Source organism: Loxodonta africana, chromosome 2 (assembly GCF_030014295.1).
Source record: "Loxodonta africana isolate mLoxAfr1 chromosome 2, mLoxAfr1.hap2, whole genome shotgun sequence".
NCBI lineage: Eukaryota > Metazoa > Chordata > Mammalia > Proboscidea > Elephantidae > Loxodonta > Loxodonta africana.
In genome coordinates this window covers 24195097-24339275 of record NC_087343.1, presented here as the reverse complement: position 1 = coordinate 24339275, position 144179 = coordinate 24195097, and positions in this window count along the sequence as shown.

Sequence of the window (144179 nt, the reverse complement as noted above, 5' to 3'; positions counted from 1 at the left end):
TTAAACAAAAAAAGTGAGAAGATTAAATGTGTTCTTTGGAAATATCGTCTTGGGTACAGCACACAGAATGAATGGTGTGAGACAAGACTGCATGAAATATGAAGTGTGTAGTGTAATGGGCTGTGAAGAGTAATTCAGAAGACAGGTAAGGTTATTTTAATATGTATTAGGACTAAGGTGCACTTGACTCAAGCCATGATGTTTTCCATCACCTCGTATGCATGTGAAAGCTGGACAGTGAATAAGGAAGACTGAAGAGGAATTGACGCCTTTGAATTGTGGTGTTGTGGGAGAGTATTGCATATACCACAGACTGCCAGGAGAATGAATGAATTTGTCTTGGAAGAGATGCTCCTTAGAAGCAAGGATAGTGAAACTTTATATCACATACTTTGGACATGTTATCAGGGGGATTAGTCCCCAGAGAAGGACATCATGCTTGGTAAAATATAGGGTCAGCAAAAAAGAGGAGGACCCTCAATGAGACAGATTGACACCATGGATGCATAAATGGTCTCAAGTATAACAATGATTATGAAGATAGCGCAGGACCGGGCTGTTTCGTTCTGTTGTAGATAGGGTTGCTATGAGTCTGAACTGACACCTGGCAACAAGTGATAGATATGTAGATATAGATACACATAGACAGAATCCCTGGTGGTGCAGTGGTTAAGAGCTCGGCTGCTAACCAAAAATTTGGCAGTTCAAATCCAACAGCTGCTTCTTGGAAACCCCATGGGGCAGTTCTTCTCCGTCCTATAGGGTCGCTGTGCGTCGAAATAGTCAACAGCAATGAGTTTGGTTATGTGTGTGTGTATATATATATATTCTCTCTTATAAAGAAAAGTTAACCCTAAAATGTTAGATGAACTCAAAATTTTAAAAGGACACACCTATATATTCAAATTTATGAAATACTTTATTTCTTGTCTTATTTCAATGTGCAACTTTACAAATTTCACCATGGACTTTTACCATAGAGCAGGTTGTGGATCTACATCTATATTTGGGAATTGTTATAAGTATTTTATACAAATTGTTTCTTCTTCCCGAATGTTTTTCTCTTCTCGAATTACTATCCCTCTCACATACGGTCTGAAATGCCTTTCCTATCCATTTGTTCATCAGTTCTCAGGTGGGATTTCATTTATTTTCTGAAGTTTTTCCTATGTCTACAGTGCTGAATGCTTTCTAACTCTATAAGATCTTGGGCACCTAATTCTATATCACTGTGGATCCAGTAATTGTTTTATATTGTCCACTTGTCTTTTTTCCATACTGCACCTAAGTTTCTCAAGATGAGGACATCAGCATTCATCACTATTAACCACCATTGCTACCAGACCCAGGTAAAATGAAGTCATAAATAAAGATGGAAAGATTAATAACTACTTCACTATTTAAGTTAGTAATGTGAAGATTATGAGTAGTTATGTAGAACACTGAGTCCTTGAACCCACTTCTTGTTTCTCTAGTCATGAACAGAGATAATCCCTTCTTTGATTCTAACCTCAATGGCAACAATAACTGGTTTACTTTCACTGACCAAAAACCAAACCAAACGTGTTGTCATCGAGTCAATTCTGACTCATAGAGAACCTAAAGGACAGAGTAGAGCTGCCCCATAGAGTTTCCAAGGAGCACCTGGTGAATTTGAACTTCCAACCTGTAGCTTTTAACCACTACACCACCAGGGTTTCACTGACAGAGAACTTGATTCTGTGCCTTATAAAAAAAAATATATATATAGTATATATTTTTTGTATTTGTATCTACAACGTATTCTGTCTAGAATATAATTCCACCCCATACAGAAATTTTATTCCTTAAAGAGTACCCTTGAATCTATAAGTATGCAAACACACACAGGTAAACTTAAATATCAGTTTTGCAATCGAGAAGCATGTTGTTGTTATTAGGTGCCCTTGGATCAATTTCAACTCATAGTGAACTGCCCCATAGGGTTTTCTAGGCTGTAACCTTTATGGAAACAAGTCCCAAGGTCTTTCTCCCTCAGAGCTGCTGGGTGGGCTTGAATGGTCAGCTTTTTCAGTTAGCAACTGTAAATTTAACCATTGTTCCACCAGGGCATATGTTCAGGGTATAAAATTCCTGTGGAAAGGAAAGTGATGATTACATAAATGTTGATCCTATTATATGCCCAGTAAAATTCTGTCTTTAAAAGAGGTTATTAATATTTACTAAGAAATGAATATATTTTCAAAAATATTTTAAGTTGACTAGTATCAGAAATAATAAATAGTATAATACTATAGATAAATATAATGCAGTATAATAAAATACTACTCAATCTGTATGCTGAGCAAATAATCCAAGAAGCTAGACTATATGAAGAACAGGGCATCAGGACTGGAGGAAGACTTATTAACAATGTGTGTTATGCAGATGACACAACCTTGCTTGCTGAAAGTGAAAAGGACTTGAAGCACTTACTAATGAAGATCAAAGACCACAGCCTTCAGTATGGATTATACCTCAACATAAAGAAAACAAAAATCCTCACAACTGGACCAATAAGCATCATCATGACAAACAGAGGAATGATCGATGTTTCAAGGATTTCGTTTTACTTAGATCCATAGTCAATGCCCATGGGAGTAGCAGTGAGGAAATCAAACAATGTATTGCATTGGGCAAATCTGCTGCAAAAGACCTTTTTCAACTGTTAAAAAGCAAAGATGTCACTTTGAGAACAAAGGTGCACCTGACCCAAGCCATGGTATTTTCAATCACGTCATGTGCACACGAAAGCTGGACAACGAGTAAGGATAGCCAAAGAAGAATTGATGGCTTTGAATTATGGTAGTGATGTAGAATAATGAATGTACCATAGACTGCCAGAAGAACAAACACCTGTCTTGGCATAAGTATAGCCAGAATGCTCCTCGGAAGCATGGATGGTGAGACTTCGTCTCACGCACTTTGGACATGTTATCAGGAGTGACCAGTCCCCCAAGAAGCACATCATGCTTGGTGAAGTAGATGGTCAGCAAAAAGGAGAAAGACCCTCAATGAGATGGATTGTCACAGTGGCTGCAACAATGAACTCAAGCATAACAATGATTGTGAGGATGGTGCAGGATCAGGCAGTGTTTCGTTCTGTTGTACATAGGGTCACTATGAGTTGAAATGTACTGAACAGCACCCAACGACAATAATACCAACATAGGTCATTAGTTTGTGACCTAATTAAAAAATAGCCCAATAAAATGTTTATTCTTTTGTCCTTGAGCCTTAATGCATGCATTAAATTGGCATTATCTATTTTATTGGTAAATAACCTATAAATACATTTTACAATTTCAGTTTATTCAAGCATACATGATCTTATTGTCTACATTAAAATTTCATTTTTCTTCTTATTTTGAATTTTAGATCTATTAAAACAGAAAATAAACAAACCCAGGGAGTATTAAACTTACTTTAGATTCCAGGGAAAAAAAAAATGCTTGCTAACAGAATAAATACAAAGTCACACACCGATATTTTACTGAATCCTCCTCAGTCTTCCTACTGATCTAAGACTAACTTTAGGAAACCTTTACTGTTGAACATACTCACTGGTAGCAGGCACCATTATGTTATCCCGGTGGTCTATCATTTTCAGGTTCCTTATGCTGGCCAAGTGGGTATTCTACTTACAGGAGAAGGGGGAGTTTGAAATAAATATATTGTTTCCTCAGTATGATTGCTTAAAAGGCCAATGACAAATCTCTATCTTGTTTACTATAATACCATATTTTTTTTAACTCACAGTTTTTTTCATACATGAATTCTAGCTTTTTTATTCTACCCACATGCAATCTTTCTCAACTGCACAGTGTGCTTGTGAATGTTTCTCCAATTTGTAAGTGTCTATTTGAATTATCTTCTTTCTGTTTGTAATACATTTGGCTACAATCAAATCTGGCAGGACAAAGAGGGAAATAGATTCAACAATAAAACTAATCGCCCATATACTGAGAAGTCTTGCACTTGGTTGAACCTGATTGTGGAGAATGAAGTATCAATGGATATATGTTGAAAACTTTTCAAGAACTCAATTCATAAACACTTGTAAGAAAAAAATACCATGTTCTGTTTTACTAGACTATTTTTTAAAGAGTAAAATAAAAATACCGTATTCCAAGAATAGTGCCTTCAGAAATGCCTTGATATAGTCAGATGTTATCGTCTATTTTTTTCTCCCGTTTTATTTGTTCAACCACAACTCAGTACGATCATGGGAAATCTTTAAAACATGAAGGTAAATTTGCCTACATACAGGAGTTGAATTCAGTTGTTATTTTTTTTTCCAGGTGATAAGTAATAAATTGAACCAAGAAGGGTAGGAATGTCAAAGGAATCAGAGGGTAAGGACTGTGGAAGACATTTAATACTCCTCTGCACTGGAGTTCAATTTTGAGAAGCTTTGTATATATGTAGTAGTGACCAAGAGAGACTCATTCTAAGTAAGAACTATGGTGAGGGTATAATATGAATCTGACGTTTCTAGGCAAATTTATATGACTTTCATCGTATTGGAAACCAATGTAAAATCTTTCTGCTGTGACATGTTTGAGAGAGTTTCAACACCATAGGCATGGAAGATTTTAGATTTGTGGCTTTAAATGCTTGATTTGAGAGAAGGAGTAGCAAAGTAAGATAAAATACTGGAGGAAGTATATGAAAACAATTTATGGTCTAGCATGGAAATTGTTTTCATAGACATAAATATTACCACATAACTGATAAAAAAAAAAAAAAACTGACACTGAATTGGGAAAATGCTAGGTTGTAATCATGAAAAAAAATGGAAAAATACAATTTTCAATGTCTAAACATAAGAATGAAGATTGTTAATAAGTCAGTTAATATTTTATCTGCTACTCTATTGTAATAACTATTAAAAGCAATCTAAATTGGTTTTGAGGTATTCTCAAGAAGTCATTGATTTAAAACAAGGTATATAGATTGTTATTTTCATAATAACTTGTGCTACATTTGTTTACAATTATTTAAAATTATTTAAAGGGGTCAGACTATTTACTAAAACAAATAAAAAAGATTTTGACAGTAAACATTGATTGTTGTGCATGATAGAGTCCTTGAAAAGGAAAATAATGATTAAATTCTATTTGACAAATTAACTTTTTACCACTAAAAGAGTCAATGTCATAAATATGATATTGGAACCATGAAATATGTTATAAATAGAGCAAAGAGTGTAGACTTTTGGTGGTAGGTATCCAGACATACTACAAAGTTATACTATTAAAATATAGTACTGACATAAGCGTGTACAATTAAACCAATTGAAGAACTCTGAACCACAACCATATGCATATAGAATCGCGATATACTTGGGTGGCATCAAAAATCAGTGAAGAAAAGGACTAATTACTTGGTAGAATGTATGAGGACAATTGTCCTATGTATGGATAATAATGCAGTTGAACCTTTATGCTATACCATATACAGGATTGAAATCTAAATGGATTAAAGATTTGTACGGAAAGGCAAAGCTATAACACCAATGAAAATCCTCACCACTAGACCATTATGTGGATCCCTTATAACCACACCCATCCAAATTTTTCCTATCATTTTCTCATCAATAATTATATGATGATGACAATTGATGTTTATTTACTACTTACCACTTACCTAGAATGTATTAAATTCTTAAGAATGACCAGTTTGGTAGATAATATGAGAAAACTGGGCATAGATTTTAAATAACTAGGTCAGGGATACAAGACTAATAAATGCCAGAACTCAGATTTGAAACAGAGATACTGACTCTGCACTTTATCACTCCATACAATAGCCTGTCACGTGGCACGTAGTGCATAGTATAACAAAGCCCTGCTGATTTATTTTTTAATGTCACCTTTGCATAAAAGATATAGTCTTAAGTACTTATTTCTTCTTAAGTCTCATTCCAAGGAGAACATCCTTAAGTTTATTGGTTCATTTATGGTGTCTTATTTAGAGTGGCAAATTTATCTCATCAACCAACAGTATGAGTCAAATAATTTTTAATGTCAAGTCTTACCATACAAATGTGGTGATCATTGATCAATTCACTCAAACATACTTTAAATATTCAAATCTAAGTATATTCAGAATTTCTATTATTCTCCACTTATAAAGCTGTTTTATCATACTAATATAATCTAATATATATAATGTATAGAAGAGAGGACTAAGTGCATTTATTCAGGACTCAAAGAGGTGTGTGATACTCCAAAATCTGAGAAAAACAGAAAGTGGTAGTTCACTCGAGTAAATCACCATTCAAGTTTCTAAGCTTTTACAATTTAAATTTTCTCCTATTACCATTCCAGTAATTTCCAAAGAATGTGAATCTATATTTCATACACTGCATGGTACCCTGGTATTCTCAAACCTTGTCTAAAAGTCGGGTCTGTAACTGCGTGACATGCACTCTTTCCTAAAACACTCTTGAGGGAAAAATCCTATGCACTAAAGAAGCAAAATGTGGAAAAGGTATGTAATACCTTCATGTTTGTCCTGATTAATTGAAGAAATCCCTACCCATGAGAACCATATTAATGTTATTTATTTTGCTTGACTGCTATAAGTTGCCCAGAGCTAATATCAATCAAGCATTTGTGTTGATATGTGTCCTTATTTGCTTGATCCTAATTTTATTTTGGAATATTATTCTATTTTGTTGTCTCAATTATTTTAAAAGTAACATTTGGGGCATTTTTGAGTAAGTTGTCTCAGTTTCATTATGCAAAAGGCAAGAGCTATAAATAAATTCATTTATAGACTGGCATTTCTCTTAATATTTTCTGTCTTTTATCTCATCCTTTAACCTATCTTATCAGCAGTCCTTCAAAAAATTTAATGATACAATTTAATACCTCACATATGTAGTGTGAAAACTAATCCCCCCAAGTCTGAAACATAGAAGTGTTTCTAGGTGGGCTGATACATATTTAGAGGAAAAATAAAAGCTTTTTTTGTCACACATGAAATCCAAGGCTCTAAGTAATTTCATTAGTTTCTTTGACAGTACTGTTGAACTCTTCAGTGTTGTATTTATAAATTTTCTCACTTTGTGCTGCCCTTAAGTAGGCTTTCACTCCTGATTCTGAACTTATTTCAAGAGATGATATTTAACCCAATAAAAGGATTATAGTGTTTCAAGTACCAAATAACACACAGCCACACTCCAAATGGCCGTGATTTGGAATAAGAACAGGAGAATGGAGCTAGCTCTATCCCCACTGATGTCTTTGCTGACTCAGAAGCTTTCAGAAGGAACCTTAGATGGGTAATATACTTGGACAGTCAGAGGCCATTTGAAAAGAGCTTCAATTGTTTTCAGTGGCATGTATTTCGCCAGTGTCATCTGTCCTGATATTGAGGTTATCCTCAGACCAAATGTAGCTCCAGTTTGCTGCATATTTTAATAATTCCATTTCTGCTAGAAACAACTCTGCCCCTTATTGGTATTCTGAAATGTTCATAGTAAACAGCTGATGCTGTGCCACATAAAGGTATAGTACCAGTATGCCAGGTCAATGCAACAACACCCATTTCAAGGTTTTTTTTTTTTTTTTTCCTCTTTTTTATACTCACTCAAATAATGTATATCTTTTTACAGTGTATTACTGTATTATGTCAAATATCTCCAAAGTGTTGGGGTAATACATTTTATAGATATAGATGATATAGATATATAGATATAGATAGCCCGGTGCTATATGTATATTCAACGATAATTAGCTGTTGTTATCGTTATCATCATCAATATTATAATTATCTTATTTATTCATATTTAGTTTGTATTGATCTCTGCAGTTTCAAAAAGCTACTTAGCATGCATAAGCCTCAGTTTCCTCATTATTAAAGTGAAACAGTTTAACTAGTTATTTTTTATGTCTGTCACCCCATGGTAATATGAAAATCCACATTATTTAAGAAAAGCTATGGTATTACCCGTATTTTTAATCTATTAGGTGGATGGGCATATGAGAGGGGCTATCAGTGCTTTAAGAGCTTTGTCTTCTAGAATGTATACATGTTTGACCTATTGCACCTCCTGTTTTCCTTAACTAACAAATAGTAATTGCAAACAGACTCATCAAATTGCAGGTAGTACTAAATGACAAGAGATACTCAGCCTTACAGGACAGGGAAAATGAAGAATAATCTTGATAAACATGAATTATGCTTACGTGTCAACACAAACATGACATTGCTTATAAGAACTTGGTAATACATACATGTTCCCATTGAGTGTTAAAAGGAGACCACCATTTACCAGAGATTAAATATTCCATGACAGAGGCAATAATCAATTTCCTATAGTATGCAATTTAAAAATAACAAATTTGTAATGTTTGGTTTTCCTTCAAATCCACCAAGAAGCTGAAAAGCTGATTTGTGATTCATTTATATTCAGTAAACAAAATGAAAATTTCCTTCTCTCACTGCTCCTGTCTTCAAAGAACAGAAGAATGTGGTAGAGATTAATGGTCATGATTAACTCCCTACAGGTTGTGGTTTCATGCCCCAGTGATTATCCTGTCATTATTCTGCATGAGACACCATGCGAACCACATGCTTTCAGCCTCAAAGACAGACAAGACCGAAAGGTCAAACTACTTAGTAGTTTGATGCTCCTTCATTCTGGCATGCGTGCTCATAGGAAAAACCACTGCGATTACATAATTAAAGTATTAACATGGATAGGTCAGATTACACAGTAGAATCTATCATGAAGAATACTAGACTGAAGTCAAGAGATGAAAACTTCATTTCATTTGAGAGTTGAATATATCCACCTGATGAATACATTAGACAACTAGCTTTGACTAATTTACTTAGTAGCTTTGAAATCAGTACTCATGCCCTGCCCACACCCTACACCCCGCCAAAATAAAATCTCCTGTCAGATCGTTCTGCTTTGTGATTTGTGGATTTTAACTTCCTGTCTGTTTCATACACACACACTTATTTTTTTCTATATTTTAGGAGAATAGGACATTCTACTTAGCCTGTCAATACGACTTTCTATCCCTCTCTTCCTAGAGTCAAATAAAAAAAAATGATTCATTAAGTTTATAGATCAAAAGATAAAATGTATTTTCTATTATAAAACAGTATGTGCCTCAAATTAAGGTTCCTAAAATAGAATGAGAAGAACAATTTTTATGGTATGTTAGGAAATAACTCTAAATTTAAAGTTAGTCTATTCCTAAACTTTTCTGAATTTCCAAATGAATTTTTACTAAATATTCCTCCATGGTATGTGGGGCATGGTGGAAGTCAGGGAATATCACAGCTTTCAATTGCTGTAGCCAAATGTATTCAGATTTTGATGGCACTGAGAAAGATTACACACATATTTCACAAAGGTAGAAACAATGAAAAATATTTTTTCACATGTTTTAATTCTTAAAGAAATTATATTTTCTCTGAACATTTCTCCACACAGTTACCTGAGTATTTGACATTGCCTTAATTTTGCTTATTGGCCTTGGTGCCAATTTAATTCCAGCTGTTCATCGTTTCAATTGTGCAATATTTTAGTTTTCGTACCTCAGAGCCATGTTTTGCACTCTAACAGTTTGACCTCCCAAGTTGCATCACTAAGCCTTCTGTTTCTCTCTTTTCCCCTTTCAGTGCCTTAAAAAAAAATTAGAGAAACATATTTTGTCATATATTTTTAAATGTGTCAATGTACTAGTGACTCAGTATGACATAGTTCCATTACATGTGTAAAATTTAAGAAATAAATTGATTTCAGTGCCTTCCACAGTGCCTTATTCATCTAGTGCTGCTGTAACAGAAATACCACACATGGATGGGTTTAACAAAGTGAAATTTATTCTTTCACAGTCTAGTAGGCTAGAAGTCCAAATTCAGGGCATCAGCTTCAGGGGAAGGCTTTCTCTCTCTGTCGGCTCTGGAGGAAGGTCCTTGTTGTCAATCTTCCTTGGTTAAAGAGCTTCTCAGCACAAGGACCCTGGGTCCAAAGGGCATGCTATTCCCTGGCTCTTGTCTCTTGGTGGTATGAGGTCTCCATGTCTCTGCTTGCTTCTTTCTTTTATATCTCAAAAAAGATTGGCTTAATTATAGATTAATCTTGTAGACTGAGTTTACTGCTGCTAATCCCATCTCATCAACATTGTAGAGCTAGGATTTACAACACATAGGGAAATCACATCAGAGGACAAAATGCTGGACAATCATACAATACTAGGAATCATGACCTAGTCAAGTTGACAGGTATTCTGGGGGGGGGACACAATTCAATCTGTGACACATGGTGAAAAAAAATCAGGTTTCAGAGAGATACTAACATTGTGGTAAGAATTAAGAATTTAGTTTTAAAAATTTAACACTTTTCTAAAATGATGGTTATATTGTAATCATAAACATTTCATTGCAAATAAATATCAATAAATTATTAGAAACGTAAGTAATGTATTATTTCATTCATTATTTCTAAATGTCCTACTAATCAAGAGAAACAGCAGCTGAGACCCAAAGATTATTCATATGATGCATATGAATCAGTATCTCTCTTCATAATGGAGAAGTAGAGCTCAGAGAATGGTGAAAAGTCAAACTGGAGTTCACTAAGAGGTCTGAATATTTAGAGATTTGACAGTAAAATTCCCAAGCAATTTAAAACATCACTGGATTGTAATCATAACCTAAAAGATCATTCCATAAAAAGGGCTTGGTAAATTCAAATTGGACCTAAAATAAATGGTTAGAACATAGTTTCAATCTGGGGACTACGAACTGTGTTTCAGGTTTTATTCTCACCCCTTACTCCTTGCCTCATTAATGGTAGTGTTATTTGATTGTAAGTTGTTCTGCTATCACTCTATTGGTTGTTCTGCAAAGAAAACAAAAATGGATATAAACCCTCTCCTCACTTACCAACATAGGTATGTTCCAAAGACTAGGTCATTACGTGAAATCAGTTTTATGTGAAAATGGAGGATGACCACATCAGATTACAAAATGGAGAATGACTACATCATTAAGTAACTGTCAAATTGCATCATTACATAACTGCCAAATTACATCACTACCTGACTGCCAAACCACTGAGAGTCATGAGCCAGCCAAGTTGGCACATAATCTTAACCATCAAAGCCAGTGTTACTCTCACCTCACATCTTGGTGTTCATTACTGTATGTTGATAATGCACAAAATAATTGGGTAGTAGATTTTTTACTATTGTCATAAATGCAAAATGTCAGATGCAGGATAGTCTATAAGTGAGGAGAAGGTGTATTATATAGAAAAAAATAATAAAACATTCCTATTTTTTTATCTCAGAAATGGAACCCTTACAGGAAATCTGTGGAACTTATATAACAAATAGAATGCAAACATTGATTGTACAATGGAGAATTTTTCAGCTGTTCACATTTGCTACAAGAGCTTGATGCCATATTTACTTGTGGATATTATGATAAAAAAATTGTTCTATATTTACTGGTATTGTCCAGTACAAGTCATCATATATGCACACACACCCATGCACATAAAAATAGCCCCACACGTATACATATGTTCATTTTACCCAAAGAATTTGTTACCCGACATAGGTCCTTCTCAGTGCAGCTTTTTGTCAGTAAAGACACACTGAGGTGAGGAGGGAGGAAGAGCATTTGTTGGAAGAACAGGGAGGTGTATACCTCAAATCAAGCTCCCTGAACAAAGAGAGGCAGAACCTTTTATACCACCTCTCTTGAGGAAGTATGTACAAACATTATGATTTACATAGGTTATCATGGCATGCAGGTACAGTAAGAAAAATTGCATTTTTTTTCTTTGGCATGTAGGCTAGTAAACTAGGCTTGACTGGCTTGAGCCACATGCAGCAGCGTGAGGACAATGGACAAGATGGACAGGTCTGAGCAGCTCCCAGCTGAGCCACAGCCAGCACTATCATTTCAGATTTTGCTTGATAATGGACAGGGGGAGCAGATATTGCTTAATAATGGCAGAGCAGCTTCTGACTGCCTTGACTATCATACACAAACAATTCAGGAAAAAAAATATATATATATATAGCTAAAAAATAATTTACAAGGTTGGTATACCTGTGAGGTTAGATATGTTAAAGAAAACATTAATAACTGATGGCAGATCAGGATGCCTCTTGTGAAATGCTAGTTGAATTAAAACGAGTTCCCTTTAGTATTTTCTTGATTCTTGTCTGAACGTCTGTCTGATGGAGAGAGATATAAATGTGATTTGGGTAGGTAAATGGTTTAGATTTATTCTATTTTTATTTCCCCTTTCTTCTCTGACCAACAATCAGAGAATGGGTAAATCTCATTTAATTTCTTCCCATCTCTCCTGATCAAATAATTTCTTTTGTAAAGATCAGCACAAAGCTGGTTCCTATAAGATGAGATTAGAGATGCCCCAAATGTCCAACTTTTTCAAGCTGCTGCTTCTATCATTTCTAACATCAACTACTCCCTCTCCCCTCAGCACTCTCCCTCTTGACTTTGGGTTCCCTAATTTGCTGAGGTGTCTCACAGAACTCATGAACCATATCAAGGAAATAGCTCACGCAGTTGTGGAGGCTGGCAAATCTCAAGTTCATGGGTAAGGCGTAGACTTCTCCCTGATCCTCAGTCTCTGCTCAAAGGCACTCAGCTTTCTTGCTCCGTGGGCTAGGAAGCCCACTGCACTATCTCCTGTGTGTCTCTCCTTCTGGTCTCTCCTGCCAGTCTCTTCTTCCTTGATGGTGGAAGTCTCTTCTCTGTGATGGAATTGGCTCTTTTAAGGCAAAACTAACTGATCCCCTTGGTGGGCCACAATTATTTCCAAAGCTCAGCCCAATCATTTTGGTGGAAATTACAAGACCATGGCGATAAAGACAATACTAAGTAATTCATCACACCACATCTCTCAATAGAAGTATTTCCCAAAAAAGTTTTAATTTATTTGCAATTTAGAAGCTGGTAATACCTCTGGTGACTACATACATGGTGAGATTGTGGCTGGGTCTGTGGGAAGTTGGAATAAAAATGCGATGTGAGTGGTAGTGTGCAAAGGTGAACAATATAATACATGTAAACTAGTGAGTGAGTTGTGAGCTAAATGACCACAGGAAATAGTGTAGCACAAATTCACCTAGGCATTCTGATGTAATGTATAACAGATGATGAGACGGAAAATGAAACTTTATATTATCTCTCTTCAGATAATTTGCAGCTATAAGACGTAATATGTGTGTGAAGAAATTATACATTTGTGGGATAATTTCTTCCTACAAATGAGCAGCACTGTTTACTATAAGGTTACGTGAGAGACAGAGAAGTCCATAAGATGGCTAAAGACTGGTGGAGAGTCAATTCGGAGAGGCCAGTGGCAAGGCAGAGAAGAAGAAAGAGGGCAGCAAGCTCACCCTCCCACAGAGAGCATAAAATTCCACATTGGAGAGGAAATCAGACCCCTCCAATTGAATGGAGGTTAATTCCAGATTGAGACCAATTCAGACCACCCTCTTGGAGCCCTGGTGGCACAATGATTAAAGCATTTGGCTTCTAACCAAAAGATTGGTGGTTTGAATCTCCCAGCTGTTCAGTGGGAGGAAGATGTAGCAGTCTGCTTCCATAAAAATTTACAGCCTTGGAAACCCGATGGAGCAGTTCTACTCTTTCCTATAAGGTTGCTATGAGTCAGAATCAACACGATAGCAGTGGGTTTTTTATTTTTTGGTTTAGAACACCCAGGATCTACAGACATTAAAAAAGATAGCTTTCCCATTTCCATGTGCATGCTTAAACCCTTCTACAACCCCTGTTGCTGTTAGGTGCCATCTAGTTGGTTCCCACTCATAACTACCCTATGTACAACAGAAAGAAATACTACTTGGTCCTGTACCATCCTCACAATCGTTGTTATGCTTGATGCCATGTTGCATCCACTGTGTCATTCCATCTCCTCGAGGATCTTCCTCTTTTTCACTGACCCTCTACTTTACCAAGCCAAATTTCCCTTTCCAGGGACTAGTCCATCCTGATAACATGTCCAAAGTATGTGAGATAAAGTCTCACATCCTTGCTTCTAAGGAGAATTCCAAGTACAGAGTTCTGACTGTACTTCTTCCAGGACAGATTTGTTCATTCTTTTGGCAGTCCATGGTATTGGCCAACACCATAATTCAAAAGCATCAATTCATCTTCTGTCTTCCTTATTCATTACCCAGCTTTCACATGCATATGAGGCAATTGAAAACACCATGGCTTGGGTCAGGTGCACATTAGTTGTTAAAGTGACATCTTTGCTTTTTAACACTTTAAAGAGGTCTTTTGCAGCAGATTTGCTCAATACAATGTGTCCTTTGATTTCTTGATGGCTGCTTCCTTGGGCCTTGATTGTGGATCCAAGTAAAATAAAATCCTTGACAACTTCAATCTTCATTTATCATGATGTTGCTTATTGGTCCAGTTGTGAGTTTTTTTTTTTTTTTAATGTGTAATCTAAACTGAAGGCTGTGGTCTTAGATCTTTATCAGTAAGCGCTTCAAGTCTTCTTCACTTTCAGCAAAGTTGTATCATCTGCATAACACAGGTTGTTAATGAGTCTTCTTCCAATCCTGATGCCCATTCTTCTTCATATAGCCCAGCTTCTCAGATTATTTACTCATCATACAGATTGGGTAAGTACGATGAAATGATACAACCCTGACACACACCTTTCCTGGCTTTAAACTACACAGTATCTCCTTGTTCTGTTCAAATAACTGCCTCTTGATCTAAGTACAGGTTCCTCATGAGTGCAATTAAGTGTACTGGAATTTCCATTCTTTGTAATGTTGTCTTAATTTGTTGTGATTCACGTAATCAACTCCCTTTGCATAGTCAATAAAAGACAGGTAAACATCTTTCTGGAATTCTCTGCTTTCAGCCAGGGTCCATCTGACATTAGCAATAATATCCCTTGTTCCATGACCTCTTCTGAATCTGGATTGAATTTCTGACAATTTCCTGCCCATGTACTGCTTCAACCACTCTTGAATGATCTTCAGTAAGATTTTACTTGCGTGTGATATTAATGATGTTGTTTGATAATTTCTGCATTAGGTTGAATCACCTTCCTCTGGAATGGGTACAAATATAGATCTCTTTCAGTCGGTTGCCCAGGTAGCTGTCTTCCAAATTTCTTGGCATAGACGAGTGAGCACTTCCAGCACTTCATCCATTTGTTGAAACTTCTCAATCGGTGTTCTGTCAATTCCTGGAATCTTGTGTTCCACCAATGCCTTCAGTGCAGCTTGGACGTCTTCCTTCAGTACCAGCACTCGTTAATCATATGCTACCTCCTGATATGGTTGAACCTTGACCAATTCTTTTTGATACAATGACTCTATGTATTCCTTCCATCTTCATTTGATGCTTCCTGGATTGTTTAATATTTTCCCCATAGAATCCTTCACTATTGCAACTTGAGGCTTGAATGTTTTTTTCCATTTTTTCAGCTTAAGAAATGCTGAGTGTGTTCTTCCCTTTTTGTTTTCTAACTCCAGGACTTTGCACATGTCATTATGATACTTTGTTTTTTAGATCTGCCCTTTGAAATCTTCTGTTCAGCTCTTTTACTCCTTCATTTCTTATGTTTGCTTTAGCTTTTTGACATTCAAGAACAACTTTCAGAGTTTCTTCTGACATCCAATTTGGTCTTTTCTTTCTTTCTTTCCTGTCTGTTAAATGACCTCTTGCTTTCTTCATGTATGACGTCCTTGATGGCATTCCACAACTTGCCTGGTCTTTGGTCATTAGCATTAAATATGTCAAGCCTGTTCTTGAGATGATCTCTAAATTCAGTTGGGATATACTGAAAATCATACTTTGGCTTTCGTGGACTTGTTCCAATTTTCAACTTCAACTTGAACTTGCATGTGGACAATTGATCGTCTGTTCTGCAGTTGGCCACTGGCCTTCCTCTGACAGATGATACTGAGCTTTTCCATTGTCTCTTTCCACAGATGTAGTTGGTTTAATTCCTGTGTATTCCATGTGGCAAGGTCCAGATATATAGTTGCTGGTTATATTACTTAAGAAAGGTAATTCACAATGAAGAAGTTGTTGGTTTTAAAAAATTCTATCATGTGATCTCTGGCATCATTTCTATTACCAAATCTGTATTTTCCAACTACCAAAATCACTTTGATTCCAACTTTCACGTTCCAAAGACTAGTAATTATCGATGCATCTTTATTTCATGTTTGATTAATTTCAGACTGCAGAAGTTTTGAAAAATCTTCAATTTTTCCATCTTTGGCCTCAGTGTTGGTGTATGAATTTGAATAATATTTGCATTAACTGGTTTTCCTTGTAGGCATATGGATATTATCTTATCACTGATATCATTGTACTTCAGAATAGATCTCAAAATATTCTTTTTGTCAACGAACGTGACATCATTCATCTTCAATTTGCCATTCCTGGCACAGTAGACCATATGATTGTCTGATTCAAAATGGCCATTTCCAGTCCATTTGATCTCACTAATGCCTAGGACATCAATGTTTATGCATTCCATTTCATTTTATCCACTCTCAATTGTTCTAGATTCATACTTTGTACATTTCCCATTCCAATTATTAGTGGATGTTTGCAGCTGTTTCTTCTCATTTTGAGTCATGCTACTTCAGCAAGTGGAGGTCGCGAAAGCTGGACTGAATCACATCATTCAGGTTGACTCCGCTTTGAGAAGGCAGCTCTTCCCCAGCTGAATTTTGCGTGCCTTCCAACCTGAGAGGCTTATCTTCTGGCACTATATCTGGCAATGTTCTGTTGCCATTCATAAGTTTTTCACTGGCCAACTTTTTCAGAAGTAGACTTCCAGGTTGTTCTTCCTAATCTGTTTTAGTCTGGACCCTCAGCTGAAACCTGTCCACCAAGGGATTTGTTGGCATTTGAAGTACCGTTGGCAAAGTTTTCATTATCACAGCAACACACAAGGCACCACATTATGACAAAATGACAGACACGTGGTGGTCTACAACCTCAAGGATAAAAAATGCCAGGTTCTTCTGAAGCAAAATGAAGCTAGTGAGACTACAGACTTCCTCTTGAGTCTCCCAAATTGTTCAATTATGACAATTCTTGCCATTCCTCTATCACCAATTCTTTTGCATCGTCAAGTTCCTCTAAGTTGAAAGCCTTCAGTGAAACACGTAACATACTACGGTAACTTGAAGTGTCATAGGCTAAATTACCTCTATCAAACTCTCCCGTTAACTCCCATTATAACCGTTTTCTATCACAGGATTTTCAAAATGTGCCTGCTCATAAGAAGTTGTTCTTGGACATCGCTCAGGCCTACTCAATGAGAAGCAATAAGAAAGTTTATACTTGCCAAAATGCTTCTCTTACTGTATTCTTTTAGTTGTTATCTTGTTGATATTTACTATATTTTGAGCTCCTTGGGGAATAGCAAGGGTATTCATTAAATATTAAATAAGTATGTAGATTGAATTCTACAGCAACAATGAGATATGAAGAAGAGCAGAGAGGTAGTGGCGTGAGCTCCTTCTGAGAATGGTTTGACTAAAAACAATTTTATTTATTTATTCTTAAGTGACAATAAAGAAGAGCATAGCATTTTGCCAAATATTTTAATTTACAAAAAAAGACAATTTAACCTCTATTTTGTATTGTTAATTTGATTTATTTGCCCTCCCCCCACTGAATGCAAAACTTAAGTTAGTAATTTTGTATCTAAGAATAATATAGCATTGTAAAAAACTACTTAGACTTATTATGTCTTTAATGAAAGGGAAATAAAGTATTTATAATGAACAATGCACATAACCCTGGTGACGCAGTGGTTAAGTGCTATGGCTGCTAATCAAAAGGCTGGTAGTTCAAATCCATGAAGTGCTCCTTGCTCTATGCAGCAGTTCTACTCTGTCCAATAGGGTCACTATGCCTTGGAATCGACTCTACGGCAATGTTTTTTTTTTTGGTTTATGCGCATTCAAGAATGGCCGTAAATTATTTGACTAGACACATAGGAGAAAACAAATCTACCTAGCTTTTATTTTCCCTGTCCTAAATCAATTGATTCTTAAACAAAGCCACACAATATTTGAACTGTACATAAGATATATAAATACGGAAGTTTTTAGATATTAATATTAATTTCTTTGGCTAGTTTTTGAACCAAGTTACTTTTGGCTCATGCAGTGGTTATCAAAACTAGGAATATATTAGAGTCATGCAGGGCATTTTCCTTACTCATTTACTTTGTTTATGTTGATTCAAGAAGCCATAACACAAAACAAGGTGAAATCTCTATTTACTCAAGAAAAAAACAAGATTTTTATGTCAACTTTTGCTATGGTAAGAGGATAATAAATGAAGTATCCCAGTAAAAGGAATGTCCTTAATTCATTAATATTTTGCAAATACAAATAATGCTGATAATGCGTTGGATTTTGTAACCCAGAATAAAAAGCAATACATTTATTTCAACTTTGTTTCAAGAAAGTACAGTTTTTGTCCCCTCTGCTTACTTGATATACAAACCTAAGTTCAGCAGATTTCATACTACGCGTTTATTAAATACGATTAAGGCTCAGTCTAAATTCTTCAAGTGAGTCAAAATACAGTTTTTTTTTTTTTTTTTTTTCCCATATCTTCTGTTTCCACTTGGAACACGGCATGGTTTTCAAATACAGAAGGAGACATCCCTCCTTCTGGGGAGTTTCAAGTTTCCAATGCAAAATTTGTTTATGAACTATTTAAAACATTATAAAGCTGTGCAATACTGTACACAGTAATGAAAAATAAATTGAATATTAAGAAATGAAATAATTTATTCTCTAAATGAAGGACTGTTGTAAAAAATGGGTGCTTCTAGGCTGAACTGAAGTCCCCTCAGCCTCTGCTTAAACATTGTAGATCCCTAGAAAGTTGGCTTCTGATGCTGTGGTTAACTTGACAGTGCTCCTTACAGAGACATCTCATTTGTTTTAGGGTTAGAAAATATTCCACCTAGAATTTTGGCTGCTTCTGACTTTCTTCCCAGAATAAAGGATATCCCTGTGAAGTTAAACTTCAGAGCAAAAACCCAGAGCCTCTCAGGCAGACTCTCCTCCATCCTTAGTGTTGCTGCTCCTTAGGTTGTTGCCTTCAAATTCCCAAAAGAAAATGAGTTTGGGAGCTACTGTCAATATGCACATTACCTTCAAACATCCAGGTAACATGGTCTCCATCTCCTTAGGCAAGAGCCTTGAGAGGGAAATAGACACTCAGTCTAACCACCTGCAGCTCTGTTGACACAAGTGGTTAAGAGCTTGGTTGCTAACCAGAAGGTCAACAGTTCGAATCCACCAGTGACTCCTTGGAAACCCTATGGGGCAGTTCTACTCTGTCCTATAGGGTAGCTATGAATCGTAATCAACTCGACAGCAATAGGAATCTAACTGTTTGCTGCTTCTCTTTTTCTTCTGTCTCCTCCCCATCATTCCTGGGGCCTGCAATATATCCTCCTTCTGATTTGGAACCACAGGTCTGCTTGACCTAAGAAAGGATTATATACTTCATATTGCAGAAATATATGGGTTGAGGCCTTCAGGCATGAGCGATGATAGCTAAAGGTATGATGTGGAACCTGCAAATCCTTTCTCTCCCAACAATGCCTGTTTCTCATGCTGTCAAGTCCTATTTTTCAGATAAAAGCTGAGTTTTATCAGCTTTCTCACTCTTGGCCATTCTTCTCTAAGACTCCAAACTCACCGTTGATCCCCAGCCATCAAAAGTAAATAAGAAAGACAGTGATATACTTGGGAGAAATGAGGAGAAATGCAAGCTAATTAAAAAAAAAAATAGCATCTTTACCAATATAAATGAATATGCAAAGTAAAATCTGACCAAAATATGTAGTGTCCAAAAATACAACTGTGTAAAATGTTAGGTAATGGCATAGATTAGTGAAAACTGTATTTTTTCAGGTCAATCTAACCATTCACAACAAGCACAGAATCAAGTAGGAGAAAAATAATATTGTGTTCAGTTGATCCTACGCTGATCTAAATAAGTTTCGAATAACCACCAAGCAGTTCCTTCTTCCCCATACTATGATGAGAACTTTGGCTTGTCTTCGCTTGAAAAATGGTGTTAAACAGAGATTGTAGATTAAACAGCACACATACATACATACACACACACAGAGCACATGTTAACCCATTGCTGTTGACTCATTTCCGACTCATAACGACTCTACGGGACAGAGTAGAACTGCCCCATTGTGTTTCCAAGGAGTGGCTGGTGGATTCGAACTACCGAATATGGATATTTAGTTTATATTTAAAAATGGTTCTTTTTTTTTTTTAATTTAAAATTAGTTTTGAAATTTCCAGGATTACAAATGAATTTTCTACTTTTCATTTACAAAAACCATTGCTGCATGTACTTACTAGTGCAGGTGTTCAATTTATGGACATCAATTTATTTTTGAAGTTTTAATGCTCTCAGAAATAATCTAAAATTCATGTAATGTGGAGAGAGAAAAATGCAGGGAAAGATAGTAAAAAGAGAATGGCTTAAGATTTTAAGATTTAGGCAGTTCTGACTAAAGTCTGGGCTTTGTAACTCAGTAATGATCTGTTTGCATGAGGTATTCCCAATTTGAGTCTTTTATCCAATCTCTTCACCTGTTTAATGGCCATGTTTGTATTTACTAAGCAGGACTGTGTTATGATTAACTGTAATGTATGTAAGTCCCCTAGAATACTGTCCCCATCAGGACAGGCATTTAACACATGGTAGCACATACTGCTGTTATTGAAGCTGTTCTCTGCTCTCAAAACAGACACAAAAAGTGGCCTGACAAAGGTCAAAGACAGAGTGCATTCAAGCAGCTAGCTATGAAAATGGCTTTGCATCGTTACTTAAAACACAATTTTTTTAACATAGGAGAAAATATAGTCTTTATTTGAGAAATGCACTTTTCAATTTGAAAAAATATAGACAACCTGCTCTGTAATAAAGATAGACCAATTAATCAACATTTCAAAGTGCAATATAACAGATGCCAACCGACCCCAAATTCTCTCCAAGCCCACCACCCTCTATCTCCCTGTGTTATACAACTCATTTCTTAATCTCTCTCCCAATTATAGTAGCCATTTTTTGGGAGAAAATACCTTTTTGAAATGTTATTTGTTTTACATATTTTATACAATTTTATATCTTTCTTTTAACTTGAAAACCAGGTTAGTGAAATGGCACATTTTTATCTGTTTTAAAAGATATACATATTTATATTTCAGTTTTCCAGTGACCCTGAATAATAAAAAAGAAATAAAAGAGCATCTTCCACATTACCTATATTCCTTGCATGAACTGAATCCACAGTGATCCAAGAGAATATTCATCTTCCAATACTTATATTTATCTTAAAAATTAGAGAAATGGATACTTCATGTGTCTAGATTAACCACACAAGTGTCCTCCTTGCTTCTCTGTTTCCTGTGGTGACATCTTCTGAACGGCACTCTAGACAGTTGATGGAGACACCTCTCATTTATTTCCCTTCGACATATTGGGGAATAGCAGGGATTACATACTTAGATATCTTCTGTTACGTGGATTTATGGTGCTTTTCTCTAGATTTATTTATTTAGCAAAGATAAACCTTACAAAACTGATACCAGCTAAAAAGATTCTTGCAAAGAAATTTCAAAATAAGGATATAATAAATCAGAGTAAAAAAATAAAAAAGAAAATTATCTTTCCATGACAAGCTTTTTATCAGACTCATTATCTTTTCAGAAATCTGACAAGAATTAATGTATATAAATATTTGTAATTTTAAATAATGATTTGTATTGATTATCATTGACAATTAACTTTGATCCTGTATGTAAGGTCTTGAGATATTAGTGATAGCAGTACACATGCATTATGGATACAGTAGCTGTGAGGAAATTGGAGATAACTGTGGAAGGAAATGTGCTTTCAGTGTTTAGAGACCTCTAGTCTCCATGATTCCCAGATCAACTGCTAAAACAACCACTGAGTTTAAAAGAAAAATGTAAGTTTACAAAGTACATTTATTAATACATTCAGTAAAAATAATTACTTTTCAGCGTGTGAATATGTCCCTGAATCTGAGAACACTGATTTTTCTTTCTAACATATTTATTTTCTAGAGAACTAAATTTGGAATGAGGCGTATCTGTTTCTTAACCAAGATTTTTTTTTCTTCAATGAAATACGAAAGAACCAATTTTGAAAGCTATCAAATACTGTAATGAAAAATGCCTCAGTGAGGTTAAATAGAATGTCCTATAGAAACCGTTGATAACATTGGTTACAATCAAATTTTCTCAAATTTATTGGATAGATAAGAAAAGGTAATTTCATATAGAGGGAATACAGTTATAATTTACAAAACTTCAACACAAAAATGGTGGATTTTTGAAAAGAACTAAATACGTTTATCTCAACACAGCCTGCCCATACACAGTTTTACTTCTCTGTCTCTTTTCCTTCTTCCTTCCCTCCCTTCCGCCCACTCTTTCACACACTTGAACACACTTTTATTTTCAAACTAATGAGTATTCAGTACTTAAGAGTTATGACCCTTATCTGTGTTTCCCTTACAATTTCTATGGTATGAGAAAAACACATAAACATATATAAACAAACGTCCCAGTTTAAATGATATTGAATGTAGAACGGCGGTTCCATTTATCATATAATAATTATGATCTAAAGGAACAAACATGGATTCGGCTAAACTCAAATTTGCAGAGGGTCAGCACACAGCCTGTTACCAAAGGGAAAGAAATGCCTTAGAAGTTGCTTATTTCTGAGCCAGCATTCTTCACAGACTTACAGACTGATTAAAATGTCAACTCAGCTGATGGTAAAGAATAAGAAAACATTTGCAAAAGGAACGCATGGGCAAATTTGCTTTTAGCAAACATTTTTCTAACATTAGTAGAAATTAAAGTTTTCTCTAACATACCACTAGGAAAGTGATTGAAATGAGATTGCAAAGAGTGACTTATCTTGTACAAAGATGCATTACATTAAGTAACTGCAGAGAAACGAATAGCAGATATTAAAAGGAGAAATTTTTGAAATTTGCTCTGTTAAATTCTTACGTTTTGTAGTTTCACAGCTAGCATGAAAACAAGGCAAATTGCTACTTCAAAGAGGGTAGAATGAAAGAACTTTGATTCTTTGGTTGCATATTAATCACTATTGAGTTAGAAGTCATACTCAACAGAATTATTGATATGGCTGTTGAGTGATTTGATTTTTATTCCTCAACAGGCTTTATAGAAGAGTTACAAGTGTGTGCACATAAATTAGAAATAAGGTTCTTTTAAATTAGGAATTGTGTCTGTAATGAAAAACACCTCATGAAACGTTGTAGGCTACCCCGAGAACATCTGTTCAGAGAGACTTTTTTTTTTTAAGTTAATTTATTGGTCCTGAAAGGTTTTAGAAATGGAGAATAAGGTGCTCTCTTGCCTCCAGGGAAGGATATAACATTTTCAATTCATCTTATACTGCATCCCATTAATATTACTCCACTTTCAAATGAAAAGAGACTCCATCTGGTTCCCTTTGGATAATCCATATATTATCCTCACTACCATAAATATATAAGTGCATTGTTGCTTCAGAAATATATTCAGGAACAGTGAGCTATAATTAAATATAATACCTATAAACCATAGTTTAACCAGCCATTCAAATTCATGCTTATCATTTAAATCATTTCAAACATATATTTATTGAGTACCTCTGATAGTAATTGCTGTGCAGACTAAAGAAGAGGATAAAACTTGACTGTTGATGACAAATGCCTTATATCTTACTTATTCATTGGAGTCAACCACTTTGAAAGTAATTGTTTATTCAAAAAATCTCCCCAGGTTTTATTTATTAGTTTCATTTTGCAAAAATTTAATTTTATTTAAAATGAAGTGTGTCTCTATGTATCTGTAACTTACACTAAATCTTGGTCTTATCCCCATTCGCCCGTTAAAGAACCTTGCTCCAGAAATCCTTCTCTGTCTCCTGCATCAGTTTTTACTGTATCACCATCCAAATAAACTATTAATTCCACTATCTTAAAGAAACCTTCTCTTGAACCCATTTCTTCTTTTAACTACTGCCTCATTTCTCTGCTCACTTCTAAAAGTTCTCAAGTTTTTTTTTTTATTCTATTTATTAGCTCATACTTCTTTGTCCCTCTTTGAACTCATCAATATAAAGCCACTTCTTCACAAAAATACTCCAATCAATAATGATGTTGTTTTGCTAAATCCAGTGGCTGATATGCACAGCCCTAATCTTATTTGATTTATCAGCAAGGGATGATCAATATTCCTCAGTAATTGTTTCTCCTTCAAACACTATTTACCACTACCTTCTAAAAAAAAAAAAAAATGAAACCAAACTCATTGCTGTTGTTGATTCCAACTCATAGCAACCCTATGGGACAGAATAGAACTACCATATAGGGTTTCCAAGGAGCGGTTGGTGGATTTGAACAGCTGAACCTTATCTGCTGCACCACCAGGGCTCCTATGCCTTCTAAAAAAAAATTTCTTTCTCTTTTTTTTTTTTCCTTCCTCACTGACTACTCCTTTTCATGATGACTTTGCTTCATCTTTCTAAACTTATTATTCCTAATCAAGGTATAAAATATTTCGTTCATGCCTAGAAGTTCCTTTGCAGTAAAATGCCATGACCCACCTGAGTCTAGCCTCAGACAACACAGGTCTTTTTCCCAGCTTTGAGCGCTTGAGCCTCACACAGTTCAGTTCTTTGTTTTCTGATCTTCCTTCCTTTTCTAGGGCCTCTGCTTGCCAGTAAGGCTTTATTTTCACTAATTAGAAATCTGATTTCCAAGTGGACAAAGCCCAATATCAGGATACACAGCTTAGTGAGAGAAATTGGGCTGGGTTTTAGCCTCTACTTACCTTTTTTTTTTTTTTTTTTACCTTTTAGCAGAAACCCTGGTGGCATAGTGGTTAAGTGCTATGGCTGCTAAGCAAAAGGTCAGCAGTTCGAATCTGCCACCTGCTCCTTGGAAACTCTACGGGGCAGTTCTACTCTGTCCTATAGGGTCACTGTGAGTTAGAATTGACTCAACAGCAATGTGTTTGGTTTGGCTTGGGTTTGCCTTTTAGCTGACTGCTTTTATGCAGTTGCAGCTTATAAATATATGAGCTCTCAGTGTTTCTCCTAGTTCTTTTAGGTAATTTGTTGAACCTCCTCCAGAAACCTACTTTAGTCATTTCCCAGAAGGATTGTTTCAAAGCTTTCTCCACTGTATCCTCTGCCTTGTTGTCTTTAGATAAAGTTCATTATCATATTTATCATTGAAATCCAAATGTACCATAGTTGTTTTTTAAGCCAATACTTGAATGAATATGCATTTACTGAGCAGGCTCATCTAAGCTTTTTAAAAAGTTGTCCATAAGAAGCAAGCATTTATATGAATTCCTGCCAGCTGATTATTCCTTTACCTTCTTCATTAATCAGCCCACGAGTACTAATTCATTGAAGAAATATTGGCCCTGACTTCATCTCTGTCATCCTTGATAGCCCTGGGTATTCTTTGGACATTAACTCAAGTTTAGATAAGAAGTAAATAGTGAGTCAGTTGGGTGTTCCTGCTAATAAACCTTGAGTTCTACCAGTGGTTTATTCATAATTTCCAGGTTGAATGTCACATACATATTCATCTAAATCATCTACCTTCTTGTCCATCTATTGAACAATGAAAATATTTATCCTTGGAGTAGTTCTAAAAAGGATGATGTGATATAGAGAAAGTACATATTTATTCTTAGATATTCTCTACTTGCCAGATAAGCTGTTTACTGCAAAACTACATCTAACAAGATTTGGGATGGCCTGAGAAGGACGTTCTAACTATGCTGAAATATTTGGAGAAAGGCTTTTATGATAAACCTTCTATTGATCACAGTGTTCTATTTTCTTTTTTTCTCTGCAAAGTTTATATGACTTTCTAGATAACCCAAACCAAACCCTTTACCATCGAGTCAATCCCAACTGGTAACGACTCTATGGACAGAGTAGAACTGCCCCATAGATTTTCCGAGGAGCACCTGGTGGACTCGAACTGCTGACCTTTTGGTTAGCAGCCATAGCACTTAATGGCTATGTCACCAGGGTTTCCTTCTAAGTAACAGCACACCATTATTTCTTGTTTAACTTCAAGATATAAATCAGTCTCTTGTGTGCTTCCTTGAAATAATAAGGCATGTACATATGTGCAAAAAGATGCATTTTTTAAAGAAATTTCAACCTACTGATGGACTGCTTTTTCAGGAAAGGGTTAACTTGAGTGGTTTAAATCCTTCATAACTAGGTACAAGTGCTATTATGTTACCCTAATAATTAAATCTTTAAAAGGTTTTAGATATTGTTGTTAGGTGCCATTGAGTCGGTTCCTACTCGTAGTGACCCTATGTAAAACAGAATGAAACACGGCTCGGTCTTGTGCCATCCTCACAATCGTTGTTATGCTTAAGCTCATTGGTGTAACCACTGTGTCAATCCATCTCATTGAGGATCTTCCTCTTTTTTATGACCCTCTACTTTATACCTTATCAAGCACCATGTCCCTCTCCAGGGACTGATCTCCCTGACAACATGTCCAAAATATGTGAGATATAGTCTCACCATCCTTGCTTCTGAGGAACATTCTGGCTATATTTCTTCATGTGTGTGTATATATATATATGTGCACACACACTATATATACACAATATATATTATGTATATTCCTATTTTTTTTATATATATAGGAACAAAACCCTGGTGGTGTAGTGGTTAAGTGCTACGGCTGCTAACCAAAGTTTGGGCAGTTCAAATCTGCCAGGGGCTCCTTGGAAACTCCATGGGGCAGTTCTACTCTGTCCTATAGGGTTGCTATGCGGTGGAATCAACTGGGCGGCACTGGGTTTTGGTTTTTATATATAAGAATATGCATATATATTACTCATAATTTTTAGAATTTCTTAATACTAGATTATAGAAATAGATGATTATTTACTTGTGTAAAGATAAAACTTATCTATTTATATCTATCTGTGCAGTGCCATGATTTTTAATTAATATGGCTGGTAATATAAATAAATGTGATGTTTACGTTTTCAATACCACAATTGCTTACATTTAAGAATTTTGCATTTTTTAAAGCTGGAGAATAGTTTTGAAATAATTTTTAATTTTATATTCAGAAGATAAACCAATATTTGGAAAGCAGCTCAAGATCACTTAGCTAGTTATTGGCAGAGTTTATATTTTACTTCTCTCTACAATATCAAATTCACATCTGAAAGTGACTAAAATTACTTAAAGGCTTTAGCATATTTATGCCCTTACACAAAACACAAAGCTGAATTTTTCCTCCAGGGCCAATAATATTTAATGACATTAAATGTATGCCATAACATAACCAGTTTTTAAAACAAACAGAAAAATAATAAAAATTAAAAATAAATTATTTCTGAGCCAAATTATAACTGCCTAGCTATCAAACATTACTCATTTGTAGTGACAGCATTAGTAATTTAAATTACACATGATTAAAATCCAAAATGATAATTTGGGTTTGTATTTAGTCATGTGGATGCCATTAGGATCACGTGTCAAAATTGTATCTTTTGAGTTTACCCAAACCAGTGTACACATCAGTGGGGTCTCTCATTCCATTGCAGTTGTTGCTGTAGTCAGTTTTTCTAACTGTGCTAAAATATTTGCCTAATGATGCTTTACATCCATTCACTACATGACTTCTGAAGGAGTAGCACACGTTCAGAACAGATCTAAGCCTTGCAGTTCCTTTGACAAGGAATCACAAGTTTGCTCTCTAGACCAGATGCAGGCCATTATGTTTTTCCTAGGTGCTCAAGATAAATTAGAGGGGAGATGAGTTTCCCAATTCCCCAGGCAACTCTAGCCTAATCACTCCTATAATTACTGTGATAGGCCAGGGATATTTGGCATAACAAAGAGATTGTTTTTTTCTTTGAAGCTTAACATTTGTTAGACTAATGTGCAAGGGAAAAAGCTGAGTAATTAGACAATCATTTGTACATGAGCATCAAAAAAAACAATCTCAGTTCTCCTAAAAGTCACATCGGAAGCTATTTAATGGGTGTTACTATGATTTATAAGATTCCTAAGTAGTTTAATAGGAAGGGTAATATGTCAACTGTTTAAAAAAAAAAAAAAGAAAAAACTAGGTATTTAAATGTGCTTCTCCAGAAAATAACATCAGCAATTTAATTCTTTAAGTGTAGCACTATAGAGATTCATATTTAGAAGACATTTCCCAATCTTTGGCATTCAAATACGTTTCTTTTCCACATAACAGAAAGTCCCAGTGATTATTTTCAAAAAATTCTTCTAAATATATGCTGTGGCACATAGGTATATAGCTTGTATAAGTCTAGGAAATGTAAAGTACACACAGACACACACATCCATATCTATATCACATTTACTGTATTCATCTGTCACCTATCTGTCTGTCTATCTATCTATCTGCCTATCATCCATCTGTCTATATCTAGAAACTGTGACAATTAAAAATTCTACATATCCTCACAGGAGTCATATAACTAAAATAATCCACAGTATTGTTTTTCTTTTTGATGAACATGAGTGGATCTAGGCATGTTGAAATACTATTGGTATGATTGAAACTTACATACTTTGGAAAGACAATTTATCGATATATAGCAAATTTAAATACTTCATCTCAGTTGCATCAATCCAATTTCCATACATTTATTGATTTGTTATAAGAATAAGATACTATTGATTTATTAATTTAACAAATTGAGTTTGCATTTTTTGACTATTACCTACCTAGATGCCCACCAAAAAAAGAAAAACTTGTTGATCAGAATTCTTTTGTCAAAGAGATAATGGCACCATACACTATTGTAACCACTATTGTGGTTGCACCCAGTATTGTGAGCTACCTATTTAAACTGTTTCTGGATAATTTCTTTTCTGAATTTTTACTTCTTGTTTCTGTGGGTAGGTGTTAACGATCAGATGGTTCTTCAGGTTGAACAGTGTGGGATCAGAGATAAGAATAGGGAAATTAAATTGTTGGAGCCTTCAGCTTCAATTGAAGTTTCCTGTTCAATAGTTTGTTATTACTAGAATACTATTATTTATTTCTGTAGCAGACATAATCCCAATGTAGATGCAGCTTTACACATTTTAAAAAATTGTGGTTGCTCCCGCCCCTTCCCACAGCAAAATATTGACATTTGTTGCCTAAAATGTGTGGATACAGTTAAAAGGAGGTTAAAATTTGCACACTATAATTTTGAACTTCTGAGTAGAAGAAAAGGAGAGGAGAATAAGATAGAACCCTGATTTAGACGGAGGATTCGCACAAGGGATGCTTAAAATGGAAGAGACTGATTTGCCAGTTTCGAATTGCCAAATATCCCTTCACATTGTGCAGAAAAATGGAAGAGACTGGGGCCAAGTTATTTTAAGTTATGGAGAAGTAAAGAAAATTGCAATACTATAGTCTTAAGAATTTTTTTTTGTTGTTTATTTGTCTTTTCTCTGTAACATTACATTTTTGCCCTAATAAATGAATAATTTATTTTATAAGGATCCCCACAAAGCTGGTTCCTATGAAGCAAATGTTAAAGATGTCCCAAGTGTCTAACTTTTCCAAGCCGCTGTACCACTCCATCATCTCCAACATTAACTACTCCTTTGCCTCACTACTCTCCTTCCTGTCTTTCTGTTCCCTAATTTCTTGCACTGTCGCACAGAAATCACAGACCCTATAAACGAAATGGCTCACAAGATTTTAGAGGCTGGCAAGTCCCAAATTTGTGGGTCAGGCATAGATTTCTCCCCGGCCCTTACTCTCTGCCCAAAGGTACTTAGCTTTCTCAATCCATGGGCTGGGAAGCCCACTGCACCATCTCTTGCCAGTATCTCCTTTTTTGGTGGTGGTGTGCTCTTCTCTTTGCTCTGGTGGAATTGGCTCTCTTTTTAGGCAAAATTGGCCACTCCCTTTGGTAGACCCTATCACACAATTAACTGGGTAAGTGTTACAAGACCATGGCTATAAAGGCCACACACAAAACGTAATTAATCCAATATGCCTAGTTTCACATTTCCTAATATTTTTCATTTTTCTACATTCAAGAGTCAGAGGAGATCTTGTAATGCACCATCCCTCCATATGTCTGTTCCTGCATTTCTGAAGGTTCCTTGGTCAAACTCAGGGCTGTAAATAATTAAAACAGCATGCCATCATGATTTCTCCTCTGTTCTTTGTATATGGTTTGAAGTTATGAACATTTCCTTTTTTTTAAATTTAAGATTGATGATTTTCCTTTGTATTTTTCAATGTTCTTGTAGTTTTTCAGATAATTTTGAGGAAAAAAGAGTCGGGAAATACATTTACTTTGCCACCTTGAAGCTAAACTCTTGCAAAACACTATAAGTCCCTTCATGACTTCTCTATCTCACTTCCTATAGCTTTTTAAATTTCTTTTATTTTAATTTTATTAGACTTTGCATATCCTCTGTGGTCATTGTTGCTTTTGCGGCCGCTGCTACCGTTGCTTTCTCATTTTCTGCCTTCGTCACCTTCCTTCTTACTTCTAGTGTCTGTTTAGTTTGTACTATTTTGAAATTGTGTACTATGATTTTTTTTTTTCATTATATTTTCTATTTTGTTCTCTTCATGTTGGGAACTATTTAGAATTATGTATTTCTCCTTGAAGAAACTAATAAGATTAGTTTTCAGGTGGTTGCAATATGAAAGACAATATATAAACAGGCAATGCCATACCCTGTATGGCAACAGAACCATGACCCATAACCTCTTCAGAAAACAGCCCTGGAAGCCAAACCACACCCTTCAGCATCTGGCCAGGAAAGCCAAGCCACAAACTCTTCAACAGATGGCTGAAACATGTCAGAACTTGGCCAGTGACAGTTTTCATGTTTCTTTCACAGCTTCTACCTCATAACCAAACAGACAAAGCCAATATGCTTTCCAAACCATTAGGCAACCTCCAGCTGCTCCATGCCAACAGCTTCATTCAGAGTATACCTACAACCTTCCTTTTTTTCATTATAAACTTTCAAACTTTCCTTCCTGCCTTTGAGTCTCTGCCCAAGGCAAGTGATGGTGGCTTACATCCTTCCTATAGCAAAAAGAAATAACTTCTATTTGTTTTCTATGGGGTGGTATGCATTTATTTCCCCAAATAGAAAATAGAATTAAAAAAAAAAAAGCCACATATTTCATATGTTTTCTTAAAAATGAAGAAGTTCCAGATGTATACAATATAAAGTCCTGTTTTTAACCTTGTACTGTTTACTATGTCTTTTAAATTTCTTTAACCAAGTGCTGGCTTATATTTTTAGGGACTATCATAAAAAAAAATGGTATCATAATATAATTTTCTTCTGAAGATTTGAGCTTCTTAATAAATAAATCATGCTTAGCAGTTTTCAGTCCTAGGACTCATCAGACCATGTATAAGCTATCAAAATATTGCTACAAAAAAGTTGATAATATTACTAAAAAAAATGAGGTGTGGAGATATTTAATGCATTTTAATATACTAACATCCTCATATATTCTAATATTATTAATAAGCATTTTTTAAATAATTTTTATTATGCTTTAAGTGAAAGTTTACAAATCAAGTCAGTCTCTCACACAACAACTTATATACACCTTACTACATATTCCCAATTACTCTGCCCACAATGAGGCAGCCCGGTCCCTTCTTCTAGTCTCTCTTTTCATGACCATTTTACCAGCTTCTAACCCTCTCTGGTGTCATAGTGGTTAAGTGCTATGGCTGCTAACCAAGAGATAGGAAGTTCGAATCCAGCAGGTGCTCCTTGGAAACCCTGTGGTGCAGTTCTACTCTGTCCTATAGGGTCGCTATGAGTCAGAATCGACTCGATGGCAGTGGGTTTGGTTTTTGGTTTAACCCCATTTATCCTGCAATCTTTCCTCCAGGCGGGAGATGCCAAAACAGTCTCAAGTGTCCACCTGATGCAAGTAGCTCACTCTTCGTCAGCATTCCTCTCCAACCCATTGTCCACTCCAATCCATGTCTGATGAGTTGGGTTCAGGAATGGTTCCTGTCCTGGGCCAACAGAAGGTTTGGGGACCGTGACCGCTGGAGTCCTTCTAGTCTCAGTCAGACCATTGAGTCTGGTCTTTTTATGAGAATTTGGGGTCTACATCCCGCTGCTCTCCTGCTCCCTCAGGGGTTCTCTATTGTGTTCCCTGTCAGGGCAGTCATCGGTTGTGGCCAGGCACCATCTAGTTATCTGGTCTCAGGATGACATAGTCTCTGGTTCATGTAGCCCTTTCTATCTCTTGCACTCTTTATTACCTTGTGTCCTTGGTGTTCTTCATTCTCCTTTGATCCAGGTGGGTTGAGACCAATTGATGCATCTTAGATGGCTGCTTGGTAGCGTTTAAGACCCCAGACGCCACTCTTCAAAGTAGGACGCAGGATGTTTTCTTAATAGATTTTATTATGCCAATTGACCTAGATGCCCCTGAAACCATGGTTCCCAAACCACTGTCCCTTCTTTGCTGGCCTTCGAAGTATTCACTTTATTTAGGAAACTTCTTTGCTTTCGGTTTAGTCCAGTTGTACTGACCTCCCCTGTATTGAGTTTTGTCCTTCCTTTCACCTAAAGTAGTTCTTATCTACTATCTAATTAGTAAATGTCCCTCTCCCACCTTCCCTTCATCCCCCCTCTCGTAACCACAAAAGAATGTGTTCTTTTTAGTTTAAACTATTTCTCAAGATCTTATAATAGTGGTCTTATACAATATTTGTCCTTTTGCAACTGACTAATTTCACTCAGCATAATGCCTTCCAGGTTCCTGCACGTTATGAAATGTTTCACAGATTCCTCACTGTTCTTTATCGATGTGTAGTATTCCATTGTGTGAATATACCACAATTTATTTAACCATTCATCCGTTGATGGACACCTTGGTTGCTTCCAGCTTTTGGCTATTGTAAACAGAGCTGCAATAAACATGGGTGTGCATATATCTGTTCGTGTGAAGGCTCTTATTTCTCTAGGGTATATTCCGAGGAGTGGGATTTCTGGGTTGCATGGTAGTTCTATTTCTAACTTTTTAAGAAAACGCCAGATAGATTTCCAAAGTTGTTGTACCATTTGACATTCCCACCAGCAATGTATAAGAGCTCCAATCTCTCCGCAGCCTCTCCAACATTTATTCTTTTGTGTTTTTTGGATTAATGCCAGCCTTGTTGGAGTGAGATGGAATCTCATCGTAGATTTAATTTGCATTTCTCTAATGGCTAATGATCGAGAGTATTTTCTCCAGGTTCCTCCATGTTATGAAAAGTTTCACAGATTCGTCACTGTTCCTTATTGATGTGTAGTATTCCATTGTGTGAATATACCACAATTTATTCAGCCATTCATCCCTTGAGGGTCACCTTGGTTGCTTCCATATTTTTGCTCTTGTAAACAGTGCTGCAGTAAACATGGGGGAGCAAATATTCTGAGGAATGGGATTGCTGGGTCATACAGTAGTTGTATTTCTAGCTTTTTAAGGAAGCGCCAAATCTATTTCCAAAGTGGTTCTACCATTTTACATTCCTACCAGCAGTGTATAAGTGTTCCAATCTCTCCAGAGCCTCTCCAACATTTATTATTTTGTGTTTTTCGGATTAATGCCAGCCTTGCTGGAGTGAGATGGGATCTCATTGTAGTTTTGATTTGCATTTCTCTAATGGGTAATGATTGAGAGTATTTCCTCATGTATCTGTTAGCTGCCTGAATGTCTTCTTTAGTGAAGTGCCTGTTCATATCCTTTGGCCATTTTTTAATTTGGTTGTCTTTTTGTGGTTGAGTTTTAGCAGAATCATATAGATTTTAGAGATCAGGTGCTAGTCAGAGATATCCTAGCTGAAAAATTTTTCCCAGTCTGTAGGTGGTCTTTTTACTCTTTTGGTGAACTCTTTAGATGAGCATAGGTGTTTGATTTTTAGGAGCTCCCAGTTACCTGGTTTCTCTTTAGCATTTTTAGTAATGTTTTTTATTCTGTTTATGCCTGTGTTAGGGCCCCTAATGTTGTCCCTATTTTTTCTTCCATGATCTTTATCATTTTAGACTTTAGGTTTAGGTTTTTGATCCATTCGCAGTTAGTTTTTGTGCACGGTGTGAGGTTGAGTCCTGTTTCATGTTTTTTGCAGATGGATATCCAGTTATGCCAGCACCACTTGTTAAAAAGACTATTTTTTCCCCAATTAACTGACACTGGGCCTTTGTCAAATATCAGCTGCTCATATGTGGGTGGATTTACATCTGAGTTCTCAATTCTGTTCCATTGGTCTATGTGTCTGTTGTTGTACCGGTACCAGGCTGTTTTGACTACTGTGGCTGTATAATATGTTCTAAAATCAGGTAGAGTGAGGCCTCCCACTTTGTTCTTCTTTTTCAGTAATGCTTTACTTATCCGGGGCTTCTTTCCCTTCCATACGAAGTTGGTGATTTGTTTCTCCATCACATTAAAAAATGTTGTTGGAATTTGGATTGGAACTGCATTGTATGTATAGATGGCTTTTGGTAGAATAGACATTTTTACCATGTTAAGTTTCCCTGTCCAAGAGCAAGGTATGTTTTTCCATTTATGTAGGTCCCTTTTGGTTTCTTGCAGTAGTACCTTGTAGTTTTCTTTGTATAGGTCTTTACATCTTTGGTAAGATTTATTCCTAAGTATTTTAACTTTTGGGGGGCTACTGTGAATGGTATTGATTTGGTTATTTCCTCTTCGATGTTCTTTTTGTTGAGGTAGAGGAATCCGACTGATTTTTGTAAGTTTATCTTGTAACCTGATACTCTGGTGAACTCTTCTATTAGTTTCAGTAGTTTTGTTGAGGATTCCTTAGGGTTTTCTGTGTATAAGATCATGTCATCTGCAAATAGAGACAATTTTACTACTTCATTGCCAATCCGGATGCCCTTTATTTCTTTGTCTAGCCTAACTGCTCTGGCTAGGACCTCTAGCACAATGTTGAATACGAGCGGTGATAAATGGCATCCCTGTCTGGTTCCCGTTCTCAAGGGAAATGCTTTCAGGCTCTCTCCATTTAGGATGATGTGGGCTGTTGGCTTTGTATAAATGCCCTTTATTACGCTGACAAATTTTTCTTCTATTCCTATTTTGCTAAGAGTTTTTATCATGAATGGGTGTTGGACTTTGTCAAATGCCTTTTCTGCATGAATTGTTAAGATCATATGGTTTTTGTCTTTTATTTATATGGTGGATTACATTAATTGTTTTTGTAATATTGAACCATCCTTGCATACCTGGTATAAATCCCACTTGGTCATGGCGGATTATTTTTTTGATATGTTGTTGAATTCTATCGGCTAGAATTTTGTTGAGGATTTTTACATGTTCATGAGGGATATAAGTCTGTAATATTCTTTTTTGTGTTGTCTTTAGCTGTTTTGTTATCAGGGATATGCTGGCTTCATAGAATAAGTTAGGGAGTAGTCCATCCTTTTCTATACCTTGAAATAACTTTAGTAGTAGTGGTGGTAACTCTTCTCTGAAAGTTTGGTAGAACTCTGCAGTTAAACCGTCAGGGCCAGGGCTTTTTTTTTTTTTGTTGGGAGTTTTTTGATTACCTTTTCAATCTCTCTTTTTTTTTAATGGGTCTATTTAGTTGTTCTACTTCTGTTTGTGTTAGTTTAGGTAGGTAGCGTATTTCTAGGAATTCATCCATTTCTTCTGGGTTTTCAAATTTGTTAGAGTACAATTGTTCGTAATAATCTGATATGATTCTTTTAACTTCAGTTGAATCTGTTGTAATATCACCCATCTCATTTTTTATTTGAGTTGCTTGTTTCCTTTCCTGTATTTCTTTAGTCAGTCTGGCCAGTGGTTTATCAATTTTGTTAATTTTTTCAAAGAACCAGCTTTTGGTTTTGTTAATTCTTTCAATTTTTTTTTCTGTTCTTTAATTCATTTAATTTCTATTATTTGTTTTCTTCTGGTGCCTGATGGATTCTTTTGTTGCTCGCTTTCTATTTGTTCAACTTGTGGTGACAGTTGTATGATTTTGCCTCTTTCTTCTTTATGTATGTGCGTATTTATCCATAGAAATTGAGTTCTGAGCACTGCTTTTGCTGTGTCTCACGGGTTTTGATAGAAAGTGTTTTCAGTCTAGTGGCATTCTATGAATTTCTTTATTCCCTCCTTAATGTCTTCTATAACCCAGTGTTTTTGGGGCAGGATATTGTTCAGTTTCCAAGTATTTGATTTCATTTCCCTGGTTTTCTGTGATTGATTTCTACTTTTATGGCCTTATGGTCTGAGAAGATGCTTTGTGATATTTGAATGTTTTGGATTCTGCAAAGGTTTATTTTATAACCTAATATGTGATCTATTCTAGAGAATGTTCCATGTGCACTAGAAAAAAAAGTATACTTTGCAGCTGTTGGGTGGAATGTTCTATATAAGTCTATGAGGTCAAGTGGGTTGATTGTAACAATTCCATCTTCTGTGTCTCTATTGAGCTTCTTACTGGATGCCCTATCCTTCACCAAAAGTGGTGTGTTGAAGTCTCCTACTATAATTGTAGAGCTGTCTATCTTACTTTTCAATTCTGTTAAAGTTTGTTTTGTGTGTCTTGCAGCCCTGTCGTTGGGTGCATAAATATTTAATATGGTTATATCTTCTGGTGAATTGTCCCTATAATCATTATGTAGTGTCTTTATCCTTTGTGGTTGATTTAACTTTCAAGTCTGTTTTGTCAGAAATTAATATTGCCACTCCTGCTGTTTTTTGATTGTTGTTTGCTTGATATATTTTTTCCATCCTTTGAGTTTTAGTTTATTTGTGTCTCTAAGTCTAAGGTGTGTCTCTTGCAGAGCATATAGACAGATTGTGTTTTTTTTTTATCCAGTCTGAGACTCTCTGTCTCTTTATTGGTGCATTTAGTCCATTTGCATTCAGTGTAATTATAGATAAGTATGAGTTTAGTGCTGTCATTTTGATGTCTTTTTTTGTGTTGTTGAGAATTTAATTTTTCCACTTACTTTTTTGTGCTGAGAAGCTTTTCTTTGTAAATTATGTGTTCCTCATATTCATAGTAGTTGAATTTAATTTTGCTGAGTTGTTACGTTTTTCTTGTTTTTTATTTTGAAGTATGGAATTGTTAGACCTCTTTGTGGTTACCTTAATATTTACCCCTATTTTTCTAAGTAAGAACCTAACTTGTATCGCCCTATATCGCCTTGGTTTCCTCTACATATGGAAGATCTTTGCCTCCTGTAATTAGTCCTTCTTTTTTGATTATTGTAATCTTTTACATAATGATATCAGTGATTCCTTGTTTTGAGCATTTTTTTAAATTAATCTTATTTTATTTTTGTGATTTCCCTATCTGAGTTGATATCAGGATGTTCTGTTCTGTGACCTTGTGTTGTGTTGGTATCTGATATTATTGATTTTTTCACCAAAGAATTTCCTTTAGTAATTCTTTTAGTTTTGCTTTGTTTTTGCAAATTCTCTATGCTTGTGTTTATCTGTAAATGTCTTTATTTCACCTTCATATTTGAGAGAAAGTTTTGCTGGATATATGATTCTTGGCTGGCAGTTTTTCTCCTTCGTTGGGATATGTGTCATCCCATTGCCTTCTTGCTTGCGTGGTTTCTGCCAAGTAGTCTGAACTTATTCTTATTGATTCTCCTTTGTACGTGAGTTTTTGTTTATCCCTGGCTGCTTTTAAAATTATCTCTTTATCTTTGATTTTGGCAAGTTTTATAATAATATGTCTTGGTGATTTTTCTTTTGGGACCTAACTTGTGTGGAGTTCGATGTGCATCTTGGATAGATATCCTTTCGTCTTTCATGATGCCAGGGAAGTTTTCTGCCAACAGATCTTCAACTATTCTCTCTGTATTTTCTGTTGTCTCTCTCTGTTCTGGAACTCCAATTACATGCAAGTTATTCTTCTTGATAGAGTCCCACATGATTCTTAGGGTTTCTTCATTTTTTTAAATTCTGTTATCTGATTTTTCTTCAACTATATATATATATATTTTTTATATTGGTGTCAAATGCCTTATCCTCCATCTCCCCCACTCTGCATTCCAATTCCTCAACTGTGCTCCTCTGACTTCCCATTGAGTTGTCTAATTCTGTAATTTTATTGTTGATCTTTTGGATTTCTGAATACTGTCTCTCTATGGATTCTTGCAGCTTATTAAATTTTTCACTATGTTTTTGAATAATCTTTTTGATTTCTTCAACTGCTTTATCAGTGTGTTCCTTGGCTTATTCTGTAGAGTGTTTTATTTCATTTCTGACATCATCCCTGATGTCTTGAAGCATTCTGTGTATTATGTTTTATATTCTGCATCTGGCAATTCCAGGGATGTGTCTTTATCTGGGAAAGATTTTGATTATTTGATTTAGGGGTTTGTGGAAGCAATCATGGTCTGCTTCTTTATGTGATTTGATATCGACTGCTGTCTCCGAGCCACCTATAAGATATTGCGATGATTTTTTTTATATTTGCTCACTGAATCTTATCTTCTTGTTTTGTTTTGTTTTAATGCACCCAGATGGGCTACTAGATTTTGCTATCTTGATTGTTGTAGCCTTTGAATCACTTGTGTCCTGTTACCAGCTGGGTTGAGCCGTTACCAGATATATGAGCCTATGAGTCCATTCACTATTCTTGAATAGAACCAGCTTAGGTGTCCTGATAGCGGGTCACCTAGTGTGTGGTGTAGGCTGTCACCTATTACCTTAGAGGAGTAGTGGTGATGGTTGTATGCAGTAGATTCTAGTAGCAGTAGGGGCTCACACTCTGAGGAGGGCAGGATGCTGACAGCCTTTCCCCACATGCCAGTGAGGTACTAGTATCTCTATTCTCTAGAACACTCTGGTGGGTGGGCTCTGCAGCTGTACCTTAGGCACCCTTTGCTTGTACCTCTAAAGATTGGTAGGCGCCACTATCCTCAGACCCCTTTAGCAGATGGCTAGGTGGTGTAGGTGGGGCTTCAGCCCTCAGTTCCCAGCTGTGGATCAGCGAGGGCTCTGTTTAATAGGTAGAGAGGTATCAGACCTCCAAAACTTGCCTTTCCACTGCTCAGCTAAAACAATTACAGTTAGATCTCTATCAGAATTTCCTTTGCATTGTAATAGCCACCCGGTTTCCTGTAGGGATGAAAGCCAAAGACTGTGGATCTCTTATGCTTGGCTGGAGCTGGTTCTGTATTATTATTCCAGTTTAGTGATGTCAGGGAAGGATTCCCCCCTCCCCGCCACCCGGATTGTTAATTGCTGCTTCTCTCAGGCCAGGAGAATGGGTTAGGGAAAAAAAAAAAAAAAAAAACCCTGCAGAGCACTTCACTCTCTGGTCCAGGCAATTCCAATGTTAATGAAGCCAGCTGAGGCAGGGAGGGTAGGGATCAGATAGATAGGAGAGAGTATTAGCACTGGCAAGATTGACAAATTTACTTATCTTGTTTGGTGAGGACTGTTTTATCTGAGATTCCAGAGGGGCATGTAGCCTGTGTGCGCTGGCTGGGTCAAGATTGACCCCAAGGGTTAGGGCTGCTTGCTGTGCTTACACCATCTCAGGAAGCCGTGATCAGCTCCTCCACGCTTAGTCCAAAGCCCAGTGCCAGGTCTTCTGGCTTGGACGCTGCACTCCAGGCTCCAAAACCAGTCACTTCTTCCCCGTGGTTTCTCGTTCTCCTGTCAGCTGTGTTGGTGTGCAGCCTGCATGCCCTGGCTGGGTCCCCGCTGAGGTTACTTCAGGGGGTTAGTGCTGCGTCCCCTGTTTGCCCCATCTCAGTAAGCCACGACCAGCCCCACCACTCTGGCTGTAGGAAACTGTGAGGGCTCAAGGCTGTGGCGCGGCATGCTGGCTCTGGAAGCGGTCCCTGCTTCAGTGCACGGCTTTTTGCTCTGCTGTCACTCAGGCCAACTCCTTAGTTCTGTGTTTGATGGTCAGGGTTTGTAGATTGTCATGTATATAATCGATTCACTTGTTTTTTCGAGTCTTTGTTGCAAGAGGGATCAGCGGAAGCGTCTGCCAAGTCAGCCATCTTGGTCTTACCCCTCTAATAAGCATTTTTTATTTGTATAAGAACACCTACTTAAAATATGTTACTGAAATACAGATTATTTCTTTCTCTGATTATTCTATTTATTTATTTACACAGAACTTTGCCAAGAACAACCCTGCCTGTCTAATCAAAAGACAAAGCTACTTCCAAATAAATGTAAAAATGTAACTATACTAGTGATATTTCATATGTATAATATATGAGATGCCATAAGTGGGAAATATTTTCTCATGTACATGCTTTTTTTGTATACTTTATAACCTTGTCACATTTTTCTCTGTAAGAGATAAAATAAATGTAAAACACATTCACTGTAAAAAATTTTAAATTTCAAAAACACTAAAAACACTGTACTTTTTTATGTCAAACTTGTTTGTTTTTAGTCAAATGGTCAGGGTGACATTGAAAAATGAAGCATCCTATAATCAAATAATCACTTGTAATGAGTGGGCTTTGAAAATGTACACTACTGTGTAATTGTATATTAACCCAAAATCAAACCTATTGCTATCAAGTTGATTCCGATCCATAATGATTCTATAGGACAGGTTAGAACTACCTCATAGGGTTTCCAAAACTGTGTAAATCTTTACAGAATCAGACTGCCACATATTTCTCCTGTAGAAACAGCTGGTGAGTTTGAAAGCACTGACCTTTCAATTAATAGCTGAGTGCTTTAACCACTATATCACCAAGACTCCTTATAATGTTCATTACTATATCTTATTAAAGTTTCATTTGAGTAAAAATTAAAATTACTATTTATTATGACTGATACGACTGTATCCCACAAAGGATTTGTATCATGACCCTCAGAACATACAATATCTGTTGCCATCCAGTAGATCCCAACTCATAATGACCCTATAGGAAAGAGTAAAACTGCCCGTAGGGTTTCCAAGGTGTGGCTGGTGGAACCTTTTTGGATAGTAGCTGAGCTCTTAACCACTGTGCCATCAGGTCTCCAAGGACACACAAATTATTTATTTATCAAAATATTAGGTAAACCTACTCATATTTTTCTGTCTAGCAGAGAGAAATCAAATATGATGGTAAAATGAAGAGAAGACATGCGTATTGCAAAAAACAAAATTATTATTGTTGTTAGGTACCCTCCAGTTGGTTGCAACTCACAGAGACCCTATGTACAGCAGAATGAAACACTGCCCCATCTTGCGCCTTCCTCACAACTGTTGTTATGCTTGAGCCCACTGTCACAGCCACTGTTCCAATCCATCTTGTTGAGGGTCTTCCTCTTTTTCTCTGATACTCTATCAAGCATGATGCCCTTCTCCAGGGACTGACCCTCCTGATAACATGTCCAAAATAAGTGAGATAGCCTTGCCATCCTTTCTAACGAGCATTCTGGTCTTACTTCTAAGACAGATATATACGTTCTTTTGGCACTCCATGGTATATTCAATATTCTTCACCAACACCACAATTCAAAGGCATCAGTTCTTCTTGGGTCTTCCTTATTCGTTGTCCAGCTTTCACGTGTAAAAAAAATTTTTTTTTTTTTTAAGGTAGTTGAAAATGCCACAGCTTGGGTCAGGAGCACCTCAGTCTTCAAGGTGACATCTTTGCTTTTTAAGACTTCAAAGAAGCCTTTTGCAACAGATTTGCCCAATTCAATGCACCTTTTGATTTCTTGACTACTGTTTGCGTGGGTTTTGACTGTGGATCAAAGTAAAATGAAATCCTTGACAACTTCAAACTTTTCTCCATTTATAGTGATTTGCTTATTGGTCCAGTTGTGAGGATTTTTGTTTCCTTTATGTTGGGATGTAATTCATACTGAAGGCTGTGTTTTTTGATCTTCATCAGTAAGGTCTTCAAGTCCTCTTCACTTTCAGTGAACAAGGTTGTATCATGTGCATAATGCAGGTTGTTAATGAGTCTTCCTCCAATCCTGATACCCCATTATTCTTAATATAATCCAGCTTCTTGGATTATTTCCTTAGCATATAGATTAAATAAGTATGGTGAAAGGATATAACCATGACACATACCTTTCCTGACTTTAAACCACACAATAACCCCTTGTTCTGTTCGAACAACTACCTCTTGATAAATGTACAGGTTCCTCATAAGTGCAGTTAAGTGTTCTGGAATTCCCATTCCTCACAATGTTATCTATAATTCTGATCCATACAGTCCAGTGCCTTAGGAGAATCAGTAAAGCTCAGGTAAACATCTTTCTGCTATTCTCTGCTTTCAGCCAGGATCCATCTGACATCATCAATGCTATCCCACATTCTATGTCTTCTTCTGAACTCAACAATACTTAAAATAGAAAGAACACGGAGGTTGGTTAATATTACAACAACTGGGGTCCAGTAGTTTAGGAAAGACCCACATTTAATTGTTACAGAGAACAGTGCCCTTGTCTGAAATTTTTTCAATGTAAATTTAAGAATTGCCACACTTATTGTGCCATTACATCAGTTTCCTGATTTTCTTGCAGAAATATTAATTGGCAGCTCAATAATTTGATATATGAAGAATGGTGAGAATTTTAGGGAATATTCATTTTACTCAAATGTTTTCAAACTAGCAATAAAACATAGACTGAACTTAAGAATTATGTTGTTTTTGTTCAGTGCCATCAAGTTGGTTCTGACTCATAGTGACCCTATGTACAACAGAATGAAACACTGCCTAGTCCTACACCATCCTCAAAAGTGTAGCTATGCTTGAGTGCATTGTTGCAGCCACTTTGTCAATCCATATTGTTGACAGTCTTCCACTTTTTCGCTGACCCTCTACTTTTCCAAGCATGATGTGCTTCTCTGGGGACTGATCCCTCCTGACAACTTGTCCAAAGTATGTGAGACATAGTCTTGCCATCCTTGTTTCCAAGGAATATTCTGGTTGTACTTCCTCCAAAACAGATTTGTTTGTTCTTTTGGCAGTATGTGGCATATTCAGTAATCTTCACCAACACGATTCAAAGGTGTCAGTTCTTCTTCAGTCTTCTTTTTTCATTGTTCAGCCTTTGCATGCATATAAGGTGACTGAAAACACCATGGCTTGGGTCAGGTGCACCTTAGTCCTCAGGGTGACATGTTTTCTTTTTAACACTTTAAAGAGATCTCTTGCAGCCAATTTGCCCAATGCAATACATCTTTTGATTTCTTGGCTGCTGCTTCCATGGGTGCTGATTGTAGATCCAAGTAAAATTAAATCTTTGACAACCTCGAACTTTTCTCTATTTATCATGAAGTTGCAAGTATATACATATACTTGTATGGAAGAAGTGGTTATGTTGGAGTTCTAGTCTCCAAAACTAAGTCTGAATTCTCCCCTCAAGAGGTAACTGTGATGGTTAATGTTATGGTCAACTTGTCTAGGCTTTTATTCTCAGTGCTTTGGCAGACACTGTGTAATCATCTCCCATTTTGTTATCTGCTGTGAGCAGCCAATCAGTTGGAAGAGGAGTTTCTTTGGGATTTTGGCCTGCATCCATATATAAATGGACATCTGGCAATGCTGTCTCTCTCGACCGTGTGTCTGGCCTCAGGTTCTTATGACCTAAAGCAGCAGAGGCCTCCAAACTGTTGTCTTTCCTACAGGTTTTGGGTTAGTCAGCCCCTGTGACCTCGTGAGCCAGCAGAGGTTGTCAGTCTATTGTCTGACCCACAGATTTGGAACTTGTCAGACCCTGCAATTGTGTGAGCCATTTCCTCACAATTGCATGAGACATTTTCTTGAACTAAATTGCTCTTTATATATGTATATGTTTCACTGGTTTTGCTCCTCTAGAGAACTCCAACTAGACAATAATATTTAGATATAAATGTATCAAACACAGTTTGTCACTAATTAATATATGAAAATTAAAAGCTATGTTCTTTATAGTTACTACTTAATATTTTCTAAGAGAAGGCATGTTTGAAGGCAGCATCTTGTTTCCCTAAGGTCTTATGTTGAAATAAATGTGGCTTTTTATTTAGAAATTAAAAACAGCTAATTTTATTATTTCCCCTTAATTATTTTAGTCTGTTAATAAACAAATCATATGTATGTATGTGTATTGTTTTAGCTATATAGCGCTGCTATAACAGAAATACCACAAGTGGATGGGTTTAACAAAGAAAAATTTATTTCTTCACTGTAAAGTAGGCTAAAAGTCCAAGTTCAGGGTGTCAGCTCCAGGGGAAGGGTTTCTCTCTCTGTTGGCCTTCTCATCAGTCTTCCCCCAGACTAGGAGCTTCTGCATGCAGGGACCCCAGGTTCAAAGGACAAGCTATGCTCTGGGCACTGCTTTCTTGGTGGTATGAGATCCCTCTCTCTCTCTCTGCTCCCTTCTTTCTTTTATATCTCAAGAGATTGCCTGAAGACACAATCCAAACTCACTAACACAACTTTCTCCCATCCTCCCCCATTAATGTCATAAAGGAGGACTTAAAACATATAGGAAAATCACACAATGGCAGGAATCATGGCCCGGCCAAATTGATACACACATTTTTCGGGGGGACATAATTCAATCCATAATGTGTGTATTTGTATATATATACATATATATACACACACACACACAGAGTTGCATATACGTACATACACAGAGACACACGCTTATATGTATGCAGTCATAATGTTTGGGTATAATATACTGTGTACCAAAACAACAAGAACCTTATATAAGTTATAAATCCAGCTTGAGCATTGTTTGTCGTGAGTAGACTTGGGAAGAAATAGTTTCTAACAAATTTGAAAATCATCAAAAAATCTACCTTGTAATATTTTTGATAGCGTCTTTTTCTATAAATTTTGAAAGCTCCCATTATGAAGTGAGACTCAAGAGATGTGAATTTCTAGCACGTCACACCACACTGAACACAGTGAAACAGTGGCTCACCTTGTCAGAAGAAATGTCTTAAAAGAATATGTAAAATGCTCCAAGTGCTCCTTCTTGAACTAAAGCATTTTAACATGCATAGGCTTAAATGTAATAATATCTACTAAAGAATGCAAAAGTATAAGTCATATACAGATATTTCAAGAAAAAAAAATATTTTCCATGACTATCACGCATTTAGAAGACCATTAATACATTTTGTTGCTTTAGGATATGTCTTTCAAAATTACACTAACACATTGGAGCATGAAAAGGATAAAAATACCCCTTTTCTCTGAACAAAATATATGACATTTTCAGAAGTGCAAGGTATAAAGAAAGAAATGGCATCCGTGAAAATGACAGGACGGGCAGCCAGTAAGACTGTGATGGATATGCCATAGCTACAGGCCACTCCAAATTCCCTGAATAGCTTGAATAGACCACAACAAGTCTAATGTGCAGGTTTGATGTTGGATGTTGAATTGAGGTTGAGGGAATCTATGAAACTTTAACATGTTTTGTTTATCTTTATAGTATTAAAATCCGGAATATTGTCATGGAAATGTGATTCGAAATGCTGTGTAATATTTAATAAAATACTACACATATGGCTTCACAATTTGTAATTTCATGTTTGTAATTACTTAATACAAAATTGAGATGCTTGGATATTGTAAGGTGGTCAAATTATTCTTGTATGATTTTGTTAGGATATAGTAGCACCACATATGAAGTAAAATAAGCTTTTTTGATACACAGTGGCTGTAGAGTGGTATTAGGATATTGTAAACTTCCAAATGTTGAAAAATAGTATTGTAGTTAGTTGTACACACACACTCACAATACATACATATTTAGTTTCCAAAAACAGTTGTCTTTTCATGCTATAAAAAGATGTTATCAATTTAGTTCTATAACTCCAGTATTTTTCATGACAAAAAATAAATCCTGAAACCTCTTCACGTACGTATATAAAAACAATATTTAAATGAATCAGTATTCAGCATAGGAAATGGAAATAACTCTAGATTTTTTCATTTTAAAACAGTTTAACAGTATTCCCAGTATTAGCAGATTCCCAGTATTGTGTGATTGTCCACTATTTTGTCATTTGATGTGATTTTCCTGTGTTGTAAATCCTGCTTTTAGGATGTTAAAGAGGCCGGATTAGAGGCAGTTATGTTAATGAGCCAGGACTCGATGCACGAGATTAGCTTGTACTTTGAGTCAATTTCTTTTGAGAAGTGAGCAGAGAAGTCAGGGGGACCTCATAGCACTAAGAAAGCAAAGCTGGGAGCAGTTCACTCCTTTGGACCAGGGTCCCTTCACTGAAACGATCCTAGACCAGGGGAATATTGAAGACAAGGACGTTCTCCCAGAGCCCACAAGAGAGAGAAAGCCTTCCCCGGGAGCTAGCACCCTGAATTTGGACTTCTAGCCTTCAGACTGTGAAGGAATAAATTTCTCTTTGTTAAAGACACCCGCTTATGGTATTTCTGATATAGCAGCACTAGTTAACTAAGAATTGTTAAAGGAGGGGAATTCAGGTCTTGCTCTATAGGGTCCCTATGGGTGGGAATTGACTCAACAGCAACAAGTTTGTTTTTTTTTTTTTTTTTTTGGTCTAGGACTCTATTTCAAGGCTCAGCTAGCATAGTGACAGTCCAGAGGTCCAGAAAACACTGCAACCATTGCAGCCAATGACACTGCTGCCACAGCTGGCTTCCACTCACAACCCGTTGTACAGTCACAGGAACGTGGATGCTAGTCTCACAAAGTGCTTAACACTGAAGCCTGCCTCTTGGCCACGAATGCTCCAGGACGAGGATTCTTGGTTTCCCTGCCACCATTGAAGTTTCCCATGAAAACATTTTATGGACAAAAAACAATATCCTATCTGGAATCCAAGTAAGAGAATCTGAGCAAAATAGTTTTTAGTTTTCCAGTACCTGAGATACAGACGTTAACAGAGAAAGGACGGGAAAGGGTGCATAGCACACAGTAGATGCCATGTACCGCAATCCCTTGTCTTGGATTTTAACATCCATGCTCAGCACGTCTGTATATATGTATTTAAATGTGAAACCATTTAAGGAAAGGAGTGATATTTTAGCTAAGTAAGGCGTGTAATTAAGTATTGGGGATGGACATGGATTATTTAGGAATGGAGGTAGATGAATCTTAAACAGAGGAATAGCATCGTTCGATTGTAACTATTAAAATTATTATAATGGTGTTCAGAATTGAATGGGAGTGATGGATTATGATTGATTCGGTAATGCTTTACTATATAGTGGAAACCAGTGAGATGGGTTGACACAGTGGCTGCAGTGACGGGCTCAAGCCTGCCAATGACTGTGAGGATGGAGCAGAAAGAGGCAGTGTTTCTTTGTGTTGTGCATAGGGTCGCTATGAGTTGGAATTGACTTGATGGCACCTGACAACAACAGATGAGCATTGGTGATGTGTAATATAGTAATGTAAGAGGTGATATAGAAAAATTCTATAGGACAGGAGGGAGATGGGAAATGGAATTGTCAAAGCTAACTCATTTCAGGTTCTAATAGCAAATAATCCGAGAAGTTAGATTATATGAAGAACGGGGCATTGGGATTGGAAGAAGACTCGTTAGCAACCTGTGTTATGCACATGACACAACCTTACTTGCTGAAACTGAAGAAGACTTGAAGCCCCTACTGACGAAGATCAAAGACCACAGCCTTCACTACGGATTACACCTCAACATAAAGAAAAAAAAAAAAAAATCCCCACAACTGGACCAATAAGCAACACCTTGATAAACAGAAAAGATTGAAGTTGTCAAGGATTTCATTTTACTTGGATCCACAATCAACAGCCATGGAAGCAGCAGTCAAGAAATCAAAAGACACATTGCATAAAGATTTGTGATCATCAATTTATGCTGATGGCTCTCTCATCTACATGCAGTTTTTATCAAGAGTAGCTAGTTTCCAGGTGTGGAAAAAAATGAGTATAAGAGGTTACAGTTCCTGTAAAGAGTTAGGTGATGATCAAATCATTTCATCTTTGGGACAACCATAGGAGTATTACCATTGCCAGGTTATAGATGAGATTTAGGGTTTAAACAACTTGTAGAAGGTATAATAATTTAGTCACTTCTCCTCTATAACCTCCAAAAAGGATAAAATATTCACTCTTTCTGTTTCATTTAAGAATTTGCATTTAAAATAATAATTCTAATTTTCTTACCTTATCTGCCCCCAAAACCAGTTCCTTTTATTGTGATGAGTCATTTTGGATGCAAATTGGAAGTGTTGTAGTTTAAAAAATAAATACTGAAAATATATTGACCAATATAAAATATGCATTTTGTACAATTCCCGGTAGCAACTGACAAAAGAAGTTAAACTGGTTTATCCACTTATTAAATGTTTGTTGTTATAGCAGCTTAATGGTTGGCTAGCTAGTTCTTTACAGTAACAAGATTTATTAAGCAGCATGTAATTTACAGAACACTGACAAAACAGACTTCTGGCAGCAAAAACCAGCATAATGCATTTGAAACCATCATTTCCTGTTATTTTTTAAAAATTCTATTTATCAAATTCGTGTAACTCTAAATAATTTAATAATTAAACCAAAAAACCCAATCCTGTTGCCATCGAGTGGAGTCCAATAAAAAAAAAAGATAGGCTTCCAAAATAAATATAATATAATTTAAGTACTTTTATGGAGTCGTTCATTTACAGAATTAAAAATCAAGCATTAACAGGCTTCTAAGGAAAGCAACAAATTTCTGTGAAACCATTCCTGGACTCTATTCCTCCACTGCTTGTTTAAATAAATTTTCTGTTCCTTCTGCAAGTCACTCACCTTGTTCAAGTACTATGTTTATAATATTATATTTAATTGAAGAATTTTGGTAATAGTCTTTTACTTAATGGTATAAGAACAAGAACATAATTATCCTAACAATGCTTATAACTTCTCCAATTTTCTTAAACCTTAATATTTTAGGTTTAGGTAGGCATTGCAGAGATTTGATCATTTTTAACTAAAAAAATGACAGTTCCATATGGTTCAACCTAATTAATATGGAACATATGTCATCGTTAATAGGGCAGTCCCAATTTATGTCTATTGTCCTGTCATAGCTACTTATAGTAGCCTTTTTACTTACAACTCTATCTCAGTTTGGGATGATGAATTATATCATTGTAAAAATGGTGTAGCATCAAACCTCTTCATCTAACTTCAGAAGGAGGAAAGAAAATCACCATAAACATCAGCCCAAGACCCATTCCTATAAGGTGGAGGTCAGACATACCTCCACCCTCCAAGCTTTTTATCAATCCTCCCTCCCATTTACCATTCGTCCGTCCTATGGCACTCTCTACTTCTCTGCTGTGTTTAATTCATTGCAATGGCCACACAGAATTCACAGACCATACACATGATTATTAGGTTATTAGGGAAATAACAGGTACAAGTCAGGACAAAGATCAGGAAGCATGTAGGCAAAGTCTGGAAGGCTCCCCTGAAGTGGAGAGCGCATCCCTCCCTTCTTTAATGCAGGACAGCTATCTCAGCAACTCCATACAAGCAGTCAGGCCATTCTCTCTGCCGGGAGTGCCACCTCCCCCCACCCAAGCATGCAGGCCTCCTGTCAGCCCCCAGAGGACATACCTTTTCTTGACACCCTGAAGATAGGTCTCCTCTTGGTCTGCTCAGAACAGGCCTCCTTTTAGTCCCCTCAGGACACACTCCTCTAAGACCTCGTCTCTCTCTGCCCTGCTTGAGCAAGTGATACAGAACTCTTTCCTGTGCCAATAAGTGGCCTGAGACATCTCTGCCAGCAAACCTCCTCCCTGAAGGCACTCAGCTGTCTTGCCATGTGGGTCTGCATGCCCACTATAGCTGCTTTGTTCTGTGGGCCGGGAAGTCCACCAGGCTGCCTCACACCAGTCTCCTGGTTCTGCTGCTGCTGTATCTCTGCGGCCACTTCCATCTGTCTTGCACTGCCTCTGGTGTTACAGCTGTCTCTCTCTTGGATGAAGGAGGTTCTCTGTGTAGGTACCCTAGGTCGAAAGACTTGCTCCATTCCCAGCTCTTCTACTTGATGGTCTACTGAGGTACCCCACAGCCTTTGGGATGGTTCACTTTCAGCCTAACAGCATGGCAAAACTGACCAATCCCCTAAAAGAGTTCCATGTACCTTATTTGCATGGCCCTTCCCCTGCAAGGGTTCCTTGCACCTTATTTTCATTATTAGCAGACTGTCAAATCCACTTGGTGGGTGACAGCACCTTATTTACATAGATCCACCCAATCATTTTGTGGGAATTACCAGACCATGGCCAAAGGGCCATATAATAGCAATTTACTGTACTGCAATCATTTTGTTAGTTATACCACTACTTTTAGTAAAATAACCAACAATATAATTTTAGCATGTTTTCTTTTTGTGGGTTTCTTTTAAATTATCTTTGCGAGCAAAATTTTTCCCTTTTGTAAAGGTTCCTAAAATAGCACTCAAATTTTATGATTTCCTCCATTTCCTCCCCCCTTCCTCTCCTTTTCCCCCTCTTTCTTCCTCTTTCCTCCCACCTTCCCTCCATCCTTATCTCCCTCCTTTCCTTCCTTCCTTTCTTTCCTGGGAGATCTTTCTGTAGCCCTTACCTTCTCCTTTTCCACTGTTTGTTTGCTAGATCTGTCATTTTGGGGCCTTCCCAACACCGCTACCTCATGATATTCCTTTGCCCCTCTCCTAAATTGCGTTGAGTATTTCTGAATTATATGCTGATTGTCTCTTATCTAGTTTTTCCTCTTGATTTACTTACTCTTTTCTTCATGGGATGCAATCATAGGAAGTCTGAGTGTGATATAAATTTTTAAGACCATGTATGACTAAAATGTCTTTATTCTAATTTCACTCTTATTTGAGATTTTGCTGGTATAGAATTCTAGTTAAAAATCAGTTTCTTTCAGAATTTGTTTGCATTTCTTCTTTTGCTTCCATCTCTTAAGCTTTCTGTTCAGAGTTTGATAGCAATGTAATATCCAACCCTTTTATGTGACATATTGCTCCCCACCTACTCTCTGTCCCTCTGAAAGCTCTTAGTACTTATCCTTTTAACCCTGACTACTGAAATTTCACAACAATATGCTTTATTTTGTTGGACACTTCATGGATCATTTTAATCTGAAGTAGTTTCTTTCAATTCTGATAAATATTCTTGTATTTATTTTTCTTGTTATAATTTCCTCTATATTATTTTCTATACTCTGACTTTCTTTGAACCTCCTAGCTAATTCTCTACATCAATCTATGTTTCTTCTCATATTTTCTTACTACTCCACCCACTTTCTGAGAAGTCATAAGCCCTATCTCTAGCGCTTTTATGAATATCTGCATTCTTCCCTGCCTTCCTCTCTCCATTTCTCCTTCCTCACTCCCTCCAACCTCTGTTCTTTGCTCCTTCCCTTCCTTCCTTCTTATTTGTCTATGGAAACACACATACTTTAATTTTGTTTATAAAATTTTTAATTTCTAAGAGGTGTTTCCTAATTTCTAGTTCTGTCAGAGTGTCCTATTCATTTTCATTGATGCAAAATAATCTTAATGGATTTTTGTTCTTTTATTGTCCTGTAATTAATTAATTATATTTTGGTTATGTGGTATCATCATTTTAATCAGAAGTAAAGAAGATTTGTAATTCCTGCCCATTGGAGGGATGTTTATTAGAAAGATAATTAAGCTATTTCATCATTTTAAGTATGATCAGAATAAAATATAAGAGTGTAAGCACTAGGTAATAATGAAAAATACCACAAAAAATGTTTAAATTCATGAAAGCAATTAACTTTTTATTTATATTTTAAATTGACCAATACAGAAAAGATTTAAGTAACATGGGAAAATTTTTTCTTCAGCAATATTAGCCATGCATGCCAGAATAATGGGTATTACTTTGTGATATGATACAGCCGTTAGGATAACTTAGAGAATATTAAAAGGAAGAAACAAGTAACAGCATTATCAAGAATACTTCTTTTAGTGGATGTTCTTCTCTCAAAACTGTAAAGAACAGATTTTGAGACTAATTTTTTATACCAGGCATGTACTAGCAATGTGTTTATGTGAGGCACAAGGAAAATAAAACAATGTCCACTATAGTGACAAATATTAAATATCATATGGAGCCCTTCATTTTTATTGCATATACTTTAAAAAATTTTGTGACAACTAGCAATTAGTTTTTTGTTTTGTTTTATTTTTTTTCACTTTTACTTAAATTTCTTTTAAAACCTAACAGTGGTAACATTTCATTACAACAGTCTGGAAACTAAAGATGCTAGACAGCTTTTTGGATTTCTTAATAAATTATGGGGAATGAGTGAATTGGCACAGAGACGGAACAGCTACTGAATTTTTTTTTAAAACATTTTCTGTATACTGAGAATTAAAAGATTATATTTTGGGTTGTATGCTACATAAAATATGTACTATACATATCTCTTCAATTAGGAAGTTTCCTCTTAGCTGTCATTTGAGTTGGCTTGTTTTCATATTGAAATTACTAATTCATGTATTCTGTACCAGGAGTAGTTAAGATGTATTAGTGAAAAGTGGAAAACTAGGAGGTTATGTGGCATATAACCTGGGATTATCTAACCACTTAAAGCATTCAAATAATCATGCCCTTCTATGAAAATGTTGCTAATTGAAATTCCTTTTTTGTAGAGAATAGGTGGAGTATGAATACTCATACAAAGTTAAGGATCAGCATGTTTTTACTCTCATATAACTAAATACATAGTTTTTTATTAAAATATATTTTAATAAAAATTTTCAAATCTTTATTATTTAGTGCATACTATGTCAATTGGAAATCCTGGTGGCACAGTGGTTAAGTGCTACAGCTGTTAACCAAAGGGTCAGCAGTTCAAATCTGCCAGGCACTCCTCAGAAACTCTATGGGGCAGTTCTACTCTGTCTTATAGGGTTGCTATGAGTCAGTATCGACTCGACAGCACTGGGGTTTGGTTTTGGTTATGTCAATTATCATTGACACCAATCTCTTCAATCTTAACAGTACAGCTATGTGATTTTCTAGGCAACATATTACCCTTTATTCTTGGCTTCATTTAATACCAAGTCTAGATGATTTCTGTCCACATTAGGATTTAAGCCATGCCCAGTATCATATTCTGGAAAGATAACTGACCTCTAGTCCTTTATGTTTCAGATAAGTAAACCGTTTCAATTACTAGCAACAATTACATACATGTCACCTTGAATGGATAGTCCACAGGATAAAAAAGTTTTATTAACCCAAGTCACCAGTCAACTTTAAAGCACTGGTATAGTAGCAGTGACAGAATGAGAAGACATGACAGGAGAAAATAACGGAGCACCTAGAGTCACAAAGTACCTGAGGCTTGAAATAAAGGAAAGAATGAGACAGACCAGACACTGATAAAAAACAAGAGGGTAAAAACAGGCATTTCCTTCCACCTACATCTATTAGCTTCCAGTGGATTGTTTCCATGTGTCGTAATCATACGTTAGCAATAGTCTTCCATTTGACACCTGTCCATCATGAGATTATGTCAAAAGCTTAGCTGTCAGTATTTTCCACAATGTAGGAAATAGCTAAATAGCAAGAAATTAACACTTTTCCCCTACTCTCACTGATAACTCTTACCTGGGGATACTATCTAGACCATCTCTTCCTCTGTAAAGCAACCCATAGGACACAAAGGATAGTGCCCAGCCCCAATAGTAGGAAGAAGAAATTCTACTATAACATTCCCGAAAAACCTGTAATTGCAATAAAAATAAAACCACACATGAAGCAAACACAATGGCAGTAAATTAATAAGTTTCTAAGGTACTGTATTTGAAAACCTTTGTGAACAAGCAACATTATACAACAACATGAATCACAGAACATGGATTCAGTAAAAAGTAGAAAATGTGAGTAAAACAGGAACCCTGTGATAAAATTTAAAATTGAGAAGAATTATCCTTAAAACAGCTGCTTAGCATAGGCGGTTTTTATAATAAGGTTATTTAAAATTTTTTAAATAATAGTTCCTAGATAATAGATTTTACAGAAGATAGAATAAGTAGAAGAATGTTGATGTGTAAGTTACATTATTATTTTTGTATTATATGCAACATCACCCCCATGTGTCTGTCAGTTTGTCATACTGTGGGGGCTTGTGTGTTGCTGTGAAGCTGGAAGCTATGCCACCGGTATTCAGATACCAGCAGGGTCACCCATGGAGGACAGCTTTCAGCTGAGCTTCCAGAATAAGACAAACTAGGAAGAAGGACCTACTTCTGAAAAGTGTTAGCCAGTGAAAACCTTATGAATAGCAGCGGAACATTGTCTGATGTAGTGCTGGAAGATGAGCCCCCCAGGTTGGAAGGCACTCAAAAGATGACTGGGGAAGAGCTGCCTCCTCAAAGTAGACTCGCCCTTAATGACGAGGATGGAGTAAAGCTTTTGGGACCTTTATTTGCTGATGTGGCATGACTCAAAATGAGAAGAAACACCTGCCAACATCCATTAATAATCAGAACCTGGAATGTAAGAAGTATGAATCTAGGAAAACTGGAAATTGTCAAAAATGAAATGGAATGCATACACATTGATATCCTAGGCATTAGTGAGCTGAGATGAACTGGTATTGGCCATTTTGAATTGGACAATCATATAGTCTACTATGCTGGGAATGACAATTTGAAGAGGAATGGTGTTGCATTCATCGTCAAAAAGAACGTTTCAAGATGTATCCTGAAGTATAACGCTGTCAGTGATAGGATAATATCCATATGCCTATAAGGAAGACCAGTTAATACAACTATTATTCAAATTTACGCACCAACCACTAGAGCCAAAGATGAAGAAATAGAAGATTTTTATCAGCTGCTGCAGTCTGAAATTGATCCAACATGCAATCAAGATGCGTTGATAATTACTGACGATTGGAATGTGAAAGTTGGAAACAAAGGAGAAGGGTCAGTAGTTGGAAAACATGTCCTTGGTGATAGAAACAATGCCAGAGATCGAATGATAGAATTTTGCAAACCAACGACTTCTTCACTGAAAATACCTTCTTTCACCAACATAAACAGCGACTATACACATGGACCTCGCCAGATGGGACACACAGAAATCAAATTGACTACATGTGTGGAAAGAGACGATGGAAAACCTCAATATCACCAGTCAGAACAAGGCCAGGGGGCAACTGTGGAACAGACCATCAATTGCACATATGCAAGTTCAAGCTGAAACTGAAGAAAATCAGAGCAAGTCCACGAGAGCCAAAATATGACCTTGAGTATATCCCACCTGAATTTAGAAACCATCTCAAGAACAGATTTGATGCATTGAACACTAGTGACCGAAGACCAGACAAGTTGTGGAATGACATCAAGGACATCATCCATGAAGAAAGCAAGAGGTCATTGAAAGACAGGGAGGAAAGAAAAGACCAAGATGGATATCAGAGGAGACTCTGAAACTTGCTCTTGAATGTCGAGCAGCTAAAGCAAAAGGAAGAATTGATGAAGTAAAAGAACTGAACAGAAGATTTCAAAGGGCTTCTCGAGAAGACAAAGTAAAGTATTATAATGACATGTGCAAAGAGTTAGAGATGGAAAACCAAAGGGGAAGAACACGTTCGGTGTTTCTCAAGCTGAAAGAATTGTAGAAAAAATTCAAGCTCCGGGTTGCAGTAGTGAAGGATTCCATGGGGAAAATATTAAATGACACAGGAACCATCAAAAGAAGATGAAAGAAATAAACAGAGTCATTATACCAAAAAGAATTAGTCGATGTTCAACCATTTCAAGAGGTGGCATATGATCAAGAACCGATGGTACTGAAGGAAGAAGTCCAAGCTGTTCTGAAGGCATTGGCAAAAAACAAGGCTCCAGGAATTGATGGAATATCAATTGAGATGTTTCAACAAACAGACGCAGCGCTGGAGGTGCTCACTCGTCTATGCCAAGAAATATGGAAGACAGCTTCCTGGCCAACTGACTGGAAGAGATCCATATTTATCCCTATTCCCAAGAAAGGTGATCCAACTGAATGTGGAAATTATAGAACAGTATCATTAATATCACACACAAGCAAAATTTTGCTGAAGATCATTCAAAAACGGCTGCAGCAGTATATCGTCAGGGAACTGCCAGAAATTCAGGCTGGTTTCAGAAGAGGACATGGAACCCGGAATATCATTGCTGATGTCAGATGGGTCCTGGCTGAAAGCAGAGAATACCAGAAGGATGTTTACCTGTGTTTTATTGACTATGCAAAGGCATTCCATTGTGTAGATCATAACCAATTATGCATAACATTGCAAACATGGGAATTCTAGAACACTTAATTGTGCTCATGAGGAACCTTTTACATAGATGAAGAGGCAGTTGTTTGGACAGAACAAGGGAATACTGATTGGTTTAAAGTCAGGAAAGGCGTGCGTCAGGGTTACATTCTTCCACCATACCTATTCAATCTGTATGCTGAGCAAATAATCCGAGAAGCTGGATTATAAAAAGAAGAATGGGCATCAGGATTGGAGGAAGACTCATTAACAACCTGTGTTATGCAGATGACACAACCTTGTTTTCTGAAAGTGAAGAGGACTTGAAGCACTTACTAATGAAGATCAAAGACCACAGCCTTCAGTTTGGATTATACCTCAACATAAGGAAAACAAAAACCCTCACAACTGGACCAATGAGCAACATCATGATAAACAGAGAAAAGATTGAAGTTGTCAAGGATTTCATTTTACTTGGATCCACAATCAACAGCCATGGAAGCAGCAGTCAAGAAATCAAAAGATGTATTACATTGGGTAAATCTGCTGCAAAGGACCTCTTTAAAGTTTTGAAAAGCATCTTGAAGACTAAGGTGTGCCTGACCGAAGCCATGGTATTTTCAATCGCATCATATGCATGTGAAAGCTGGACAATGAATAAGGAAGACCATAGAATTGATGCCTTTGAATTGTGGTGCTGGCGAAGAATTTGGAATATACCATGGACTGCCAAAAGAACAAACAAATCTGTCTTAGAAGAAGTACAACCAGAATGCTCCTTAGAAGCAAGGATGGCGAGACTGCATCTTACATACTTTGGACATGTTGTCAGGAGGGATCAGTCCCTGGAGAAGGACATCATGCTTGGCAGAGTACAGGGTCAGCAGAAAAGAGAAAGACCCTCAATGAGGTGGATTGACACAGTGGCTGCAACAATGAGCTCAAGCATAGCAATGATTGTAAGGATGGCTAAGGACCAGGAGTGTTTTGTTCTGTTGTGCCTAGGGTCCCTAAGAGTCGGAACCAACTCAACGTCACCTAACAACAGCAACAACAATGCAACATCAAAAACTGCAGCACAAGATATCATAGGTGCACACTACTAATTAAAATAACAGAAGTACAATCTAAAAAGGGTTTCAAAAGTGTATTTAATAGATATTATACTTGGGGCTTTTTTAAAGGCAAATGAAAAAACCCAATGCAATTTGTTTGAGCAAAACTGGATAATATGTTTGAGAAATTCAACTGGAAACCTAACTCCAAATATGGCTGGAATCAGTCGTTCAAAAAAGCCTTCACAATCTGACTTTTGTCCACTATGTAGTCTGTTTTCCTTTTCGTTGTTTTTATTTTAGGCTGATTTTCCATGTGGTGACTATGATGACCATCAGTCTAAGAATTATCTTCTGTTCAATTAATAACTCCAGTGAAAATAGCTCATTTTAGCAAAAGCTATGGGCTGAGAACTAATTGATTTGACTTGATACTATGCCCAGGTCTCAGCTGCTCACTGTGGCCAGTAGAATGCAGATTTCCGGAACCAGGATATGAGGTTTTGGGGTCTAGTTAAATCACATGGGTTGAAAGGAGGTTAAGAATATCTCCCTAAAGGCAATTTAGAATTCTGTCACCAGAAGGGATCTGAGATCATAGGATCAATATTCAGAATTGCTAGAGTAACTCTTATGAGGTGTTCTGAGAAACATGTGATTTAGTTTTGATCATCAGATCAATAGCCAGTCCTTCTTTAGTTATTCTTTTGAGATATTCTCTTAGAAACAGCTAGAATCATTATGACAACTTTCATGACCCCAAAACCAAACCAAATCTGTTGCCATGGAGTCAATTTTGACTCATAGCAAACCTGTAGGACAGAGTAGAATTTCCCCATAGTGTTTCCAAGAAGCTGCTAATGGATACGAACAGCTAACCTTTTGGTAGCAGCCAAGCTCTTAACCACTATGCCACCGGGGCTCCTCATGACCCCAGGCATATCTAAATTTCCTCAAAATGGCGTACCTGATTTTCAGTATTTTAGCCCTTTTTTAAAAATGGTTATGTAAGTCTCTAATACCCTGTATTAAATATCTTTCTCTGTGTAATACCCAGAGAATTTTTGTCTTTTTGCTTTCTGAAAATTAATTAATGCAGTAGGCAAAAACAATGGATGTCCACTGAGTTGAAAATCAACTCGACAGCACCTAACAAAAACAATAGCCATTACAACAAGGAAAAACTACAGGGAATCTCAGGAGAATTAAAGACACATTCTCATTGGTGTATATATAAGAGGAAACAATGTAATTATTATGTAAAATTAAATAATTATCTAACTAGACAAGTAAAATGAAGACACTAAAAGCCTTTTAAAAGTTAGTAGTACTACAAATATATGCAGACACATGTGTATACTCACCAGAATCAATAGAACTCCTATGTGTCAGCATTAACCAGTTAGAATAAGAAAGTGCCTATATATGTATACATGTATACCCATGCATATATCTTAAACGAATTTGACCAGTGTCACATCTCTGCTTAAGATTTCTCAATTTTTTTATTATTCTTTTTATAAACATCAAAACCCTTAATTTGAACAATGAAGACAGGCATGATCTAGTCCATATCTGCCTCTCCAGGGTTATCTCATTCAGTGACTGTTCAACGTCACCACTCTCCTAGAGCCTCTCTGTCTTAGTGGATAGAGATGTCCTGCTCACATCTATTTCCACTAAGCTGGCCAGTGCCTGGAATACTATAGAAACTCAGTAAATGGGGAATCTGTGGCATTAAAGAATATTGGGTTTGAATCTCATTTTTACAACTCATCATGTGTAGAGCTTTGGATAAGCTATCTAATACATTAATGTTCATTTATCTACTGTAAATTGGAATATTACTACTGACTCATAAATCTTATATGATTGTTATGTGGATAAAATGAGCTATTATCATACTTAGGATGTCTATAATATACCAAAAATTTGATAATTATTATTACTAATCCAAAAATAATATATATATTACTTAAAAGTATATTCTAAGGAATAAAAAAAAAAAAAATTTTTTTTTTTTTTTAAGGAATAGTGCAGAAGAAAGGGTATAAAAACAGAATGTGATCACTTTAAAAGTCATAAAAAATAAGAATTTGCTTATGTGTGACAGGAGCTCTGGTGATGTAGTGGTTAAGAACTGGGCTGGTAACCAAAATGTTGGTGGTTCGAATCCACCAGCCGCTCCCTGGAAACAGTTCTTCTCTGTCCTATACGGTTGCTATGAGTCAGAATTGACTCGATGGCAGTGGATAATGGGTATGTGAGATACACACGTTTTTGTATTTTAAGAAAGGGCCTGCATTATGAGCAATTTGAATCCACAAACGTTGTCACTTCTATCTCCTTTTTATTTATTTTTTTAATCAAAAACCTTAAAGGGAAAAACTTAAAAGCAAATAATAAGCAGATTATGGATTGATTATACATAGAATATAACCAACCAAAACCAAACCTGTTGCCATCAAGTTGATTCCGACTCATACTAAAAAAACTTAAAAATCTATGTCTAAATACTAATGATCTACTATTTTTAGGAAACTTGATAAACTCAGCTCACTCAAACTTACTTCCTTAAAATTTAATATTACAATTAGTTTTTCTGATCATTGCCATTATCACTGAGGTATGATAATAAGTCTTAAGTTTTCTTTCTAAAAAATAATATATATATATATATTAATAATATATAAACTAGAATAGACCAGAAAAGCTTGCAGATATTAGATTAAAGATGGCTTGCATGCATTATATTCTCAGGAACTAGAGTAGTGTCTGATACATAACTTCCAAGCCAGTCCATTTCACTGATTTTTTATTGTGTACCTACTATGTGTTTAGGACTATTCTAGGGTCTTGGGAATAGAACAGATTAAACCTAATGGACATACATTCTAGTAAGGGATAGAGTAGATAAATGTAATGAGTAAGTGGCAAGGTGATAAGTACCAAGGAGAAAGATAAAGCAGGAAAGGTGGTGGGGAGCCCTGGGAGATATAATTCTAAATAGTGTGGTCAGGGAAGGCCTCACTGAGAGGTGATGTTTGAGTGAAGACTTGGAGAAAGTGAGGGATTGAATCATGAGAATATCATGGGGAAGAACAACCAAAGTACAGAAAACATCCAATATTAAAGTGCTGAGACAAAATTAGCAAGTTTTAGGATGGGGGATTAAGTCTGAGAGGTAATGAGGTTATCAATTTTTTGTAAAAGGTTGTAGGTAAAGACTAGTTTTTACTTTGTGTGAAATGGGAAATCATTGAGGATTTTGAATGGAAAAGTAACCTCATATGACCTGTATTTTTAAAAGGATCACCAAGACTGCTGAGAGAAACCAGTGGAGTGTGGCGTTGATAGAAACAGGGATATGAGGTTAGGCATTATGGTGGCTTGGACCACTGGGGTATTATAGCAATGATTGTGTTGAAGTGGGTTTCGATCACACACATTAAGAGTAGTATCAATGAAGCTGAGTTTACAGTAAGGAGAAGTAGTCGCTTGTGTCAAAGATATACAAGGGCTAAGACCTGGCCTTGCCTTCAGCAGCAGAGATCATTGATGACCTCCAAAAATAGTTTCAGTGAAGTGAAAGAGGAGAACCCCTGACAGGCATGAATTCAAGAGAGATGGAGAAGGAAGAAATTGCAGACTGAATATGAATAACTCTTATAATGATTTCAGGTGCAACTGGGAACACAGTAATGGTGAGGATGCTGATAGGGGTATAGATCAGAAGAGTTCATATTTTTTTTTTTTTTATGTTGGAAGGAATAAAGCATAATAGAAATGATGTAGTGGAGGTGAGAAATTTGTGATATTGGTGATAGATGTAGGGGATAATTGCTGGAGTGATGTCCTTTAGTAGGACAGACACAGGTCCCCTGCTGACAGTTGTGGAGTACACAGAGGTTCCAAGTCCAGGAGGTAAGTGTGAGCTATAATCTAGCCCATATGCACTGTCCTTACTTGTTAGCATTCTAGAGGAAGGCTTAGTGCACATGGAGAAAGGGATACCTTTTTCTTTGCACAAGGATATAGTATAAATAAAGGCCCCAGTAAGAAGGCTATGGCAACATTGTACAAGTGGAAGGGTTGTCCATTGTCATGGATTGAATTGTGTCCCCCTGAAATATCTGTCAACTTGGCTAGGTCATGATTCCCTTGTATGATTGTCTATCATTTTATCTTCTGATGTGATTTCTCTATATTGTAAATCCTATCACTATGATGCAATAAGATGGATTAGTGGCAGTTACATCGATGAGGTCTACAAGATTACGTAGTGTCTGAAGCCAGTCTCTTTGGAGATACAAAAGAGAAAAGCGAGCAGAGAGACATGGGAACCTCATACCACCAAGAAAGAAGTCCCAGGAGCAGAGCACATCCTTTGGACCTGAAGTTCCTGTGCTGAGATGCTCCCAGACCAAGGACCTTCCTCCAGAGCCAACAGAGAGAGACAAAGCCTTCCCCTGGAGCCAGAGCCCTGAATTCGGACTTCTAGCCTACTGGGCTGTGAGAGAATAAACTTCCTTTGTTAAAGCCATCCACTGGTGGTATTTTTGTTATAGCAGCAAAAGATAACTAACACCCAACCCAGTGCTGTCGAATCGATTCCGACTTATAGCGACCCTACAGGACAGAGTAGAACTGCCCCATAGAGTTTCCAAGGTAACTAACACACCCATCGACATAATAGGAGAGAAGGCAGAGTGTCAGTATAGATGTTACAGGTGTATATGTGGCAGGTGATTGGGTTTCAGTTTATCAGGGGTTAATAGGCAAGTCTGTATGCTGAAAGGGAGAATGAGAAGGAGATGCTGGATGTTTAAGGGGTTGCAGAACAATCATCTAGGACAGCGGAGGAAGGAAGGTAATAGAAAGATGTATTACACTGAGATTTACAGTGAATTTAAAATGAGATCAGACAGCATGATCAAGTGTTTTTCTCTAGTCATATCAGTGCTCAGCTTCATGGTTGAATTAGTAAAGAGTTCAATTTAACTAGGGCTAAGGTTTTTTTTGTTGTTGAATATGACAAAAACTGAAGAAAATTAAGAAAGTTGAGGCTGTATACAGGGGAGTCAATAAAACAATTGGCCATAGAATTTATGCTGAGCTTTGATGGGAGAGAAAAAATCTAAGGTTGATGAGGGATAGTGAAAACATTGTAGGATCAATAAATGCATGTCCCGGTGGCAGGAAGGGTTTTCAGAGTGGGGTTGCTAGATGCAGAAAGTCAGGAAGTCATGCTGACAGAGGGTGATGCATGAAATTGGAATTACGAAGGAGATGTGTTATTGATAATGACAAGGTCTAGGTCATGCCTATGGAAGTGAGAGACTGGCAAGAGAGCCATATTAGTTCACAGGAAAAGTTAAAGGAACAGAGAAACCAATGTATGGCTAGGATTTCTGTTCATGGTGAGAATATTAAACCTTGTGAGATAGGTGCTAAAGACAACAAGAAATGATGACACACTGGGGTGTCAGTACATGATTCTATACTGAGGAGTCCTGCGTGACAAAAATCTTATAACCTAGGATCCAAATCTCTGGGTAAGATGGAGAATAGCCTGGAAGCAACAATGAGGAACAAGGGAGTCAAAAATCCCATCTTAATTCTTGGCTCAGTGATAAGAGAATTACAAGCGAAAATAAAAATAGAAACACCACAGAAACTCTCTACCACTTGGTATCACTGCGGAGAAGCAAGCAATATCGTCAAGCGAGATCCAGGTATTTGTTTTGTTAGAACAAAATTGTGAAGGGCACTTTCAGTGAAAGGATCGAAGACAGGATTTTGTAGTGATAGAATTTTGTGTCTGTAAAATTTTATTTAATTGTCACATTTGGGGAGTTGGGGAGAGCAAAGAGCAGAGATGAGGAATATCCTTAATTTCACTTCAATGAAGTGTTTTATTTCAGACACAATCTTTGTTGTTTGAGTTTGTTTCAATGTTTTAGTGTCCTTCCAAGGCTAATACACACGAAAATGAATAAAATAAATGAGTTTTCCCAGAAAAATACAGCAGAGCAAAGGTGCTCAGAATCTGTGATATTTGTGTATTGTTGAGATGTGAAATTCAGCTCTGGTAACTTGCAAGGATCCTTGGCTCTCACCGCTCCCCACTCTTTTTAATATCATTCCCTTTTGGTCCGAAAGTAAAAATTATTATTGTCTGCTACTTGATGTCATACTGTTGCCACCATTACTGTTACACACTGTGTTGTAAAGAGGATGGAAAAATTGTCACGGTGCACTGACTTTATTGAAAAACTAGGTTGTACCCAGAAATATTAATGTCTTCTTTAGGTTGACAGATTTCCCACGTTTGTGAATCTCTTACTCGGTATTCAAGTATACATTAAAATGTATCTCGATTAGCATACTTGAAAGTTAACCTTTGATTTTATCATCCTGGCATGTATATTTTCTTACAAGGTTGAGTTATATTTTATGACATTCCTTAATCTTTTCATTCGTTTGTTTTTCTGTATAACATAGTAAGTCACAGCAAGTTTAACAGTGTCTGAATTATGTAACTCATCTTCCTTTGGCGTATTTAATCAGTCTAAATTTTAAAGCACCATTATCTCTTAAAATCATGTCCATCCCCCCCAGGGGTTCTCAACAGATATTTATGAAAGTTGTGAAAAAAATCCTTCCAAAGGGAGAAAATTGACAAACTCTTACTGGGGAATATACAAAAAGCTTTTGAGAGAAACTTTACAGAGATTTTTAAGATGAGTAGATGTTTATCAGATGGTTTGGGGATCAGGGACATTCCAGAAGAATGCAGGAGTTCCTTCAAAGACAAGACATCACAAAAGCATAACATAATTGGGGAAATGGCTCTGTAAGACTAAAGATGAGATAGACATGCCAAAAGCTGCCAATTTACAATGCCATGAGAAGGAATTTACTTTAGACTTGTTGGCAATAAGGACTAATAAAAAGCTTGAAATGGGAGAATAGAATCAGTCAAGCTGTAGAAAATTAAATTAAGATGAGTAGTAGTAGAACTCATAGCTCTCACCCCCACACCATGGCAATGTTCTGTTGTTCCCTCTTTGGTAAATGACACTAACATATAGATAGTTATTTGAGCCAAAAATCAGGAAGGCATTCTCGATTCCTCCCTAATTATCTACGCGCTGCTTTTTTCCTTCATTCATTGTTAACCAATGTTCTATGGAGTCCCTGGGTCCACAAATGGTTAAGCGCTCAACTACTGGAAGAAAAGTTGGCGGTTCACATTCACTCAGAGTTGCCTCCGGAGACAGCTGTGGCAATCTGTTTCTGAAGGTCACATGTTTGAAAACCCTGTGAAGGAGTTCTATTCTGCACACATGGGGTCTCCATGAGTCGAAATTGACTTGCTGACAACTAACAACAACAATAGCTGGTGTTCTTGGTATAATGCTTAAGAAGATATTCTACTGAGAGTCAATTTCATCTCCTAAATATTTCTAAAATCTAAAATTTTGCAACTTCTTTCCATCCCAATGTCTTTACCCTAGACCAAGCCATCAATATATCTCACCCAAACCACAGTCTGGCAGCTGGTTTTCCTGCAACATCTGTTACTTCCTACTGCTCTGTATTTTATTTTATTTCCCTAACATCAAATTCCCAGACCCTTAATCATTGTTAGGTACCATTCATTCGGTTCCAACTCAGAGCAAATCTATGTGCCACACAACGAAACAGTGCCCAGTCCTGGATCACAGTCCCTACTATGCTCGAGCCAATTGTTGCAGCTGCTGTGTCGGCCCACCTCGTTGAGGGTCTTCCTCTTCTTCACTAACCCTGTACTTTACCAAGCATGATGTCCTTCTCCAGGCACCATTCCCTCCTGATAATATGTACAAATTCTATAAGACATAGGCTCACTATCCTTGCTTCTGAGGAGCATGCTGGTTGCACTTCTTCCGAGACAGACTTGTTTGTTCTTTTGGCAGTCCATGATGTATTCAATATTCTTTGCCAGCACCACAACTCAAAGGCATCAGTTTTTCTTCTGTCTTCCTTATTCATCATCCAGCTTTTGCATGCATATGATGCGACTGAAAATACCATGGCTTGAGTCAGGCGCACCTTAGTCTTCAAGGAGATATTTTTGCTTTTCAACACTTTAAAGAGGTCTTTAACAGCATATTTGCCCAGTGCAATGCATCTTTTGATTTCTTAATTGCTGCTTCTATGGGTGTTGTGGATCCAACTAAAATGAAATCCTTGACAACCTCAATCTTTTCTCCCTTTATCATGATTTTGCTTATTATAGGTCCAATTGTGAGAATCATATTTGGATGGGAACAGATTTCCTCTCAAACTGATATGAAAGTATTATGGAGCCCTGGTAGAACAAGAATTAAAAAGCTTGGCTGTTAACCAAAAGGTCAGCAGTTCAAATCCACCAGCTGCTCCTTGAGACCTTATGGGGCAATTCTGCTCTGTCCTATAGGGTTGCTATGAGTCAGTATGACTCGACAGCAATGGTTTTGTTTTCTGTTTGTTTGGTTTTTGGATATTTATATACTAGATATAGATATATGTACAACATATATACTATATACACATACATACTCATACATGCATATATGCACATACTTACATATACATGTATATATGGAAACCCTAGTGGTATAGTGGTTAAGAGCTATGGCTGCTAACCAAAAGGTTGACAGTTGGAATCCACCGCGTGCTCCTTGGAAACCCTGTGGGGCAGCTCTACTCTGTTCTATAGGGTCGCTATGAGTTGTAATTGACTCAACGGCAGTGGGTTTATATAAATATAAATTCATTGCTTTTTAGATGATTCTGACTCATGGCAACCCCTTGTGTTACAGAGCAGAACTGCTCCAGAGGGTTTTTTTTTTTTTGGTTATGATTTTTAAGGAAGCAGTTCACCTAGCCTTTTATCTGCAGTGCTGCTGCGCGGGTTCCAGCTATCAACATTTTGGCCAGTAGTCAAGCCCAAACTCTGCACCACCAAGAAACCTCATATGTATCTATCTATATATTCATATCTATATATATATTTTTTATGTATATATTCATATCTATATTTACATATTGTTGCAGTTAGTTGCCATCAAGTCAATTCTAATGCAGCTGAGTTGATTCCAACTCATACAACCCTATAGGACAGAGTAGAACTTCTCTTAGGGCTTTCAAGGAGAACCTGGTAGATTCGAACTGCTAATCTTTTGGTTAGCAGCTGAATGCATAACCACTGCAAAACCAGGGATCCTTATGAATCATAAACCTAAACCAAAACCAAACCTGGTGCCGTGGAGTTGATCCTGATTCATAGCAACCCTATAGGACAAGGTAGAACTACACCATAGGGTTTCCAAAGAGCATCTGGTGGATTCGAACTGCCGACCTTTTGGTTAGCAGCTGTAGCTCTTAAACACTATGCCACCAGGATTTCTGTTATGAATCATAGTAGATGATAAAGTATTATGAACCGTAAAAAAAATGAATCGCAGTAGATGATAAATTCTCATCTAGAAAAGATAAGATTCACCTTAGGATTGGAGATGGAAAATTTTGATAGCCATTTCTATATTATACACAGTAGCTGGATCAACTCATGTAGTCACTGAATCAAATAATATTTAGTTAGACTGATTTTTTTTTTCATTTATATTCATGGGAAGCAACCAAGTTTTTTTTTTTTTTGAGTCTATAAATTATTATTAGGTATTCTGGTGGTTCAGTGGTTAAGTGTTCGGCTGTTAAGCATAAGGTCACCAGTTCAATTTCACCAGCCACTCCTTGGAAACTCTATGGGGCAGTTCTACTCTGTCCTATAGGGTTGCTATGAATCAGAATTTACTGGATAGCAATGAGTTTGTTTTGGGTTGGTTTATCCTTAATTCTGGCATTTCCCACTTCATATTATCCTTCCCCTTTTCTTTTAACAAAGCACAATTACCTTGGTTCAGCAACCATAATTTGATAACATATTTGAAGATATTTACTGATTATTAGAATTAGAAAAGTGGAACACATTCTTCTTCCTATTTTGCCATTAAGATTTTAAGTTTGCTAAAAAAAAAAAAAAAAATGATAAATAAGCCTGGTTCATTATCTATCTATGAGGACAGCCGTGATGAAAGACCTGAGCAAAGATCCACATTCCTCTAAAAAAATAAAGCTCCATGACTCAGATGGGATATAAGCAAGAGAAAGAATTCTATTAAGATTAGAGTCACTGATGATGCATTGTTCCTTGTAGTGGAAAGAACTTGTAACCATCAGGTTGCGATTGCCTTGGCATATCTAGGATTAGAGGAAACTAAAATGTGCTCCTGACTCATTCTCCACTAAGAGCTTTGCAGAGAATTTCAGTGATTGGTGGGCCAATGAAATCCAGAAAACGACTGTACTTATTAATCACTATTTATTTAAAACTATGCAAAATAATTTGTTGGCAACCAATACTCTCTGAGATGTAATTTTGTGATTCCTAATGCATAATTTATAAAGCAGTGGAGAACTCAGATTCCAGGAGCACTGTAAAGCAGCAAAACTTTATTGATTTTCTCACGTAGAATTCTGCAATCTCAAATAACAATGGAAATCATGTATTGCACGTTTATTTCCTGTATTATAAATCATGGCCTAAGAAATCACTTTACTTGCAGTAATTGCCTAGAAATGATCCCTCTATGCTTGGCCACAGAAAATGAGATAGGTAGGAAAGCCGATAGTGCCTTATTTAGAAGATTTTGGAGTGTTTATAGATTTCTAAGCATGATTAGAAAATGGCAAAGCTGCCTCCCCTTCAGTTGGATCAATGCAGGCACATATTAGAAAACAGAAAACCAGACTTCTCAAGGGTAGTGACTTAACACCCCTGCAACTGTGACTAAAGTCCTTTCTTTTATCTTTATTCACAGATACAGAACCACAATTATAGATTTAAAAGGAAAAGTGCATAATAAAATACCAAATCTACCATTTTCCACAGGGTGTTTTTTTAAGTAAGATAACAATTGCTATTTTAAATTGTTCCTTCCAGCTTTAATTCCTCCAGTACATTGTATTCTTTTATTGTCTTGCGGAGAATTATAATGATTGTATTTGAATTTACGTTAATGTAACATAGGAATTAAAATGGGATTCAACACTGTAAAAACCTTACAATGTTTTCTCAGAGAAAAATAATTTTGTTGAGGCTATCCACATAATGTTCACTTAGATTGCATAAACATAACATTTTCCATAGTTTGACATTTTTTGTCAGTAGAACAATATGGAAAGGTAAATTAAAATAAATTTAATGAAAAAGTCCTTCTCAATATTTCATTAAGTTTTAAGAGCCTAAAAAATTATTTTCTAACATTACACTAATCACTAATATGATTTTTTTTTTTTTGCTTTATCTGCATTTAAGATGTGGGTTATTGACATAAAATTTAAACAATAGATATGAAAAATGTCATTTTACTATTTAAATTTCAGTTTTTATAAGATTAAAGCTCAGTGGTACTACAGTATTCTGGAATAAAGTATTTTTATTGTATTACCCGTATTTGCTGGCTTCTTTAAGGAAAAGGAAAGGATACGTGTATAAAGAAATTGGTGGCAGTGGGGGTTTCAGATGCCGTTGCTGATTTTGTTATTGTTGTTAGGTGCCTTCGAGTCAGTTCTGATTCATAGCAACTCTATGTACAACAGAACTAAACATTGCCTGGTCCTGTGCCATCCTCCTTGCTATGTTTGAGCCCATCGTTGCAGCCACTGTGTCAATCTGTCTTGTAATGGATCTTGCTCTTTTTCACTGACCCCCTACTTTGCCAAGCATAATATCTTTCTCCAGGGACTACTCCCTCCAAATAACATGTCCAAAGTACATGAGACGAAGTCACGCCATCCTTGCTTCTAGGGAGCATTCTGGTGGTACTTCTTGAAAGACGTATTTGTTCATTCTCCTGATGCAGGTCCAGTGGGGGCTATAGCTGCATAAGCAGTTTCCATTGCTTGTAAGCAGTGATTCTCAGTATCAGCTGGTCTTTCACTTCAGTTTTTGAGGTGGCAGTTTGCCTTTTGTCCTCAATTCTCTGAAGGATATTAGGAGATATGTTAATTTTCAGCTTTTTTCTTGTTGTAAGGTTAGAAGGATTAACTTCCATCTCTCTACATGACAGACCAGAAACCTGAAGTCTCACAAGTATTTTAAATGGATGTTCATTATCAAACATGTCTATCCTCTGCTCTCTCAATAACTGACATTTCCCTATTCCTTTCTCATCAATTTCACTTTCCTGTTTAATTTCCATTGTCCACATTCAACCTACTTAACATTCTTGATGTTGTTGTTATTATTGATGTTAGGTGCTGTTGAGTTGGTTCTGAATCGCAGCGACGCTATGTACCACAGAACGAAACACTGCCTGGTTCTGTGCGATCCTTACAATCGTTATGGTTGAGTCCATTGTCGCAACCACTGTCAGCCCATGTCATTGAGGGTCTTCCTCTTTTCCAATGACCCTGTACTTGACCAAGCATGATGTCCTTCAGGGACTGATCCCTCCTGACAACATGTCCAAAGTATGAAAGACACAGTTTCCACCATTCTTGCTTCTAAGGAGCATTCTGGTTGTACTTCTCCCAAGACAGATTAGTTCATTCTTTTGGCAGTCCATGGTATATTTAGTATTATTTGCCAACACCACAATTCAAAGGAGTCAATTCTTCTTCAGTCTTCCTTATTCATTGTCTAGCTTTCACATGCTTATGAGGCAATTGAAAACACCATGGCTTGTGTCAGGTGCACCTTAATCTTCAAGGTGACATCTTTGCTTTTCAACACATTAAAGAGGTCCTTCGCAGCAGATTTACCTAATGCAATGCATCTTTTGATTTTTTGACTATTGCTTCCACAGGTATTGATTTAGATCCAAGTAAAATGAAATCCTTGACAACTCCTGTGTTGTCTCTGTTTATCGTGATACGGCTTATTGGTCTAATTGTGAGGATTTTTGTTTTCTTTATGTTGAGGTGTAATCCATGCTGAAGTCTATGGTCTTTGATCTTCTTCAGTAAGTGCTTCAAGGCCTCTTCACTTTTGGCAAGCAAGGTTGTGTCATCTGCATAACACAGGTTGTTAATGAGTCTTCCTCCAATCCTGATGCCCTGTTCTTCTTCATATAGTCCAGCTTCTTGGATTATTTGCTCAGGATAGATATTGAATAGGTATGGTGAAAGGATACAACCCTGATGCACATCTTTCCTGAATTTAAACCATTCAGTATCCCCTTGTTCTGTCTGAGCAGCTGCCTCTTGATCTATGTACAGGTTCCTCACGAGCACAATTAAATGTTCTGGAATTCCCATTCTTCCCAGTGTTATCCATAATTTGTTATGATCTACACAGTCGAATGTCTTTGCAAAGCCAATAAAACACAAGTAAACACCCTTCTGGTATTCTCTGCTTTCAGCCAGGATCCATCTGACATCAGTAATGATATCCCTGCTTCCATGTCCTCTTCCAAATCTGGCCTGAATTTCTGGCAGTTCCCTATTGATATACTGCTGCAGCCACTTTTGAATGAACTTCAGCAAAATTTTGGTTGCGTATGATACTAATGATATTGTTCTATAATTTCCATATTTGGTTGGATCACCTTTCTTGTGAATAGGTGTAAACATGGCATTTTTGATACTCACCATAAATAAGTAAATAAATGAATAGATGGATGGATGGATAGATATGTATTAGTCATCTAGTGCTGCTGTAACATAAATGCCACAAGTAGATGGCTTCAACAAACAGAAGTTTATTCCCTCATAGTTTAGTGGGCTAGAATTTCAAATTCAGGGTGTCAGCTCTAGGGGAAGGCTTTCTCTTTCTGTCAACTCTGGAGGAAGGTCCTTGTCCTCAATCTTCCACTGGACTAGAAGCTTCTCAGTGCAGGGACCCCAGGTCCAGAGGCATATGCCGCTGGTTCTTCTTGCTTGGTGTTGATGAAGTCCCCATGTCTCTCTGCTCATTTATCTCTTTTATATCTGAAAAGATATTGGCTCAAGACACAATTCAATCCTGTATATTGAGTTCTGCCTCAACAACCTAACTGTCGATAATCACATCTCATCAACATCATAGAGGTAGGATTTACAACACATAGGATAATCACATCAGATGACAAAATGGTGGACAGTCACACCATACTGAGAATCATGGCCCAGCCAAATTGATACAAAAGTTTTTGGGGGTCACAATTCAATCCATGACAGATGAATAGATGCATGGATGGATGGATGGATGGATGGATGGATGGATGGATGGATGGATGGATGGATGGATGGATGGATGGATGGGTGGATGGATGGATGGATAGATGATAGATAAACAAAAGAACAGTCAAAGTGACAAGGAAAGGCATTGGGTACAAATCTTCAATGAATATTGCATTATTTCAAAAGGACACACGATCATCTAGTTATCTACCCTAGTTCATTTTATTGTACATATTTGCTCCAGTGTACATTCTACCAATTCCCATACACTTCCTCATTTACATACAACTACTACATGTTTGCTAGTGTATGTAGAGCGTACCATTGTGATGGAATCACGTGGAAGATTCTGGCCAGTTTATTTCTACGTAACTTTCATTAAGTGTGCTCTATTTACCTTGCCTTTGGTTTGTCCATATCTACTTGGTCTGTTAGATACTGTTTTTGCTTATAAACTTGAGTTTCTCCCAGGTCAGACTCATCAAGTAGGATGTGTTTATGGGAAAGTTATATTATTAAAGTTATAACTACCTTCAAAATTCAAATTGTATACCTTTGAACATGTCCTCTCTGCCTTGTCAGTTCACTCTTTCTTAATATTTTTATTATTTTACTTATCTTAACCTGATACCCAGAAAGTCTATATACATATAAAATCACACCATAGGAGTAAACAAAGAAACAAATGAAAAATAAATCAGTTCAAATAATATAGTACCAAAAACAGGGAAAACATGTTCCAGATATGAATAAATTTGTCATCAATTAACTCCTTATCATATATAATACATTTCCTTTCACTGTAAATTGAAAAACTTCAATTACTTAAACTCAAATCTTTTGTTTCCCACACAATATTTCCTGACTCCTGGAAGGTAGGCATTTTTTTGTCCATGTTGGTCCTAAAAAGCACAAGCTCAAATCACGATGAAATTCAATCGGGAGTAAATTTTTTTCTGGCAAAATCCAATGCTGTATAAAAATTTTTAGAAATGTTAAAACAAGTTGTTTTTTTCTCAGCCATGTTTTAAATGGAGTACCTGGCCCAGTAGTTTTGCTCTACAATATATGTACCTCTTTTTTTTATAGTGAGACTATGTCAGAAATTAAATTAGAACATTTGTAAGTATCCGTTCTAGAGAAAAACTTGAATGTTGTTTCAAATTAAAACAGAGAGTCTTATTCAGCCTTAGAACAATTGCAGTTGGAGAATTACATCACCCATTGAAAATAGAGCCAGGTAGTCCTGGGGCAGTTTCATTATACAAGTATTCTTTGTGGGTTAAAAAGACGAACAAAACCATAAGGAGGGCAGTTATAGGAAAATTAAAGAATATTGTAATGATCACACTCTGATTGGTTACTGATTATTAGTAATATAGTTAGTGATTACAGAGGGTTTACAGGATGTTCACATCCTGGTCACAAGATGCTTACATGTAGTTTGTCTAACTTGCTAAAAGAAAAAAATAGCTTGCTGGCAACAGCACCAAGAAAAAACTCTTCCTGAGCATTATTATTCTGAGCGGTGTGGGTGTTCACTTGGTTAAAACCCCTTGGGGTTTATGGTTTCACATCCTGGTTTTGACTACCAAGGAAAAACAAGTTTTTTTCTCAAAAAACATAGCTGTTAGTCTACAGTCCAAATTAAAATTAGTTTTTTATGGACAGCCCTAGTGGACTTGCTCTGAAGAGCAATTCTAACCTGAATTTAGAGACCATTTGAAGAATAGAGTTGACACATTGAACGCTAGTGACCGAAGACGAGAAGAGTTGTGGAATAACATCAAGGACATCATACATGAAGAAAGCAAGAGGTCATTGAAAAGATAGGAAAGAAAGAAAAGACCAAGATAGATGTCAGAGGAGACTCTGAAACTTGCTCTCAAATGTTGAGCAGTTAAAGCAAAAGGAAGAATTGGTGAAGTAAAAGAACTGAACAGAAGATTTCAAAGGGCAGCTCGAGAAGACAAAGTATAATAACGACATTGGAAAACCAAAAGGGAAGAACACATTCAGTGTTTCTCAAGTTGAAATAACTGAAGAAAAAAATTCAAGCCTCGAGTTGCAATACTGAAGGGTTCTATGGGGAAAATATTAAATGACGCAGGAAATATCAAAAGAAGATGGAAGGAATACACAGAGTCATTATACCAAATGTCAAGGTTGTTCAACCATTTCAAGAGGTGGCATATGATCAGGAACCGATGGTACTGAAGGAAGAAGTCCAAGCTGCTCTGAAGGCATTGTGAAAAACAAGATTCCAGGAATTGATAGAATATCAATTGAGATATTTCAACAAACAGATGCAGCGCTAGAGGTGGTCACTTGTCTATGCCAAAAATTATGGAAGACAGCTTCCTAGCCAACTGGCTGGAAGAGAACCATATTTATGCCTGTTCCCAAAAAAGCTGATCCAACCAAATAGGGAAATTATAGAACAATATCGTTAATATCACACACAAGCAAAATTCTGCGAAGATCATTCAAAAATGGCTGCAGCAGTATATAGACAGGGAACTGCCAGAAATTCAGGCTGGTTTCAGAAGCGGACATGGAACCAGGGATATCATTGCTGATGTCAGATGGATCCTGGCTGAAAGCGGAGAATATCAGAAAGATGTTTACCCGTGTTTTATTGACTATGCAAAGGCATTCAACTCTGTAGATCATAACAAATTATGAAGAATGGGAATTCCAGAACACTTAATTTTGCTCGTGAGGAACCTGTACGTAGATCATGAGGCAGTTATTCAGACAGAGCAAGGGCATACTGAGTGGTTTAAAGTCAGGAAAGGTGTGCCTCAGGGTTACATTCTTTCACCATACCTATTCAATCTGTATGCTGAGCAAATAATTTGAGAAGCTGGACTATATGAAGAAGAAAAGGGCATCAGGATTGGAGGAAGACTCATTAACAACCTGCATTATGCAGGTGACACAGCCTTGCTTGCTAAAAGTGAAGAGGACTTGAAGCACTAACTAATGAAGATCAAAGACCACAGCCTTCAGTATGGATTGCACCTCAACATAAAGAAAACAAAAATCCTCACAACTGGACCAGTGAGCAACATCATGATAAACGGAGAAAAGATTGATGTTGTCAAGGATTTCATTTTACTTGGATCCACAATCAACAGCCATGCCAGCGGCAGTCAAGAAATCAAAAGACACATTGCATTGGGCAAATCTGCTGCAAAGGACCTCTTGAAAGTGTTGAGCAAAGATGTCACCTTGAAGACTAAGTTGCACCTGACCTAAGCCATGGTATTTTCAATCGCGTCATATGCATGTGAAAGCTGGACAATTAATAAAGAAGACCAAAGAAGAATTGACACCTTTGAATTGCGGTGTTGGTGAAGAATATTGAATATACCACGGACTTCCGAAAAAACGAACAAATCTGTCTTAGAAGAAGTACAGCCAGAATACTTCTTAGAGGCAAGGATGGAGAGACTGCTTCTTACATACTTTGGACATGTTGCCAGGAGGGATCAGTCCCCGGAGAAGGACATCATGCTTGGCAGAGTACAGGGTCATCGGAAAAGAGGAAGACCCTCAACTAGGTGGATTGACACAGTGGCTGCAACAATGAGCTCAAACATAACAAAAATTGTAAGGATGGTTCCGGACTGGGCAGTATTTTGTTCTGTAGTGCATGGGGTTGCTATGAGTCGGAACTGACTTGAGAGCACTTAACAACAATAAGCATGGAGAAAACATTATGCTCTGTCTCACTGGCTTTTCCTAGACTTATCAAAATAGAGTTTTGAGTAGAAGTGGTATAATCATAATCTTAAGAACAATTGACATGGAACCAGAAAAATTGATCCAAATCTTGATTACACCATTACACCTGGACAAGTTACTTTCCCTACTGCTATCCCTGGTTTATTATCTGGGAAACATGGGTAACTCATTGTATTATTGTGATGATAAGTTAATGCAAACAAAATTCTTAAAGAGTGAAAGGTACAGGGTAAACATTCACAGCAAGTAAGACTATTATGATGATAATTATTACTATGGGAAAACAGATGCCCTGTGAGGATTATACCCAAGCCAAGGAACCAAGAACCATCCAGAACTACATATGAGGAAGGAATCAACATGGCTGAGACCCTGATTTGGATTTTTAGCCTCTAAAAACTATGAAAAAATTAACTTCTATTCTTTAAAGCCTTCCAATAGTCGTATTTTCTGTTACAGCAGCGCTAGAAACCTAAGACAGAATTCACTGTTGGCAATACTCTAAAAGCCAGGGTTACTCAATTTCACATTTTTATTTTATCGAGAGTGAAAAGATTCTTTTTGGATTTCCATAAACTGGATTTTAAATCTCAAGGATGAAATTTATAAGATTCAGCATAGTGGTATTCATACTATGGTCAATAACCTTTTTTTTTTTTTCCCTACGTTCCCATACATTTATTTATTTTTTGATTCTACTACATGGGTTAGAGTCTCCAGCTCAGTGTTAACGAAAAGAGTAATAGTGACCATCCTATGCTCCCAATATTTCACAGTTGATTTGAATTTTATTGTAGATCTTAGGAAATCAGAGCCCCGATGGCTCGGTGGTTAAGCATTCGGCTGCTAACCAAAAGGTCGTCAGTTTGAAATCACCAGCTGCTCCTTGGGAACCCCATGGGGCAGTTCTACTCTGTCTGATAGGGTTGCTATGAGTCAAAATCGACCCAGTGACAATGGGTTTTTTCTCAGGAAATCATCTGTTCTCAGTTTAAAAGTGCCTCTGCCTATTCTTAGCTCTCATTTTTAATGACAAGCTTCTAGAATACTCTCTGTAATATATTCTTTGCTGATTCCAACTCATGACAAACACATGTGTTAGAGTAGAACTGGTCCATAGGATTCCCTTGGCTGCAGTCCTTACAGAAGCAGCTTTCCAGGTCTTTCCTCTACATAACCACTGAGTGTGTTTGAACAGCCAGCATTTTGGTTAGCTGGTGATAGCTGAATATTGGATGAATATTGTAAGGTTTTTATGCTGAATCACTGGAAGAATGCCACATACAGACAATGCTATGAGAATTTAGAGAGGGAAAATGTGCTCTGGTCTCTAATAATTGGGGGATTTTTAAATACTAGATGACAAATTTGGATTGAGCGTTGAAATGATTAACTGCCAACACTGGGATTCTTATATGGAATTCTTATATCACCCTTGGGGAGTAGATGCTGTCTCTACTCTTTCATAAAGAAACTGGCAGATGTCCAAGTGAGGCTTTGAACTTAGGTTTAGTTTCATGATCTCTCCACTATGACCCAGGCACAGCACAGACACCCTGGGGTCCAGGCAGATGGGAAGTGTAAGGTTTGGACAGGTTGGACTGAGAGAGAGGGCAGAGACATGTGGCCTCACCTACCTGTGAGAGGACAGGGTAACTGTAACAAATGACCCAGGACACTGCATGATCTGTCAACCACATTTGACTCCAGAGAACAGTTGAGGCCATAGAAGGATAAGAATTCTTGCGCTTTAGTAATCTTTCCCAAAAGTAAACAAGAGGATTTTTTGTTTGTTTGTTTTCCCAACAAGCAAGAAGAGATTTGAAAAGGAAGATGCTTGAAAAGTAGCCCTCACAGTGATCTCACTATAAGATAAATCACAGAAGTAGTGCATCTAGCCAGGTTTTGGAAGTCCCAGAGCGTTCTCTATACTTTCCTCCTAAGGTATATCCTCAGAACAATATAACATTCTAGAGATTCCTTTCATCCAGTATGACCCTGGAGTCTCACAAGAACTTGATTTTAGCGTAGACTAAGCTGACAAGGATCTGTAGGAACATAGATGTGGAGAAATTTGAAGATTTTAGCAAATCTTAGCATGAATGAGAGAAAAAAAAAAAAAAGTAAATATTTTCTGAGACCTCCGGGAAAGACTACAGAAGTCTGGCAGGGCATGCATAATCTCACAGCAGGATGGTATGGGGAGGCATGCTTCGGGGTAAATACAACAAGAATTTAACTGTCAAAATCAAGCCTGATAGCAAAACTCAGAAGAGGCCAGGAAGAGCAGATGGTGATCACATTGACCCCCAGTGCCCCTCAGGAATGCTTAAACTCCAGAGGCACTTATTTCAACTCAGGGAGAATTGGGAAGTGAAGTCCTAAGTATTTGCATTTTAGACAGGACATGATTGGTAACTTAAGATATATTTTACACTCTTAGTGGCTATAGAAACTGATGTGCTTGGTTAAGCACTTTAATGGAAACAAAAAGAATGTTAAACACACAATGTTTGCTGAATAAGTTTGTGATGTGTAAATGGATGTTTGTATTGTTATTATTTTGAAATATCGAAGAATAATCTGATATCACCATGTTTAATAGGTGTGCACTCAATTTTTTTTCCCTATTTATCACATATTCTCTGATGCAAGAAATAAACAGTAACAAATAAGGTAGATCTCTACCACCACCCTATCTTTCCTTTTGGTTCCTACTGAAACTTCCAATCACTGACATTTATACTCCAAAATACAGAAACTCTTCCTATTTAGAGTTGAAAGCAGATTATAACCCAAATACATTCTTTTTCATGTAGTCAAAGAGTACTTTAACATCTGTTACCAAATTGCCAGCTACCACTAACCACATAGGCCAAAGTTTGCCATACCTGTCCCATTCTTTGTATTTAACAATAAATATATTCTAGACCAACACGTTGGTTCATTTTAAGGGGTCAGGGAGCTCTATGTGGAGGGAAGACTGAGGTTTACACCTGCTCAGATAAAAGTGTAGGAGAGAATATACTCAAAGGACAATTACCTAAAAGTCTATCAAAATATTTAACTGTTGGCAATGGCTCAACAACCCTGATAATTATGAATTCTCAGTTAAAACTCATTTAAATAGTATGTCTAGGATGTGGAACCAAAAGATCTCTCTCTCTTACTCCTACACTTTCCCCGCCCATCACCCCCAAATGGAATACAGCAGGGCTCCATTGCAGGGCCATTCTTTCTAGCCTGCAGGAGCAGCCAGACATGAAAAACATGAAAAGAAAATGAGTCTGTGCTATGCCAGAGGAATTAGAGTTAACTTATCAATCCTATCCACTCATGAAATATGGCACAGTGAATTCCAGGCTGACACAAGTAAGACCAGTCCCTCTTCCTCCTGTTGTAGTGAGTCTTAGTCATCTAGTGCTGCCATAACAGGAATACCACAAGTGGATAGCTTTAACAAAGAGAAATTTATTTCCTCACAGTCTAGTAGGTTACAAGTCCAAATTCAGGGCATTGGCTCCAGGGGAAGGCTTTCTATCTCTGTCAGCTCTGGAGGAAGGTCCTTGTCCTCAATCTTCCCTGGTTGAGGAGCTTCTCAGGTGCAGGGACCCCGTGTCCAAAGGACACGCTCTGCTCCTGGTACTGCTTTCTTGGTGGTATGAGCTCCCGACTCTTTGCTTGCTTCCCTATCCTTTTATCTCTTGTGAGATAAAAGGTAGTGCAGGCCACACCCCATAGTAACTTCCCTTACCTTGGATCAGGGAAGTGACCTGGGTAAGGCTGGTCTTACAATCCCACCCTAATCCTCTTTAACATAAAATTACAATCACAAAATAGAAGACAACCACAGAATACTGGGAATCATGGCCTAACCAAGTGGGCACATACTTTTTGAGGGTACATAATTCAATCTGGACATCTACTCCTCTGGAGAAAATGTAAAGTGAGGGGACAAGTAACCCATTGTCATCGAGTCGATTCCAACTCATAATGACCCTATAGGACAAAGTAGAACTGCCCCATAGGGTTTCCAAGGAGTGCTTGGCGGGTTCCAACTGCCAGCCTTTTGGTTAGCAGCCCTAGCTCTTAACCAGTACATCTCCAGGGTTTCCAAGGAGGCAAGTAGGGCCCTGTAATACGATTTGAAGCATATTTACCTCAGAAATGTATTACAAGTATTTTTTTACTTTCAGTGAGCTATATTTCATTGTGTTGTAGAAGGCGACAATGAAAATGAAAACAAGGGCATCTCTACTGAAAAACCTATAGTGCAGAAAACCTATAGTGGAGCATGTCCTAAGCGTACTTCATTCTATGAAACACTATAGCACAATGTTTAAAAGCTTGGCTTTGGCCTGTGTAGCCACCATGAATGGATTCAGGTTCAGTCTTTTGTAAGTGAAAAATGATATAATATCAGCAATTTAAAATGTTTTACCATGAAATATTTCTACCCTCTTTTTAACATAGTTACATCGCTCTCCCCTGCCCTGCAAGTCCAAACCTCACTCTTTCGTAAAAGAAGAATCAGTAAGACTATTTCAATAGCTTGAAGTTTTGATCTGTTTTACTTTGGGACTCAACTTTACAGCCAGATGTTATTATTTCATTTTCCAAGTCTGAAATCTGCTTTCGCTGAAAAGGAGACTTGTTCTCAGTATTTCAAAACAGTGATATTCTTTTAAAAGCTTTAAACATTACCAATGTATTTTAGTCTGCATAGTGTCAGAAGGTATGCACACATAATTCCGTAGAATTCTTCTAAATGTCAGGACAAATCAGTTTGCAATGTCAACCTGGCATTCATTAAAACTCAGCTCTCTCACAAAGGCGCCTTCTCTAATTCATAATAGAAATTTCAGCATTTCACTTTACTGCCTTCACTAAAGGAGATGATTTAAGCAGCTGTATTCTCCATTAGAGATTCAATCTAGTATTGCAGGAGTACCATCTGCAAATGTCTACATTATAATGTTAAAATAATTCATAGTTATGCCATTCTGTGTTTAAAATGAGTCTCTTTAAACACTGATAGATATGTTCCCTCTCTCCTTAAAGAGTTGAAGAAAATCATTAATCTTTTGTTTATATTATTGTTCCTCTTCAGATGATTATTGAATTTGATTTTTTGATGATTTTGTTTCTGTACAACTTTGCATTTGAGCTAATACAAATTATGATAGCTAAAACCAAACCCGTTGCCCTCAAGTCAATTCCAATTCATAAAAAGGACAGAGTAGAACTGCCCCATAGGATTTCCAAGGAGCACCTGGTGGATTCAAACTGCCAACCTGTTTGGTTGGCAGCCATAGCTCTTAACCACTAAGCCACCAGGGTTTCCATGATCGCTAAGAACAGATAAATAATCATAGGGAGGTTATAGAATAATTTTTTCTTCCTATTTTTAAAATTCTTCTACCATAATGTCAAATAGTATTTTAAACTTTTAATAGATTCCTAGCATATATTGTGTGACAATTTTGGCATTTTGGGCATATCGTGACTATTCACTAAATATGTATGTTTACATGTATACACTTTTTGTATATACTGCTAAGATATTTTTGTTAATTTTAGTTTCTAATTGTTACATGTATGTATATTAGAAATTAAGTTGTTTTCAAACAATGCAAATTTCCTGAAAAATATAATTCTGAAAATCAAATATTTCGTAAGAAATTTCAAAATAATCCCAGTTAAGTGTTTTGGACTTCAAAAGATTATTTCACATAATTTTTATACAAATCGTCACTGTGAATATATTTCTCACTGTCGCCTATAATGCTCACTTAAATATCCTTTAAAGTAACAAATATTACTGACCATTGTGCTATAATGAGTGGAAAAGGACCCTCCAAAAGGTTGATAATATAGTATCACAGGTCAGCTGATGTATTCATTTATCTGTTCATTCATTCAAAGAGAAAAGATAAGAAGACTAACTTGGTTCTGTTTAAAGATGATAGAGTGTTGCCTTCCTGATATTTCTTGGGAAAATCAGCAACTAACCTTAAGTACATAACTCTGTCATTAATCACCCTAGAATCTTCCCTGAAAGTCACCCGTTTGAGAAGACAGTTGTTTGTGATAATCTGTCATGACAGACATCTGCTCTTCTAACTTTTTTTTTTTTTATAATAACTTTTATTAAGCTTCAAGTGAACGTTTACAAATCCAATCAGTCTGTCACATATAAGTTTACATACATCTCACTCCCTACTCCCACTTACTCTCCCCGTCTTGAGTCAGCCCTTTCAGTCTCTCCTTTCTTGACAATTTTGCCGGCTTCCCTCTCTCTCTATCCTCCCATCACCCCTCCAGGCAAGAGTTGCCAACACAATCTCAAGTGTCCACCTGATATAATTAGCTCACTCTTCATCAGCGTCTCTCTCCCACCCGCTGACCAGTCCCTTTCATTTCTGATGAGTTGTCTTCGGGGATGGTTCCTGTCCTGTGTCAACAGAAGGTCTGGGGAGCATGGCCGCCGGGATTCCTCCAGTCTCAGTCAGACCATTAAGTTTGGTCTTCTTATGAGAATTTGGGGTCTGCATCCCACTGATCTCCTGCTCCCTCAGGGGTCCTCTGCTGAGCTCCCTGTCAGGGCAGTCATCGATTGTGGCCGGGCACCAACTAGTTCTTCTGGTCACAGGATGATGTAGGTCTCTGGTTCATGTGGCCCTTTCTGTCTCTTGGGCTCTTAGTTGTCATGTGGGCTTGGTGTTCTTCATTTTCCTTTGCTCCAGGTGGGTTGAGACCAATTGCTGCATCTTAGATGGCTGCTTGTTAGCATTAAAGACCCCAGACGCCACATTTCAAAGTGGGATGCAGAATGATTTCATAATAGAATTATTTTGCCAATTGACTTAGAAGTCCCCGCAAACCATGTTCCCCAGACCCCCGCCCTTGCTCCGCTGACCTTTGAAGCATTCATTTTATCCCGGAAACTTCTTTGCTTTTGGTCCAGTCCAATTGAGCTGACCTTCCATGTATTGAGTGTTGTCTTTCCCTTCACCTAAAGCAGTTCTTATCTACTGATTAATCAATAAAAAACCCTCTCCCACCCTCCCTCCCTCCCCCCCTCGTAACCACAAAAGTATGTGTTCTTCTCAGGTTTACTATTTCTCAAGATCTTATAATAGTGGTCTTATACAATATTTGTCCTTTTGCCTCTGACTAATTTCGCTCAGCATAATGCCTTCCAGGTTCCTCCATGTTATGAAATGTTTCAGAGATTCGTCACTGTTCTTTATCGATGCGTAGTATTCCATTGTGTGAATATACCACAATTTATTTACCCATTCATCCGTTGATGGACACCTTGGTTGCTTCCAACTTTTTGCTATTGTAAACAGAGCTGCAATAAACATGAGTGTGCATATATCTGTTTGTATGAAGGCTCTTGTATCTCTAGGGTATATTCCTAGGAGTGGGATTTCTGGGTTGTATGGTAGTTCTATTTCTAACTGTTTAAGATAACGCCAGATAGATTTCCAAAGTGGTTGTACCATTTTACATTCCCACCAGCAGTGTATGAGAGTTCCAATCTCTCCGCAGCCTCTCCAACATTTATTATTTTGTGTTTTTTGGATTAATGCCAGCCTTGCTGGTGTGAGATGGAATCTCATCGTAGTTTTAATTTGCATTTCTCTAATGGCTAATGATCGAGAGCATTTTCTCATGTATCTGTTGGCTGCCTGAATATCTTCTTTAGAGAAATGTGTGTTCATATCCTTTGCCCACTTCTTGATTGGGTTGTTTGTCTTTTTGTGGTTGAGTTTTGCCAGAATCATGTAGATTTTAGAGATCAGGCGCTGGTCGGAGATGTCATAGCTGAAAATTCTTTCCCAATCTGTAGGTGGTCTTTTGACTCTTTTGGTGAAGTCTTTAGATGAGCATAGGTGTTTGATTTTTAGGAGCTCCCAGTTATCGGGTTTCTCTTCATCATTTTTGGTATTGTTTTGTATTCTGTTTATACCTTGTATTAGGGCTCCTAGGGTTGTCCCAATTTTTTCTTCCATGATCTTTATCGTTTTAGTCTTTATGTTTAGGTCTTTGATCCACTTGGAGTTAGTTTTTGTGCATGGTGTGAGGTATGGGTCCTGTTTCATTTTTTTGCAAATGGATATCCAGTTATGCCAGCACCATTTGTTAAAAAGGCTATCTTTTCCCCAGTTAATTGACACTGGTCCTTTGTCAAATATCAGCTGCTCATACGTGGATGGATCTATGTCTGGGTTCTCAATTCTGTTCCATTGGTCTATGTGTCTGTTGTTGTACCAATACCAGGCTGTTTTGACTACTGTGGCTGTATAATAGGTTCTGAAGTCAGGTAAGGTGAGGCCTCCCACTTTCTTCTTCTTTTTCAGTAGTGCTTTGCTTATCCGGGGCTTCTTTCCGTTCCATATGAAATTGGTGATTTGTTTCTCTATCCCCTTAAAATATGACATTGGAATTTGGATCGGAAGTGCGTTAAATGTATAGATGGCTTTTGGTAGAATAGACATTTTTACTATGTTAAGTCTTCCTATCCATGAGCAAGGTATGTTTTTCCACTTAAGTGTGTCCTTTTGAATTTCTTGTAGTAAAGCTTTGTAGTTTTCTTTGTATAGGTCTTTTACATCCTTGGTAAGATTTATTCCTAAGTATCTTATCTTCTTGGGGGCTATTGTGAATGGTATTGATTTGGTAATTTCCTCTTCGGTGTTCTTTTTGTTGATGTAGAGGAATCCAAGTGATTTTTGTATGTTTATTTTATAACCTGAGACTCTGCCAAACTCTTCTATTAGTTTCAGTAGTTTTCTGGAGGATTCCTTAGGGTTTTCTGTGTATATAATCATGTCATCTGCAAATAGTGATAACTTTACTTCTTCCTTGCCAATCCGGATACCTTTTATTTCTTTGTCTAGCCTGATTGCCCTGGCTAAGACTTCCAACACGATGTTGAATAAGAGCGGTGATAAAGGGCATCCTTGTCTGGTTCCCGTTCTCAAGGGAAATGCTTTCAGGTTCTCTCCATTTAGAGTGATATTGGCTGTTGGCTTTGCATAGATGCCCTTTATTATGTTGAGGAATTTTCCTTCAATTCCTATTTTGGTGAGAGTTTTTATCATGAATGGGTGTTGGACTTTGTCAAATGCCTTTTCTGCATCAATTGATAAGATCATGTGGTTTTTGTCTTTTGATTTATTTATGTGATGGATTACATTAATGGTTTTTCTGATATTAAACCAGCCTTGCATACCTGGTATAAATCCCACTTGATCAGGGTGAATTATTTTTTTGATGTGTCGTTGGATTCTATTGGCTAGAATTTTGTTGAGGATTTTTGCATCAATGTTCATGAGGGATATAGGTCTATAATTTTCTTTTTTTGTAATGTCTTTACCTGGTTTTGGTATCAGGTAGATGGTGGCTTCATAGAATGAGTTGGGTAGTATTCCGTCATTTTCTATGCTTTGGAATACCTTTAGTAGTAGTGGTGTTAACTCTTCTCTGAAAATTTGGTAGAACTCTGCAGTGAAGCCGTCCGGGCCAGGACTTTTTTTTGTTGGGAGTTTTTTGATTACCGTTTCAATCTCTTTTTTTGTTATGGGTCTATTTAGTTGTTCTACTTCTGAATGTGTTAGTTTAGGTAGGTAGTGTTTTTCCAGGAATTCATCCATTTCTTCTAGGTTTTCAAATTTGTTAGAGTACAATTTTCGTAGTAATCTGAAATGATTCTTTTAATTTCATTTGGTTCTGTTGTGATGTGGTCCTTCTCATTTCTTATTCGGGTTATTTGTTTCCTTTCCTGTATTTCTTTAGTCAGTCTAGCCAATGGTTTATCAATTTTGTTAATTTTTTCAAAGAACCAGCTTTTGGCTTTGTTAATTCTTTCGATTGTTTTTCTGTTCTCTAATTCATTTAGTTCAGCTCTAATTTTTATTATTTGTTTTCTTCTGGTGCCTGATGGATTCTTTTGTTGCTCACTTTCTATTTGTTCAAGTTGTAGGGACAGTTCTCTGATTTTGGCTCTTTCTTCTTTTTGTATGTGTGCATTTATTGATATAAATTGGCCTCTGAGCACTGCTTTTGCTGTGTCCCAGAGGTTTTGATAGGAAGTATTTTCATTCTCGTTGCTTTCTATGAATTTCCTTATTCCCTCCTTGATGTCTTCTATAACCCAGTCTTTTTTCAGGAGGGTATTGTTCATTTTCCAAGTATTTGATTTCTTTTCCCTAGTTTTTCTGTTATTGATCTCTAGTTTTATTGCCTTGTGGTCTGAGAAGATGCTTTGTAATATTTCGATGTTTTGGACTCTGCAAAGGTTTGTTTTATGACCTAATATGTGGTCTATTCTAGAGAATGTCCCATGTGCGCTGGAAAAAAAAGTATACTTTGCAGCAGTTGGGTGGAGAGTTCTGTATAAGTCAATGAGGTCAAGTTGGTTGATTGTTGTAATTAGATCTTCCGTGTCTCTGTTGAGCTTCTTACTGGATGTCCTGTCCTTCTCCGAAAGTGGTGTGTTGAAGTCTCCTACTATAATTGTGGAGGTATCTATCTCGCTTTTCAGTTCTGTTAAAATTTGATTTATGTATCTTGCAGCCCTGTCATTGGGTGCGTAAATATTTAATATGGTTATGTCTTCCTGATCAATTGTCCCTTTTATCATTATATAGTGTCCTTCTTTATCCTTTGTGGTGGATTTAAGTCTAAAGTCTATTTTGTCAGAAATTAATATTGCTACTCCTCTTCTTTTTTGCTTATTGTTTGCTTGATATACTTTTTTCCATCCTTTGAGTTTTAGTTTGTTTGTGTCTCTAAGTCTAAGGTGTGTCTCTTGTAGGCAGCATATAGATGGATCGTGTTTCTTTATCCAGTCTGTGACTCTCTGTCTCTTTATTGGTGCATTTAGTCCATTTACATTCAGGGTAATTATAGATAAATAAGTTTTTAGTGCTGTCATTTTGATGCCTTTTTATGTGTGTTGTTGACAATTTCATTTTTCCACATACTTTTTTGTGCTGAGGCGTTTTTCTTAGTAAATTGTGAGATCCTCATTTTCATAGTGCTTGACTTTATGTTAGTTGAGTCGTTACGTTTTTCTTGGCTTTTATCTTGAGTTATAGAGTTGTTATACCTTTTTGTGGTTACCTCATTATATACCCCTATTTTACTAAGTAAAAACCTAACTTGTATTGTCCTATATCGCCTTGTATCACTCTCCATATGGCAGTTCAATGCCTCCTGTATTTAGTCCCTCTTTTTGATTATTGTGATCTTTTACCTATTGACTTCCATGATTCCCTGTTATGTGTATTATTTTTTTTTAATTAATCTTAATTTGTTTGTTTTTGTGATTTCCCTATTTGAGTTGATATCAGGACGTTCTGTTTTGTGACCTTGTGTTGTGCTGATATCTGATATTATTGGTTCTGTGACCAAACAATATCCTTTAGTATTTCTTGTAGCTTTGGTTTGGTTTTTGCAAATTCTCTAAACTTGTGTTTGTCTGTAAATATCTTAATTTCGCCTTCATATTTCAGAGAGAGTTTTGCTGGATATATGATCCTTGGTTGGCAGTTTTTCTCCTTCAGTGTTCTGTATATGTCGTCCCATTCCCTTCTTGCCTGCATGGTTTCTGCTGAGTAGTCAGAACATATTCTTATTGATTCTCCCTTGAAGGAAACCTTTCTTTTCTCCCTGGCTGCTTTTAAAATTTTCTGTTTATCTTTGGTTTTGGTGAGTTTGATGATAATATGTCTTGGTGTTTTTCTTTTTGGATCAGTCTTAAATGGGGTTCGATGAGCATCTTGGATAGATATCCTTTCGTCTTTCATGATGTCAGGGAAGTTTTCTGTCAGAAGTTCTTCAACTATTTTCTCTGTGTTTTCTGTCCCCCCTCCCTGTTCTGGGACTCCAATCACCCGCAGGTTATCCTTCTTGATAGAGTCCCACATAATTCTTAGGGTTTCTTCATTTTTTTTAATTCTTTTATCTGATTTTTTTTCAGCTATGTTGGTGTTGATTCCCTGGTCCTCCAGATGTCCCAGTCTGCATTCTAATTGCTCGAGTCTGCTCCTCTGACTTCCTAGTGTGTTGTCTAATTCTGTTATTTTATTGTTAATCTTTTGGATTTCTACATGTTGTCTCTCTATGGATTCTTGCAACTTATTAATTTTTCCAGTATGTTCTTGAATAATCTTTTTGAGTTCTTCAACAGTTTTATCAGTGTGTTCCTTGGCTTTTTCTGCAGATATCCTAATTTCATTTGTGATATCATTAAGCATTCTATAAATTAGTTTTTTATATTCTGTATCTGATAATTCCAAAATTGTATCTTCATTTGGGAAAGATTTTGATTCTTTTGTTTGGGGGGTTGGAGAAGCTGTCCCGGTCTGCTTCTTTAAGTGGTTTGATATGGATTGTTGTCTCCGAGCCATCAGTGGGAAACTAGTTTTTCCAGAAAATCCGCTAAAAAAAAACTGCAGTCAGATCCCTATCAGAGTTCTCCCTCTGGCTCAGGCTATTTAGATGTTAATGAAGCCGCCTGGGGAGGGTGGGGGAGGGAACAGAGAGATAGGAGAGTAGCACCTCAGAATATAGCCAGAGTTGCTTGTCTTGCTTGGAATGACTGTTATATCTGAGATTCCCGCGGGCGCGTCGCCTATGTGTGCTGGCTGTGTGGAGATTGCCCCCAGGGGGTCTGGCCCGCTGGAGTCACGGTCAGATCCTCCGCTTCCAGCCCCACGCCCAGCGTCAAGGCTCCCCTACTGGGACGGTGCACTCTCAACTCCAAAATCAGTCGCTGCCTCCCGGGGACTTCTCGTCCCTCCAGCCGTGTGGCCGTGCCGCCCCCGTGAACCAGGTGGGCCCCCTCCCGGGGTTAGTTCAGATGGGTGGAGTAGCTCCCCGTGCTTGTGCCGCGACCGAGTGTCCCGGCTGGAACGCTGTTCTCCCCACTCCAATACCAGTCGCTGCCTCCCGGGGACTTCTCCTACCGGCTGCGTCCCACGCCGCCTGTGGAACCGGCTGGTCCCCCTCCCGGGGTTAGTTCAGGGGGGTGGAGCAGGTCTCTGTGGTTGTGCCGTACCTGACTGGTACTCTGGCTCCAGGCTCTGGAAACTATCGCTGCTTCCCCGTATTAGTTCGTTCTCCGTCTCTAAATCTGTGTTTGTTGTTCAGGGTTCGTAGATTGTTATGTATGTGATCGATTCACTTGTTTTTCCGTGTCTTTGTTGTAAGAGGGATCCGAGGTAACGTCTGCCTAGTCCGCCATCTTGGCTCCGCCCTGCTCTTCTAACTTTTAATTTGACATTTATATTCGAAGGTATTGTTCTTTGGTTGGTTTTTGGTCTTTGACATCCTAAAGGGAATGGAACTTCTTCCCCAAATATTGTAGTCACCTAACTCCTCATTGAAGTCTTGGTGGTTCAGTGGTTAAGAACTAGGGCTGCTAGCAAAAAAGGTTGGAAGTTTGATCCACCAGCTCCCCCTTGGAAACCCTATAGGGGATTCTAGTCTGTCCTATAGGGTTGCTATAACCCAGAATGAATTCTACTGCAGTGGCTTTTTTTTTTTTTTTTTTTTTTGGAACCCCTTGTTATACTCAAAATTCAGCTCCTCTGAGGGTGACTGTCTTTGTGGTGGTCTATGATTTCCCCAACATGAGTTTTATTGTGGGTATTAGAGCCAATATTTTACATCAGGCTATCCCAAATATACTTGTAAATTTCTTGACAATTAAGTTTAAACATTTCCAAATATCAGTTTCTGATATCAGAAACAGAAAAATGTAATGGCATTTGCATAGATGAGAATGGGATTAAAGTAAAATACTGAAGAGTTTGAATGGTTGCTTTCCCTTGAAAACTCCACTGTTTACATTTTCCATTTGTTCTTCAAGACCTACTCTCTACCCTACCTCTCTGTTATCTGTACTTAGAGCCTGCTCTTCATGGGCAGCATCAATAGGTGCCCTTGTGCTTTAGTTTTCGGTTGGGTTTGGTTAAAGCGGATTTCCAGAAGATCAAAGAGCTGTAGAAGAATGAAGTTCTCTTACCTATTACTCCTTTTGTTACCAAATTTTTTTGGTACTACGTGTTTTTAGCAATGGAAGGTATGCTGATTCAAAGACCAAATCAAAATTTTTTATATGAGCTATGAATTTTGAAATGTGTGATCTGATAATACAAGCCACCAATATGACAGTATACCAATGAGAGGTATATAATTTATTTCAGACAACTTTTCATTAGGTTACATTGGGAACCTCTGGTTTTCCATTATGACACAGAAAATCCCAAAACAAACCTATCGAGACTCCCTAACTACCACACAGAAAAGCCATAATTTTTCTTGCAAGAGTTACCTCACAGAAATAAAGGGAAAAAAGGCAAAAGTTTACATAACTAACATATCCAGGAAACATCACCTAACAGAATGTTCAACCTACACAACAATGAGGCCCCTACTCTGATTTACTGAGCTTCATGCATTATAAAAATGGACCTACCTGGTAAATACATTAGAACCTGAATAATACCTTGCCTCTGAAGTCCAGAGGCATAAAAACTGGCTGGTATACAGTTAATAAAATAGCATCTGAAGAGTCACTCTGTTTCCCCTCCAGTCAGGTCACTACAAGCTGTCTGTGTCCCATAGCAGAAAGTCACTGCTCCTTTCAAAGCAGCCATCTCTGTATCAAAATCTTTTCTGGACCCTGTAACAATTCCCTCCCTTACTGGAGTTAAGGTGGTAAAAATCAACTATTATTAGTCCCAGGAAACTACATTACATTTTTCCATATCATTTATTTAACTCAAATTATTCCAATTTGTGTGTGCCATTTGATTTTTGCTGAGTCGGAACTCTTACTGATAGACCCTTAATGTATGAACTAGTTGCCTGTAATAATGTATGATCAAGAGATTTTTGATAGAAATGCCATTTATGTGCTAATTGCAATAATGTCAGGACAATCATTGGATATTCATAATTGGAGATTAGTTTATTGATTGTTTATTCTAGAAATTGTGTTTCAGCCCTAATAAATACTTAGGTTTATGATTTCTTGGACAAACATTCTGAATATTGAGAATTTCCAAGCCTTCTTTCTGACATTTGGGCTATCACAGAGATAGATGCTCTTTGCAAAATTACAATATTACAGGGTTGTTTGAAAGATCCAAATAAATCTAAAATCCCTCCATGTTTTTCAAATGTATATATCAAATTGTAGTCTCTTATCTTTCCGAAACTTACATTTAGGAGAATTCTTGAAAGCACAAAAAATTGAAAATAGAAGAAAAATCAAATCATTCTTTTTGGAAGAAAAGCATTTTAGCATAATTATGCATATATTTACCTTTTGCTTGACAAGAATGGTGTATGCATATCTATCAAAAATAATTAAACTTCTTTGGTTGTTTTAAAGGGTGGGAACTAATGGTCATTTGCTGGCACTTAGTGAAAATAATTTTATTAAAATTGATGATTGTTACATCTATTAGGTCACATTACTGCATAATATTTCCAAACACGCTTAAAAATATTAAGACCTTGTTTTCTTTATTTTGTGTCATCAGTTCCTAGAGCAGTTTATGGCATACAGTAGGGACTTAATACATACTTACTGAAAATATGAATATATTTGATCCTCACTGACTTAATGGCAAATTTGATTACTATAAACCCAAACCAAACCCAGTACCTGCGAGTCAATTCCGACTCATAGTGACCCCATAGGACAGAGTAGAACTGCCCCATAGAGTGTCCAAGTAGTGCCTGGCAGATTTGAACAGCCGACCCTTTGGTTAGCAGCCATAGTACTTAACCACTATGCCACCAGGGTTTCCTTGATTACTATAGTTCTCTTTTATTAAAAATTAACCAGTAAAATATATTTAATTGTATAAAATATATAATATGAAATAACACATTTGAAACAACTATCTGTTCATCTTAAGTTTTCTAAGTGTATACATTGGTTGGTTAACAACCAATGAAAATATTAAAGCTTAACCCTAAACATAAACATATAATAACTCAAACTTTTAATCATAGTAATGCAACAGAGGCTAATTCCAGTTTTATAGAGCCTGAAATTTATATAATTTAGACAGGGTGAGTGGCATTGCAAGTTACCAGATAAACTACAGAATATCTAGTTACATTTGAATTTCAGATTAATAACTTTTTTTTTAAGTTATGTTCCAAATATTACATGGGATATGCCTATGCTAAAAAATTATCCATTGTTTATCTGAAATTCAAGACTAGCTGAGCATTCTGCATTTTCCTTTGCTAAGTTTGACAGTCCTAACCATGTGTTTAATACAACCAATACAAAATTAAAAATTCAGGTACAGGGCCTTGTAATGAATCAGTACAAGGGAAGGAACCTGGAGCTTAAGCTTCATTAAAAAAAAATAGGTTGGAGTAAATCTGCCTCTGCAATATAATATAAATTGTGCTAACAGTTTAAGCTGATTTAATCTAATGACCTGCAATAAAATATGATTTACAACTTTTTTCAAAGCATGAATTAGCTGATTATGTGAAGTAAAATCATTTTAATTGCAGAAACTCATTTATCTATTCTTCTCCCTTTACTTATTATGTACCAGGCAATCTGAATAAACACGAACCAGACAGATCTGGTTCTTCTAGGCATTACTTTTTCCTGTGGGTTACCAAAGAGTACACAGGTGTGATGTTACAGGAAAAACAGCTAATTCATACTTGCAAGGGTTAGGCAAGGCTTTACGGATTACATGGCTCCTAATTTGAAGTCTGAAACATAAACAACAGTGTCATGGATTGAATTATGTCCCCCCAAAAATGTGAATATTAACTTGGTTAGGCCAGGATTCCCAGTATTCTGTGGTTGTCCTACATTTTGTGATTGTAATTTTATGTTAAAGAGGATTAGGGTGAGATTGTAACACTCTTACCAGGTCATATCCCTGATCCAATGTAAAGGGAGTTTCCCTCATGTGTGGACTGCACCACCTTTTATCTCTCAAGAGATGAAAGGGAAGCTAGCAGAGAGGAGGATGCCTCGTACCACCAAGAAAGAAGCAATGAGAGCAGGGTACGTCCTTAGGACTTGGGATCCCTGTGTGAAGAAGCAACTAGTCCGGGGGAAGACTGATGAGAAAGACCTTCCTCCAGAGCTGACAGAGAGATAGCCTTCCCCTGGAGCTGACACCCTGAATTTGGACTTCTGGCCTACTTTACTGTGAGAAAATAAACTTCTCTTTTTTAAAGCCATCCACTTGTGGTTTTTCTGTGATAACATCACTGGATGACTAAGACAAGGAGTTATACGGAAAAAGTTGGGTAGGAGTGGCCTGTGGCAGGAAAAGGAATCTAGGCAGAAGGCACAGTTTTAAGAGACAGGAGAGAGCATTGCCATTCAAAGAAATGGAAGTACACCTAAGGACAGTTTTAGAGATAAAAGAAGAATGGGAAGTGAGGAATCTTTTAAGCATTTGATGAATAAAACAAAGACTGATTAATTCGAGCCCCAAAATATCAAATGTTATGCATATTAAGAACCATGTTAAGCAGATACAGTTACCAAATTAAAAGAAAATGGGGAAAATATTCTCAACTCTCATTAAAAAGAGCTAATTTGGGGGGAAAAAAAATTCCAGAATAGTAAATATACCCCAAAATCCACACTTCGATAAAAACATTGAGAATAATGGCAAACATTGTGAAAATCAGCTTTTTCAGAACTGTGCAAATTAAACAAAGGCTAACGACTATCCAAGACGTATTTAGTCAAGGAAAACGGGGTAACGTAAGTAAGAACAGTGAGTTTTCTGACATTTGCACTTTCCTAGCTCCTATCCCCATCTCACCAGTTCTCTTGTAGCTTTGAAAACCAGCAGCCTTATAACCATGGTAACTGTAAAAACCAGCAGCCTAACAGCCACAGGGGTGAACAGGTTTTAAGCTTCCCAATAATCCCTGTTTGGCATGCCTGGCAGCTCCCAGAAAAGCCTCATCTATAGGGTCTGTCTTGACTGACCTGACTCAGAGTTCACTCAGTGGGAAAAGCCATATCCCGGGGGTAGGGGTGGAGAGACTAAGGCAAATCATTCAATTGTTTAACATCACAGTTGCATAAGGCAATGATACCAGTTGGGACAAACAAGAGGCTGGCCATCAAAAAAGAAAATCCCTCCCTCCAAAAAAAAAAAAAAAATGGGGAATGGAATGTCCATAAGAGGCTTTGAAAAGTTCTAATACCATCGTAGGGATTTAGAAGATAACACACATATGAGTGGCTGGGGACCATTCTAGGAAAGACTTAAGAAGGCTCTAAGTTTCATTGATGGCTAACCTAGAGGCTCTCTGCACAGGCAGAATGAAGGGTAAGGCAGAGATGTACAGTCAAGCACCTGTCTTAATGCATACACATAAAAAAAAAGTGGTCTTTTGAAAATTTATTGGTTTAAGTCATCTAAAGAAATCTTTGCTCAAGCATTAGCTGGTCGTTATGAGTTGGAATTGACTCACGGAAACAATTTTTTTTTTTTTTAAAGTAAGGAAGTATGGCTTCAATAGCCACACCGAACATAAAAATACACAGTTTATAGAACAGCCCAGAAAAGTTACTGAACAGAGAGAGTACCAGCAGCAGTAGCAATAAAAACAATGGCAGGAACGAACAGCAACAAAAACAAACCCAGGAGGCATGGGGAATGTCATTTTCAGAGTTGCCACATTATATCTGTCCTGTGCCTTTTTTAGGGAAATCCTGGCGGTGCAGTGGTTAAGTGCTATGGCTGCTAACCAAAGGGTCGGCAGTTCGAATTCACCAGGCGCTCCTTGGAAACTCTATGGGGCAGTTCTACTCTGTCCTATAGGGTCACTATGAGACAGAATTGACTCGACGGCACTGGGTTTGGTTTTTGGTGCCTTTTTAATATTATATTATTTATATAGGACAAAATAGGTGCAGGAAAGATAGGAAAATATGGCCTATATGTGGGGGAAGGAAGGAAAAGAAAGAAAGAAGGGAGGGCAGAAAGGAGGGAGGCAGGGAGGGAGGGAAGGAAGCAAGAAAGGAAGAAAGAATCATTCAGAAGAAACAATTTCTGAAGAATTCTAATTCTTGGACATACTGTGCAAAGACTTTAAATGCTCCTGTAACTATTCCATAAACTAAAGGAAACTATGTCTAAAAAATTAAAGGCAAGTATGAGAATAAAGTCTCATCAAATGGAGAATATAAATAAGGAGATAGAAATTATACAGAAGAGCCAAATAGAAATTCTGGAGTAGAAGAGTGTAATAAGAAAAATGGAAAAAAAAAATCACTAGAGTGGCTCAAAAGCAGATTTGGGATGCCAGCAGAAAGAATCAGCAAAATTTCAGAATGTAAGATCAATATACAAAAATCAGTGGGAGTCCTGCTTTACATCCTATACAAAAATTAAATCAAAACCTAAAGGTAAAAGCTAAAAATATATAATCGTTCTAATAAAACATGAAAGTGACTCACCATGATTTTGATCAGGTAATAGATTCTTAGATATGACACCAAAAGCGCAAACCATCAAAGAGAAGGTAGATAAATTGGACTTAATCAAAGTCAAAAAATGTTTGTGCTTTAATGGACAAAATAAAAAGAGTAACAACATAGCCCACAGAATGTGAGAAAATATTTGTAAATCATAAATCTGAGAAGGATCTTGCATCCAGAATATACAAAGAAGTCTAAAAATTAAAAAAAAAAGTCAAATTACCCAAATTAAAAATGAGCAAATTATTTAAACATAATTTTCCGAAGAACAAAGGTCCAATAAGCAAATGACGAGATGCTTAACACCATCAATCAATAGGGAATTGCAAGTCAAAACTGCAAGAGAATACTATCCCGCCCAGGAACTGTTGACAAGAAATTAGAGAATATGGAAGTCTGATGTAAAATTGTGCAGCTACTTTGATGAAGAGTTGGACATTTGCTCAAGATGTCAGAGTTACCATATGTCCCAACAATCCATTCTTACATGTATTACTTACATTTCACAAAAGAAAACATATCCACAAAAATTTGTACAAGGATGTTGACAGCAGTATTATTTACAAGAGTCAGAATGTAGAAACAACCTAGTGTCCATCAAACCATGAATGGATAAACAAATGTGATATATCCATGCAATGGAATATTAATAGACAATAAAAAGGAATGAAGTACTGATACATGCTACAATATGAATGACTCCTGAGAACATTATGCTAAACAAAAGAAGCCAGTATGTTTTGGTTCCCTATTGCTGCTATAACAGAAATACCACAAGTGAGTGGCTTTAAGAAATGGTCATTTATTTTCTCAGTTTATGAAGGTAGGTATCTGAATTCAGGTCACAGGCTCTAGAGGAAGGCTCTCTTTCTTTCTTCTCTGGGGAAAAATCCTTGTCTCAGCTTCTCAAGCCCTGGCATTCCTTGGTTCCTTGGAGATCTTTCCTCTGTTTGTGCTCTCTCTTCTCTGTGCCCAGTCTGCTAAGAGAAACCCTGGTGGTGTAGTGGTTAGAGCTATGTCTGTTAATCAAAAGGATCTACAGTTTGAATACACCAGTTGCTCCTTGGAAACTCTAAAGGGCAGTTTCCCTCTATCCCATAGGGTTGCTATGAGTCAAAATCAGCTCAACAAGCAATGGGTTTGGCTTTTGGTTTTAATCTGTTAACCTGCTCTTTTTATACTTTGAAAGGAATTAGATTTAAAACATACCTTATAACAATATGACCCCATTAACATAACAAAGAAAACCCTGTTCCCAAATGAGATTACATCCAAAGGTATTGGCATTAGGATTCCAACACATATTTTGGGGTGTATAATTCCATCCATGCTATAGTATAAGTTTCAATTCATATGAAATACTAAGATTAAGCAAATGTATAAAGACAGCAGGTAGATTAGTGGTTTTTAGAGACTGGAGTGGAGGGGAAGATTAGGAATAAAGTTTATAGATTGGTAAAAAATACTCTGAAATTAGATAGTTTTGATAGTTGCACAGCTCTATGAATATATTATAAACCACTGGATCGTACAATTTGGAAAGGTGAATTTTGTGGTATAGGAATTATGTCTTAGTAAAGTCGCTATTAAAAAAAATAATAATTTCCCATAATGTGCTTCTGTACACTAAAAAAAAAAAAAAAATCCAGAAGCCTAATAAAAATGTAAAAGATATGAATAGACACTAAACAGAAAGAATACAAATAACTCTAACGTATGAATAGATACTCAACTCTCAAAAGATAAATTACATTTAATGCTCTAAGAACTTACTGCTTTTCATCTATTTACAAAAATCAGGAAATTTTTTTTTTTTTTTGGCCACAGTTTATGCTAGATCTTTTCTACCTAAAGCATAGTCTGTAGGATAGCAGCATTGGAATCAAAGAAGGAGCTTGTTAGAAATGCAAAATCACACCCTGCCCCTCAACACAGGATCTGTTTCTGAACAACATTCCCCGATTCATGTGCAAATTAAGCTCCTTGAGAAGCACCAATAGATTGTGGAAAACACATCCTTTTACAAAGCATGTGATGAATACATTTTAAGAGGCAATTTCACAGTTTTCACAGGATTCACAAATTACTGTGCAATTTTATGCAGATTCTGTACTTCTAAGAATATATATTTCAGTTATATTATCAATATGTCAAATAACATATACCATGGAAGAGCTGCTTATGGAATTAAAAGGAAGATGCCAAAAACAAGTGAAGTTTTGAATCTAGGACACTACTAATTAAACAAGTCATGGTCCCTCTGTACCATGGGGAGATGTGTATTATTTTTTAAATGGAGAAATTTGGAAAAATCTCAGATAAGCTTTTTAAAGGGAAAGATGCAAGCTAATATGTAGAATAGATCACTGGTTCTCAACTTAGTAGAATTACCTAGAGAGCACTTAAAATCCCCGTATCCCAGTGTCTTCCCAGACCAATTAAACTGAAATCTCTGAGAATGAGACCTAGGCATCAATACATATATTTTTAAATCTCCCCATGTGATTATAACATTCAAGGTTAAGAACCACTGAGACAGATATAGATTTTTTTTATTTTTTGGTACTCACTGATCCTCTCTGGAAATATAATGAAGGATTCCTAACAATAGTTGCCTCTAGGGAAGTGAACGGGAACACTTCCTCACCAACTCAACTGAAATGTTCTTGGATTTTACACTATGTGAAAGTAATGTATATATACATATAATGTATATATACACGTATGTGTATTTTTCTCTTTTTGTTTTTTCAGTGAATACAGTGTATGGCTCAGGGAAAAATGAGATTAAATAGTATTGAGTGCAAACTCCTTGAGAGCCCTTAGAAAAAGCTTGTTGAAAGCAAAACCAAGTCCATTGCTTAGCAGTAATGGAGACTGTTATCTTGACAGAGATCTATTCATTTCTCTGAAAGAGGAAGTCGAAAGGTGAGTTTTTGTTTTTTTATTGTTGTTAAGAATACACACAGCAAAACATATACCAGTTCGACAACTTCTATATGTACAATTCAGTGACATTGATTACATTCTTCAAGTTGTGCAGCCATTTTCACCCTCCTTTTCTGAATTATTCCTCTTTCATTAACATAAATTCTTTGCCCCCTAAATTTCCTATCTAGTCTTTTGAGTTACTGTTGTCAATCTGATTCCATACGGATAGTTGTTAAAAGAGCAAAATGCTCAAGGCAGACAAAAGTGAGATATTTTTAAAGTTTTAAGATCTGGTTTAAAGCAAGTCTCTTAAAGCACCTAGTTTGGTTAGATTTGGACCAGGTTCATGATATTATAATTCAGCATTAGTGGATACAGGAAAGGGAAGGGGGAGTGAGAGTGTCTTGCAGTCATTAGTCATTTTATGAGCCAAACAGTGGATATATTTCTTTGTTGTCATTGTTTTTAGGTGTTCTCAAGTTGTTTTTTTTTGACTCATAGTGACCCCATGTGACAGAGTAGAACTGTCCCATTGGTTTTCTAGGTTGTCATCTTTATGGAAGCAGATAGGTCTTTCTCCCTCAGAGCTGCTGGATGGTTCAAATCACCAATTGTTCAGTTAGCCGCCTAGTGCTTAACTTTTGCACAACCAGGGCTCCTCATATAACTTTGAGAAGGCCCTATTCACCCTGATGAGGGCAAGTTATGATGTCCTTTGAACAAATGGATTTTCAGGAAGTTCCTGAAATAAACAAATAAAGTTATATTTTCAATTTCATTATTCTTAATAAGAATTACCAGGGATAGTAAAGTTATGTTGAAGTAAAGTGTTGCTAATATAGATATGAAGTGCTATGACTACATAGAGTTCAAGTTCTTCATAGTCCTATGAGGTGGGAATACCTTGTTTTTAGGTTTTATACTCACATACACACAAGTAAGCTATTATTGGCAGACATTATGTGGTTTTATTTTAGGATTCAGACATTTGGATTTTTATTGATACCTTACATGGCTCAAGGCAAAAGCAGTCTGATTGACTAGTTTTTTTTTTTTTTTTTTTGACTCAGTAAGAATCAGTACACCATGTCAGTCCAATATAAATCAGGTTATTTGTTTACACCAAGCCAAGAAACTACATTAAATCAAGAATCATATATATACATTTTTTTGTCTGCAAAAAGCACATACACGTAAATAGCTCACCCACACACACATAAATAATACACCCCCCACACACACACACAGAGTGCACATAGCATACCTAGGAAAATAATTCATGAGGGGAAGCATGGTTGGCAAAGAATTTGCATAAAAATGCAGTAACTGTAGATTCTTTTTTATCCACTGTTCTTCCCCTGAGAAAATCTATTAAAATTTAAGTACAATTAAAATTCAACTTCCCAGTAGATAAGTGGTAACTGTGGTGAAGGGTAAGACAGTACATAATACTAGGGAAGCCAGCACAACTTGTCCAAGACAAGATCATGGAAGCTCCATAGATACATCCAAACTCCCGGAGGTACCAAATTATTGCGTTCAGCGCTGTGGGGACCATGGCCTCATGGAGCATCTAGCTCAACTGACATAACATAGTTTATAAAGAAAATGTTCCACATTCTACTTTGCTGAGTAGCATCTGGGGTCTTGAAAGCTTGTGAGTGGTCATCTAAGGTACTCCACTGGTCTCACCCCATCTAGAGCAAGGGAGAATGAAAAAAACCAAAGACACAGGGAAGGATTAGTCCAAAGGACTAATGGATCACAACTACCACAACCCCTGCAAGACCGAGTCAAGAACAAGTAGATGTTGCCCGGCTACCACCACCAACTGCTCTGACAAGGATTACAGTAGAGGGAACTGCACAGAGCTGGAGAAAAATGAAGGACAAAATTTTAACTCGTAAAAAAAAAATGACTTACTGGCCTGACAGAGACTAGAGAAACCCTGAGAGTTTGGCCCCCAGACACCCATATAGCTCAGTAATGAAGTCACTCCTGAGGTTCACCTGCCAGCCAAGATTAGACAGGCCCATTAAAAAAAAAAAAAAAAAAGCAAAAAACCAAGACTAAATGGGCACATGATCCTAGGGGCAAGGACTAGAAGGCAGGAGGGGACAGGAAAGCTGGTAATACGGAGCCCAAGTTCAGAAAAAGGAGCGTTGACATGTCGTGGGTTTGGCAATCAATGTCACAAAACAGTATGTGTATTAATTGTTTAATGAGAAACTAGTTCACTCTGAAAACCTTCACCTAAAAAAAAAAAAAAACAGAAAATTATCTTATGACTCAGCAATTCCACTCCTAGGTATACACCCAAAAGACTTGAAAACAATGACTAAAACAGTTATTTGCATGCCAGTATTCACTGCATTATTATTCACTTGGAAACAGCCCAAGTGTCCATCAACAGATGAATGGATAAACAAAATGTGATATATTCATAGAATGGAATACTACAAAATAAAGTTCTGATACACACTTAAAAAAAAAATAAAATTCATAGTCCCATAATTCTATATTTCTGAAAAAATTGAAGGCCTGTCTTAAATTTCATTTTAGAACAAAGGGTTTATTAAGGATATGAATATTGCCATATTCAATTCTATATTAAAAAAAAATAAAAGTTTGAAAGACTATTTCTTTAGAAGTCTCTAATGATAGAAAATAGTTTGATTTGGATTGTAAGAACTGACTCTCAGTTTAACCACAAACTTATATAGTCTACTATGCTGGGAATGACATCTTGAAGAGGAATGGGGTTTCATTCATAGTCAAAAAGAACATTTCAGACCTATCCTGAAGCTCAACGCTGTCAGTGATAGGATAATATGCATACACCTACTAGGAAGACCGTTAATACAACTATTCAAATTTATGCACCAATCACTAATGCCAAAAAAGAAGAAATTAAAGATGTTTACCAGCTTCTGCAGTTTGAAATGGATCAAACATACAATCAGGATGCATTGATAGTTACTAACAACTGGAATGTGAAAGTTGGAAACAAAGAGGGATTGGTAGTTGTAAAATGATGCCAAAGTTTGCTTGATAGAATTTTACAAGACCGACAACTTCTTAGTTGCAAGTACCTTTTTTCACCAACATAAACAGTGACTATACACATGGACCTCACCAGATGGAATACACAGGAATCAAATTGACTACAGCTGTAGAAAGAGACGATGGAAAATTTCAATATCATCGGTCAGAATAAGGCCAGGGACCGATTGTGGAACAGACCATCAGTTGCTCCTATGCAAGTTCAAGTTGAAACTGAAGAAAATTAGGACAAATCAACGAGAGCCCAAGTATGATTTTGAGTATATCGCATCTGAATTTAGAGACCATCTCAAGAAAAGATTTGACTCGTTGAACACCGATGACAGAAGACCAGATGAGTTGTAGAATGACATCAAGGACAACATCCGTGAAGAAAGCAAGAGGTCATTACAAAGACAAGAAAGAAAGAAGAGACCAAAATGGATGTCAGAAGAGACTCTGACACTTGCTCTTGTATGTCAAGTAGCTAAAGCAAAATGAAGAAATGATGAAGTAAAAAAAAGAACTGAACAGAAGATTTCAAAGGGAGGCTAGAGAAGACAAAATAAAGTAGTATAATGACGTGCAAAGAGGTGGAGATAGAAAACCAAAAGGGAAGAACACACATGGTATTTCTCAAGCTGAAAGAATTGAAGAAAAAATTCAAGCCTTGAGTTCTAATAGTGAAGGATTCCATGGGGACAATATTAAATGACTCAGGAAGCATTGAAGGAAGGTGGAAGGAATACAAAGAGTCATTATACCAAAAATAATTGGTTGACATTCAACTGTTTCAAGAGGTAGCATATGATCAGGAACTGATGGTACTGAAGGAAGAAGTCCAAGCTGCACTGAAGGCATTGGTGAAAAATAAGACTTCAGGAATTGATGGAATATCAATTGAGATGTTTCAACAAACAGATGCACCACTGGAAGCGTTCACTCATTTATGCCAAGAAATTTGGAAGATATCTACCTGGCCAACTGACTGGAAGAGATCCATACTTATGCATATTCCCCAGAAAGTTAATCCAACTGAATGCAGAAATTATTGAAAAATGTCATTAATATCACACGCAAGTAAAATTTTGCTGAAGATCATTCAAAAGCAGCTGCAGCAGTATATAAATAGGGAACTGCCAGAAATTCAGACCAAATTCAGAAGAGGACATAGAACCAGAGATGTCATTGCTGATGTCAGATGGATCCTGGCTGAAAGCAGAGAATACCAGAAAGATGTTTACCTGTGTTTTATTGACTATGCAAAAGTATTCGACTGTGTAGATCATAACAAATTATGGATAACGTTGTGAAGAATGGGAGTTCCAGAATGCTTAATTGTGCTCATGAGGAACCTTTACATAGATCAAGAGAGAGTTGTTCAAACAGAAAAAGGGGATACTTCGTGGTTTAAAGTCAGGAAAGGTGTGTGTCAGGATTGTATTCTTTCAGCATACCTATTCAATCTGTATGCTGAGCAAATAATCTGAGGAGCTGGACTATATGAAAAAGTAGAACTGCCCCATGGGGTTCTCAAGGAGCGCCTGGTGGGTTCAAACAGCTGACCTTTTGGTGAGCAGCTGTAGCACTTAACCATTATGCAACCAAGGTTTCCATAGTTTACTCAGGGTGTTATAGGTATTCATTTGCCTAATTTGGAAAGATAGTAACTTACTGTATAATCAAAATGGTCAGTTCAAAATGAATTCAAAATAAAACCTCAATTTAAACTTGAATTCATGTACTTTGAAATAAAGTAAACTTCCGTTTTGAAATGTATAAGGGCTTACTCAAATAGTTGCAAGTAAAAAAATGCCTTCTCTAAGCTTTCATTTGAAAAAAAAAAATTGGCAACAAGTCTTTTTGCTCTTGCTTAGACAGTATTCTTTCTAAAATTTAAAAAGGGGTATAACTGTGGTTTCATAGGCCAAGATATAGAAGATTTGTTGACTAATACTGGAAAACTATGAACAAAACATTTGTAAAATATTTTTTCTCTTCTCATCATCTCAAATTTGAAAGTCACAATAACAGAAGTACTCATAATGAGTTTTATCATACGTGATGAATTACAAACATTGAGTTTTGTGCCCGTCAGCTAGGTGATTTCTTAAACTTAGTCGTATAAGTAATCCCTAGAGTCTAAAAAAAATTCTCTGTGCTCTCTAATTCATTTATAATGAATCGTTAAATTGAAATAAATCAACAAGCACTCATTGATCACCTTCTTTGTGTCATACACTCTGGTAGGTTCTGAAGCTAGAGCACTGGGGTAGGGGGAAGATAAAAACTCTGCCATCATGTAATATACGGGCAGTAAGAAATACAAACAACAAATAATTACAACAGAGAATTATAAATTTTATCATGCAGGTAGGGTAGGGTGCTAGGGAAGCACACAGCAGTATGACAAAAGTCTAACCAGTGTTTCTAGTCTTCATACACACAGAGGGAAATGGCAGAAGAAAATCTGGACACCTGCATCCATTGATATTAGCAATTGGCTCAGAGTATGTGTGTGTCTGTGAGAGAGAGAGAGAGAAAGCTTGTGTGTGTACAATTATTTATCGATTTGGGTTGTTTGGTTTGGTTTTATTTTTACATTGGTGGCAAATATATTCCCATGTCTTTTTATCCTGATAATAATTAATATAAGAATTTTGATTTTGTGGAATAATGTGAACAATACTTAAAATGTACCTCCATATGCAATCATACAACATGGTGAGACATTTGTTAGTACAATATACTTTTAAAAATATACAAGTTTCCACAAGTTAAAAAAAAAAAAACTATGAATATCATTGTGTTCAGGTTCATGTGAAAATATTATAAGATTAAAAGCAATATCATGTTCATTGCATGTGAAAATATTATAAGATTAAAAGCTAGCAAGTAAAGCAACTACTCCTGGCATTTTCTGAGAAAAGTTTGTGATAAATTATCAACATTTCATCAGGAATATTTAAATAATAAATCCTAATTTTTGCTGCTTATATATGAATTTTAAAGATATTTAATAAGGCTTACTAGCCTTTACAGGCATATATGCTTAGTCACGTTTTCCCAAATTCATGAAAGAGATATCAAATAATTTTCTCTTTCCTATTATCCAGCCTGAACAAAAAGCCGCAGAACTAAAATTAACTTTTCAAATAAAAGAAAAAATTACTACCTAATATTCAACAGTTTTCCTCCCACCAAAAACGAAGATATTCTGCAAATGGGGAAGATGTTACTTATGATAGAAATTATATTTTTATTACGGGGAAGAGATGTAAACTGGGCATGAGACTTGTAGGGGAAGTTAGACATAAGTTAACAACCAAACTGATATATTAAATTAATGAAAGAACACATTGTCAAGATTTTAATACTGGTGGAAAGTAATGGCTGAACTCATGAAATGGCTCAGACATGTGAATTAGTGATCTAAAAGTCAACTATGACTTTTCTTTATTTGGGTTAGGAACATGTTTAGCTCCATTTAACAGGGACCCCTCCTTACCCATTACTGTGTGCTGGCTACTTATGTGCTCGAAATAGCTGATATACTTCCAGAAATCATATTTATGATTAGGGCAGTAATTATGCAGGAAAGGAAAGGGCTTTACCCATTTTCATCTTGGCTATTTTGTTGTTGTTGTTAATCAGAAAGGCAATAGCTTTTTATAAGTTCTGCCCCTATACCTCTCCTCCACTTACCTCCTCTGAGCTTCATCTCACATCCATTGGGCCAGAAATGGATAACATAAAATGGATAACGTGAGCTAGATACAAGATCATCTATAAAAATAAGTCCTGTATTTATTTGCCTTTCATCATCAGTGAGGGGGGTGGTGAGAAAGTGCTTAGGTACCTACAGTGTTTGATAACCATCAGGCAGGATCCCAACAGAGTTGTCTTTTTTACTAACTTTTTCTGTATCATCTGAGATATACAATTCTCTAGGTGAAGATAGATTTCAATCACAGTTCATTTTTCTTATACGTGATATGATTTTTTTTTAATGTTGGTAATAAAACATTTTTATATGAAAGTAAAGAAAATTTGCATTTTCTAAATTTCTGCAGAAATCATAAAAAAGAATGCTCGTCATGTCTGATGAAGTTTAGCCATCATTTCAAAGCCAGTAAAAGTATATGTACAAATCTATGCTTCCTACATTTTCATTGTCATATTATTATTCTAAAAATAAGTTGTTTCAAAGATGAAGCTTAAAATGGATTTTAAAAAGCAAACACCCATATTTACTTTCAGAATAACTCAAATGTTACTAATGTAAGGAAAATATTTTTAAATGGCTTCATACTTCTTATTCTTCCAATAAGCAATGAATGTAGTAAAACTTGTTTGTTGGAATATATTGAACGTGATAAAAAACAAAACAAAATAAATGAATCAGAAGTTCCTAGGATATTGGTGGACAAAAAAAAAAAAAAAAATTTTTTTTTTTTTTTTACAAAAGGAAGGATCAATAATTTTGTTAAGTGTAGGAGGAAAAAAAAAAAGAGCATGGAGACATGACAGATAGACAAAGAAGGAAAGAATGGAGGGAAGAGAAAAATTAGAAGACAGAAAAAAGTACAAATTAATAGCGCAAAATGGAAAGGAGAAAAAAACAATCAAAGAAGGGAAAGCATTTCAGAGCAAAAACTTTAAAGGGTAAAGTTATGAGTCAGAATCAACTCGACAGCAGTGAGTTGGAGTTTAATCAACCTTTTTTTTTTTGTATTTTTTTTAAGCAAGGAGAGTGTCATCTCTACAAAGCAAGTTGTACAACTGCCCATAATTTCAGCCGCAAACAGGAAATTTCATGTTAACGGTTGACTTCTTTTTCCTCAAAATGATATTTAAAAGCCTGTTTCAGACATCTAGACAAATGTTAACTTACATCCATCTTGTTAATTCACTTCTAGCCACGTTTATACTATCACATAACACTGATGACCTGGTTCATAGAAGGATAGAGAGGTATTCCACAATAAACACTGAATAGTTGATATTTCCATGATGTGCTTTCTTGAAATTTGGAATAATTAGAGATAATTATTGTATTTGATGAGTTAATATATTATTGGAAGCATCACTGGAAAATAAAATGTTCTGGGTAAGTGCATTTCATAGCTAATGGAAGACTGCCATTTATTTGGCACAATTTGGGGAAAATAACATTTTCAATACAAGTTTTTTTTTTTTTTTTCCCCTCAAATGCTGTATATTATTCTCTGTTTTAAAGTATAAAGGCAAAACAATCCTTTTCTTGATGATGCCAAGCCTTTATTAAGACCAGTAATTATTGGGTGTGATGCCTACATTCTGATGTCAATTTGCATCTTTTAAACAGACTGCTGGTTTGCGTATTTCTTGCCTTGTTCTTCCTTTTAATTTTCTTTGTCTAATCTGTTGAAGAAATCAGCTAATCAAAGTTGTTAGAATTGTGTGTAGATTAAGGAAATAAACTCTAAATGATGTTCTAATGTTTAGTCTTTGTAACAGCTATTTTGGCAAGCCAGAAGGCATTTTCTCCATTACTTTTAATTCAAGACTGTGTTTAGAAGGCAGGAGTGGCACAAAGCACCAACTGTGAATGAGAAAAATGCTACTTTATTTAAAGGCAGTGTAGAAAAACAACCGAAATTAGAGAGATTTCATTTGCATTGGCGAGAAAGCTACAGGTGGTTAACAAAGCTTAATATCTGTAGCTCTATCTGCAAATGACCATTGTATATAAATGAAACACACTTTTTTTGTTTGTTTTTGCAATCAACTCTTGCTTTTTTCCCAGCTATATGTCAACAAATAATTTAGCTTTATACTTGTCCGCTAGACTGTTTGCATCTCTATGTTGGAATGTCTTTTTTTTTTTTTTTTTAATCTAATAAAAGTCTGAACAGTGCTAATGAGTAAAAAAAAGCTTACCGTATCTGATTCATATTAGGCAGCCTTGAGTACTGGTATTGTGAGTAATTCAACAATAGACATTAACTATTGATGATGATGGAAGATATTCCAGTAGATTCCAAAGGTCCCTTCAGTGCTAATCACAGTTGACACTTGCATTTCAGTTTTTCTCACAGGGGTGCTGTTGTTGTTAGGTGCCACTGAGTGAGTTCTGACTCAAAGCTATACTGTGCACAACAGAAGGAAACACTGCCCTACCCTGCACCATCCTCACAATTGTTGGTATGCTTGAGCCCATTGCCGTATCCACTGTGTCAATCCATCTCATTCAGAATCTTCCTCTTTTCTGCTGACCCGGTACTTTACCAAGCATAATGTCCTTCTCTAGGGACTGATCCATCCTGATAACATGTCCAAAGTATGTGAGATGTAGCCTCACCATTCTTGCTTCTAATGAGCATTCTGGTTGTACTTCTTCAAAGACAGATTTGTTCATTCTTCTGGAAGTCCATGATATATTCAAAATTCTTCACCAACACCACAATTCAAAGGTGTCAATTCTTCTTCCGTCTTCCTTATTCATTGTCCAGCTCTCCCATGCATGAGGAGATTGAAAAAACATGGCTTGGGTCAGGCTCACCTTAGTCCTTATGGTGACATCTTTGCTTTTTAACACTTTAAAGATATCCCTTGCAGCCGATTTGCCCAATGCAATACATCTTTTGATTCTTGAGTGCTGCTTATATGGGCTTTGATTGTGGATCCAAGTAAAATGAAATCCTTTACAGCCTCATTCTTTTCTCCATTTATCATGATGTTTCTCATTGGTCCAATTGTGAGGATTTTTGTTTTCTTTATGCTGAGATGTAATCCATACTGAAGTCTATGGTCTTTGATCTTCATCAGTAAGTGCTTCAAGTCTTCTTTAAGCAAGCAAGGTTGTGTCACCTGCATAACACAGGTTGTTAATGAGTCTTTCTCCAAACCTGATGCCCCGTTCTTCTTCATATAGTCCAGCTTCTTGGATTATTTGCTTAGCATACAGATTGAATAGGTATGGTAAAAGGATAAAACCCTAATGGACACCTTTCTTGACTTTAAACCATACAGTATCCCCTTGCTCTGTTCAAACTCCTCTTGATTCTTGTACAAATTCCTTATAAGCAAAATTAACTGTTCCAGAATTCCCATTCTGTACAATGTTATCCATAATTTTTTATAGTCCACACAGATGCCTTAACATAGTCAATAAAACACAGGTGAACATCTTTCTGGTATTCTGTGCTTTTACCAAGGATCCATCTGAAATCACCAATGATATCCCTGGTTCCACATCCTCGTCTAAATCTGACTTGGATTTCTGGCAGTTCCACGTTGATATACTGCTGCAGCCACTTTTGAATGATCTTCGGCAAAATTTTGTGTGCATGTGATATTAATGATAATGTTTGATAATTTCCACATTCAATTGGATCACCTTTCTTAGAAATAGGCATAAATATGTATCTCTTCCAGTCGGTTGGTCAGGTCTTCCAAATCTTGGCATAGATGAGTGAGCACTTCCAGTGCTGCACCTGTCTGTTGAAATATCTCAATTGATATTCCATCAATTCCTGGAGCCTTGTTTTTCGCCAATGCCTTCAGAGCAGATTGGACTTCTTCCTTTAGTACCGCTGGTTGCTGATTATATGTTACCTCCTGAAATGGTGGAACGTTGACCAATATTTTTTGGTATAGTGCCTCTGTGTATTTCTTCCATCTTCTTTTGATGCTTCCTACATCATTTAATATTTGTCCTGTAGAACTCTTCAGTATTGCAACTTGAGGCTTGACAATTTTTTTCAGTTCTTTCAGGCTGAGAAATATTGAGTATATTCTTCCTTTTTAGTGTTCTATCTCCAGCGCTTTACACACGTCATCATGATACTTTGTCTTCTCGAGCACCTTTTGAAATCTTCTGTTCAGCTCTTTTACTTCATCATTTTTTTTTTCCTTTTTCTTTAGCTACTGGACGTTCAAGAGCAAGTTCCAGAGTCTCTTCTGACATGCAGTTAGGTCTTTTCTTTCTGTTCTGTTTTTATTGACCTCTTTCTTTCTTCATGTTTGATGTCCTTGATATCATTCTACAATTTGACTTTGGACATTAGTGTTCAATGCGTCAAACCTGTCATTGAGATGGTCTCTAAATTCAGGTGGGGGTATACTATAGTACTTTTGCTCTCATTGACTTGTTCTAATTTTCTTCAGTTTCAACTTGAACTTGCATATGAGTAATTGATGGTCTGATCTGCAGTTGGCCCCTGGCCTTGTTCTGACTGATGATATTGAGCTTTTCCATCATCTTTTCCCACAGGTGTAGTCTTTTTGATTCCTATGTGTTCCATGTGGCAAGGTCCATGTGTATAGTCACCATTTATGTTGGTCAACAAAGTTATTTGCAGTGAAGAAGTCATTGGTTTGCAAAATTCAATCATTTGATTTCTGGCATCATTTCTGTCACCAAGGCCATATTTTCCGACTACCGATTCTTCTTTGTTTCCAACTTCCTCATTCCAATCACTAGTAATTATCGGTGCATCCTGATTGCATGTTTGATCAATTTCAGACTGCAGAAGTTGGTAAAAATCTTCCATTTCTTCATTTTTTTCATTAGTAGTTGGCATGTAAATTTTAGTAATAGTTGTATTAACTGGTCTTCCTTTTAATTGTATGGATATTATCCTATCACTGACAGAGTTGTACTTCAGGATGGATCTTGAAATACTCTTTTTGACGATGAATGCAAAGCCATTCCTCTTCAATTTGTCATTCCCTGCATAGTAGACCAAGTACTGTGATGGAATAACTATGTGCAGACTTCCCCTTTTAGTACCTTAATTAATTGGAAAAGAGATTGAAGTGCCACCATGTCAACTCATGTAAGCTGCTTCCCATTCTTAATATGTAAAGTGTTGATAAATATGTTTTCTTCAAAAATATTTACATTTTATTCTTAAACGGAGTTGATAAAAATAAAGATGTAAGAGGAAATACTAGGACAATTAGGTTTTATTAAATTGTTGTTGTTGTTTGGTGCCATTGAGTCAGTTCTGACTCAAAGAGACCCTGTGTACAACAGAATGAAACAATGCCCAGTCCTGCACCAACCTTACAATCATTGTTATGCTTGAGCTCATTGTTGCAGCCACTGTGTCAATCCACCTCGATGAGGCTTTTCCTCTTTTCTGCTGACCCTGTACTCTGCCAAGCATGATGTCCTTCTCCAGGGACTGATCCCTCCTGACAACATGTCCAAAGTATGTAAGACGCAGTCTCACCATCCTTGCTTCTAAGGAGCATTCTGGTTGTACTTCTTCCAAGACAGATTTGTTCATTCTTTTGGCAGTCCATGGTATATTCAATATTCTTTGCCAACACCACTATTCAACAGCATCAATTCTTCTTTGGTTTTCCTTATTCATTGTCCAGATTTCACAAGCATATGATGCAATTGAAAATACCTTGGCTTGGGTGAGGCACACCTTAGTCTTCGAGGTGACATCTTTGGTCTTCAGTACTTTAAAGATGTCCTTTGCAGCAGATTTACCCAATGCAACGTGTCTTTTGATTTCTTAACTGTTGCTTCCATGGTTGTTGATTGTGGATCCAAGTACAATGAAATCCTTGACAACTTCAATCTTTTCTCCGTTTATTATGATGTTATTCATTGGTCCAGTCGTGAGGAGTTTTGTTTTCTTTATGTTGAGGTGCAATCCATACTGAAGGCTGTGGTCTTTAATCTTCATTAGTAAGTGCTTCAAGTCCTCTTCACTTTCAGCAAGCAAGGTTGTGTTATCTGCATAATGCAAGTTGTTAATGAGTCTTCCTCTAATCCTGATGCCCCATTCTTCTTCATATAGTCCAGCTTCTCATGTTATTTGCTCAGCATACAGATCAGTATCCTCTTGTTCTGTCTGAGACTGCCTCTTCATCTATGTAAAGGTTCCGCATTAGCACAATTAAGTGTTCTGGAATTCCTGTTCTTCACAAAGTTATCCATAATTTGTTATGATCCACACAGTTGAATGCCTTTGCACAGTCAATAAAACACAGGTAAACATCCTTTTGGTATTCTCTGCTTTCAGCCAGGATCCATCTGACATCAGCCATGATATAGCTGGTTTCATGTCCTCTTCTGAAACCAGCCTGAACTTCTGGCAGTTCCCTGTCGATATACTGCTGCAGCCGTATAATTGGATTAATACTCTTTTACATATACATGGTATACAATTAAACTGCTATGCTTCATTTGTTTTGTGCTCAAGCCTGTCAGCTGATTGACTGGAATGACCAACAACAACACCTTTAGATTAAGGCCTTTCTGAATGGAAGAGTTTTGTACCTACTATTTCAAATGTTGTTAAATGCTATGGAGTCAGTTCCTATTCATATTGACCCTGTGCAGAACAGAACAAAAAGTTGCTAGGTCCTGTGTGATCCTCACAATTGTTGCTATATTTGAGCCCATTGTTGCAGCCACTGTGACAATCCATCTCATTGAAGGTTTCCCTCTTTTTTCCTGATCCTCTACTTTGTCAAACATGATGTCCTGCAGGGACTTGTCTCTCCTGATGTCATATGAAAATTATGTGAGATGAAGTCTCACCACTCTCACTTTTTAACAAAAATTCTGGCTGTACTTCCAGAACAGGCCTGTTTGTTCTTCTGTAATTCCCTGGTATATTCAATATTCTTCTCCCACACTACAGTTCAAATGCATCATTTCTTCTTTGGTCTTCCTTATTCATTGTCCAGTTTTTGCATGTATATGCAGTCACTTAAATGTAATACTGTTTGAACTCATTTCTTAAGACTGTTTTTTTTTCCCTCTCCTTTTTTCCCCATCAAGGAAATAATCCTTCAACTCAAAGGTCTCAATCTATCTTAAACTACCAATCCTTTATGCCATTTTCTTTTTGGTAAAATAGATCATTTTAATAAATGATTTATGTATAGATAAAAAAAAAAAAATTGCCATCAGGTCGATTCCTACTCGTAGGGACTCTGTAGGACAAAGTAGAACTGCCTCGTAGGATTTCCAAGGAGCAGCAGGTGGATTTGAACTGCGAAATTTGTAGTTAGCAATCATAGCTCTTAACCACTGCACCACTAGGGCACACAGTAGAGATGTTGTTGTTGTTGTTGTTAGGTGCCTTCAAGTCAGTTCCAACTCATAGCAACCCTGTGTACCACAGAAAGAAACACTGCCCAGTCCTGTGCCATGCTTACAATCGTTGTTATGTTTGAGCCCATTGTTGCAGCCACTGTGCCAGTCATGTAACAGTGTGATGTCCTTCTCCAGGGACTAATTTCTCCTGACAACACATCCAAAGTGTGTAAGACACAGTATCGCCATCCTTGCTTACATTGATATGAATTTGAGTTCTAAAACTTTTATTCTTTTTTTTTCTTTCCTCTGTCTCTTGAGTGTCACTAGCAGATAAGGGTGCTAGTCTTTGAGATTTGTGACCTATTTCTATTTGTTAAGATAAATGAAAATATGTAAAATGTATGTAAAGACTACAGAAAATCCATGAATTATTTTGTTATGTGTATTATTCAATATGTAAATTGAAGGTCCCAATTAGAAACTCTTTTTGTGGTTTATATTCCTGTAGAGAAATGGATGACATTTTACTATTAGAATTAGAAAGGATTTTATATAAATTTTAATCTAAATCACTCTTGTAGCAAATGTGGAAGTTGCTATCTACAATGAATAAGTGAAGAGCCATGATTAGACCTTACATTTTTCTATTTCCTGTTTTTTTTTCCTTCCTTTAAAAGTGTTAGTACACTCATTTAGTGCTTTGATAGATGGAATCATAAACTTATCCTTCCTCCTGTTAGACATACAATTCAAGTACTTAAGATACATATGTGTGTGTGTGTTATTGAGTTTCTATTCTTCACTTAGAACCACTCAGAATGTCAAGACCAACAATAAAGTTCCCTGCTTAAAGAGAACTTCTCCACTAAAGATGGAGAAATGAACATTCAAATATCTAAAATATGTGGAAGACAGGTAAATACTATAAAAGTATAGAGTGCTATGTTATTATTGTTGTTAAGTATCAGTGAGTCAGTTCCTGCTCATAAAGACCCTATGTACAACAGAATGAAACAGTGCCCTGTCCTACACCATCCTCACAATTGTTTCTGTGTTACAGCCCACTATTGCAGCCACTGTATCAACTTTGTATTTTGATTTCTTGACTACTGCTTCCATGGGTGTTGATTGTGGATCCAATTAAAGCAAAATCCTTGACAACTTTAGTCTTTTTTCCATTCATCATGATGTTCCTTGTTGGCTTAGTTGTGAGGATTTTTGTTTTTGTTATGAGGAAGTGTAATCCATACTGAAGATTGTATTCTTTGATCTTCATCAGTAAGTGCTTTGTTTCCTCTTCACTTTCAGCAAGCAAGTTGTGTCATGTGCATAGTGTAGGTTATTAATAAGTCTTCCACCACTCCTGATGCCACTTTCTTCTTCATATAGTACAGCTTCTTGAATTATTTGCTCAGCATACAGGTAGAATAAGTATGGTGGAAGGTTACAAGCCTGACACACACCTTTACTGATTTTAAACCATGCAATATCCCTTTGTTCTGTTTGAATGACTGCCTCTTGGTCTATGTACAGGTTCCTCATAAGAACAATTAAGAGTTCTGGAACTCCTATGCTTCACAATTTATCTTTAATTTGTTATGATCTACACAGCTGGATGTCTTTGTATACTCAATAAGACACAAATAAAAATTTTTCTGGTATTCTTTTCTTTCAGCCAAGATCCATCTGACATCAGCAATGATATCCCTTTTCCAAGTCCTCTTCTGAATCCAGCTTGAATTTCTGGCAGTTCCCTGTCAATGAACTGTTACAATCGATTTTGAATGATCTTCAGCAAAAGTTTACTTACATATGCTATTCATGGTATTGCTCAATAATTTCTTCATCCTTTTTGATCACTTTTCTTTAGAATGGGGACAAATATCAATCTCTTCTTATTAGCTGGCCGGGTAGCTATCTTCCAAATTTCTTGGTATAGATTAGTGAGCGCTTCCAGCTCTCCATCCTTTTGTTGAAACATCTCAATTAGTATTCTGTCAATTTCTGGAGCCTTGTTTTTCACCAGTGCCGTCAGTGCACCTTGGACTTCTTCGTTCAATGTCATCAGTTCTTGACTATATTCTACCTCCTGAAATGGTTGAACATCGACCAATTATTTTTGGTACAGGGACTCTGTGTATTCCTTCTGGTTTTTTTTTTTTTTTCTTTTTCTCTCTCTCTTTCTTTTTTTAGTTATGTTTTAAGTGAAAGTTTAGAAACCAAGTCAGTCTGTCATACATAAATTTATATACACCTTGCCATATACTCCTAGTTGCTCTCCCTTTAATGAGACAGCATACTGCTTCCCTCCACTCTCTATTTTTGTGTCCACTTGGCCAGCTTCTGACCCCTCTGCCCTCTCATCTCCCCTCCACACAGGAGCTGCCCACATAGTCTCATGTGTCTCCTTACTCCAGGAAGCTCACTCTTCACCGGTATCATTTCCTATCCCATGTCGTTGTTGTTGTTGTTAGTTGCTGTCATCTGCATAACGAAGGTTGTTAATGAATCTTCCTCCTATCGTGATGCCCTGTTCTTCTTCATATAGTCCAGCTTCTTGGATTATTTGTACAGCATACAGATTGAATAGGTACAGTGAAAGAATACAACCCTGACACACACCTTTCCTGACTTTAAACCAATCAGTATTCCCTTGTTCTGCCTGAACAACTGCCTCTTGATCTATGTAAAGGTTCCTCATGTGCACAGTTAAATGTTCTGGAATTCTTATTATTTGCAATGTTATCCATAATTTGTTATGATCCACACAGTCGAATGCCTTTGCATAGACAATAAAACACAGGTAAACATCCTTCTGGTATTCTCTGCTTTCAGCCAGGATCCATCTGACATCAAGAATGATATCCCTGGTTCCACGTCCTCTTCTGAAACTGACCTGAATTTCTGGCAATTCCCTGTCAATATACTGCTGCAGCCATTTTTGAATGATCTTCAGCAAAATTTTGCTTGTGTGCGATATTAATGATATTGTTCTATAATTTCCACATTTGGTTGGATCACCTTTCTTGAGATTAGGCATAAATATGGATCTCTTCCAGTCAGTTGGCCAGGAAGCTGTCTTCCATATTTCTTGGCATAGATGAGTGAGCACCTCCAGCGTTCATCTGTTTGTTGAAACATCTCAATTGATATTCCATCAATTCCTGGAACCTTGTTTCTCGCCAATGCCTTCAGAGCAGCTTGGACTTCTCTCTTCAGTACCGTCGGTTCCTGATCATATTCTACTTCTTGAAATGGTTGAACATCGACTAATTCTTTTTGGTATAATGACTGTGTTTATTCCTTCCATTTTCTTTTGATGCTTTCTGCATCGTTTAATATTTTCCCCGTAGAATGCTTCACTGTTGCAACTCGGGGCTTGAATTTTTTCCTCAGTTCTTTCAGCTTGAGAAACACCAAGTGTGTTCTTCCCTTTTGGTTTTCCATCTCCAGCTCTTTGCACGTGTCATTATAATACTTTACTTTGTCTTCTTGAGAAGCCTTTGAATTCTTCTGTTCAGTTCTTTTACTTTATCGATTCTTCCTTTCGTTTTAGCTGCTCATCATTTGAGAGCAAGTTTCAGAGATTCCTCTGACATCCATCTTGGTCTTTTGTTTCTTTCCTGTCTTTTCAATGACCTCTTGCTTTCTTCATGTATGATGTCCTTGATGTCATTCCACAACTCGTCTGGTCTTCAATCACTAGTGTTCATTTTTATCCCATAGTCCAGTCCAACCCATGCCTGAAGAGGTCGCTTTGGGATTGGCTCCTGTCTTGGGCTAACAGAAGGTCTAGGGACCATGACCTGTAGTCTCAGTCAGACCATTAAGCCTGGTCTTTTTATGAGAATTTGGGGTCTGCATCCCACTGCTCTCCTGCTCCCTCAGATTTTCTCTGTTTTGTTCCCTGTCAGGGGAGACATTAGTTGTAGCCAGGCACCATCTAGTTCTTCTGATTTCAGGCTGATGTAGTCTTTGGTTTATGTGGCCCTTTCCGTCTTTTGGGCTCATAATTACCTTGTGTCTTTGGTGCTCTTCATTCTCCTTTGCTCCAGGTGGGTTGAGACCTATTGATGCATCTTAGGTGGCCACTTTCTAGTGTTTAAGACGCCAGACACCACTCTCCAAAGTGGGATGCAGAATGTTTTTTTAATAGATTTTATTATGCTAATTGACTTTGATATCCCCTGAAACCATGGTCCCCAAACTCCTGCCCCTGTTACGCTTGCCTTAGAAGCATTCAGTTTATTCAGGAAATTTCTTTGCTTTTGGTTTAGTCAGTTGTGCTGACCTCTCCTGTGTTTTGTGTTGTCTTTCCCTTCAACTAAATTAGTTCTTATCTACTATCTAATTAGTGAAAACCCCTCTCCCTTCTCCCTCCCAGCTCTCGTAACCATGAAAGAATATTTTCTTCTCTTTTTAAACTATTTTTCAAGTTCTGGGAATAGTGGTCTCATACAATATTTGTCCTTTTGCAGCTGACTAATTTCGCTCAGCATTATGCCTTCCAGATTCCTCCATGTTATGAAATGTTTCACGGATACATCATGTTTCCCTGTTTTGAGTGTTTTTTTTATCTTGATTTATTTTTGTGTTTTCACTATCTGGGTTGACATCTGATTTTCTAACCAGGGAGCTCCCTTTAGTATTTCTTGAAGTTTTTGTTTGATTTTTACAAATTACCTAAACTCCTATTTATCTGGAAGTGTCTTAATTTTGCCTTCATATGAAAGAGAGTTTTGCTGGATTTATGATTCTTGGCTGGCATTTTTTCCTTTCAGTGTTTTATATAAGTCATCCCACTTCTTTCTTGCCAGCATTGTTTCTACCGAATAGTCCGAGTTTATTCCTATTGACTCTCCTTTGTAGGTGACTTTTCACCTGTCCCTAAAAAAAAAAAAATTTTTTTTTAGCTGCTCTTAAATTTCTCTCTTTATCTTTGGTTTTGGCAAGTTTGATTATAATATGTCTTGGTGACTTTCTTTTAATATGTGGCATTCGATGAGCATCTTGGATAGATATCTTCTCATCTTTCATGATATCAGGGAAGTTTTCTGCCAACAAATCTTCAACAATTCTCTCTGTATTTTCTGTTATCCCTCCTTATTCTGGTATTCCAATCACTCGTAGGTTATTTCTTTTGTTAGGGTTCCACGTGATTTTTAGGTTTTCTTCGTTTTTTTTAAATTCTTTTATCAGAGTTTTCTTCAAATATATTGGTGCCAAGTGCTTTATCTTCAAGTTCACAAATTCTGCCTTCCGCTTGCTCAATTCTGCTCCTTTGACTTTCTATTGAGCTGTCTCACTCTGTAATTTTATTGTTAATCTTCTGAGTTTCTGATTGCTCTGTGTCTATGGATTCTTGCAGCTTATTCAATTTTTCATTATGTTCTTGAATAACCTTTTTAATTTCTTCAGCTGCTTTATCTGTGTGTTCCTTGGCTTGTTCTGGGTATTGCCTGATCACCTTCCTAATCTCATTCCTGATGTCTTGAAGAGTTCTGTATGTTAATATTTTGTATTCTCCATCTAGTAATTCCAGGAAGGCACCTTCATCCAGAATATCCCTTGATTCTTTGTTTTGAGAGCTTGTTGATGCAATTGTGGTCTGCTGCTTTATAATATTGACTATTGCCTCCGAGCCATCTATAAGTTATTGTATTAGTTGATTTTATGTGTGCTTACTATATCCTATCTTATTGCTTTGTTTTGTTTTGATACGTCTAGATAGGTTGCTTGAGTGAGCTAACTCGATTATTTTTGCCTTTGAAGTTCTAGCATCTTGTCACCAGATGGCTAGAGCTGTTACCAGGCATATGAACCTAGGAGTCCATTCACTTTTCTTGTATGGATTCAGCTCAGGTGTCCAGGTGGTTGGTCATCAAGAGTGTAGCACAGGCTCTGTCCTACATTCTTAGAGGGGCAGGGGTGATTGTTGTAGGTACTGGTATCTGGTTGCAGCAGGGGGTCACACTCTGAACAAGGCAGGGGGCTGACAGCTGTCCCCTGAGTGTCTGTGAGGAAAGCGTGTCCCTGTTCCCTACAGTGCACAGGTGGATGGGTTCTGCACATGGACCTTGGGTACCCAATGGTTTTGGTTGTAAGGACTGGGAGGTACCAGTTATCCTTAGACTCATTTCACCCCTGATCTTGGTAGGTGGAGACCCTTTTTAATAGGCAAAGCAGTGTCAAACATTAAACGTCCACCTCTCCACTGCACAGCTGAAACAGTTGCAGTCTGCCAACAACGGCCTGTTCTCCTGAAATAGGCCCACATAGGTCCATGCAGGGGGGAAGGGTATTCAAAGTCCATGGACTGTTTATGCCTGGACAGGAGCTGCTCTGTCCTGGGCTCCTCATATTAGTGGAGCTGGCAGATTATCTTTTCCCCAGTAGTGAATTTATTCCTTCTCCAAGGCCAGGAGAACGGCTCAGAATGTGCAACAGGACCTATCTCAGGCCCAGGGAAATTGACAGCCACTGAAGCTGGCTTAGGGCTGGGGTTGTGGTAAAATATACACAAGTACTTAGCTTTTGCTGAGAGCACTATTCTTCTCTGGTTCCGGAGGTGTGATTAGGCTGTGTGACTGGCTGTTTCTCCCTGAGGAAACTGCAGCAAAACGCTACCACAAGCCCACCACAGCATGAAGTTTCCTGGCGGTTCAGGTCCAGCAAATCTTCTCCACTTCTGAACCGTCTCTCCCTCCCCCTATCGCTCAGTCCATTTTCTATCTTTGCCTTTGACGTTCAGGGTTTCTAGCGTGTCATAAATATAATTGTTTCGCTTGTTTTTTTGTGTGTCTTTGTTGTAAGAGGGCTCACCAGAAGCATCTGACTACTCTGTCATCTTTGTCCCACCTCCCCTTCTGTCTTTTTTGATGCTTCTGGAATTGTTATAGATTTTCCAATGGAAATACTTCAGAATTGCAACTCAAGGCTTAAGTGTTTTCTTCTGTTCTTTCAGTTGGAGTAATGCAGGTCATTTCCTTCCCTTTTGGGTTTCTAACTCCAGGTCTTTGCACATTTCATTATAATATTTTACTTTGCCTTCTCCAGCCTCCCTTTGAAATCTGTTCAGCTCTTTTCCTTCGTTTCTTCCATTCTCTTTAGCTACTTTACATTTAAGAACAAGTTTCAGCATGTCTTCTGACATCCATTTTGGTCTTTTCTTTCTTTCCTGTCTGTTTTAGTTTCTTATTCAAAAATTTATACATTTATTGTTTTGTCACATTGGTTGCAGTCCCCACAATGTGATAACACTTTTCCCCTTCCACGCTGGGTTCTCTGTGGCCATTTGTCCAATTTCTGTCCCTTCCTGCATTCTCATTTTGCTCTTTTGCAAGTGTTGCCTGTTTAGTCTCATATATTTAATTGAACTAAGAAGCATGTTCTTCACATGTGTTATTGTTTGTTTTATAGGCCTGTCTGATGTTTGTCTAAAAAGTGGGTTTCAGGGGGGGTTTCAGTTCAGAATTAGCAGAGTGGCCAGGGACCATAGTCTTAGGGTCCCTCCAGTCTCCATCATACGAGTAAGTCTGGTCTTTTTTCATGAATTTTATTTTCGTTCTACTTTTTTCTCCTACTCTGGGAATCTGTTGTTATCCCTATCAGAGTGGTTTATGGTGATAGAGAGGCACCATCTAGTTTTTCTGGAATGAGACTCATGGAGGGTCTGGTTCATGTGGTCCTTTAGCCCTTTGGGCTAATATTTTCCTCACATCTTTTGTTTCATTCATTTTCCTTTGCTCTGGATAGGGTAGAACCAATAGATGTATCTTAGCTGACTACTTTCAAGCTTTTAAGACCTCGGACAATTCTGACAAAAATAGGATGTAGAATATTTTCCTTATGAACTATGTTATGCCAATTGACCTAGATGTCTCCTGAAACTATGATCCCCACCCCTCAGCCCCAACAACTCAGTCTCTCAAAGTATTTACATGTGTCTAGGAATGTTCTGTGCCTCTGCTTTGATCAAGTTGTGCTGACTTCTCCTATATTGTGTGTCGTATTTCCCTTCACCAAAGTTGACACTTGACTACTATCTAGTTAGTGACTTCCCCTTCTTCTCCCTCCTCACCCTTTTAGCCAACAATTTTTTTTCCTGTGTGTAAACTTTTTCTTGATTTATCATAATAGTGGTGTCATACAATATTGCCCTTTTGTGACTGACATATTTCACTCAGCAGAATGCCCTCTAGAGTAACCATGTTGTGAGATGTTTCGCACATTCATCGTCTTTATTTATCATTGTGTAGACTCGACTGTAACAGGTTTGGTTTTACTGGTTTAGTATTCCATTCTGTGTATGTAGCATAATTTGTTTATCTATTCATCTGTTGGTGGACATTTAGGCTGCCTCCATCTTTTTGCTACTGTGAATATTACTGCAATGAATATGAGCATGGATATGTCTGTTCATTTGACAGCTCTTATTTCTCTAGGGTATATTCCTAGGAGTAAGTTTGCTGGATAGTATGGTGTTTCTGTATCTAGCTTTTTTATTTTTGAAAGTGGTTCTTTCATATCTTTTTAATGACCATTTACCTTCTTCATGTATATTGTCCTTGATTTTACTCCCCATCTTGTCTGGTCTTCGAGCATGGGTGTTCACTGCATCAAATCTATTGTTGAAATAGTCTACAAATTCAGGTGGGATACTCTCAAGGTCATTTTTCTGGCTCTTGTGGACTTATTTTAATTTTCTTCATCTTCATCTGGAACTTGCATATGCTCAATTGATGGTCATTTCAGCAGTTGGCCACTGTCCTTGTTCTAACTGATGATACTGAGCTTCTCCATGTTCTCTTTCCACAGATGTACTCGATTTGATTCCTGTGTTTTCCATCTGGTGAATTCCATATATATAGTCACTGTATTGTTGAACAAGGTATTTGTAATAAATAAGTTATTGGTCTTATAAAATTCTATCATGCAATTTCTGGTGTCATTTCTATCAATAAGGCCAGATTTTCTGTGTACAGTTTCTTCGTCTGTTTCCAACTGTTGCATTCCAATCATCAATTATTATCAATACATCTTTATTGCATGTTTGATCAATTTTGGACTGCAGGAGTTGGTAAAAATTTTCAGTTTCCCCATCTTTGGCATTACTGGTTGGTGCGTATATTTAAATAACAGTTGTATTAACTTGTCTACTTGGTAGGCATATGGCTATTATTTGATCACTGACAGTGCTGTATTTCAGGATAGATCTTGAAATGTTCTTTTTGATAATGGATGCAATGCCATCCTTTTTCAATTTGTCATTCCTGGCATAGTAGACCATGTGATTGTCTATTTCAAAATGGCCAATGCCAGTCTATTTCAGGTTTTTTTTTTTTTTTTTTTAATGCCTAGGATATTGATCTTTATGCATTCCATTTCTTTCTTTTTTTTTTTAACTTGTGCTTTAAGTGAAAGTCCACTCAACCCACTCCTGTCCCTCTCTGCCTTTTCATTTCACCTGCAGATGGGAACTAGCCATGTAGTCTCATGTGTCTACTTGAGCCAAGAAGCTCACTTCTCAGCAGTAAAATTGTCTGTCTTATAGTCCAGTCCAATCCCTGTTTGAAGAGTCGGCTTTGGGAATGGTTTCATTCTTGGGCTAATGGAGGGTCTGGGGACCATGACCTCTGGAGTCTCTCTAGTCTCAATCAGACCACTAAGTCTGGTCTTCTTACTAGAATTTGTGGTCCATATCCCACTATTCTCCAGCGCCATCGGGGATTCTCTGTTGTGTTCCCCGTCAGAGCAGTCATTCGTGGTAGCCAGGCACCATCTAGTTCTTCTGGTTTCAGGCTGATGTAGTCTCTGGTTTATGTGGCCCTTTCTGCCATTTCATTTTTGACAACTTCCAATTTTCCTAGATTCATACTTTGTACACTAAATGTTTCAATAACTTAATGCATGTTTGCAGCTGTTTCTTTTCATTTTTAGTCATGCCACATCAGCAAATGAAAGTCTTGAATGCTTGACTCCATCCACGTCGTTATGGTTGACTCTACTTTGAGGAGACAGCTCATTCCCAGTAGTATTTTGAGTGCCTTCCAATGTGAGGAGGTCATTTTCTGGCACTGTTTTTAGTTTAGTTTATATCAGACAATGTTCCGCTGCTATTATAAGGTTTTCACTGGCCAGTTTTTTAGAAGTAGACCACCAGGTCCCTCTTCCTAGTCTGTCTTAGTCTGGAAACTGTACTGAAATCTGTCTACCAAAAGTGGCTTTGCTAGTATTTGAAATACTGGCAGCATGGCTTCCAGCATCATAGCAATATGCAAGTTACCACAGTGTTCTCCACCACAGTATGACCGACAGATGTTTGGTGGAGAATAATATATAGAAGATAATATTTGAAAACAAAACTAAAAAGAGACAAATAATTACAGGTGAATTATTCCAAATCCCTGCTATTAATGCTCCTAAAGGAGAGCCAAATGAATTTCTATCCAAATACTGACGCCAGTCATTATTTCAAGGAGAACATTACGTAGATGTTTGTCATTTGCTCTTGATTAAATACCTTTTCAACCATCAAAAACAAATAACAGTGCTGAATTGACCCTAGGAAATGTTATAGTCATGTAGAGACTTTTTGCAGTCTGTCTTGATGTAGAATGACATGACTAATAATTGTAAATTATATTTGAAACCATCATCACACATATTAAATATAATTCAGGGATGTTATTGTTGTTAGATGCTGTCTAGTTGGTTCCAACTCCTGGCAATCATATGAACAACAGAATGAAACAATGCCTGGACCTGCGCTGTCCTCACAATTGTTGCTGTGCTGGAGCCTATTGTTGCAGCCACTGTGTCTATCCATGTTGAGGGTTTTCTGCTTTTTCTCTGACCCACTAGTTTACCAAGCATGATATCCTTCTCCAGGGACGGGTATTTCTGCTGTTTATGGTTTTCTTTTCCTTTTGTTTGTTTTCCCTCTCTTAATGAGAGAACATTAAATAATTTTACATAGTCTTTCACCTTTAGTTTTGTTAATCACTTTTATTTGCAAAAGATATGCACTTGCATTAACACCCATTCCTTTTTTTTTCTTTATAGATGAAAGTTTACAGAGCAAATTAGTTTCTCATTAAACAGTTAATGCACAAATTGTTTTGTGACATTGGCTGCCAACTCCACAGGTTCCCTGTTTCCATTCATCCAGTTTTTCTCTTTCCTTCCTGACTTCTCATCTTTGCACCTATTAGTCTCCTTTGCATGAATTGAATTACTGAAACCATTCCTCATGTGGATTATTTCTGGCCCTATAAAAAAAAAAATAGGCCCTATAGACCTGTCTAATTTTTGGCGGAAGTGTGAACCTCAGGAGTAACTTCAGGAATGAGTTTAAAAGGTGTCTGGGGCTATACTCTCAGAGTTTCTCCAGTCTCCAGCATTAACACCCATTCTGATGTTAAATTGTTAAAGAAACCCTGAGTTGCTTTTTGGTACTGTCTGTATATTTGACCCATTTAATCTGAATATTTGTCCATATTCATCAGCTGGCTTATCAGTTACTGGCACAATTCTTTGGCAAAATCATTATTTTTCCTATGACTTACACCGTCAGAGATATAACAGGACTTTTCCCGGGAGGCTTCTTTCCAGGAACACTCAATAACTGCTAGACTAATTAAATAATGGTAGTCCTCAAGTGCATTTTGCTTAGTTTTATTTTTCTCCAATTTGATATTTTATGACGAACAACACTTTCAGAGGAGGTGACTCTTATTTTTATGACATGACTTGCCTTTCTACATAATTGAGTCTCCCAGGACCATCTGCCATCAGATTATGTCATTTAATGTAGTATTGAATACAAAGGCTATTTAAATGTAGTATTGAATATAAAGGCTATTTACATGAAGAAAATAATTCCACATTTGAGATGCAGATTTCCAGCATCTTCCATCCAAGACAGTAGCCTTTTCTATGATTTAGGTATTAGAATGCTACGTCTTGTTATTACGATGTGCACTTTTTACTATCATATGTCAAAATGTATGCTTCATTTGATTTTATGTTGAAGTTGTTAATTCCCTAGCACGAAATTATTGGTTCTAGTAAAAGGCAGTTTCGGGATGGTCTTCTCTCCTTGTGTATTCACGATGCTGATAGCCAGGGTGCCAATAACGGTGTTTTGCAAGGGTGAACCAACCAGTTTATCAGGGGAACTGCATTTATTCTTCCACCCAACAACTATGTTGGAGTCCTAAGACAGAAGCTTTGTTCTAGGTATCGGTGACAGCAGTTAACAAGATAGAAACATATCTGTCATCATGCAGTTTTCATTCAGTTCCATTAAATTTTTCTTTGACTATTCCTCTGGTAATGGAGAACCTAATTTACTGCATATAGTGTGTTAGTTTTGATCATGATTTTTATTGATTTGATGCTATCCACATAGTGAACACCAAATAAACTTCCCACAATTGAATAGTATTCATAGTAATTTAGATCCTTGTAATTCTAGATTTAATAGTCATCTAAATAATCCTTTTTTTTTTTTTTTTTCTTTGATCTTCAGTTTCCTCATTTATTACTTGTGGTTGCTTAAACTCAAAATTGGTATGGGTAAAAATGGTTCCTGTTATTTTTAACTTGAAGACATTTTAGAGACCTCAATAATCTTGGAGAATGATACTGACTCTACTACACATATTATGGGCTTCAAATCACACTTTTAACCATAACAAGTTTGGCTTTTTTTTTTATGTGAAAGTTACATTGTGTTTTTCTTTTTTTCCAAATCAAAGTAAAATGATTTTTGTTTAGATTTTTTGTCTTTTGTAATTCTAATGCCTTCTTTATAATACACACACACACACCATCCCTCTACTCATTTTACAAATGCATGGACATACATAGCACCCAGACTCACAGTGATAGTGACACTCTAGATAGTGATCCTGTTGCCTCTTAAGTCAGCATAAATGCAAAATAAATTAATTGGGAATTTTGTCTCCATTTTAATATTCATTTTGTCAACTATTTCTCATATGAATAACTATAACTGCTTATCAAGTTATAAAAAGTTTACTTTGGCTTTGTAAATTGAAGGAGTTTACCACACTTGTGAAGGTGGAGTTTGTTGATGTGAACTTGCCGACTCAGAAATAATATTATAGCTATTTAATTTGATGTGATAGTTCTGATAGATTATGTTGATCTATCAATATTATCTCACCTAGGTTGTCTTTTTGACAAAATATGTATCTGTTGCTTAGGCAAGGAGGTAAGTATTATAGAGATGATAAGGAGTTGTGGTTCGTCAAATAGACAGACAAGTAAAAAATGCATATGATCAAAAGTTCTGATGATACATCACCATTAATGGAAACCTATTAATATTGAAAAAAATTAAGATATTTTTATTAGAAAAGTAATTGAAATGTATTTCAATATTCTCATTTTACAAATGATTTTGTAGATCTTATTTTCTGGTATTTCCTCATATACAACTCTTAACACAGTAGAAGTTCAGTAAATCCCAATTAAATAAATACAGTTTCTTCTAGAAAAAAACAGTGCTAGCAGAAGAAACAGACATAGGATGGGATAAAAGACAGCTAAATACACAAATGAAAATCAACCTCAGGAATAGAAATATAAGTATCAGCCTCCTCTTCCTGTCACCATCTACAACTTGAATTCAAGACAATCATTAAAATATGAAATTTAAGCTACACTATTCTCACCTCTTGTACTGGTCTTGTTTTGTCCCCAACTGTCTTCAACTTTCTGACTCTCCACTGATGTATTACTTGAATTGACTCCTCTTTGTTGGTTTTTAGTAGATTTACATAAATATCAATACATTCGTTATTATATTTCCAATTCTAAGGAGGATTTGTGGTGAAGCCTTCTTGATTTGATGGATTGTTTCTTGCAGATTATGTCAGTTTGAAAGCTAAAGAACTGCTCCTATTTTTGCAGACTCTTGGGTAGCAGTCTTCAGAGGAGTTTTGGGGTGGCATTTACACGCTTGAAAAAATATTCTGTACTGAGGTTTGCTACCCATTTCTTCCATTTCCAAAGAATGGCTAATGTTCCACAAGTGTAAGAACTGAAGCATACTTCTTTTTTCAGTATAGAAAAGGCTGACTCTCAACAAGTCACTCCCTGATCTATACTGAGAAAGAAGTAATAAATTCACATATAAGAGCTATATATCAACATGTGCTTTTAACATATTTGACTTGTTAATATCAAGATGTCAATATCATGACAGTGGAATTAATGGAGTTTTAAATATGCCACTGTTAAATGTTCATATGCATGTTATAATGTCAAGAACTACATTTTAAATCTACTTATATTTCACTTTAAATTTTCATTTGCCTTTTACTCTGGTATCTTTTAAACTTTTCTAAAATATCAAACCTTTAAGTAGCTTGATATGGTAATATGAGGATTTTATATACAGAGAAATTATTGTAATATATATCAGGTTTTTCTTCAAGTAACTGAATGTTTTCTTGTATGACTATCATTTGCTCCATTCTATTAGTCCCTTTTCATGGAGCATGAATAACACTCATCTTTGTTTGAAAAATAAAAACTTATTTTTGTGTTCATAAAAACTAGCTTTGAATTACATTGCTTTCAGCAAATACTCTTTTTTTAAAGCTCATTCACTTACAGAACGTTGGAATCAAATGACTAAATTTTAGAGTCAGTTTAATTTTGATGAACTTGACAATATCATTTTTCATTGTAACCAAGGGACCACTCATAAAAATGCAAGAAAGAAACTATTATTCCATCTACTCTGAAGTACAAAGTCACCCTACCAATTCATAAGACCATTAATTACTCTAGCCTGAAGTATTTATCCAATAACTTTCTCTCCTAGATCATAAAACAGTTTCTCTGTAGAATATAGGTAATTATTAATATTTTTTTGAAATTATGTGATACCGTTTTAAGAAAAATAAGAGCCTCTTTTACTGCGACAAGCCATATATAATAATTGAGAAGAAATATGTTTCAGACTCTGAGAAGGAGACTATGGGGATTACTTGGAGTTGTATAATGCAAAACAATATAGTCTTTATGAAAAAAACAAACCTGGTACCTTCATGTTGGGCCCTATGAGACAGAGTAGAACTGCCCCATAAGGTTTCCAGGGAACAGCTGGTGGACTTGAACTGCCAACCTTTTGGTTAGCAGCTGAACACTTAACCACTGCTCCACCAAGTCTCCACAGTCTTTATGGTAAACAAAAGTGTCTTTATTGTGGCCGCTTTTTTCTGAGATGCTTAACCTTGGATCAATTTTCCCCCTAAGTTATTCATTACTAAACCAAATCCCAAACCCATTGCTATCCAGTTTATTCTGACTCCTAGTGACGGTATAGGACAGAGTAGAACTGCCCCATAGGGTTTCCAAGAAGCAGCTGGTAGAGCCAAAGTGCTGACCTGTTGGTTAGCAGCTGAATGCTTAACCACTGTGCCACCAGGGCTCCTATTCATTACTAAAAAACCCCAGTGCCATTGATTCATTACTAGTATATCTTAATATAGCACAAACATAACCGTATCGCCTTCTTCATTCAACTAGCAGTTTGTAAAGAAGTGGATTAAAGATAGATTCTGCATCATCCAGAAAGGCTTAATTTTATTTTTTGCTATTCTGTATATATTTTTATTTTCTAAATCCTCACCAGTTTACTAGAATTCGGTAACATTATTATTTTTAATTCAACAAAATGCATTCCTTAAAGAATGCTACGTTATATGAATTATTGTGGGAGTATAGCCACTTCCCTTAATGGCAATTGTTTGACATCCTATCCTTAGAAACCAACAAAGGAAAACCTATGACATTTTAAAGTTGTAATGTTAAATTGCAAGGAAAAACCTCAGTAATTATTTTGAAATCAACAAATAGGTAGATTGGTAGGTAGGTAGACAGACAGACAGGCATACAGATAGATGTACAGGCAGGCAGACAAGCCAACACATAGATAGAACATAGTTTATTTTCTAATGAATACTTTTGTACTAAATGTCAGCTTCATTTACTTCTAGCATATGAGAAACGAGAGTGTGTTGAACAATCTACGGTATGACCTGTGTTACTGACAAATTGTGTTAAGAGAAAATAGTCACCATTATAAGCATTGGAACAGTGAGAAGAAGTTAAATAATGTTAGGCGAAGAAGAGGTAAGCTGTGGGGTACACACAGGGGAATAATAGTGGGAAGGTCGGTTTCAGTTTCAATTTAAGAATTCATGAATCAGATAATGACTTGCTTTATAGTGCAGAAGGGATGGGAAGACGAGCTGGATTCCCACAACAGGATGGAACAATCAATGGAAGCAATTAACAACCTGTGTTTCTGACAATTTGAAATGTTACTTTATTTTCTGGAAGTAGAGTGAAAAGGATATTTCTATTTCCATCACTTCAACTGGCCTGTAGTTATGTAAGTTTATTAAGTCCATTAGAGATGGGGAAAGTTGATTTAAACACCGTAATTGTGTATATAACCAAATTATTTAAATTATGGTCTTAAAATCTTCAGTTGGGTCAATTGTAGATTATATTCTTCTATACAGAACCCTGGTGGTATAGTGGTTAAGAGCTACAGCTGCTAACCAAAAGGCCAGGGGTTCGAATCCACCAGGCACTCCTTTGAAACCCAATGGAGCAGTTCTACTCTGTCCTACAGGATCACTATGAGTGGGAATCGACTTGAAGGCAATGGATTTGGTTTTGGTTTGCATATCATGGTTTATTTGAAAACTTCGTACTCGGGCTAAATCGAACTAAAAGACATCATTAATGATGATGATGATGACAATAATGGATGATGATGATAAAAATAGTTCATAGAGTTATCACATAGTGACTTCCTAAATAAACACATTGTTGTTAGCTGCCATCTAGTTTTCTCCTGATGCATGATGACCCCGTGTATTACAGAACGAAATGCTGCCCGATCTTGCGTCATCCCCATGATCAACTTTGGATCAGCCCATTGTGATGGGTTTCACAGGATTTGCATTGGCAGATTTTTGGAAGAAGATTTCTAGACCTTTCTTCCTAGCCTGTCTTAGTTTGGAAGCTCTGCTGACCCTGTTCAGTATCACAGCAACATGCCAGCCTCCACTGACAGACGAGTAGTGGTCGCACATGAGGTGCATCGGCCAGGCATTGAACCAGAGTCCATCATGTGCAACCACCACTGAGTCACCAACGGTCCCAAACCAGATGGTGTCAGCTTGATTACAGCTTTGACAAATTTTTTACCACTTTTAAAATGTGTCCTTATAAATGTTTATGACACTTGAGTACCTTAGAAAATGACTTTTTTTTTCTTCTTCTTCTTACTTCAGCTGTTGCTATTTAATTTGCAGTATCTGGGAGCATGGTGGCAAGCTTGACCTATTTTCTTCTAGTGACCTTGCCTCAAGTGCTTTGTGGAAAGTGCTGTTGTTAGGACCAAGCTTTTCCAACTGAAATATCCTTGTGGTTGGTCTATTCCAGGGAGTGATTCTGATTTGTCAGCTTTTGTAAAACCACCAAACGTAGGACCTGCCTGAGCTATACTTGAGCTTGCTACTTTGCATAGAGTAACTAGGGATTTGCAGGCCTGAATTTGGGGGTACAGGTAACAGAAACATTCTATTACTAATTCATATTGACCAGAATGTCTCTAGCAGATGTGAATTTTGAAACTATTACTTCATAAATGCCTTCATTCAAGTAGCACATATTTATTAACTGCTTATTATCTATCAATCACTGTCCTTAGCCCTGACTGTACAGGTCCTGGATATACAAAAGAGAACAAAATAATATTGATCTTTGATCTCCCAAAGCAGTGGAATAAAGTGGGCACTGACTTACGTGATCTCATATTTAGCCGATTTGAATGACAATGCAATAGGCAAAGTGACATTTTGAAAATAATACATCTATTATTTCTTCATAATAATAAATAATATATATGCACTGTGTGTGTGTGTATATATATATAAATTTTCTTCATTTCTGAATTGCCTCCACATTGATATCATCTTGGGTGCATATAGCAAAATCCATTCAAGCTGGTTTAAGTGGAAAATGACTTCCTTAAAGGATCTTAGATAGCTGGGAGAATTCCTAGGAGGGCCAGAGAATCAATATGACAGGTATCAGCATGAACAGTGCAAACCCCTCCCACCGCAACATAATCCTGCCACTTCCAAGTGTACACCTTACGGTTCTCATTAGGAAAGGGGTGCACGTGACATTTCATTGGGACCTTTTCTTTTGCCTTCCTGAATCCTTGAGACATCACTGAGACAATGACAGTACTGACAATGTATTTATTTCATGAAAAGTGTCCTTATTCTCATGGCTCTCCTTTCATAGAGATCTTGAACCAGTAGGTCAGATTAGGAGAACCTTGGTAACATACCTACATCCAGTAGCCAGAAAATTTAACTCATGGAAACCATAAAATATATTTCCAGTTACAATGACAGCTATTTTTTCATGCCGTTCATTAATATATGCCTTAAACCAGTAATCAGTTATTCAATTTCTTCTATGTTCGAGGCACTGCACTGTTTTTGTTGTTAGGTGCCATCAGGTCAGTTCCAATGCATACTTGCCTGATGTATAACCAAATGAAATGTTACCTGGTCCTGTGCCATCCTCACAATTGTTCCTGTTTGAGCCCATTGTTTCATCCACCATGTCAGTCTATCTTATTGAGGGTTTTTCTATTTTCACTAACACTCTATCAAGCATGATGTCCTTCTCCAGGAATTAGTCCCTTCTGTGAACATGTCCAAAGTACATGACAAGAAGTCTTGCCATCTTTATTTCTAAGGAACACTCTGACTGTACTTCTTCCAAGACAAACTTGTTTATTCTTCTGGCATTCCATGGTATATTCAATATTGTTTGCCAATAACATAATTCAAAGACATCAATTCTTCCTTATTCATTATCCAGCTTTCACATATGTATTATTAGGTGCCATTGAGTCAGTTTCGACACATAGCAACCCTGTGTACAACAGAATGAAGCATTGTCTAGTCCTACACCATCTTCACAATCGTTATACTCGAGCGCATTGTTGCAACCACTGTGTCAATCCATCTTGTCCAGGATCTTCTTTTTTCACTCATCTTCTACTTTACCAAGCATGATGTCCTTCTCCAAGGTCTAGTCCTTTCAGATAACATACTCAAAATACGTGAGATAAAGTCTCACCATTCTTGTGTGTTCCAGAATCCAAAAACCAAACTTGTCGCTGTCAATTCTGACTCATAGCTACCCTGTAAGACAGAGTAAAACGACACCATAGGGTTTCTAAGGAGTGGCTGATGGATTCAAAGCGCTGAACTCTTGGTTCTCAACCGAGCTTTTAACCATTGTGCCACCAGGCTCCATTGTGTATTAGGCTGTTGAAAATACCTGTCTTCAGTGAGGCACACTTTAGTCATCAAAGTGCTCTCTGCTAGCTTTGTCACCAGTTGTACCTCAGCTTCACCAAGGTACACTCAGAAAATGCTCTATTAAACTTAGTGTTTTTGGTAATTCCATCATGATTTCATGTTTTTTTATTAAGACATCTTGTAAGGAATTATTTTTAAGGTGTCTGACACTTTTGTTCTTCTTTTAACAGCTTTCCCTCGCTACAATTGCTTCAAACTGTCACCTCAAACTTGAGATGCTCAAACTCAAAGATACTTGCTCTGAGTTCCTTCCCCTAAGGTCCTGTATTCTAGTGTCCTTCTCCAATACTTCAATGGCAGTGTTTTAATCTACTGATCGAACAAATATTTACTGAGCATTTACTATATACTGTTGTAGCTACCAGAGTTGCCGGTTGATAAAAATGGTTAGCGTACTCATCTGCTAGCTGAAAGGTTGGCACCTGGTCAACTCAGAGGTGCATTGGAACAAAGCCATGGAAATCTACTTCTGAAAAATCTGCCTTTGAAAACGGTATAAGACACAGTTCTTCTCTGACACAGGTAGGGTCACCAGGATTCAGAATCAACTCTGTGGCAGCTGTTTTTTTTATTTTTTTAGGGGTAATGTAGAAAGTGATGCCACTGAGAGAGTATGAAAATATAGTTTGTGAATTAGGGACTTGTATCTTATTCTGATGAGTGTGTATTTTAGCTTCTAAGTTTTAGGAGGAAATTAGCGTGTGTTTTAGAAAGAAAATTCTATGGTATGTCAAGGATTGCCTGGTTTGAAAATAAGATTTGTTCAAGGGACAGTAATTCCCCTACTAGACTGGAAACGTCTTGAATGAAATTCTTCTTCATTTCATCTTTGTATTCACCTTGGAAGTAGACATAATGACATTCACTTATTTGGAGTGTAACATATAATTATTGAACAGTAAAATGCAACCTGTGCTAACTAGCTTTCTCTCTTCTAACCCAAGCCCATCACGAACTACTCTAATATTCCCATTTGATTACCAAAGTATTTCTCTGTCTCAGCTTCTGATTGATATTAGGTCTGAATGAGATCAAACACTGGCAAAGACTAATTGGTAGCTTAGGAAAACTGAATGTTAGTAATTGAGGAACAACCATCTTAACTAATTAGGCACATAACCCTCTATGTGTTCTTTTTTTCAGTACAGTTCAGCGAACACCTTACAATCATGCATGTTTAATAAAACCAGAGAATAATGCAAAACAATGTGGTGTCACAGAGAGATTTTGCATCAGTATATTTCATTTTTAGTTAAATTCTGTTACTTAATGGTTACAAGATTGAAACTGAGCTAGTTAACCTTTAGAAGCATCCATTTCCTCTTGCTAAAATGATGTGGGACAAATACGATTTACTTCACAGAGCTTTTATCAATACTAAATGAAACAAGGAAACCCTAGTGGTGTAGTGGTTAAGAGCTACAGCTGCTAACCAAAAGTCTGACAGTTCAAATCCATCAGGCACTCCTTGGAAACCCTATGGGGAATTTCTGCTCTGTCCTATAGGGTCGCTATGAGTTGGAATCGACTCGATGTCAACGGGTTTAAATGAAACAAGTCATTGGAGTTTTCTAGCAGAGTGCCTGATATATGTGGCACTTTCCTGCAGGCGCCCCTCCCTCACTAATTTCTACCAAATTACTTTTAAATATTTATTTACTATAAATTGTTAGAAAGTTGATTTCACTATAGAATAAGGTGGATAAACTATGTGTCATAAACGGAAACCACCAAAAGACAAGTCTTTCCCTCAAGCGGGTTTCATTCCTTATCATACAAGTATCGGCAAAATAGATTAAAAAAAATTGTCATTCTTTAAAAAATATTTGCATAATATTATTTCTCTGTATTTATTGATATAGAGACTTGCTATATTTCCTTTATATAAAAGAAAAATGTTATTATGAGATAGAAAATTAAAAAAATATCAAAATAGGTAGAAACCTAAAGAAGAGAAATAAATAAATGACTCACCATGACTGCCTTAGTGGAGCATAATCCCTAGAGGATCTCCATTTATATTTTGAGTGTTGATTCTATTTATCAATTTTATATTCACTTCTGGCTCTCAATCTGTTTAGCTTTGGTTTTTAATTCCCAGAACGATAGAAAACAAATATAACTTATTCCAATTATGTTAAGAAGGAAACAGTGTCTTGCTTCTTCACAGGTATGTTATAATAATTAAATCTGGGATCTATGGAGACATTTTACACTTTAGGAGCCTGAATCACAAAAACGGTAATCAACTGCCCTAGGTCACAAAATAGATAAATAGTGAAACAGACATGGGAAATCTCAGAATTCACAGTATTACCACGATGCTCTACTGGTTAAAATGAGATGGGTTGTTATTGTCAAGTTGATTTTCAACTCACAATAACCTAATATGATAGAGTAAAACTGCCCCATAAAGCTTTGTAGGCTGTAATGTTTACAGGAGCAGGCTGCTAGGTCTTTTCTCTCACAGAGGCGCTGGGTGAGTTCAAACCACCCACATTTCAGTTAGAAGGTAAGCACTTAACTGCTGCCTTACCACGGCTTATGGAGATGACAGTCATGAGTTAAAACCTAGATCTAACATCCCGGAGCTGCATACCCACAGGTTGTCCACTAAGCCATGTGAACTGAAGTTTAAAAACCAGTAACAAGTTTCCATTGAGTTGATTCCCACTCATGAAGACCCCATATACGTCAGAGTAGAATTGTGCCTCATAAGGTTTTCAGTGACTGGTTTTTTGGATGTAGATTGCCAGGCCTTTCTTCTAAGGCACCCCTGATGGACTTGAACCTACAAGCTTTCGGTTAGATCCCAAGCACATCTTCCATTTGAATCACCAAGGGAACTTCAGTTGTCCGATTTATACGTGATGACTTAACACATCTCATGCTATTAAAACTGTGTGATTTAAATGTACATAAAGTGTTTAATGGTGTGCCTGGAACCAATAAACTGAGTCATCTATAAGATCACAAGAATTAAGTACTGTTTTTCTTCATACAGCAAAATTGATATTTGTTTAATTTTAATCCAGAATCATAAGATTAAATATAATTGATCTTCTGTTTTTACAACCAATTTATTACATGGTCAGTTTGTATGGACTTAATTTACTAAATCAAAGAAAAAAATGTAAAAAGTCTTGCATCATTTTTATGTCTCCCTAGTTCATTTTGCTGTCTGCATAAAGACTATATATACTTGAAAAAATCTGTTTTAGGAAAATTTGGGGGAAATAAAGAAATGACTCAAATATTGAGATCTTTCTGTGGAATATTTATTAAAATATTTATAAAACAGGAGGTTCTTGGGGAGTGAGCCATAACTCTTGCCAAATGACTTTGCTTGAATACTTACTACTTAGTACTATTGGCATGGAAGCCCTGGAGGCGTAGTAATCAAGGGCTTGGCAGTTTGAATCTGCCAGGCGCTCCTTGGAAACTCTATGGGGCAGTTCTACTCTGTCCTTCAGGGTTTCAATGAGTTGGAATTGACTCGAGGGCACTGGGTTTGGTTTGGTTTACTATTGGCATAATTATTTCTTATTAGCCTTTCTTTAGAGTCAGAATGAAATACAATATTTGTTATACAATTATACTCATACCCAGAGCCACTTACAGCTCCATTTCTTTTTAAAGTAAAAAGCTTTAATTTGGGATAAAAAAAAAAAAAAAATTGAGATATATACCATAAATCCCCTCTGATATTAACGTTGATGCAAAAATACAGTTTCCTATTTGTCCAGAGGTCACTCAGTTCCCTATTTAGCACATCATACTGGTAGAAAAGCCTAAAAGCTATGTCTGTCTGTCTTTTGCCTCTCATACACATTTGTGAGATTTGAAAGAATTTTCAAAAACAATGAAGGAAAAGGGCAAGCGTGACAAACACCTAGGTCATTCAGCTCAGGCCTGACTACAGATAAAAAGTTTATCGTTTGTATTGGAGGTTTTCTTTGTGGAATTAAATCCTTATATTGCTTAATGTTTGAGGAAATAAGCACTTCTCTTACAAACATCGAAAAGTTAAATATCCGACGGTTTTGGAAGTCTAGAATGAGGGACCACTTTATTCTTCCCTCTTTCTTAAACACTCACTGAGGAGTATAGTAACCTCTTTGAACCACTGTTTCCTCTTTATAAGCTGAATCCCCCTGCATAGAAGAGGCTAAAAGTCGGCATTGACTCTATGGCAACAGCCTTTTTTTTTTTTTTTTTTTGGTTTTGCGTAGAAGAGGTGCCCGTGAGCAGAAGCAGAGCTTCTCCCAACTGCAGAGTATACTGCCCCTGCAGGAATTTTGAATGGAAACGAGGGAAAGTCAACCATTGCACAGAGAATCACAGCCTATCCTGAGAAAAGAGATTGGAAGAGAACGCTCAGAAAAAGGAAGCTGAGCTCTCCACAAAGGAAAGGGAGAGCAGTTGCGTTATTTTACAATCCCCTCCAGAACATCAATATTTTATAGGCTTTTCCCTGGGGAAATGATAGAAGATTCTACCTCCACTCTGTAAAAACACACAGAGCTCCCTTCAAGGAGTTACCTGTTATCACTGAGATGGTGGGAAAATTATAATACTAAAGTTTGTACTTTTCAAGGAAATTCTTATTTCTTGGCTTTATTTTTCCCTGCAACTGTGAAAAATGCACAGGCAAGGCAACAAAAGGAGTACTGAATAATAACGTCTTACTTAAGGCCCATTATGCTTACATACACATTTTGTATTAAAACACACTGGGTAAAAGAGAGTCTGATAATTTTCCAATTAGAAAAGTGGAAACTTCCAATTAATGAATTTGCAAATCCAAAGTTAATACTAAGTATTGCATTACTGTCCTTGGTTTATTACTATTCTTACTACTTCCTAGAACATTAACCCATGCCCATCGAGTCAATTCTGACTCATAAGAGACCCTATAGGACAGAGGAGAACTGCCCCATAAGGTTTCCGAGGAGCACCTGGTGGATTTGAACTGCTGACCTTTTGGTTAGCACCCATAGCTCTTAACCACTAGGTCACCAGGGTTTCCTCCTAAAACATTAGGTTATATGAAATATTCTCAATAGATTTCTGTGAGCCATGACCTTGTTGAGCTAACACTAACCACTTTTTAAAAAATTAACAAAATATTCTTATACTTCCTGAAAATAATAAAGTAGTGACAGAGAGTAGAAGAGGAATAATAGTAAAAGGAACCAGAGAAGAGCAATAGAAAAGAGCTAATTCGGGAAGGGGCTAAGTCCTAGAAATACCAACTAAAACCATATTGATTCATACTATCATTGGGCAATATAGTGGGATGATATGACAGGGTGAACCCTTTATTGCAGGATCCCCAAATGTTGATTTTATTAATTCAAAAGATTTCCTCTTCAAGTTGTCCTCTCATCTGTTCTTGTTATACCCTCAGTCCACTTACCTGTTTTATAGTGTAAATACCTTGAGAAAAAGATATACGAGGGATGACTTCACGGGTTAAAAATGTCAATAAATATATATGTGCTGATTATTTTCCTAAAACTAAGGTAGCTAAAATAACATATAAGAATTTTATAATGTTATAAAAAAAAGTCAGTAAAATAAGCCTATTTCTCTCCTTAGGGAACTTTTATTGACTGGCCATTTACAGTAGAAAATACAAAACTTTTATGATTTAAAAGTAACATATAGATCTTTTTTGAAAAATAATAGAAGAAACACGTGTTTAATATTCTCTAATTTAAAACTTTTTTTTTAAATACCCTTTGAAAAATTTTTGTGGTTATTATTTTTAGATGTTGAAAGCTGAGGATTACATTCTATAGAGCAAAACTGAACAATTTTGGGAATTTTTAACTCTAGAACATTTCTGTTTTAACTCGCATAATTTGAAAAAGACAAAATGGAAGAGAAAAATATATGAAAATAAGGAGTGGTTTTGGCCAGTGATAAATCATGATATTTTTAAAGACAATTTCTGGCTGAATTTCTGTATGAAATTTAAACAGAGATTCAGACTTGAAAATCTCAGTCTCCCTGTAGCCATATGTTTTTGTGACGCTTCTCTCCTACTTTTTCTCCATATGTTTCTTTCCGCAAAAAGAAATCAATGCCAGGAAGAGGGTCAGGTGATGACTTTCTAGAATCGGCTGATCTGATCCTCGTGGTGAATAACCACTCACACTAATATTATCCTTTCTTTTCAAGGTAGATTTCTTCTGCCACCATTAAAATGTGAAACTATTAATTTTATTTTTTAAAATATAGTTTCACTTACTCAAGACCTTCCATGTTTTGCCTTAAAGTATATTTCAGCTCCATCTTTGTATGTATATATATCTATATTTACATATATATATAAATTCTGTATGGTAGGAAAAAGACATCTTGAGCAAGAGTAAGACGTGAAACTGAAAAATACAGGCTTCATTTAAGGGAGTATAAACACTACTGTGCATGTGGAGTTTCTTATATATATTCAATATAATTAGTATATATTGTATTTAGTGTATATCATAAATCCAATTTACTATGTGTCATAAATATAAGTGTATCATATAAATATATATAACACAAGAAATATTAAATATATATAGTTAATATATATAATACTTACTATATATTACAGAAATATATCATGTTAGTATAAATACATTACATGTTTAATACAAGAAACTCCACATGCACAGTACTGTTTACCCAAAAAAAGATTAAACCCGTTGCCATCGGGTTAATTCTGACTCATAGCAACCCTGTAGGACAGAGTAGAACTGCCCCATACGGTTTCCAAGGAACACCGGGAGGATTCGAACTGCCAACCTTTTGGTTAGCAGCCGTAGCTCTTAACCACTATACTACCAGGGTTTCCTATAGTACTATTTACTCTTCTGTAAATGCACCTTCTGCTTTTTTAGCTCCCCATATTTTGTCTTGCTCAAGATGTGTTTTTCCTACTTAATCCCATCTAAAACTGTTTTTATACTTTACACCCATCTTAATTATATTTCTTTTATGGATAATATTCTTACACACACTAATGAAAATTCATCATTTCTTCCTCAACAACCCCTGTGTACATTGTTTATATTTAACTTGAGGCAGTCGTTGCAGTATACATTGTATTAGAATTATATTTACACAGTTTTCTTCTCTCCTGCATCCCAAGAGTTTTGAGGAGCAAGTTATGTTTTATTCATCCTTGCATCCCTCACCTGACCTGAACTCACTACAGAGACTAAAATGATGGAGGAAATTAATGATTTTTTTCAATTGAATGAATTTAAAATTTGCCATTACAGTTGGATTGCACTATATGCACACTTTTTAACATTATAAAGTGAAACAGGAAAAAACGAATTGAGAGAGCAATAACCTAGCCACAGTGCTATATTATATGTGAAGAATACCAATCTAATTTGTAACTCGAGGCCAAAAATATTACCTGGCAATGGCCATCTGGCTAGATAGCAGCACATTTAGATTTTAAAGCCAGGTCATCCAGACTTCCAGATTATAAGGATTGTTTACTGAACATCTGGGGTGTGTGTGTGTGTGTGTGTGTGTGTGTGTGTGTTGGCAGTGGCGGGGGGCGGGGGTGATAATCATTCCTGACTGATGCATGGCTGAGAGGAAAATGGACTGGTTTACCAGCAGAAGAGGTAGAAATTGGAGTAATTTTCTCTAAGAGCAGAATGAAACAGGAAGGAAGAATAATATTGAAGGCAACTTCCACTGCCACTTGATAGCTTCCTCTGTGTGTGTGTGTGTGTGTGTGTGTGTGTGCGCGCGCGCATGCACATGTGTACAAGACTGCACTGTTTTGCTTTTGCTTTTATTTTGCATCCTATCTAGGCACTATTGAAATAGAACTATCTCAAATAAATGTTCATATCTAAATACCACACATTTTCATGTATTTAATACACCCCTCTTAATCTTAGTTCATAACCACCAACTATTATGCAAACAGAAAAAATTGGCTTAAATACATAAATGTATGACATAAATACAATGTATGTCACTGACATAAATGCAATTAGTTGCTCCAATCAAAAATAAAATCATTTCCCAAAAAATGTAACTAAGTAAAAACTGATTGCTTTCTTGGTTTCTTATTTTTATTTTGTACGTATTTGGGGAAAAGAATTATTTGGCAAAATGCATCTCCGGACTTAGCTTTTTGTTATGCTTTTGCTGTCTACTGCCACCTCTCTTTTGTTTATAAACTCGCCCAAACTTATCTTCCACATACATTTTTGCTTAAACTTATATTCAAAGTTTAATATGTAATATGTTTCAGAATGTAATTGTATTGTTAAGTGTTATTATAACTTTTCTTCCTTGATCTACTAAAAGATGTCACTGGGAATTTGTTTCTGTAGATGCATCTGAACCAGCTTCTAAGCCAGGATCAAGTCTCCTCTGCTCTAGCTCTTTCACCAAAGCCCAACTTCCTTGTTTCCTTGTTCCTTCTTTGTGAATATGTGTAACCGTTAAAGATCTGATGAAAACGAGAAGCCTTAGAATTCTTGACTGTACCTTAAACTTTCCTTGAATTAGATATTCCACACAATGTAATATATTAGATATATTTAATACAAAAAGTTTCTCTCCTGTTTCCCAAATATCTCTTTGTGTAAAATGGACTTTGCAAGATGATATGCCATGTTTCCTGTAACTCTTCAAATAGCCGTATTTGTCCTTTGCAAAGAATAAAAGTTTTTCTTTTGTAAAATGAGGAAATGGGAGAGTTTCTAAGGTACTTTTTACTGTATGTGTAATTTTTCTAAATCTTAGGTAAATATGTTGAGGTCCATATAAGTAGAGGAAATTCAAAAAACATTTTTAGTTACTGTACCAGAACATTTGAAACATGGCTTTTAACTTATTCTCCTTACTAAATAGAACCATAAATATTAAATTAAAGTGTTTGAAAACCCTTCCCAGAGCTTGCATTGTTGTCTTTAGGTACTGTTGAGTTGGTTCAAACTCATTGCAACCCTATGTACAACAGAATGAAACATTGCCTGGTCATGCACCATTCTCATAATCATTGTTATGCTTGAGCCCATTGTTGCAGCCACTGTGCCAATCCATCTCATTGAGTGTCTTCCTATTTTTCACTCACCCTCCACTTTACCAAGCATGATGTCCTTCTCCAGGGACTGATCCCTCCTGATATGTTCAAAGTATGAAAGGCAAAGTCTTGCCATTCTCCCTTCTAAGTAGCATTCTGAGGTACTTCTTCCAAGGCATATTTGTTTGCTCTTCTGGCAGTCCATGGTATATTCAACATTGTTCACAAACACCACAATTCAAAGGTGTCAATTCTCCCTCCATCTTATTCATTGCCTAACTTTCACATGCATATGATGCAATTGCAAATACCATAGCAACAGATTTGCCTAATGCGGTATGTCATTTGATTTCCTGACTACTGCTTCCATGGGTGTTGACTGTGGATCCAAGTAAAATGAAATCCTTGACAACTTCAATCTTTTCTCTGTTTATTATGATGTTGCCTATTGGTCCAGCTGTGACAACTTTTGCTTTCTTTATGTTGAGATGCAATCCATTCTGAGGGCTGTAAATCTTTGATTTTCATCAGTAAGGGCTTCAAATCCTCTTTATTTTCAGCAAGCATGGTTGTGTCATCTGCATAACGCAGGTTGTTAATGAGTCTTCCTTCAATCTTGGTGCCCTGACCTTCTTCATGTAGTCCAGGTTCTCAGATTATTTGCTCAGCGTTACAGATTGAATAAGTATGGTGAAAGGATACAACCCTGATGCACACCTTTCTTGACGTTAAACCAAGTAGTACATCCCCTTGTTCTGTTTGAAATAATGCCTCTTGGTCTAAGTACAGGTTTTCCTCATGAGCACGATAAAGTTTTGCAGAATTCACGTTCTTCATAATGTTATCTATAATTTGTTATGGTCCACACGGTCCAAGGCCTTTGCATAGTCAATAAAAAAACGGGTAAACATCTTTCTGGTATTCTCTGCTTTCAGCCAACATCCATCCGACATCAGCAATGATATCCCTGGTTCCACGTTCTCTTCTGAATCGTGGTTAAATTTCCGGCAGTTCCCTGTAGACGTACTGCTGCAATGGCTTAGAATGAACTTCAGCACAATTTTCCTTTGTGTGATATTAATGATATTGTTCAATAATTTCTGCAGTCTGGTGGATCACCTTTCTTTTGAATGATTACAAATATGGATCTCTTCCAGTCAGTTGGTCACATAGCTCTCTTCCAAATTTCTTGGCATAGACAAGTGAGCACTTTCAGCGCTGCATCAGTTTGTCGAAACATCTCAATTGGTATTCCATAAATTCCTAGAGCCTTATTTTTTGCCAGTGCCTTCAGTGCAGCTTGAACTTCTTCCTACAGTACCATCAGTTCCTGATCATATGCTACCTCATGAAATGTTTGAACATCGACCAATTATTTTTGGTACAATGACTCTGTATTTCTTTCATCTTCTTTTGATGCTTCCTGCATCGTTTAATGTTTTCCCCCATAGAATCCTTTAATATTGCGACTCAAGGCTTGAATTTTTTCTTTATTTCTTTGAGCTTAAGAAATGCCGGGCTCGTTTTTCCCTTTGGTTTTCTATCTGCAGTTCTTTGCACACTTAATTATAATACTTTTTCTTCTTATGCTGCCCTTTGAAACCTTCTATTCAGCTCTTTTACTTCATTAATTCTTCTTTTCACTTTAACTGGTCTATGATCAAGAGCAAGTTTTGGAGTCTCTTCTGACATCTATTTTGGTCTTTTTTTTCTTTCCTGACTTTTTAATGACGTCTTTCTTTATGTATGATGCCCTTGATATCATTCCAGAACTCATCTGGTCTTTGTTCATCAGTGTTTAATAGGTCAAATCTATTCTTGAAATGGTCTCTAAATTTAGGTAGGATATGCTCTAGGTCATACTTTGGCTTTCATGACTTGTTCTTTTTTTTTTTCCAACTTCATCTTTAACCTGCATATGAACAACTGACGGTCTGTTCCACAGTCAGCCCCCAACCTTGTCCTGACTGATGATATTGAACTTTTCCATTGTCTCTCCGCAGATATAGTCAATTTGATTCCTGTCTATTTTATTTGATTCATGTGTATATTTGCCATTTATGTTGTTGAAAAAAGGTTTTGGTAATGAAGAAGTTGTTGGTCTTGCAAAATTCTATCATGCAATCTCCAGCGTCATTTCTATCACCAAAGCCATATTGTGCAACAACCAATCCTTCTTTTCTGTTTCCAGCTTTCACATTTCAATTGCCAGTAATTATCAATGCATCTTGACTGAACGTTTGATCAATTTCAAACTGCAGATGTTGGCAAAATTCTTAATTTTTTTCATCTTTATTGTTAGTAACTGATGCATAAATTTGAGTGATGGTCTTCCTTGTAAAAAAAATATATATATATTTTTTTTTATTTTTTAAAGCGCACTGACAGAGTTGCATTTCAGAATAGATCTCGAAATGTTCTTTCTGACGATGAATGCAATGCCATTCCTCTTCAATTTGCTATTGCCGGCAAGTAGATCATAGGATTATCTGATTCAGAATGGATGATACCAGTCCATTTCAACTCACTAATCCCTAGGATATCGATGTTTATGTTTTCCGTTTCATTTTTGACGACTTCCAATTTTCCTAGATTCATATTTTGCACATTTCACGTTCTGATTATTAATGGATGTTTGCAGCTGTTTCTTCTCATTTTGAGTGGTACCACATCAGCAAATGAATGTATTGAAAGCTTGGCACCATCCATGTCATTAACTGTCAGCTCTACTTTGAGGAGTCAGCTCGTCCCCAGTCATATTTTGAGTGCCTTCCACCCTGAGGAACTCATCCTCTGGCACTATATCAGACAGTATTCTGCTGCTAGCCGTAATGTTTTCACTGGCCTATATTTTTAGAAATAGACTGCCAGGTCCTTCTTTATAGTTTGTTTTAATCTGGAAGCTCTGCTGAAACCTGTTTACTGTGGGTGACCCTGCTGGTATTTGAAATACAGATGGAGAGTAATGCTGATATTTATATATAGATATATATCTATACACACACACACACATATGTATATATGTATATACCTATGTATATACATAGATATAAATATATATGTATACATATATATGTATTTATAGGTATATATGTATATATAAATATAAATGTATATGTATATAAATACATTGAGGTAGTTGATTAAAGGATTGCAAGCTCATAAAACCTATCTGGTTTCTTTTTAGAACTTTTTTTTGAAAAAATAATTTTGGTACATGAATTGAATGAAATAAAATGGAATGATAAAATAAAACAATAAAAAGGTGTGTAAAAAATTCTTAAACTTTCACAAGTTATTCTTCGTTAGACTCATCGATTTCTTTCCCTGGGAATAATGATATCGTGGCTAATAATTATGAAGTTCTTAGCTACTGCCAAGTGCAGTTCTAAAATCTAGGTTCCTTACATGAATGATCTTGTTTAATTCCTAGAAACTATGATTTAGGTATCTGTGTATACTCTTATTAAAGATGAAGGAAATGAGGCACAGAAAGTTCATCTGACAGCCTGGCTGTAATTTGAACTTTGGTAGTCTGAGTTCAGAGCAAAGAAAGCTCATTGCTACTTTAGTAGATTGTCTAATTTGAAAAAAATATATATATATTTTATAACATATTGGTATGGCTTTCAAATATCAACATAAAAAAGTCAAATTCTAATTATGATTGTATCCAATTTG